Source organism: Urocitellus parryii, chromosome Y (genome assembly GCF_045843805.1).
Source record: "Urocitellus parryii isolate mUroPar1 chromosome Y, mUroPar1.hap1, whole genome shotgun sequence".
Taxonomy (NCBI): domain Eukaryota; kingdom Metazoa; phylum Chordata; class Mammalia; order Rodentia; family Sciuridae; genus Urocitellus; species Urocitellus parryii.
Genome location: NC_135548.1, coordinates 28,788,316 through 28,932,494, shown reverse-complemented (window position 1 = coordinate 28,932,494; position 144,179 = coordinate 28,788,316). Strand labels below are relative to the sequence as shown.

At 40.8% G+C, this 144,179-nt stretch overlaps 1 long non-coding RNA gene and 2 pseudogenes across 1 annotated transcript; 1 reads left to right on the top strand and 2 right to left on the bottom strand.

The window, feature by feature from the left end:
* Positions 1–39,613: 39,613 nt before the first annotated feature.
* On the bottom strand, positions 39,614–99,796 carry LOC144250922 (uncharacterized). Its single transcript, XR_013342607.1, has 4 exons — positions 99,661–99,796; positions 45,360–45,587; positions 42,933–43,067; positions 39,614–39,699 (listed from the first exon to the last, which is right to left on the bottom strand). It is a non-coding gene; the product is annotated as an uncharacterized LOC144250922 (long non-coding RNA).
* Positions 99,797–125,410: 25,614 nt separating this feature from the next.
* LOC144251116 (neuronal acetylcholine receptor subunit alpha-2-like) lies at positions 125,411–127,603 on the bottom strand (annotated as a pseudogene).
* A 209-nt stretch (positions 127,604–127,812) lies between these two features.
* On the top strand, positions 127,813–134,055 carry LOC144250998 (phosphatidylinositol 4,5-bisphosphate 3-kinase catalytic subunit delta isoform-like; annotated as a pseudogene).
* The last annotated feature ends 10,124 nt before the right edge of the window (positions 134,056–144,179 follow it).

Genomic DNA, 144,179 nt, shown 5'->3' with positions numbered 1-144,179 from the left:
CTACTGTGTTCACACAGGGTAGTTCCTACGCTACCTCAGAGATGGCTCTGCAGCAATACAGGCTGGAAGATATATTTTTATGTCAACCAAAGAAAAAATTTTTAACTGCTATGCAACAAAATGTAGAAGAATCCATGCACACCTATATGCCAAATTCAAAGTCAATGGTAAAACTTTTGGGAGGTTTGATATGAAAAATAAGAAATAGCCCCCACATTGATGAGCTTATATTGCTGGTTGGCCTAGCTTCATTGCAATGGTCAGATTTAGATTGTCTCTTTTCTTTATTATCATTTATTTTACTGGAGAGATTTTTTTTTCTTGCTTTATAAAGAGAAGTATACATGAAGATGCAAATTTTTTCCTTTTCAACTTTTTAAAAATTTTTTTTATGTCTTTGATTCATCTTCTTGACTGTTTTTCTAAATCTCAAGCAACAATTGGTGAGTTACCATTCTTTGCATAAGAGTATAAACTCTCAGCCGGGTGTAGTAGCAGATGCCTGTAATCCCAAGGGCTTGGGAGACTGAGGCAAGAGTATCATAAGTTCAAAGCCAGCCTCAGCAAAAGCAAGGCACAAAACAACTCAGTGAGACCCTGTCTCTCAATAAAATACAAAACAGGGCTGGGGAGGTGGCTCAGTGGTTGAGTGTCCCTGATTTCAATCCCTGGTGTATACACACACACACACACACACACACACACACAGTGCAAACTCTCTGAGCACAAGCATATAATTTGCTAACTCCCCAGTGCCTAGATAGTGCTTTGTACCTGAGATCATTATAAATCTCTCTGAGCAAAAATTGAGTTCATAATAATAGCTAATGCCATATTCCCTTTACCAAAATCTCTAACATAAAGAAATCAAAGATGTCAGGGCTGATATACTCTATGAGGACCATTCTTCTGAACAACCCTGAGGTAAGTGTGTATTCTTGATTACTGCAAGACACACCCTTACTGTGCCACTTCTCTGTTAAAACAGAAAGGAGAATACAGGTGCACACCTACTGGGCATGTTTTTCTCCCATGTCTAGCCCTGTAGAGTGTCTGTGTACCACAGATACATAAATGTCAGACGCTCGCTGAGAAACAGCATGGTTCAGGAAGGAATTAGTAAGAGATATGTTTTTGTACTTCAACTTTTTATTGTAATTCACTATACAACACTACCCAATGCAGCTTTTCAAATTGCCAGGGAAAAAGTTATATTTTTCTCTCCAAACAGAGGTTGGAAATGATACATTTGCAATCATCTGTGTATATAAAGATACTTATTCACCATAGGCATAAGATATGGGTGTACTCTTGCTTATTAAGCTTTCAAAGCCTGTAGCCATCGTTATGAATGCTGGGAAGCAATGGTGTGTGGGTGGGAGGAAGGGATCCTTGCCATTGACCAGTTTTTCTTTCTTTTACCACAGTCTTTGATCTTGGGTGGGAATTTTCCATCTCTGGTGAGGTTTCTTTCAAGTGCTTCCAACAAATACATATTAGTTAGACTATTCTAACATTTTTATTAAAACAGACGATAGCCTTTGCTTTTAAATGTACAAATTTTGACTTTTACAGACAGTTTTATGTTCCTGAAATATACATACAGGGAAATAAATTTTATTTAGAGGTCTGTGTACAAAAGTTAATACACTCCCAAGGACTTAGGAATTTGATGTGTTCCATATTCCCCCATTACTACTGTAAAATGAATCACTGTTAAAGAAAAGGTGTGCATGAGGCTATGTCAAAATAAATTAATTACATCTCTAAAAAGTCTTACCATAATTATTTAACGGCCAGAAACAAATGTTGAGTGGTATTTTTTTTATTAATGTCTCAACTGATAACATAATTAGACATCCTTACAACTTGCTTAATGTACGTTGCCTTGCTTTATAAATAGTATCATTTTTTTACAGGGTAAATTTCAGTGGATAGAAGAAGGGTCTCTGCAATGTCATTTCTTAACCCTCAGTGAGAAGCTAAAATTGTGTCCTGATAATGGTATTCTGCATCTGCATAAGACCCTTTGCTTAAGGATCTCAGAGAGCTTTACTTAATAGTAAGTGATTAAATCATACAGTACCCTTGAGTAACAAGTTTAATTATACCCATTTCCAGAAAGATAGTATGTTAAAAAAAGCTATTAATCTACAAACGAAAGGTTATCCAGATCACCAGGATATGAAGGGCATCTTCCTGGGGCCCTCCTTAGTCCCACCGTGGCTAGTTCTCATGTGGAAGTGAATTGTCCGACTTGGGTTCTTTTTTCCAATTTCCTTAGCACATGTCTAAAGCTCATCACACTAACAGTGCTATAATCCTGTGTGTGAAAGCTTATTAATACCTCTGATTCTTTGTGATTCAGCAACTCTTACAGTCTTTCAGAGAAAAATTGTCAAGCTAATGTTGTTTGTCTAAAAGCAAACTCTGAAAATCACAAAAATCATTGGCACGTTGGGGAAAAAAATTTTAATATAGTCCTGTATGTACACTCATTTTTTGCCAAAGGACACATACAGAATGCAAACACAAACTCGCACCCATCCCTCATTCTTTAACTCGTGCAGTGTGTTCTGCCCACAATGGCTAAGATTCCCATCAGGATCTTGGCCCCTGCCTTTTCAAGTGCTAACCACCCTGGCATGAGATGTATGGTGAACACAAGTGGATGTCATTGTGTAGCCCTAAGTGGACAAACAGGATGATCAATAGCCAATATAATAAAAAATGGTGAAAGAGAAAGTTAGCCACAGTCTGCAGATTGACAACCTCACTGAGCCGCAGGATCAACCCTGAACCCAAATCCCTTCCAACTTCTGATGAAGTAAATCACAAGTATCCTAGGGATCTATTCACATTTTTGATAACTTCCAGGTGAACACATTCTAAAGAGGTTTACATTTTTGCCCTGTTCCCTTCTGTCATTGACTTCACACACATTCTCTATCAGGGTATCTGTATTTTATCTGTAAAGCTGTTTGCTGATTTACTGCGTCTCTCTGCGCTATAGCATGGCCTGAGCAAGAGAAGGAATTCTTTTTGTCTATTCATGGCTGTATCCACACAGCCTCTGTGCTCTGTACATTGAAGTCTGCAATAAATACCTTTAATTGTAATAAATACTTTTAAATACTTTTAAATATGCATGATGAATGAATGAGTCAACATCATATATGTATGTCTAGTTACTCAAACACCATAAACTTAGGTGAGAAGCTGGTTATTGCCTTGTAACAAATTCAGTTAATTTTCATAATAATATAATTTTTTTGTTAAAAACATTCACATTGGCGTATCTGCTGCCTCTTTTTGTTAATTTTACACTTTCTTTATTAAATTATTTATTTATTCTAATTTGTTGTACATGATGGCAGAACACAATTCATTTCATATTACACACATAGAGCACAATTTTTCAAATCACTGGTTGTACACAAAGTATTTGCACACCATTTGTGTCTTCATACATGTACTTAGGGTAATGATGACTACCTGTCATTCCAACCCCACTGCCCCCTCCCTTCTCCTCCCTCCCCTTTGCTCTATCTGAAGTTCTTCCATTTCTCCCATGCCCCCCCCCCACCAATCGCCATTGTGAGTCAGCATCCTCATATCAAAGAAAACATTTGGCTTTTGGTTTTGGGGATTGGCTTGCTTTACTTAGCATTATATTCTCCAACTCCATCCATTTATCTGCAAATGCCATGATTTTATTCTTTTTTAATGCCGAGTAATGTTCCATTTTGTATAATATGCCACAGTTTCCCTATCCATTCATCTACTGAAGGGTATCTGAATTGGTTCCACAGTTCAGCTATTTTGAATTGTGCTGCTATGAACATTGATGTGGCTGTGTCCCTGTAGTGTGCTATTTTTAAGTCCTTTGGGTATAAACCAAGGAGTGGGATAGCTGGGTCAAATGGTGGTTCCATTCCCAGTTTTCCAAGGAATCTCCATACTGCTTTCAAGATTGGCTGCACCAATTTGCAGTCCCATCAGCAGTGTATAAGTGTGCCTTTTTCCCCACATCCTCACCAACAATTATTGTTGTTTGTGTTCTTGATAGCTGCCATTCTGACTGGAGTAAATTGGCTACCTCTGTCTTAATTTCAGCTTTTGTCACACAGAGCAAGGTTTAGAGAGCTGTGTCAAACATTAGGGACAGCTACTGTTGGTGCTGTGGTGCCCGGCTCTCCTGGAGACAATACCACTGAACAGAATGAAGCAGGAAGAAACAAACCCCTCCTACTCCTCCAGCCTGCCTGTCTCCCTTCCTGGACCAGCAAACCTAATGAAGAAATCATACAGAAAAGTAGAAATACAGTTTATAGCATTCCAAGCCCAGCATGACAAAGGACATACAGAGTATGCCTTTAGGTCTAAGGATAAAAAGAGACCAACATGGGCAAGACATCATCAGCACGGCATCTTGTACAGTCTTGTGTGTCCATAATCTATGAAACACAAACCTGCACAGGTCCCCTGCTGTTGGATATCTTTCAGAGGCTGTATCTTTCAACATACTTATGATCACATGCCTGGCCTTTTGTGGTCTGGCTCATGGCTGCTCACGACCCTCATCTCCTAGTGCCCCTGATTTCTAATCTTAAAACAGTGTTATTTGTTTCCTCCAAAGAACAGGTTTTCTCAAACCTCAGTGTCTTTGTACAGTCCCAACTTAGATCCTTTATTCCATCCCCCTTCTTCCACTTGACCAGTCCTTACTCATAGTTGGGGAAGTCTTTGAACTAAATTCTCACTTTCTACATCTGTCAATGGGGATGTAAATAGATTCCACCTGATAAGGGTACTGATAGTAAAATACAAGAAAAACATCATTGGCTGTGTTGGTCAGATGTGGCCAAAATAGTTGACAAGAATGACTTAGAAGCGAGGAAGCTTATTTTGTCTCGAAATTTCAGAGATTTAGACCATGATGGGCCAACTCCATTGCTATGGGACCCAGATGAGTCAGAACATCATGGTGGAAGGGCATAGTGGATGGAAGATCTCAGCTCATGGCAGCTGGAAAGCATAGAGAAGGGAAGGTGGAAGAGGCCATAAGGAAGATAAATCCTTCCAGGGCACCCTCTAAGGACCCACCTCCTCCAACCAAGCCTACACCTGCCTACAGTTACCACCCGGCCAGTCCATTCTAGTTAGAATGGACTGATGAGTTATAGCTCTCATCATCTGATCTTTTTCACTTCTGAATATTCCTGCATTAATCCAGGAACTTTGGGGAGATGGCTCATACTCAAACCAGAACACCTATCAACACACAGTGCACTCCAATTGTTTGGTCTGATGATTGTAGCCTTTCATGACTCTACCAAAGTATCCCTTACCAATGCCCATGTGTGTGTTTGCTTAGTGATACCAAAACATCCCATACCCTTACAAGAATAATTTTCTCACTTTATTAGAATTCCTAGCTTATTGGCTATTATTTCCATTCAAGAATAAAATTATCAAAGGTGAGACAATGTCTTTTACATCATTTACTTCTGTTAACATAGAATACAGCAGATGATAATAGATATTATTTCAATAAAGATCTACACCGATAGTAATTTACCTCAGTAGCTTTACTGATGACTTTGCATAAAGACAATGTGCGCGTGCACACACACATCAATATATTAACTGGTATTAAGATAATTGCCATAGCAGCTGATTTCAACACCCAGAGTCAATCCATCCCCTAGAGTTTCTACTCATAAATCATCTATCAAAATAGTCAGAGTCTTTGACATTTAAAATACTTTAGTGAATGCAAAACTTATTCATTATGAGTAGCTTATTAACATGAGTCCCACTGTCATCTCCTTAAAATTGGAGCGAAAGGCAAGGGCTTGTGTAAAGATCATTTGTTGTGGGAAGTGATCTCAAAAAGAGGAGTGGGATATGGAAAAAGTGAGTTGCTATGTACAACCTGTGTTCAATGGGGTCATCCCCACGAGTAATATAAAGTGTGCCTCACAGTCATCTATGCAAGGGACAGAAAAAGATGGTACTTGTCTATTGGCTGCCATTCCCCACTGGTCAAAGGTCATCCTGGGGAATGTCAGCAACCTCCCACTCCCTGACTTTGAATGCTTCAGAATGATTGATTAGTTTCTTGTAGACTTTACTGTAAGGTCAGACAGGAAGCTCCCAGGGAAGAAAGAAAGAGAAATGCTAGCTATAGCTAGAGTGTCCTTAAGTTTTTCATGTGTGTAGCTGGTTGCCACAGCAACGGTGAGAGTTAAAAAAAATTGACTGAGAAAACCATTCAGGTCCTAATGGATGTGGAATATATGTCCCCTTTACAGTTGCTCTACTCACATTAATATCAGGAACAGTCTAATCACACCCCTTAAAGAGCTTATAAATAACCAGTTTTCATGGAGCAACTTGGAAGCACTTTAAAAGTAGTTATTTTTTTTAATTTCTAAATAAATGATAGCTTCATAATGTAAGGAGAACAAAAACATAGAGAACGTTCTGATAAGGTGGAAACCCTTTATAAGGAAAGGTGAGATTGCCTCAGCTGACGTCCAGTTTTAAAAGAGAATTGAAAGCTTTTGGACTTCTTTAAAAAGTATCTCTTAATGTCAAAAGCTCAAATGAATACTCTGTACATATCATTTCTGAAGAAATCAAAGACGGAGGGGATGCAAAGAGACGTCACTCAGAGTGAGCACAAAGGTGATTTCATTTAGGTTACAAGTTTTGGTTCTTCAGTGATATGATGGGTTTAAAAAGTTAATTTTTGCCTGATGACATTATAAAGTGTTGTAAAAATTTGCATTTGAATAGAATATTGTGTAATAAAAGTAAAACTGAATAATCCAAAACCATATTAACGAAAATACATTCTAGACATTGTCCTAAAAGATAAGCACATGCTGAGCACAGAAGGCATCAGAACAAGATGGAAATGTATTCAATGTACATAAAAAAGAAATGAAAAAAAATAGGAAAAAGTGAGGGAGGAAGGAGAGAGGAAGGCATAGAGGGAGGAGGGGGAAGGAAAGGAGGAAGAGAAAGCAAATAGCCCGGCTGTTCAAAAGTCAAGGTATAATTTGCCCATCTGACTACACTGAGAAGATAAATACTACCCCTCAAAGCCAGCCACAGTTGAGAGTCCTCAGGGTTGAAGTGGTACCCAACAATCTTGAATCAGTGAAATCCTTATTCAGCCAAGGTGATCTGCCTGAACTCTAACTGCCTGAAAATTGAAACCAAACCCAACGACGGGCACCTTAGAGAGCCCAAAGTATGCATGCCTTCACGTCCCAGGCATGGGAAACCTACGATCAGCTCTCACTGAAGACAAGCTGTCAGACAAAAATCACCATGCACAGGAAATCCATTTAACTGACCATCGCAATAGAAGAAGCTTTCAAGTAAGAGCGGGATGTTTTGAAAAGCACCGATTTATTTAATAATAATATAAAAAAAAACTATTAGAGAATTGATGAACATAGGAATTAAAAGAAAAACCTTACTGGATGGGCTACACAGTATCCGGTTGAGACAAAGAGGCACAAAGGTGCAGAAAGGCAACAGTAGTGTCAGCGGGGGAGGCTCTGCATGCAGTTGGGCTCTTCACCCAGCACATAGGGTGGGCACTGGTGCTACCCGCAGTGGGGTGGGTTGAGCCTTTCACAACTGCCTGGTCTCTTGGCAAGAGAGGGATACCTTTCTGGGTGTACTTTAGGCTTTGGACACACTGTTGGGAGTTTCAGGCTGGGGACTTCTCTATCACACAGACTGATATATACTGGAGGCTTCAAATGTCGCAGGAAACTCGCTGGGTGGTCGTTGCTGGACTCTCAGGGGCAGCCAGCTTTCTTCTCTTCACCTCTGGGCCCTCTCAGAGTTCTCTTGCATAGACTGTCCAGACTTTTTTCTCTAAACAGCAGGAGAAATAGGGTGGAGCACCCTTTCCTCTTGTGATGTGGAATTCCAAGGAGGCTCTACACATAATTCTTAAATGGAGACAGGATAAGCCAAAGGATTTGACATCCCCATCCTAGCCACATGGAACGAGCTGTTTGGCTCTCTAAAGAGCTTTAACACATACTTTTTAAAAAAATATTACCATCTATAAGAGAACAAAGCAACACAACGAAGAGCAAATGAGCAAATTGGTTATTTCAGTACATTGTTTTCAAAATGTCACAGGTAATTAAAATTTTAAATGTTTTTTTGGGGGGCCACATATTTTAAAATATCTAAATGATCTAAAGATTTTTTCCCCTACTACTATGAGTGAATAGACATTATTAATTGCCTTGCCTATTTGGTTTTCAAGTTTCAACTTTTAAAAAACACAATTGTTAGTAATGTTTGTGCATATTTCCTTTTCTGTGTCTTTTTCTTTTTGGAAGTCCTGGGAATCAAGCTCAGGGTCTCATGCATGCTGAGCACACACTCTACCACTGAGCTATATCCTTGGTCCTGTACGTAATTTTAACTGGAGCTGTTCTTGCTATATTTAGTTACCAATTTAAGAAATAACTTTAGAAAATCTTCAAAACTTAACTCTAGGACTTCTTTCCTTGGGAAAAAAATGCATGTGATTTGAACTAGCTCAACTTCAACAGAGAAGAAAACATCCCTGGGTATATTTAATTAAATACCAATTATAGTTACTCTTGAAAGAAAAAAAAAGAGTTATACAAATGTATATGAAAAATTCAAAAGAAACATGTAACAAAATGCTTTTTAAAAGCTACTGGTAGTGCTACTTACTTTCAATCCTAGAGGATAAATTTCCATGTCTTGCAGTCATTTTAATCTTTTATTATTTTATAAAACATTGCCCACAAGCGTACAAAGAATAAAATATATTCCTTAGTCCCTCATTCAAGGTTATTCTCAAACTTCTGAGCTTATCTATCCAATGTGCATATGCTACAAAGAGAGCAGCAGGGAAACATTATCATCAAGCAATGTGGCTAATGTTGATCTGTCTGGTAGAGAAATAGCCCCATGCCATTTTAAAATTCCCATTAAGCATAGAATTGTGCATTCTGGACCTGTTAATGAAACATTATCTGCATCATCTTCTCATGATAGTGCCTAAGATGCTGGCTCTCAGCCACCTGTCCCCATGCCCGTTTTTTTCTCTCAGCTCATTGCTGCCGGGGGTCCTGTTACAGGGAGAGGTAAACTCCCCCCAGCCCCCTGCTAGAACAGCATCACTGAGGAAATTGAACTTGAGAGGATATGAGTGTCTATTCGTGTAAGCAGGCAGGCTGCTCTGGGTCTCATCCAGAACTTGACATCTCTTGGATCCTTCCCTGCCCACCTCAGCAGCCAAGAGCCTTGTTCCTGGAAAATGCTCTCCTCTACTGACAAGTAGACGCGCTTGCCTCCATCGCTGGCACTCGAGTTGAAACTCTTGCTCTGATTTAAGTTTGCACATGCGAGGCAGAACCCAAGACAGACTCTACTGCAATTCATTTAGCAATAGCACCATTTGAATTACGGAAATGGTATCAAAACTAATCAGAGACAGGTGACCTGGCATTTCTTTAGGATTTTAAAAATTATTAATTGTACAGAGACTTTTACTAAATTATGGTCATTTGAACCTGAAAGAATGACACTTGGGGTTAAGGAATTTTTATTCCACTTTAGAGGACATAAAGAGAGCCAGAGAGAGTTTTAAATAGCAGACATAAACCATAAACCCAGGTCCTCTAACTCTTAGTTTAGTATCTTTTCAACTCTATGCAGTCACTTGAAGAAAGGAATACTATTTTTATTATTAGAAGACCCACGCTAGTCAACTTTCAGAAGCCCTGTAACTGTTTTGGATTTTCATGTTCTCAACTACAGACAAAAGGTAATAATGCTTACTTATTTCATAAGTAAAGCATTTCTATAAAGAAGCAATTGTGGCTCAGTGGTGAGTGTTTGCCTAGCATGTGTAAGTCACTGGGTTCGATCCTCAGTGCTACATAGACATAAATAAATAAAATGAAGGTATTGTGTCCATGTATAACTGCTGAGGGCCACAGCCGAGTTGGGATGACGCATGGCATGGCATTTTTGCCAGAAGTAGTGGTTGAGATGTGACACCATCGAGCCATTAAGATGATGACTTTTGAGTTCTTGCAGAGGAAGTTCCCGTTGAGTTCCAGTTGAGCTCTTTCGGGGATTCCTGAAGAGTTCACATTGGTTGGGGAAGTGTCAGAGGAGCAATTTCCGGTGGATGGTTCCTGGAGGAGCTGAGTGGGATTCCAGGGAGTTCCCGGGGAGTGTGTGTGGAGCGTGCTTGTGGAGTTCAGAAATAAAGTTTGTTCCTGATTCAGTGGCTCATGATTTGTGCCCAGCCAGACTGCAGCATATAACTAAAGTTTTTTAAAAAGAGGCATTTTATGCAAAATTCTGTTATCACACTACTTTTTGTGTCCCACCTCATCCCCCAAGGAGGGATTGGTTTTTGTAGGAGTGAAGTTGCATAAGAAAAGGACACCTAGGGAGAGGCGTGTCCAGGAACCACCTGACCACCTTTCTATTTGCTGCCCACCAAGTTCCCCTGGTCAATATCAATGAATGAATACAGGCAGTCTTAGCCAGGAGAACCATGTTGCAGTGCCACGGTGGACTAGTCCAAGCCGGGTTGCTTGCACTGAACTATACAGCAGCTTCCTTCTTATAGTTGTTGACTTTTGGCTTCAGAAATGCATGGCAGTTTCTCAGCAGTCACATTTCTTACCTGTGAACAAAGCTCAGGAATGTTGGAATCTGTGGACCAGGAAAATAGAGAGGACCGGACTGCAGAGACGAGAGGACAGACCCTGGGTGAGAGAGAATGGAGACATGTCTGGGTGGGAAGGAACAAGGGCTCTGAAATTGCTTCCCTCTCTCTTTCTAGTTGTTCCCACCCTCTTTCAGGGCTTTCAGTGCTTAGAGTTTTCTATATCTTTATGATCAATTCCATTTTTATGATTTAGGAAAGTAACTGTATTAATGTCAATTTTTTATATATCTTCATATTTATTTATTTGAAGTGGTGCTGAGGATCAAAACCAGGGCCTCACACATGCGAGGCAAGCACTCTACCACTGAGCCATAACCCCAGCCCCCAAATATCACTTTTAATGAATATAATCTTGAGAGAAAATAGCATAGCATGGTATGTTAGGTTGAAAAATGACTCCCTGTTTATTCAAACTCTGATCCCTGGAATGAGTGAATGGCACCTTATTCTTCACGGGGACTTTGAAGATAGGATTAAGTTGAGAATCTTGAGGTGAGGAGGTTCATGGATTACCCCAATTGCCCTTAAAGCATATCACAAATGTCTTCACACTTACCACGGATAACTATATACCAACCAGAATAATAAACTAGGAAGAGTGAATGAACTTCTAGAAGCAACCCTGGCAAAACTAGATCACAAAGAAACAAATATCTAAATAGACTTGTCATTAATATGACTATGGAATCGGTAATCAAACAAAGGAAAAAACATCTTTCAACAATGAGAATTCCAGGAACAGATGACTTCATTGGTGAATGCTACCAAACATTAAGAGAAGAAATGAAGCTAACTATTCTCTATCTCTTTTAAGAGATGAAGAGGAGTCATCCCTTCCAAATCAATTTTACGGGCCAGCATTATTTTTACCTGAAAGCCAAAGATGCCACACATACCAAAATACACACACACACACACACACACAAAAAAAAAAAAAAAAAAAAAAAAAAAAAAAAAAAAAAAAAAAAAAAAAAACACCTGAAACCTAAATCCCTGATGAAAGAGATACAAAAATTCTCAACAAAATGCTAGGAGGCCAAGTTCATTGTGACATGAAAAGTGTCATATACTCTGATCAAATAGGATGTCCCTGGGATCAAGATGGTTCCACGTGGCAAGTTGCTTAGTGTGATGTGCCACCTTAATAGAAGAAAGGATTAGAGGGAAATGTCTCATGAAATGCAGGCATCAGTCGTTGACAAAATACAGTGCCCTTTAATGATAAAACCCTCAACAAGTGAGTAATAGAAAGAAAATATCTCGACCCAATAAAGGCCACCATAAAGTACCCATAGCTAGCAATTAATGCATCATGAAGCTGAGTTTTTCCTCTAAAATCTAGAATAAGGCCAGGGGGTTCTCTCTTCTTACTTTTGTTCAACATAGTGCTGGAAATCTCCACTGGAGCCAGAAGAAATTAAACACATCCAAATTGAAAAAAAAAATAGGAAGTTTTCCTTGTTTGCAGATGACAACATCTTGCATATTGAACACCTTTAAGATTCCTCTTAAAAACTCTTAGAACTGAAGGATTTCAGACAAGTTACAAGATACAAAAGCAAGACACAAAAATCACACGTTTTTATGCACAAATAAACAAAAAATACCCAAGAGGAATTAATAAAACGACTCTATTTATTAAAGCACCATAAAGAATAAAACACCTCAGATTATAACTGAGGAGGTGAAAGGCATGTGGCTTAAAACTACCAAAGGTTGATGAGAGAAATTAAAGACTTAAACTTTTGGAAAAGCATCCTGTGTCCATGAATTAGGGTGCTTAGTGTTTTTTAAATAATGAAAAAATTCAATATTATCAACATCAATACTATCACCAATGATGAAGAAATTCGATACTATCACCATCAAAATCCCTATGACAATTTTTTTATAAAAATAGAAAAGAACACTTCTAATATTTATAAGAGGCACAAAAGATCACAAGTGACCAAATCAGGCTTGAGAAAGAATGAAGTCAGAGGCATCACAGCAATGTTTTTTTCAGAATATATTACAAAGCTACAGCAATACAAACAGTACATTTTGGGCACCAAGACAGAACTATAGACATAGGAAAATGAAAAGAGATCACATAAATAAATCAATGCACATAGGATCCACTGATCTTCCACAAAAGTACACAAATACCCGATGGGGAAGAAGACACAACCTCTTCAACAAATGGTACTGTAGGGCTGGGGTTGTGGCTCAGTGGTAGAGCACTTGTTTAGCATGTGTGAGGCACTGAGTTTGATCCTCAGCACCACATAAATGTAAATAAATAAAATAGAGGTATTGTAGCCATCTACAATATACAATGCTATGAAAAACTACATGCAAAAAAAAAGCTGGACATATATATGCAAAATACTATGCTTGAACTCTTCTCTCTCACCACACACAGATGCTAAGTGAGAATAGATTGAAGACTTAAAGGTCAGACCTAAAATTGTAAAACTCCCAGATGAAAACATAAGGAAAACTTCATAACACTGACCTTGGCAATGACTCCAAGGATAGGACACAGATAGCACAAGCAATCCTCAACAGGTGGGACTGCATCTGTCTAAAAAGTATCTGCATAGCAAAGGGGTGATCAAGTGAGTGAAAAAAAACCCAGGGCAGAAAATGTTGTAAAGCATAAATCTGCCATGGGGTCTTTCACATAAAACGCATGCACACACAGACACACATACATCAGCCTGAAAGAAGAAACTTCTACTGTACACAAACATGAGGACACTGTTCATTCACAGAAAGAGATACAGTAGAACTCTTCTTACATGAAGTAGCTAAAATAGTCACATTCACAGAGTCAAAGGATGGCATGATAGTTTCTAGAATCTGGGTATAAGAGAGAATGGGGAGTTACTAACCCATAAGCATAAAGTTACAGTTGCATAAGATCAATGAGCTTCAGAGATCTGCCGTGCAACACTGTAAACAGAATAAAACACACTGTACTGAACTTAAAACATGCAAAAAAAATAATAACAAGCTGGGTGCCATGGCACACACCTGTCATATCAGTGGCTCAGCTTGGGAGGCTGAGGCAGGAGGATGGCGAGTTCAAAGCCAGCCTCAGCAAAAGCGAGGCACTAACCAATTCAGTGAGAACCTGTCTCTAAATAAAATACAAAATAGGACTGGGGATGTGGCTCAATGGTTGAGTGCCTGTGAGTTTGATCCCTGGTACCAAAAGAAGAAGAAGAAGAAGAAGGAGGAGGAGGAGGAGGAGGAGGAGGAGGAGGAGGAGGAGGAGGAGGAGGAGGAGGAGGAGGAGGAGGAGGAGGAGGAGAACTTACATTATATTTACCACTATAAAGTAAAAAAAGAAGGGGAAAAGGAGAGAGAGAGGGGAAAAGACTGATAGCAATGTCAGCAGGGGGCTCAGCCTGTAGAGGAGACAGGCAATGTGGAGACTACAGTGGGATGCTTCATGGCCACAACTTGCAGCAGAAGATGGAGAAGGACCCAAAGCCGAGAAACACTGTGGTGAACCTGGACGAGAAAAAGAATAGGATTCTCCCGTAGGTTCAATGGAAATTTATTTTAGATTCTGACCTCCAACACTGTAAAGCAAAGATGTGAACATTTTTAAGTCAGCAAGATTATGTTCATTTGTGATAGCACCCATCTAAAACAAATATATTGAATCTATCGTGAAGAGAAATTAAGGAACAGAAGCAGAAGGGAAAAGTGAGGAGGGGAATATTCATGCAGTAATTGAGTGGTTAAACCAGAAATACAGCTGTTGACTTGAGGTCCTTTGTCCACACTGTATGTGGCTAGGAATTCTAACAACCCAGCATCCCTACCCTAAGAAAAGGGAGATTTGCACCTTTTGGGTTCAATTTCACACTTTCTACCCTAACTCCCCACTAACAACAAGTACTAAGCTTTAGTAGTAAAACCTTCAACCCATGCAATTTTACTTTAAGCGAAGTAATTTATAAGAGAAATGTGTAAGAAAAATCAAGGCAGGTGTGGTGGTACACAACTCTAATCCCAGCAACTTGGGAGGCTGAGGCAGGAGGATCTCAAGTTCAAAGCCAGTCTCAGCAACTTAGTGAGGCCCTAAGCAACTTAGCAACACCCTGTCTCAAAATAATAATAATAATAATAATAATAATAATAATAATAATAATAATAATAATAATAAAGAAGGCTGAGGATGTAGCTCAGTGGCTAAGCATCCCCAGGTTCAATCTTGAGTACCTAAAAGAGAACCCAAAATCGACTGCATAATATTTGGAATTACCAGGATTTTGGAATCCGCTAAATGCTGATGTACACTACTGATCTGTGACATTCCTACTGATACTAAGCACTGACCTAACAACAAGTAAGCTTTAAGTTGATCATCACTTTTTACCTTCAAAGTTAAAATTCAAGCACAGGAAATTTAAGCCATGTGTTAGATTCAGACTACATTATTTCTCAAATTGATTATCTCGGGTGTTTTTTTACAGGGAAGGAAAGCCGACTAATATACACAGCAACTCTCTCAGGTCCATATTTCAGCACCCAGTCTCTGCTCAGGATGTAGTTTCCTCTCAGGAAATATCCTTGAGGTATGCAAGGAGGGCAGAGTTCGTAGGGAGTTATCTTAGTGTCTAGAGAAGGTTCAGCTAAGGTTGATTAAGCTGTTTCTTTCTTTCTTATTTAATGCTTGATATGTCAGCCAAAGGCAGCATTCAGATGCTCAGTGACCTGCTCTGCTAGCTCAGGCAGGAGGCCAATTTTTTTTTTTTTTTTTTTTTTAGACAGAATAAACCTCTCCTTTGCCCAGACATTTACTCAAGAAGTGACTGCACTGGGTTTTGCCTGATTGAAAGGTTTGTTCTGCTTTATTTATATTTTGCTGCTTTCTCAATTGTGTTTTATTTAATATCTGATCTTCAGGACATGACTGAAGTATAACATTTTTTGCGAGAAATCAGAATTTATTTAAGATCTCAAATGCCCATGTGGTTTATTTTAACAGAGACAGTATACCAGGTTTACTGATTCCCTTTGTAGAACTTTTATACTCACTGGGGTTTCTTTAAAAACTACTGTAAAAGACAATGTATTTATTATAATTGAATTTTAAAAATACATGGTGAAGGTAATTGAAGTCAGTGTTAATTTGTCTTTGAGAGATAGCATAAATTGAATATCCAGAGGTTCAAGATTCAAGTCAAGTATAATTCTCCATTTCTCAAGATTTTCTTAGAATCAGTCTTTGAATTTTGAGAAATGAGATGTTGTACATCCAACTAAATCTATCCAATATCCAAAATAAACAGGAATCTTGACCTTGTACAGATGATTGGCCAATGCATACAGAAGGATCAATTAGCAATTGAGTAATTCAATGATAGATCCATAAAATTAAATAAGTTCTAAGGAAGGAAGACTCATTGGACTTGAGGATTTGAGGGAAATTCAGAGGCAAATTTAATTCTCTGCTCTCCACAGGGTCTTTGGTTGTCAGCAGAAGAAGTGAGTATTGAAACCACAATAGCCTAAAGCAATCAGTATCACTCCAGATTTCAAAGAGGCAAAGAAAGACAATATTTTACATGATGACTAGTGTTTTAATTAAGAAGGGACTCTATTGAATTAAACACTGGTTCACAAAACCAAAGGACAGCTTTAAAAGAATCTGGAACATATTAGAAAACAACTTGAGTTACTTTAATAAGAATTGTGAAATATTGAGCTTTAACATGGATAAAGAATTAATTTATCATGTAATAAATCCTGTGAAGCGTTTGGACATGATTCTTAAAAAAGTATGATGGTAATTCAGTTAAAAAAAATCTTTTAAATAAAGTTTTTTTTTTTAAAAAATTTACCCCAATAATTGGTGAGTTTGTGGAAGGTACTTCACATATGTATGAAAATAACTTGAGCGCACTTCAAAAATATTGATAATATTGCATAATATGAGTATAAAGTATTCAAATGTACCTGCACAAATTTTTTAAAGAAAAAAATGGAGATTAATCAGAACGATGTCTTCTTTACAAAAAAAAAAATCCTTATCCAAATGAAGCATTTTGATTGATACATGAATTTAAAAGTAAAGTTGTTAAAATTATTGTCAAGTATCCTTCTTCCAAGACTAGCTTCACTGCAAATAACTGGGAGTGGTAATCATTGTAGAAAAAAAAACCCATAAATCACAACATACAAAAGTGCTTTGCATTTTAGTCTGTAAGTGCTTTCAAGACTAATGCAGGCAGCATTTTCATTAGCTTAAATGATCTGCAGGAAAATCGTTTTAATTGAAGTTTAACATTCATTCCCATGTCCATGATGGTAAGGCATATAAATGGCAAAAGACAAAAGGTGAAATGTGATATGAAAGAAAATCGTATCTGACTACTGATTGACATATTCTCAATTGCTAGGTGATTTGTGGAATATATAGCAAGTTCTTTCTTGTAGCTTTTACCATCATAGTAGGCACATGCCTACTGTCCAGGGACATCTCCATTCTTGCTCCTGCCTGGTTGGCCCCCTACTCATGTGTCCATACCACAGGCTCTGACATCCATTTGGGACAAATAGATGTTAATTTCCAAAAGGAAAGAAACCATCTTCTTGTGAAAATGGAAATTTGACAGAAGAATAGGGGTGGAAAGTAACAAGTATCATGACCTATACAAGCACTATTATCCTGTAATTCTGAGCTGTAGGTATTTACAGGAGTTTTGCAATTCTCTTTATCTGTTAAAGCTAATCAGTTTTTTGAGCATTTTCCCCCTTACTGTTCAAACATTGTTACTAACTTTGATAGGTATGATAATGACATTACAGTTATATATATATATATATATATATATATATATATATATATATATATATATATATTCCATACATTTTCAGATATAGCTCTTGTCTACCTGGGAAGTCAATAACGGGAAAGTCTAACACTGGTTGAAAGACCAAACACAAAGGTCAATTAAGTATATTCAGAAACTATTTCTGGCCAAATATTTCTGTTCAACAAATATTCATATCTTCAAGGAAACTACCAAACTTGGCTATCAACCTCATGATAGAGTCAAAATCCAGCCAGATCTTACTTGGATGGCCCATGTGATGAAAATTAGAAGATATATTATGTACAACTAATATATGCTAATCATTTTAAGTAATAAATATATGGGATTCAGGGTGACATTTCCAAACATGCATATAGTGGGTGCTGATCAAATGCAAACTCCCTTTTTCTACTCTCCACCCCGGGTACATTTCTCCATCTCTTTATAATCATTATTCTTTCAAATTCTCTTCTTTAAGCCTCCACACAGGAAAAAGAATAGGTAGTACTTGTTTTTCCAGATCTGGCTGATTTCATTTCTTGTCCTCCAATTCCATCTATCTTGCTGAAAATGGCAGGATTTCATTCTTTATGGCTGAATAATACCCTATAGGGCATACAGGTCTCATTTCCTTCACCTCTCAATCTGTTGATGGGCACCTAGGTTGATTCCACACTGTGAATAGGGTCCCAATAAACATGGCCGCACAGGCATCAGTTTGATATGCTGATTTCATTTCCCTTGGATATATACCCAGAAGTGGCTTTGCTAGATCATATGGTAGATCTATTTGTTTTTTCAGGAACCTCCATAATATTCCCCATAATTATTTTATATTCTGCCCAACAATGTACAAGAGTTCCCTTTTCTCCATATCTCCATCAGTATTTGTTATTTGTTTTATTGTTCATCTTCTAACAACCATTCTAACTGAAATAAGATGGTACCTCATTGTGGTTTGTATTCGCCTTTACCAGATGGCTAATGATTTTGAATTTTTTTTTCAAATATTTGCTTGTTACATGCATTTCTCCTTTTGGAAAGTGCCTGTTCAGATAATATGCCCAGGTGTTAACTAGATTACATTTTTGTGGAGTGTTTGTTGTTGCTAAGTTTTTGTTGTTATTAACTTATTTAGTTTTAGTTCATTATAGATTCTGGACATTATCTCTCTGTCAGATGGATGCTAGGCAAACATTCTCTCTTTCATTCTGTAGGCTGTCTCCTCCCTCTATTGATTGTCTCCTTTTTTGTGCAGGTTTTTAGTGTGATGTAATCCCATTTGTTAGTTGTGCCTTTCTTTCCTGTGATTTGGAGTCCTATCCAGAATATCCTTGCCAGAACCAGTCTCTAGGAGTTTTCCCCTTACATGTTCTCCTCGTAGATTCCGAGTTTCAGGTCTTAAGTCCGATTTGTGCAGGAGGAGAACTAGGAGTCAGGTTTCAGTGTGGATTTCCAATTGGCATGGCACTGTTTACAGAAGAGGCTGTCCGTCCTCCAAGGACACCTCTTGGTGCCCATGTCAAGGTTTACCTGGCTTCACCTACGTGGCTTTATTTCTCAGATCTTGGATTTGTTCTTGTGTGCTCTGTGTCTGTCTGCTGATATCCGGCCACTGAGGCTACTATGGCTCTGGACTATGGCTAGAATTTATACATTGTGATGCCTGCAGCTTCTTCTTTTCACTCAAGATTTTTTTGGCTACATGGGATCTTCTGTGCTCCCAGGATTGTTTGGGCTAATGCTGTGAAGAATATCTTTGATATTTTAATAGGGGCTTCCATGAATGTATAGATCACTTAGGTAGCATACATATATTAACAATAACAGTTCTTCCAATCCGTGAACATGGGAGGTCTTTCCAATTTTCTATGTCTTCTCAATTACCTTCCTAAGTGTTTTTGTAATTTTTATTGTAGAGGCTTTCCATTTCCTTGGTTAAGTCTATTTCTAGGTTTCTCTCTCTCTCTCTCTCTCTCTCTCTCTCTCTCTCTCTCTCTCTCTCTCTCGTGTTTAGCTATTGTAAATGAGATTGCTTTTTTTTAATCCTTTCTCATCAATTTGTATTCATTGTACAGAAAAGCTACTTTTTTGCATGTTAATTTTGTATCTGCTACTTTATTAAAGAACTTGTTTATCAATTCTAACAGTCTTTCCGTGGGTTCTTCAGGTTCTTATAGAATCATACCATCTGTAAACAGGGACCATTCAACACCCTCCATCATACCTGTGTACCTTTTCTTCCTTTTTCTTGCCAAATTTCCCTCCTGAAGCCTCCATAATATCAATTCAGGGTAGAGAGAGAGTGGACATTCTCTTTTTGTTCCTCATCTTTGAGGAAAGGCGTTGAGTTTTTCCCACTCCTTGCGATGTTAGCTGTGGGATCTTCAGAGAAGGCCTTTGTCGTGTTGAGGCATAATCTTTCAAGGCATGATCTCAACTTGTTCAGGATTTCTACCCTGGAAAGATATTCAGTTTCATCCAACTCTGTTTCTGCATGGATTGAGGTGATCCTGTGATCCTTCTGCCTGTCAACATGATGTATGACACTTATTGATTTGCATATCTTAAAACATTCTTATATCTCTGGGATGAAACGCATCTGATCATGGAGAATGATCTTTTTGATGTGATGTTAAACTAGATTTGCTGCTGTTTTGTTGAGAAAATTTGCACCAGGATTTTGTGCTATTCCTCTTTTCACTGTATTCTTGTTGGGTTTTGTAACAGCGTCATGATGGTCTCATAGAATATGTTTGGAAGGGTTCCCTCCCTTTCAATTATTTGAAATAATTAGAGAGGAACTGGCATTAGTTCCTTAAAATTCTGGTAAAATTTAGCAGTGAAGCCATCTGGTCCTGGACTTTCCTTTGTTGCAAGACTTTGTTAAAAATATTATTGCTGATTAAATCTCATTATTTGCTATTGGTCCATTCACGTTTCTTTTTATGTCCTCATGGTTTAATTTTGGTAGGCCCATGTGTGCAGAAATTTTTATATTTATTTTATGTCTTCCCATTTGTTAGCACATGGCTTTTCATAATAATTCTCAATGATGCTTTGTATTTCTATGCTATTGTTTATGGTGTTTCCTTTTCAATTCTGATTTTATTTATTTAAGGTTTCTCCTTTTTTTCCCTTTGGTTAGTCTAGCTAAAGATTGGTTGGTATTGTTTCTGTTTTCAAAACACCAGGTCTTTTTGTCAATGATCTTCTGGATTTTTGTCTTGTTTTGATTTCTGAGGCTCTAGTTCATTTCTTTCTGCTCTCCTCTTTATCCATTTCTCTCCCAAATTCAAGTTTGCTTTATTCTTGCTTTTAGAAAGCATTGACATGCTTCATTGTTCATTGGAATCTATTTTTGATGTAGGCACTTATTGCTACAATCTTCCCTCTCAGTACTTGTATTAGAGTTCTCTAGAGGAACACAACCAACAGGAAGTATGATTATAAAAAAGGGATTTAGGGCTGGGTTTGTGGATCAGTGGTAGAGCACTTGCCTAGCATGTGCAGGAGGTGCTAGGTTCAATCCTCAGCACCACATAAAAAAATAAAAAATAAATAAAATAAAGGTATTGTGTCCAACTAAAACCAAAAAAAATAGAAGAAGGTGGTGGTGGGGGGAGTTATTAGGTTGATTTAAATGACTAGAAGCTGGATAGTCCACAATGGTCATCTGCAAGCTGGAGAGCTGTAAAAATCAGTAGCTGTGTAGTCCAAGAGGCTGATACCTCAGAACAAGAGGGATTAATGGTGCTACCCTAGTCCAAGACTAAAGGCTTCTGGGAACTCTTTAGAGAATCACTAGCAGAGTCTGCTTTGGAAGAGTGAAAGAGCGAGAGTCTGGTATCCTTATGAGATCCCAGTGGCAATTAAGGAACTGTTCAAAAAGAATGGACCTTGTATCTGCTGCTGCTTCCTTGTTCCTCCAACTTTTATTCCATCCAAGCCATTATCCTATTGGATGGTGGCACCCATGCTTAGGGAGGATCTCCACTTCTTTTGGCTATCCCACATGCCAATCATTCTTAGATACATCCACATTGACACATCCAGAAGCCTCTTAATCTTAGGCATTTGTTAATCCAATGAAGTTGGCAATTCAAATTAACCATTAGTGTTCTGCCTTTGCTATATCCCATGAGATTTGGTATGTTTTGCTTCCATTTTTATTTGTTTTGAGAAATGTTTTAATTTCCCTTTTGATTTATTCAAAGATTGTTCAATTTAAAAGAGTGTTGTTTCATTTCTAAAATTTCTTGTCCTTGACTTCTAGGTTTTGTCCATTGTGATGAGAAAATATACATGACATGCTTTCATTTTTACTTTTAAATTTGTTGACATGTTTGGCAGCCTCACAGGTGGTCCATTCTAGGGAAAGTTCCATGTGCTGATGGAAAGAACATATTTTCCATAGCTGTTGGATGGAATGCTCTGTAAATACCTGTTAAGTCTATTTGGTGTGCCCATAGTTTCACTATTATTTTGTTGTTAATGTTATTATTGTTTTATCTGGATGATTCCTCCATTGATGAGAGTAGGATGATAAACCACAGTTACTGTGTTGGAGCCTGTCTCACTTTTTATGTCTAAGAGTGTTTGTTTTATAATACTGGGTGCTCCAACATTAAGGTGCTTACAGACTTAAAAGCACTGCGTCTTTGCTCCATCAATCATTATGTCATGACTATCCTTGTCTTCTCTTAAGTCTTTACCTCCATCTCATCATAATTACTTCTGTCAAGCTTTCTGGCTTCCAAATAAATTAGAATTCTTGGGATTTACTGAAAGTTATTTGACTATCCAAAGAAATTCCAGGAAAATTAATACCTTTCTCAAGTCTTAGAGGCATTGACTATGATATGTGCCTCCACATTAGAGTTTTTAAAATAATTTTTAAAAAGTTTAAAAAGTTATTTATTCAAATTTTCTATGTTTTATTTTATTTCAAAGTACGTTATTTTTATTTTTGTTGTTATTGGGCCAATAACTCAAAACTATTTTGTCTATGAATTGCTCATATAAAATGATACAATTGGATTGTGTATATTAACTTCATACTGAGCAATGAGAAGCATGCTCTATGTTCTGCCATAATACAGTCTGCAAAATAATAATGGCAGATTGGTATCTCCCTTTTAAATTCTTACCAATTAATTTCTTTTTCTTAATGGATTGTGCTGCCTTTACCTACATCTCACAGTGAATGTCAACGTTGGCACTGTGCATTTTTACCTTCTTTGTGATTTTTAACAAGAATGCTTTATGTTTCTCCTGATAAAATACTTATTGTAGATTCCTTCATTAAGAAATCCTCTTTGGGTGCTGGGGTTTTGGCTCAGTGGTAACTCAGTTGCCTAGCATGTGTGATGCACTGGGTTCAATTCTCAGCACCACAGACAAATAAATAAAATAAAGATCCATCAACAACTAAAAAACATTTTTTAAAAATCCTCTTATATTTGTAATTTTAAAGATATTTATCCATAGTGGCTGTTACCTTAAAAAAAATCTATTGATATGATTTTCTTATTTTTCTTCTTTTTTGTCATGGAAATGTGGTGAATTATATAATTCTGAATTAATCTTGCATTTCTATGTGAAATTTAAATGATCAAGATGTATGACTTTTGATATGCTTCTGAACTCAGTTGTCTTTGTATCTACACTACAGAATTAAATTCCTGACATTTTTTCCTCCTCATATATAGTTTTTTGTTATTTATTTTAATTGCTTTGGTTTATCAAGATTATACCACTTTCTAAAAGGAGTAGAACTCCTGCTTCATTTATTATTCTGTGAATACATTTGGGAAAACTGGAATGTTATGTTCTGAATATGAGGTGTCCTTCAAAAGTTCATATGTGAGACAATGAAAGAACATTCAGAGTCACAATGATTTAGTTATGACAGCCTTAACCTAATCAGTGCATTAATCCACTGATATGGATTAACTGGACTGTAACTGAAGGCAGGTAGGAGGAGGTAGGTGCCTGGAGGAGGTAGGTTACTGGGGCCATTACTTTGGGGTATATATTTTGTCCCTGCTCCTGATGGCCATGTCCTTAACTGCTTTCCTCCTTCACACTCTTCTGCTATGATGCTCTGTCTCACCTTGGGCCCAGAGCTATGGAGTAGCCATACATAGATTGAACTCCTGAAATTGTGAGCCCCCAATAAGCTTTCTCTCCTCTATATTGATCATCAGGTCTTTTGGTCACCCTGACACCAAAGCTTACTAAGACATGTAATTATACCCTCCTTGAATACTTGGTAAAATTCCCCTAAAAATATCTGTGATGTTTCTTTTGTGATAAAATTATAAAGCATAAATGCAGGACTTTACTGTATATTGTCTAGGAGAAACCCACTTTAAATGCAAAGACAGAGGGATTGAAAGGCAAGAGATAAATAAAGCTATGCCCTAATAACACTAACGAAAAGAAAAGAGAACAATTCCTAGTTCATTTTATAAGCCCAGCATTATTCTATTACTAAAACCAGATAAAGACATTCCAAGAAAGGAAAACTAGAGACCAATATTTCTGATGAATATAGATACCAAATTGCTCAATTAAATATTTTTTCTTGCTTTCCCCTGTTTCAAGGCATGCTGGGTTTTATTTTAAACTGGTTAACATAAGTGTTCTTTCTAGGTGAAAAATGAGTATTTTTTTAACATTTTGGTTTAAATATAAGAAAAGGAAGGGAGATTTTGATCTTTTTATTTAAGAATTACTTTGAGTTGATGATGAAGTATTTTATTATTAGAGAACAATATCATTCATGAGTTTTAGTTTGTCAGAAATTTATTATGAACATGAGTACAGTGCTTTTTAGTTATGGTACAGATGTCTTAAGATGAATGGCTCATCTGGTGCATTTGTGATGTTCAAAACAAAATGTTACAGCAACAAACACATATAAACTGAGAAAAATATTGGTAAATTGAATTCAACAGTATAAAAAAGGAATCATATACCATGACCAAGCAGAATTTATTTCAGGAATACAAGTTGATTCAATACTCACAGATCAATCAATGTCATCTTTCATATCAGCAGACTACTGAAGAAAAAAAATCATATAATCTTATTAATCAAAACAGAAAAGCCATTAAGAAAATTCAATGTCAATTTATGACTTCTTTTTTAAAATTTCCAACAAACTAGAAATAGAGTAGAAATTCCTGAACTTATTAAAGAATACCTACAAACCATCTACAGCTAGCTTCACACTTGATAACAAGGAACCAGATTCCATCTCCACAGGAGGATCAACAAGGCGAATGTATTCCCTCTCAGAATTCCTCTTCAGCCTCACTAGATGTCCCAGCTAATGCAACAGGTCAAAAAAAGGAAGTACAATGTACACAGTTTGGAAAGGGAGAAATAAGACAATATTATCTGTGTTTCACATAAACATCTACGTAGAAAAAAAATTCCAAAGAATTGAAAAATAAAACTAAAACTCCTGGGATTAGTAAACTATTATAGTTCAGACTGAAGCATTGCAAGTTAATCTACAAAAGTCAGCTGCTTTCCTCTACATTAGCAAAGAAACTTGCAATTTAAAAAGTACCACTTATAGTAATACCCCCACATAAAAGACTTAGATATAATCCGGGAAACATGTAGGATCTATATGAGGTAAACTTCAAAACTCTGATGAAAGAAAGTACAGAGGTTAGCACAAACACTGCATAAAGACCTTTCAATCAATGACAGACCCTATGTATAATGGTGGACCTGTAAGATTGTAACCCCTGGCAACATCACAAGTGTCCTGGTTTGTCAATGTGTGTTCTATGATGTTCACACAATTTAAAAAGAAATGCCTAAAGACACATTTCTCAGGACTTTTCCCCATCCCTAAGTGACATATGACTGTTTATGGAGACATATTCCATGTTCATAGATAAGACTTAATGATATTAGGATGCCAATTCTTCCTAACTACAAAAAGGTTCAATTCAATCCTGTTTGAAGTTCCAGCAAGTGATTTTTTTCTCATATTGACAGAGTGATATTGACAGAGTGACAGAGCTCATATTGCAAGTTAAAAGACTCAGGATAGCAAACACAAAACAGAAGATCAAAGTAGAAGAGCCGACAGTACCCAGCTTCATGCCTTACTGTCAACCCAGTGTGGTACTGGTGAAATAATTGGTGGATAGACGGTCAAATAATTGGTGAAATAATGGGTACACACTTAAGTATTAAATGTTTGCTTCTAATTACTCTTCAATAGAACAGAGAAAGATAGCCCAGAATTAAATCCTCACTAATAGAGTTAACTGATCTTTGACAAGAAGGTAAAAGACAATTAAATGAAGAAAGGTGACCTTTTCAACAAATGCTGCTGAAATGATTTGAAATCCATGGGGGGAAGTAACACAAACAAAATGAATCTAGACTCAGACCTTCCAACTTTATAAAAATTAACTCAAAATGGATTATTGACCTACATGTGAAATGCACAATTATAAAACATGCACAAAATCACACAGTAGAAAATTATCCTTGACACAGGACTGACATTTACAACAGATGAAGAAGTCCCAAAATCAGTATTAAAAAATCCAATTAGAAAATGAGCAAAAGACATGAACAAATACTTCAGAGAAGTGGGTATAAAGACGGCAAATAAGCACTTCAAAAGACAGTTAGCATTTCTTTGTGCTATTAGGGAAGTGCAAATTAAAATCAGTACACACCTATCAGTGTGGCTAAAATAAAAAGAAATGATGTTACTACCAAATACTGGCAAGGACAGGAAGCAAGAGAATTTCTCATTCTGTGTTTCTGGGAATACAAACCTATGCAGGCACTTGGAAGAAAGCCTGAGAATTTATTACAAAGTTAAACATATCCCTAACATGACTTATAGGAATTGTGCTCCTAATATTTATCCAGTTTGTTCAAAGCTGATGTCCACATACAAACCTGTATATTTTATTCACAGAAGATTTATCCCCAATTTCCCTATACTAACTTGAAAAAAACGAGATATCCTTCCACAGGTAAACAGATAACCAAACTATTGTAAATCCCACAATGAAATATTGTCAGAAAATGAAATGAGCTCTCAAAACGGAAAGACCATAGAAGAAACCTCAGTGCATATAGCTTAAAGCAAGAGGTCAATTGGTATGAGCCAACTGTTTGGAAAAGGCAAAACTCTAGAAATAGAAGATCAGTGATTCTCAGGGATTTGGGAGATGAATTGGAAAAGCACAGAAATGGAATGGTGAGAATCTTCTGCATTCTAGCCCTATTTTTTTTGTATTTTGTTAGAGACAGGGTCTCACTGAGTTGCTTAGCACCTTGCTATTGGTGAGTCTGGGTTTGAACGCGTGATCCTCCTGCGTCTGTCTCCTGAGCTGCTGGGTTTACAGGTGTGTGCCACTGCGTATCACACAAAGCTTTCTCATTGTACTAAGCATTTAAAAAGAACAAATTTGGTTTTGCATCTCTTCTCTACATTTCCTTTTACTTCTCATAATTTGTACTCTTTAGGACTTTCCTGGAATTGTTCATTTGTTCTTTTCTATTAGGGTGGATGTCTAGTTCATTAATGTCAGCATTTTCCACTGCTAATGAAAGCATTTAAGTAGTAATTGTCACCTAGATAATGCTTTAGTTACATTGCAAATTTTGATATTATTTTCATTATCCTTCAGTTCTAATTAACTAATAAAAATTTGGCACAATCTTGAATAGTTAAATCCATGAAATTTGACATTCTCATTGTTTTACGTAAAAAATGTTTGCTTCTATTTACTCGGACATTTCCCATTTTCTTTCCTTTTCATTCTTTCATGCTACTCATCTCTTCCTTATGAAATATACTTTAAACAGATTATTCAGTGAAAATTCATATCTTTGATCATCGTGTGCCTGAGAATGTTTTTATTTTGCATTAGTGATTAATTCCCTACACTGAGTATGTGGCAATAAATTGACATGTATTGCCCCTCAGAAACTTGACTTTACACACACACACACACACACACACACACACACACACACACACAAATATGCAAATATGCCACAGCATTTGTTCTGCTGTAGCAAATTCCCACAGACTGGGGAACTGTCAAAAAACACAAATTTACTTCTCACAGTTAAGGGCCCAGCTCTTAGGGGATAAGTGTCAACATGAATGTTGGAGAGTCACAAATATCTAAAACACAGCAGCTTGCAATTAAATGAGGATGCTGTATTCTACATCACTGGCACATGATTTCCATGTTGACACAGGTAATACAGGAAAGAGGGAGGAGAGGGGTGTGAGCATGAACCAGAAGGGGTCATGAGAGAGAGAGAGAGAACACCCCAAACTATGACATCATAATATTCATGAATGTTTGTAAAATATTGTAGGCTGAAAGCAAAACATATATTTTGCTCATGCCCTGTCTAAATAAGTGTCAGAGTGCTTATTTGTAGGCTACTCATTTACTCACATTTACCATTCATCACAATAGTGATGCTTTCCATGGTAGCAATGGAATTTTGGAATAGGGCACAGATACTGATGGAGCTATTGAAGGGGGAATCAAGCATTAGAGTGCAGGGTTTGTAAAGATGAGGTGTCTCCCAGGTCTGAAATTCCTGTTTAGCATATTTTCATTAGGACAAACAAGTCATGTTCACAGCAACAGGAAAAAGGTGGTGTGGCTGTGTCCCTTGAATCTCAGTCTTAATATTGGTCATGACAATTGTGCTCTTCTGCCAGCAGAAAGGAGGTACTGCCCATTCCAAAAGCGACCCGACAGTGTCATAGTGTCATGTTAATTTAATCCCAAGGACGGAGCATCAGAAAACCTCTTTATGCCCTAAAAGAATGCTTTGCCAGCAACAGATGCAATACAGTTTTGCCTCTGCTCTGAATCAGTCCCAATGTCACCTGTCCTTTTTTTTTTTTTTTTTTTTTTTACCAGAGCTGCACTTTCTCTGCCTGAGCAGCCTTGGAAACGCTGAGTGGATGGGTTTGTAGTACACCATGTCTTCCTGACTTTCTACTACGAAGAATGAAAGGTTAAGTGCAGTAATTCTAGCATTATTCCCTAATTTCACACTGCAGCTTTCGTATTATTAGTATAAATGTGTTTTTCCACTCCAGCCTATGTTCCACTTGGGTTATTTCCTCATTGATGATCATAGTAATTTAACAGGACTTGGAACCGGATTATCTTTTATGGGAAGACTGATTTGGGCCAAGATGGTGAAGAGGTGAACACAATGAGAAAAAGCCTCGAGAAGGTGACAGATATTTTACGGCTTAGGAGCACCTATGTCTTCAAATCATTCATGGATCAGCAACACATGCGATCCTGTTCACCTATCAGCTACCCTGGAGCCTCAGCACCCCGTGACTTAGGAATATGTAAAGTCCTAATATCCAGGATCCTAATTTTTACTTAAAATTCAAACACATCTTACTAACCTGAATAATGTGCTCAATTTAAACTCTATTTGTACTGCTGAGACCAACTTCTATAAGATTCAGGTAAAAAAAATCTGACCAGGGATAGTCCTCTTTTAGACTTCTGACTGTCCTTGGGAAGCTCATTCTGCAGAGACCATACATCTTGTGTTCTCTGCATAAAATAGTCTTCTCCAATCCTCCTACCATATCTTTCTCCTTTATCTAGAAAAGTCCCTCATTGACCTTTAGATTATTATCTCATCTCCATGGAAAAGAATCCCCTGACCCTTTAGGAAAAATTGCTACCTCCAAATGGAATACTGTAATTCATTTCATAACTCAGGTGTAATTTTACATTTGATCCAGTGCTACTATGGATCTCTTAGCAGCCTTGAGTCTCTCTGAACAACATGGGATTATGAGTTTGGGACAACTACTATATCCTATCCCTCAGTCAATGACAGTGCCTACTACAGTGAAGTGTCAATATGTATTTATTGATTTGATGACCAAATCAATGATTCAGCAAACTTAATGACTAAGCTTATGCAGCTCAATGATTAAGTTTCAGCCCATAAATGATTAAATGATTCCTGTCTCTCGTTCTTAAAAGATTGCTCCTACAAGCAAAACCATCTATTTTCCATCATAAAGTATCTACTAATGCATGCTATTGGTTTCTCTGTGATGTGTACCAGAACTTTCTCAGATGATAGAAGTGATCATAAACCCAATATAACTCTTTGTTGTCAAGAATAGTAGCCACTAGTCTCATGTAGCAACTGGATATTTGCAATGTGTCTAGTTTCAATTGTGGGAGCAAAATTTTCTATTCTATTTGGTTTTAATTAACTTCAATTATTGCACTTATATGAAATTCTAGCCAATAGAATTATTGACCCTTCTAGAAGAAACTGGCCATAGGATGTGATTTCAAATGCACAAGGATATACTTAATTGTGATTTTGCACTTGATCTGTCTGAAATAGATTTGCATGATTGCCCATCTTCCTTGCTTAAAATCCACTCCTCTTCTTGGCCTTAAAATCCACTCCTCTTGGCCATGCATGAGTCACCTGCAAGAGTCATCTAGAGGAGCTATTTTCTACGGCCAATTCTGGTACAGGTGGTCATAGCTTGGCTTTTTTCCAAAGCAGATATAGAGGTTGATACTGGCATGTAGCTATTCTAGTGGAAGAACGAGTACCAGGAATGAAGGAGTGCCAGGAAGGCAGGTGTCAGAATCCAGTCCTGAGAAGGTTTAATAATTCTGCAGAAGCTTTGGGGACAGAAGGCAAAGGAGTGTAGCCCTTAGGTCTTGTCCCCTGTGGATCAAGGGTGAATCAAGTGGGACCTGCTCCTTCCCACCTTTGGGTTTCTCATATTTCAGCATCATTCATCTTCCTGGATGTGACTGGTACCTAGAGCCAGAGAAGCCTAGAGGCAGGAACTGAGACACTGAAACAGATCCAGGTTGAAATAGTGTCAGCTGCACCCTCCCAAGGCTGGTTAAAGCTTGCAAGGAGCTAGTAACCACAAGAGCGACTGGAATGGTTGGCAGTGAGAGGCTGTAAATCTGTGTGTGGATGTCGGAGCCTCTGTTCATGCTCTTTTGCAGGAGGATCTCCATTTCTTTGAAGATATGCTCATCCTCCCTGTCTGACCCTATGGTTAGTCGGAGGCTGAACGACACCACAGTCGAGGGGTAAGCTAGTCCATCAGACCTGGCCATTCTTAGCAGCGAGTCTCTATTTTGGAACTAGTGGAGATGCATGCCCCGGGCTGTGGGGAATCACCACGCACAGAGAGACTGCCTACGGGTGACGGGAACACAGGGGAAGCCGAGTGCAGAAAAGGGTCCAGAAAGAATTGTAATAAAGTGTCTCAATGTCTATGCAGCCATGCTTGGAGCCAACACAGATTTTTTATAGATTCCTTCTAGACAAGCCTATTCAGCGAGATCACTAGAAACTGAACGATGCTAAACTTTTTAAGCACTTGGTAAAAGACACCTAATATTCTTGTCCCCGTCCTCAGATACTGCCACGTGAGAACCTTCAGGAGTCACCAGCTTAGGGAGAAGGATATGTGCCTGCAGCATGAGTCCACCAAGGTGGGGGTCCCATAGGGCCCCTGAGACAGCAGGAATGAGAGATCTGAGTTACAAACACAACTTGGACAGAGAGTGACACCTGACTGGGTCCAGAATGAACAAGAGAACAGGACAGACGAGTTACTGGTGTGGTAGATGCTCCGGTTGTCCTGGTGTGCAATTGGGGCGATGCTGGATATGATTTGGGCAGGAGACAGAGAAGTGGACAGACAGATATTTTAGGTTTAAAAAAGGAACACAATCCCCGCAGCTCCAGAGGATGAGGCAGGAGGATCTCGTGTTCAAAGCCAGCCTCAGCCACAGCAAGGCACTAAGCAACTCAGGACACCTTGTCTCTAAATAAAATACAAAATAGGGCTGGGGATGGGACTCAGTGATCGACTGCCCTGAGTTTAATCCCTGGTACTAAAAAAAAGGACCACAAAATGACAAAGCAGATCTGCACATTTATAAGGTGACAGTGGTATTGAGTGGGGTTTTATTTCAGAAAACATATCCTATAGAAATTCAAAGGCAGCGAGAAAAGGAAATGTCCAGCAAGTTGCTACCCCAGAAAAGACAGGTAACCACACAGAAAAATCCTCCAAGTTATCTTGGCACATCCACTCTTGTTCAAAGTAAGGTCTCTCTGTGTCACTGCTCCCTCCCTAACTGAGTTGCTGATTCTCATTAACAAAGGATTGATTGGTAAATCCAGAATGTTCTACGTGGTGCATAATTAGAAGGATCACAGTAATGTAATTGAACAATTCCAATGTAAGATGCAACAAAATTTGACAACATACAAAATAAAACATACATTTATTTGAACAGTTGATAGTTAATTATCCTTTCAGGAAGCCACTAGTCCTTCTTTATTGTTTCCTTTTTTTTTCCTTTTTTTGCAAGTATATCTGCACTGCTTGGATCTGTTCTCTCATTTTATTTTTATGGACTTCTGAAAATGAACACCACCATTGCCACAGCATCTTTTAATTCATAAAGTTCGGGTCTGTGTTAATGCATTCTATTATCTGAACTCTGGGGGGATTTACAAATCTATTATCTGTTCTATAAGGTAAGATGGCCTTATTCCTCGATGGGAAATTTATTTCTTACTTTTGAACTTTCAGCTGACAGGAATGTCTAGAGGATGTGGACTCCATGCCCAACGACGACCCTCACAAGCTGTTTCACCAATGAAGGTTTCTGGATTTTATTCATTGGGATCAGGGACCACTTGAAGGATTAAGCTAATTTCTAGGATAATACCTGGGTGGTAAAATCGAATATCCTACAAAATCAGGTTCCTCACATTTACCTTCCCAGGTTTTAAATACCCTGGAAAAGTTGTTGTGTCTAAGATTTTTAAAAAAATTCTTTTCCAAGAGCAATGAGATTTGCTTACTTTGTGGATAAATTAGTGGCACTATTTTTATACAACTACGGTGAGCAGCCAGTTCATGTGTGCATACTCCTCGCCTCTTTAACAATGTTGATCAAAGGCATGAAAGAAATGAGAACATCTCAGTAGAAAATTCTGGCTCTTGGGGAAAGAAAAAAAAAAGGTAAATAAATGGTATTCTGAGGAGCTGCATGATTGAACACATAACAGATGGCCGCAGGTCTCCCCATAAGAATTTCCTTGATCATCATTTATTGTCTAAACCTTGCAGTTAATACCTGCTAGAAAAAAAAAAATTAAATTCCCAAACTTCAAGTTTGCACCAGGCAAAGCACAGCAAAGTGCATAATTACCTGAAAAGTGCTTTCTAATTTTTTAGAGGTATCATACTGCAGCAGAGATTCACAGTCCTGGCTGTGGAGCATGACACTGTTAATCTACAATTTAGATGCAATAGTTTGCTCCAGTTGAAAAGTCACTTTGATTCCGTTCTCTTTTTAACGGTTTTGATTTCCTGAAAATTATAATGGAATGGAGTGCAGGGAGCTCTGTGAATCTATTACATAGCATTAGCTGACAAGAGGAGACCATAATATGGGTTGGCCTTACCTGATATTGGCTAAATTGTCAATGGACAGAGAGAAAAGTCTGATATGTACAGTATTAAAAATATATTGTTATTAAAATTCACAGTAGTTAATTTAAGAACTTTAAAATTCACAAATTGCATTTATACATCTATCTCTTTTAAGTTGCACAGTAACACTCACAAGGTAAGGATTTAGAGGTGGCCAAGAGACCACAAGAATATAGACAGCAGAGCAGGAGACTCTATTTTGCCTTTATCCACTGTTCTTTTCTGTGCTGAATTTTGTTAATGAGAGAATGATGCTTTGATAAAATCCTGGCCAGGATTTTAGATTTGTTCGGCCTTCTGTAAATTTGGACTGAATTCAGAGACAGCACTAATCAAATACACACACACAAAAGATATATTCTCAGATTATTTTACAAAAATTCATAGGATCATGTACAGATGTTTTTAAAGCTCTCATCCTGTTGAATTACAATGTGTTGGAGACTTCTGGTTGTCTATACAGGTCTATCTCCTGACCTGCTTCTTTGTTAAAACTGGTTCAAGAATTAGGTAAGCATCTGGGCATGGTGGTGGTGCAAACCTGTAATCCCAGAAGCTTGGGAGGCTGAGGCAGGAGGGTTGCAAGTTCAAGGCCAGCCTCAGAGACTTAGTGAGGCCCTCTCTCAAAATAAAATAAATAAATAAATAAAAGGACTGGGTATATAGCTCAGAAGTAAAATGTCCCTAGATATAATTCTCAGTACAGAAAAAAAAAAGACTTATGTGGCTAGACTGGGAGTATAGCTCAGTGGCAGAGCACTTGCCTACAATGAGCAAGGCTCTGGGTTTAATCCCTAGCACTGAAAAAAAAAAAAAAAGTAAAGTAAAAAATATCAGGTAGTTCTGTGTTTCAATTGATGTTGGGTCCCTCCCCTCCCTTCCCAACACCTGAGGGTAGATTTTAATGTGAAAGTTGGTATTTCCATGGCCATTGCTAATAATTCCTATGGGAACGGTCATAGGATTCCAATCTAAACAGTGATAAATGAAGAAGCTCTGCTGAAATATGTCAGAGTGATTTTTCTTACTTTCAAAAATTGAAAAAGGGGGCGGGGAGTGATGGCCCCTGACTGCCTCACTCCTAGCTCTGGAATGTTGTTGTGCTTGGGCAATGCTGGAGCTGCTGCAGCCACCTTGACACTATGAATGTACAATTCTGTGAAAAGACAACACCCTAAGTTTGGCAGAAAGAAAAAATGGGAATTGGTCTGAAACATCACTCTTTTTTTTTTTTAATCTGTTGAATTTTCCAACATTTACCAAGCACAGAGTCAAATTTCCTGTTTCTTGCAGTCAAAAGAATAATATTGGGTATATCTGTTGTATTTCTTCAAACTGAGCTAAATTTGAAGCAACTGATGACATAGACTTCGGCCCAGAAATCTTTGCATCAAGTATAATATCAGCTATAGAACGGGTTTTCAAATATTCCTGTAGAGTGGAAAGCTTTCAACGCAGGGGAAGAAAGTCAAATCGATTAAATCTGTCATTTTTCAGCCAGTTTTAAGCAAACAGCAAACAATCATAATGGTTACATTCTGATAATATCTTTTCCATAGGATTAACAAAAAACTTCCGCCAAGAGTACAGTAATTGAGGTGCATTGATTTGTCTATAAGTTCCTGGAAGTCTTTGTGTTGGAGACAGGGTACTGTTCATTTAAACCAGCAATTTCTGTTGTGTGGTCCTCTTCAGATGCTTATTAATAAGGGTCATCTGCTGTAATGAGAGCACCACTTTGTTCTCTGGACTCTTTCTCTTCCACGAAATGAACGTGACTTCTGGAGCTATGGATAAAGTGACTGCACACACAGATGGCTTTTCAAAACGCCCACAGACGATTGATAAGTAAATGGAATTATTTGGACATTCCATCCTTAAGTTGAAAAGGGAATTTAAAACAAAAGGGGATTCAACTTTCCACATGGTCGGGGCCACAGTCTGAGCCCGAGGTGACCCCCACTCCTTTCTTCCCATGCCCTCGAGCATCACAAAGGGAGCTTGACCTTTTTTCCTTTCAAGTTTTATGCCTTTGAGCTGTCCCAGCACTTCTGTCAGTGTTCCTAGACACATCATTGGACATGACCTCATTTAAAATATAAACAGAAAATGTGTCTACATGTCAGAAAAGTTTAAATTCAGTTTGTTAGTTTTTTTTTAATGAATATAATTTCCCCTTAGAGCTACAAGCCCTATGCAGATATAGATATGTTCGTATAGACATATATATAAAACCTTATATGGCACGGATTTCAAATTTATCATTTATATTTTCATTATCTTCTTTAGTCACTTAAAGCTAAGATATTAATCCAAAATGGATATTCACAGACTTGATCCCACAGTGACTATAAAGGCATATTTTTATAAGCAATAGAAACTAACAATGGGTATCTTAAACCTAGAAACATAAGAGAAAGGAGGGGAGGGAGGAAAGATGGAGGGAGGGAGGAAAAGAAAGATGACTAGGTAAAGGCCTTTTTTGGAAGAATGTAGAATAATCAAGGAAAAATGGAAAGATCTGTCTTAGAAAGGACAAGAACCAGAGCATCCCTGGTGTCTAGCATAGCAGAACTGATTGTCTGTGACTCCAACACATAATCCCAGGAATGAATTACATCCTAATTTTAGTGCTCGGGTCATGTAAATTAGGATTAAAATCCTGAGAGAGGTGACATGGTCTTAGACGGGGAATGTCCATCTACTTTATTCTCTTATGCTTCCAAAACAACCTACAATATAGAAGGAGTAGTTCCCCAAAGGAAAAAGACTATGGGTTATTACTAAAGAAAAAAAAAAAAAAAAGACATAGGAGATTGACCAGGCACAATGAAAGTAGCTTCTCAATCTCACTGTCACACCTGGATTTGAAACTCAGCCCAGTGTGTGTATAGCCTCGCCTTGCGTTATTCATGAATATCTACTTATGAGTCTTGATTCTTGCTTCCTACTGGATTATAATAACACTCTAGTGTTTTATATTCACTTTTTTTCTTTTGTACCATAGATCGAACCAAGGGAAGTTAACGTCTGAACCACATCCCCAGCTCTTTTTAATATTTGTTTTAGAGACAGGGTCTCACTAAGTTGCTTAGGGCACAATAAGTTGCTGAGGCTGGCTTTGAACTTGTGATCCTCCTACCACAGCCTCCTGAGCTGCTGGGATGACAGGTGTACCCTACTGTGCCCAGCTATATTCACTTCCTGATGTCAATATTTTACCAGGCTTGGCCCAACTATAGAAGTGCTCTGTCCTTCTGCACTGGACCATGGGTTTCCCCATCACAGTGGAAAAGAGCTATTGATATACATCCATCCTTCCATCAAATGTGACCAGTTCTCAAGTGCCATGTTAAATGGTAGGGGGTAGGCTGAGCAGAACAAATTACATTTTTTATTTTATGGGATCTTCCTGGAGAGGTGGAGACAGACATTCAACAAGGGCTCACATAAGTGAATGGTAATTGTAACTAAGTATAGTAGAACAAGGTCAAGGTCCATCAGATTATGAGAGGGAAGACCTGACTAGGTCTGAGAGGACAGGGAAGACTCCCTTGAAGATGGTACAATTATTCCAGAATCCAAGAAAAAAATAATAAGGTGTAATAGGTATATAAAAAAACAGGATCATTAAGTGGTGAGGAAGGAGAACACGCCAAGCAGAAGAGCAGGTTTAACTAACAGCCTGAGCTGAAATGGAGTCTAACCTCCAACAGGAGAAGAAAGCCAGGGAGGCTGAAGGGCAGCCTCTGTTGCCGGGAGGTGACCTTGGAATTCTGCATTTGTTTGGGATTGGTAGGAGGTGATGAAAAATTAGGCAGTTGCCCAACCATTCAGGGTTTTATAAGGCATGGTAAGGATTTGATCTCTATCCAAAGAATAATGAAAAGCCAATGGAATATTTTAAGCATCATCAAACTTGCATTAAAAAAGAAATCCTCCAGCCCCTCAGTGGAAAATATGTTAGAGTGAGGCCAAAACGGGCGCTAGAGTTCCAAACAGGAAGCTCTCTCTGGCCCAGGTCCCAGCCATGAAGATTGAGTTAGGGTGATAGAAATGGAGATATGCAAAGAGAGCAGTTTAGAAGTAAAACCTTAGGAATTCTAACTGTCAAGACTCTTAAGCTGTTGGCTGTGGCTGGGGAGAGACAGGTATCCACATTAACTCCTCGTTTCTAGAATTTGGGACTGGAGTGGGTTGTGATGGCACACAGGGAGAGAGAAAGCTCTCCGTGTGTGGCAGGGACGAGGACTTGGGTTGATGGCTTTTAGGCATAGAAAATTTGAGTTGTCTTTGAAATATGCAAGTGAAGATATTAAACGAATATTTGGGCATCTGTATCTGCAGCTCCAAAGAGTTTCTGAAGAGTAGGTATAAATGAGTGGCTCATCTGAAGACTGAGATGTCAATTTAATATATTATAATCCATGTCTATATGTCATCTGCACTTAAAGAGGTCTAAAATCAAAATAATCTTCAGAATCCTAGGCTGTAACCTGACAGTAACAATTCCACATAGGCAGGATAATGAAAAGATGGTAGAAATTTATGTTAGAAAACCTGGATTCAAGTCTCCATGATTGCTATTAATATTAAATACTTTATAATTTTTACCAAATCACTTTCTCATTATAAATTCTGTTTGCTCCTATATAAAAATAGCAATAGGGGTATCTTTGATTGTTGCTATAAGGGATGATGTGATCATCTTCATGGTATGGTTATATGAAATTGCTTTGCAAACTGCTAGAGACATTTGTCTTATGTGTCCCAAAATTCCTTGGTCTCAGTATGCATGGACAATGTACTCAGTGTAGAGACACATACCAAGGTGCAAGTACTGGCCCTTTTAGCATGGTGAGACTTAGAAGCATGCTAGACCACTGCTGGTTTGCAGGTTGTCTGAGAGTTTTGATTAAAAAAAAAAAAATCCAACCTCACTGTCCTTAAACAGAAGGAGTTTTACATCAGGAATCCATGATTTCTAACTAATTATTATGTGATGTACAGAAAAAAAAAACTCTGACAATTTGGGAGTTGAGAGGTTATAAAAATATATTTCAATTTCTTTCTAGTCATACCTGGAAAGGCCAAGCCTTAGAATGGACATGGATTATTATTTTTTAAAATCACTTATGTTTTAGTTTTTCCTTTCTCTATATCATAGGCACAGTCCCGTCCCTGCAATTGCAAGATGGGGAGATGCTCTCCCTGGGGAGCTGGACACAGCCCTATCAAGCCTTTGGAACAGTTCAAATTAGAAGCATAGAAACATTTTCAGGGTCCACTCTACCCATATCCTAGCAAAATTTCTCAGCACTTCCCTTATGATTTTTGTGGGAAATCATCTGAGGATCCTGTAGGATCAAAGAAGAGAGGGGAAAATGTCATTTAATTTTTATAGATTTGTTAGAACATACCAAAGGAATCGCTAGCTAAAAGTCACATTTCAGCAGTAAAATGGATATCTTAGTTCAAAATACATCTTCAGCAGCAGCAATGAGGGAAATTTCTCTGAAAATATTCCTCACATGTTGCAGTATTCCGTTACTAACTCAGACCATATAAATTAAATTTGGACTTCTTCCTAGTGTCACGGACATTACTTTCCATATCCAAATGAATAATAACAAAAAAATCATAATGACAGAAGAATGCGCATTTTATTTTATATAACTATTATTAAAATTTAACTTGTGATTATGAGAAGCTATAATCTAGTGAGGTTTCATTACTATACGATTATCTTAATTTATGGTAGCATCTAATTAGGAGCAGTATGTACTGCTGTTATGGTTTGAATATAAGGTGTCCCCGCTAAAGCTCATGGTTAGATTATGAAAGCTATAAACTAACCAGTGGATTCATCCATTCAATGGATCCATTCTATGAATGGATTACTGGATGCAGCTGTAGGCAATTGAGGTGTAACGGGAGAAAGTAGGTGACTGGGGGCATTCCTTGGGATTATATATTTTGTTCCTAGTTCCTTGCTATCTCTGTTTCCTGGCTTTCAGGAGATGAGCAGCTTACCTCTACTATGTACTGCTACCATGATGGTCAGTCTCAACTAAGGCCCAGAGCAAATTAAACTTCTCCTCTTCCACCTTGCTCTTGTTGGGTATTTTGGCTATTACTAAAAAGCCAGCTAATGCACTGCAACAAATTTTTTAGTGAATGCTTTCCTTTATATGCACCCATTTTTTTTTGTAATTATTGGCACCTACTGATTGTACAAATTAGTGGGTTTCTTTGTGACAGGTTGTCTCCACCCTCCCCACTACCTTCTCTGACCCTAAAAATATTTTTAAAAAAGAAGGCTGAAACAGGCTTTTATCATTTATTTAATCTGGTTATTAATCCAAGTGACCTTGATCAAGAGATCAAAATTAAAAGAGCAGTAAGGAGATATATTGACTTAATGAACTTGCTCCTAGGAAACATTGGGAGGGATATGGCAGCCTCTGAGCCAGTAGAACCTCAGCTGAATGCCAGCAAACCTCAGCCACCAACAAATGGGGGAAAATACACTTCAACTGGCCAATGTTCTGAAAAGGAAAAGGAACAAAGAAAGAAAGATAATGGTCCGGTATCATTGGTGATGAAGGAGAAGCGAAATCTCTGGCAATATAAGATCCTTGAGTTGAATCCCAGACAAGAAATAATAAATTAATGGAACAATGGAGAAAATCGAGTAAGATTTGAAAATTAATTCCTAGAATCAAATCAGTATTAATTTCCTGCTTTTGATAAATGGTTCTCTATGTAGGATAAGATTTGAAGAAGCCAAGTGAAGGATATATGGGGAATCTGTGAACCATTTTTGCAAATTCTTGATTTACTTTTCCAAAGCGCACACTTAGTTTGTTTCAAATTTAATTTTGTTCTTAAAAGTTATCAAGTATTTTGTTGGAAGGATGCATATTTAGATTTTATATATATATATAATATAGACATAGTTCATATATGTATATGTCTCATACAATTTGTTAAATATCATTAACTATTTTATTATTAATAATAATTATTAATAAATATTAATAATAGAAGTTATTAATATTAACTATTTTAGAATTTGCTTTACTTCATTTGATTCCTTTGATAATTGTATTATCTTCATGGAAACATACTTATTGTGGATTATTATTTTTATTGTGAACTAAATTTTTACTAGATCTTTAACATTCTCTTGTAAAAATTCCTTTAAGTGCTGAAAGGTGACATTATTCTTTGTAGTGCTCATTCTAACAAGATATTTTCAGATCATATATCAAAGTCTTTCTTAATCATCACATTCTTTTATTTTTATGAAAGAAAAAAAATCATGCTTTAAAAATACAAGAAAACTATGATGTACACTTATGGGAAAACAACTCTTGTAGGGTTAAGCTCTAGTCAGTGCCTAGGAAGGCTTGCAGTGAGATTCAGATGTGATAAGATGGAAAGGGCAGATGGCCCTTCCCCTGTTTCCAATCTCTAGGTAAGAATCTAAGAAGGGTGGCCTTGGTTGTGAATTAAAGAATGTACTCATAAATCCACCTGTGTAGTGGGCATGCCACCCACCCCATATATGCTCCCTACTCTTAGGCATAGGCCTTCCTCCACTGATTCCCAGTAATTAATCAAATGTCCAAAACCTCTCCAGTGAATCTTCCAAATTCTTTATCTGGGGCCAGAAAAACAGTATATTTGGGTGTTTTCAGCCCTAGGATTGAGCATGAGAAGTGATGTGATTTTAATGCCCAATAGCCACACTACAGAACCAGCTTCAATGTCCATGAACAGGTGGACGGATAAAGAAAACATGGACTATATCCACCATGAGTTTTATTCAGTCACAAAGAAGAATGAAATGATGGCATTTGCAGAAAACTGGGTGAAACTCGAGAGCTTTGTGTTAAGAGAAATAAGCCAGAGTCAGAAGGTCAAGGGTCATGTTTTCTCTCATATGTGGAAGCTAGGGAGGAAAAAAGGAAAAGTGTTGATGAGGTGAAATCTCGTGAAAATCAAAGGGAGATCAGCAGAGGAGAGGAAAGGGACCAGGGGTCGGGTTGGGAGGAGGAAAGGAAAAGTGATAATACTGGGGAATGATCCTGGCCAAATTACATTGTTACATTGTGTCCATGGACCCACACAGAACATTATGTACACATATGATTTATCAATAAATATATAGGAAATAAAATAATAGCCATTTTAAAAAAATGAATAAGAGATGTGACTTGCTCTGTGATGCCCAGGTACTTAAAAAAATAGTAATTACAGTGTTTCCTATCAAATCTGAGACTACAAGTCAGAATTTATTATGCTTCCTAAAATGCCACGGAGGCTGCTTTCAAATATCACCTTTAACAAAGGCTTTGCTCTAGCCCTTAATGATCCAGGGCAGCCCAATCCTTGGCTCCACTGATCCATCACTACCACCAGCCCACCCGCCATCTGTGGCTGAGACACAGGTGCTCCTCCTGGCCAGGTAGTGAAGGGAGGTGGATGGAGTACAGTCTCCCCTGTAAAGGCTGGGATTCCGCCCATCATGTTTCATGACTCTATTATCAGGCAGGCTGAAAGGAATGTGTATTTCAAAAATCATGAAACGGAAGCAAAAAAGATGTTCTAGTAGTGGATGCCACCTCAACCCAGGACTGCGGGCTTGGGGCCTCCCTGGACTGGGCCCCATGGTATGCTCCACCACTCCCTGTTTGCTTTTCTTTCCCTCTGTCCTCTATACCCAAATGCCCACAAAACCTCTCAAATTGCCTCTCAATACTTCTCATTTCAAAATGATTTGCTTCCTAAATTGTGTTTCATTAAATAAAACAAGCGAATCATAAGGATTCCATGACATCAATATAATCCAAGCTGGCTGTGACATGACTGGTCATGTTCCGGCTGCCTGTTTTTTTTTTTTTTTTTTTTTTTTCCATGAGGCCATAAGGAAGATGTTCTAATATGTATTTAAGAGCAAACAGCAATGATATTCAATAAACAGTTACCCACACATACCCATTACTGAAAGTATTGCATAAAAAATGTGGGTTTTTATTGAAAGTGTAATTAGAAGTCAGAAAGGAAGTTACTTTCAACTCACAATAGCAAAATCCCATGCCCTTGTTAATCAATTCTTCTCCCACCCCATTTTTCTTCCTCCAGCCATATCTCAACCTCTCTGCTCTCAACTTGTTCCCTGATAATCACTTTCTGCCCCAACTCTCTACACAGCCCAACTGCCAAAGTTTCTCTGCATAATTCAATCAGCAACCCCTAGAGCCCAAATCCAAACCACTTCATTATTCCTCAATGATTCTTCCCCTCCTGGGCCTCCATTCATCTCAACATACAATTTTAATCACTAGATCCAAGATCATAATTCACTTTAAAATAGCAAGAGGGGATTCATTCTTTTAAGACTAATGATATATGGTGTGAATTTCAGTCAATCAGTCAAATATTACTTTCTGCATCCATAAAAGAAAAGAAAAACAAATAAAATGTAAATTCCAGTACTTTCTAGTTAGACCAACAAGCAACAACATCTCATGATGTTCTATTCCCAAGGCTGTCATTTCCTCTGGAGGTAAGTAAGCTATACAACATGACAGCAGCTGAACCACATGAAAACTGCAGATGATTTTGACCTTTTGTGGTTATTCTTTAAAAATTACAGTACTTTGGTTTTCTGGATTTATATGCCAATACATTTCACATCAGCTACTCAGAATTCTGAATTCTCTTTTAGGAATCAAGAAAAGATTGTATAAACATTGTGCACTTCCGTACTCACCTGGGGACGATCACCTGGGGGCTTGCAAAGGGCAGAGGCCTCACTGTAGAAATTCCCCTTCACCGTCTTCTACCTGGCTGTTTTCACCGGTTTCCAGTGGCTGGCTGACTCCTACAGCTATTTGGTTTTGTGACCCTGGTTTGGAAACTTAGATTAATATCCACTGATCAGGGACATTAAAAATCCACTTAGTATTAATTGATGAAGACTCTAGGAGCAGCTTATATGAAATAAATCTACATATTAACAGAAATAGAGACACATGCACATGCAAATTCAAGCTGAATATTACATGATATAAAAATAAAATATGCTAATATATTCTGGAACAATGGTACATTTGCCACCTTAAGTTAATCTTATTTTCATTTTAAATAAAAGCATTATATAAAAGTAATAAAAGACTCATATATTTAAAATGTGTTTGGATAGAACGTTAATGAACTCCATAAAATGTGAAATAATACAAATGATGCTGAGAATTTTAGAAGCATATTTTATAGATGATAAACTTATTTTTTTCCTCAAGTTCAAAACAATTCTACTAAATTCTACTAAAAAAAACAGAGATAAAAATTATTAGGACTACAGATCTCTATTATTACATTCTGCAGACATTCTCATAATAAACTAGGTTAAAAAAACAGATTAATCGTATGCTTCCTCTTCAAGAGAAATGGACTTTTATGTGTTTGTATAGCAACTACATACAATTTCAACCATTAACTTTCTTATTACAGGAAAAAAAAATCAATAAGGACATAAATTGCTTAAGATAACATATAGCTTTGGAAGATATCTATTTATTTACTCAATATTTTTACAAAAACTACTTTACTCCTAAAAAAAAAAAAAAGGCAATTACCTATCCCTTTTTTAAATGAGTGTACCCAAAGCACTGAGAGTGTCTACAGAACTAGCCACATTGACCTCTTCTCAGAGGCCCAAGGATGTGCCTGGACTAATTATGTGTAAAATATAATCCACCCTGGCCAGTCACGCCTGCTGTAATTGTGCATGAGGTATCCATAAAAATATACCACGAACCTTTGTAATTTCCTTTAAAATTAAAACATCAGTTAACTTTGCTTTAGTTCAACTCGATGTTTATGGTCTGAATTGACCACGACTGGTTTAGCATACTTAAACATAGATCAATGGAGTCCTTTTCCTAGAAAAGCTGTTGAATTACATGGTCTATCTCCTTTGGGGCTTATCTAAACAATGGCTTGATCCACATTATACCCAGGAACAGGTTTGACTCTAATGGCTTTCTCTTTCATCTCTAACTTCTATCTGAAAGACTCACAGGCTTTGTTTTAGAATGGAGCAAAGGCAAGAGGATCCTAAATTCAAAGCCAGCCTCAGCAACTCAGGGGGTCTCTAGGTAATTTAGCCAGACCCTGTCTCAAAATAAGAAGCACCGTGGACGTGGTCCAGTGGTAAAGCACCCCTTAGTTCAATCTCCCCCCACTAAAAAAATAGAATTGAGCAAACATAGTTTCTCTGATAGAGAGGGAGCAAGAAGTACAATTCGAGGCAATAAGAACATTTTATTTTATTTTTCTTTTTTTGGTGGGGGGAATACCAGGGATTGAACTCAGGGGCACTTGGCCACTGAGCCACATCCCCAGCCCTATTTTGTATTTTATTTAGACACAGGGTCTTATTGAGTTGCTTAGAACCTTGCCATTGCTGAGGCAGGCTTTGAACTTGACTATCCTCCTATCTTAACCTCCCAAGCCTCTGGGATTATAGGCACGCACCACTGTGCCCAGCAAGAACATTTTCATCCCTTCAAATTATTTCCTGTTCAATAGTTGGGTTTCTGATCACGAAGAGAGGACTCCACATCCCACACAGGGTTGTCTTTGTTTTAAAAGAAAATTGTATGATTGGAAAATGCTTTCCACTTTTTATCCTAACCTTATTCACTTTATTACCCCAAAATAAGTTAGGATAGTTTTGTATGAAAAATAGAAAAATCTACTGTCCAAATATGAGTTTAATACCCTCATCCTTTTTCCCAAAAGCAGAAAATCAAAAAGGAAATATAAGTATATTATTTGGTGCTTCTTTTTTTTTTTGTACTTTTCTTTTCTTTCCATAAGCCAAAGGAGTGAAATAAAAATGAAGCCCCATGATGTCTAGTAGCCAGAAGGGTTCATAGTTTTATCCTTCTCACTGAAAAAGGAACGAGCTATACTTTTATCTCAGTCTTCCTGTCCCACTCATGGAACAATAGCATCAGAAATTTGGCTTGAGGTGTCAAAAATTCTACCTGTATTTAAATCTAAAACAAGCAAAGTGCAAGACATCAAAGCAAAACCACAGAATGTTCTATTACTCTCCAAACGCTCGGCTCTGGGAGAGCCTTGGCTATTCTTTTTAATAGAGACGATGGTAAGGCATAAAAATAATTCTTACTTGATTCCATTTTAGCCAGCTTCCTGGATAATCACATTCTCTTGAATTCATCTGGCTTCTTTCATATAAAGCCACCAACAGACAGGGCTTTCAGAGATGGAGGAAATTGACCTGCGATGATTTCTTACTCAAAATGCAGCCGCTGACTCCATAATCACCTTAATTTCTCCCTTGCCCTTAGGAGCCCTCAGTTTCTTCATTAGCCATTATCTTTGGCCTCACAAGTACCTTCAAAGGAAATCATGAAATAATTCTTAGCCACCAATCCAAAACAACTCCACAAGGGTTTCTGCATTAAATACAGTTTCACAAACCAGAAAGTCAACAACAACGACATCTACTTTGGAAACTGAATTCTGGGTGGACAAGTATTTTTTCCACACATTCCTACTGGACTTTCACTTTATTGAATTTGTTATTACACAATCAAGTTGGCAGTTTGTCTTGCCCCAAACTGGTTCCACTCAGGGCAGCATCTAATGGATAATAATAATCAAAACAACAGCATTCCCTTACATGTGTGCCCTTTGTTTTAGTTAGTATTCAAAGCATTTTCTTAGCGTCAGCATCTCCTGTTTCCTAATAGACTTTGAATACTTATAAGTGGACAGTCAGTCTTTCAGGTAGCGGGATCCTATTTGGTGTGTCCCTGCTAATGTAAGATTCCTGACTACTCGTATTTTAGAACACCCTTGAGTACCGAATCTGATGACAAGTTCAACAAGGTAACCCTGTGTTAAGTCAGACTTTGCAGGACATGTTGCAGACGGCAGTGCTCCTTCCTGGCTGGTTTGCCTCAGATATCCTAGTTATTTGGAGACAGACGTACTTCTAATCCAAGTGTGTAATTGGAGTATGTTCGATATTGGTTGCTATGACCAAAATACCGCACATACACAACTAAAAGGAGGAAGAACTTGTGTTGGCTCATGGTTTCAGAAGTTTTCCATTCATGGTCGGCTGGCTTCAAGGCCAGAAGGACATGGCCAAGGAAAGCTGTTCAGCTTGTGGCAACCAGTGGGTGGAGGTGGGGAAAGTAAGGAGCCCAGAACAAGAAATATTCTTTCAGAGCAGACCCTAGTAAGCTAACTCCTCCAACCATGCCACAGCACCTATATTTTCCACCACATTCCAGAAGTCTATTCAGGTATCAATGCCTCAATCTCCTGATGAGGTCAGAACCCTCATGATCCAATCACTTCCCCTAATGCACCACCTCTGAGCCCTGCTGCTCTGGGGACCAAGACTTCAACACCAGAGAATCTGGGGACATCCCAAGTTCAAACCATAACACAAAGTATTCTGATCGATCTTCCCTTTAGGACGCTGGAATTTCCACTACTCATTGAAGGATCTAATTGTTATATGAGGCAGAGTTTCCATTTGTTTTGATCAATCTATTCTGGGCAGACAGAGTCATGCTGAATCCCAAAGTAGCATTCAAGAGGTAATAAATTAAATTGGATTCCGTTTATTAATAACCAAAGCCTACAAGCTGACCTCATCTAATGACATAAGAATATAAATTCATTTTTAGTCTGGATTGGTTTTTAATTTTCATTCTGTGCTCCAAAACAATTTAAATCCATGCTGTGTTGCCTTCATGAACTGTATACACATCCTTAAGTTAGATGTATAATTATCCCCTAGAACAGTACTGTGTATTACAAATTGCCTGGAATTATAAATAGAATCGTCTTCCTGTTTCAAAGCAGATTTGTGGGAAAAGTCTGTCCGTTATAGCTTGGGATCCTCATTGAGGATCAAAGGAAGCAAACAATTACATGTCATACCAAAATTGAAGGGTTTAGAGCTTTTTTTATTTTTTAATCTCTGAGAATATGACATTTTATTTTCTTTCTAAATTGAAGTTTCAGAAAATATTGATATTAGAAATTTTTGTTCAAGTAAGGAGCAAGTAACTCACAACAATATGGCCATGAAATAGCCTGGATGATATTGGATACATAATTATCCCAATTTAATTTACATTTTAACAGCCAAAAGGTGACATTGTCCATGGAGTAAAATCCATAATTTAAATGATTTTCCTGAAATGTATTCTCTAAAAAAAAAACATTTCTCTATAATTAGATACCCCAAACCTCCCTCTCTTATCCATCATCTGTTCCCCACCCAATATCTCTTAGTCTCTCATTCTTGCACACAGAAATTTACACACATGCGCATTTCTTGCTTTACTATTTTACAGAAAAATGATTTCCCATATGGCAGCAAAAATCGTCTGTGAGTTTGAAAGTAGTGATTGTATTACAACTAGATTTTTATAAGCAAGAATTCAGCTGAATCAAGTACTAAGATGGAAAATGACCTTCTGTTTCCCTCCACAACCCAGAATTAATATGCCCTTTTCTTTGAGTAATAATTGCAAGTGGAACTTACCTATAGCTAATTTACCAGTTATATTTCATGCTAATTTACCAGTTATATCTCATGCTTTGTCATGTAAAAACAAACATACTAAACCAAAGTTTAGGTCTTCAATTGTGGATGTCAGATTTTTGAGAAATAGCTAGAACTTTAAAAAAAAAAAAAAGTAGAATTTTTGGAAAGAATACTTTATCAAGTTCAAAAACTGAGATGATCACTTATATTTAAAAGATTCTGAGAAGTTGCTGTTATAAAGAATGTATTTAAATCAACCTCCTTCTCCTATTCTTAACATTTCCTCTCCTTTCCAAATCTGTGACCCACAAGCTAGCTATTTTATCTCAAATATGTGTTTTTAAAAAGGAGTTCTTCTTGCTATATGGTGATACTTTTCTACTTTTAGTGACCCTTTATCACACTTTTATCAAGGTCAATTTTTTGCATTGATTGATTTGAACATGTTTGTTAGCATTCAGCATTTCAAAAAATTAAGAAAAACACCCTCTGTGTCAACTATCCAGAAACAGCTTTTAATCATAACAATAGGAGCAGCGGAGAATACCTGAAAGGAGTTATCCAAATATAACAATTTCAGCTATGTAATGGCAATTCAATCTTCTGCCCAAAATTAATCTGATATTTCTATGGGAATAGTTAACTGATCACCCTCTTCACTTATCTGGACATTCCTGACAGGCGTGTACCATTGTGTCAGACATTGACCTTGGCTGCCCTTCAGCACAAACAACAAACCCTTGGTTGCTTTCCTTATGGACAGAAATAAGAGAAAGACAATAAAGGTAGGCTTTTCAAAGCACAATTACCCATTACCAGCATTTTTTTTTTCCTTAACAAAATTTTATCCACTGAAAATCAAACATTTATTTCTGGAAAGATTATTTTTTTAAAGAGTCCAAAGGTCTTGTCCAACTTAGTCCAGGAATACTCCAGAGGATATAAAAAAAATGCCATAACACAAATGGGTTCATGATTTCTGAGGCAGATGAGTGGCCCCAGTGTCAGAATCTTCTCAGTCCCTGAGCTTGGACGTCAACAATATGGCCATGAAATAGCTTGTCATTCCAGAAAGGACACTTACATACTTCTGGGAACGTGGCTTTTTGGGATCATTCAGGCCAGATCTTGGCTTCTCAACCCTGGCATTTGGGACCAGGTAATTCTCTGCTGCAGGGTCTGTCTTATCCTTGTAGGATGTTTAGCAGCATCCCCGGTCTCTACCCAATTGATGCCAGCAGGTTGTACCTTCCACTCATACCTGTGACAAATGAGTGTCCCTACCCTGCTGACCGATGTCTCAAGGCAAAGAAGGGAGATTTGATCCTGGTAAATAACTCAGAACTAGCTGGGTGCTATGGTACACACCTGAATCTCAGCAACTCAGGAATCTGAGGCAGGAAAATTGAAGGTTCCAGGCCAGCTTTAGTAACTTAGTGAGGCCCTAAGCAACTTAGTTGAGACTCTGTCTCAAAATTTTAAAAAAATACATATATATATGTGTGTGTGTGTGTGTGTGTGTGTGTGTGTGTGTGTGTGTGAATTTATATAACTGGAAATGTAGCTCACTGGTAGAGCATCCCTAGGTTAAATCTCTAGTACCAAAAACAAGGGGGTGGGGGTAAAACCATCAGTTTTTTTTTTTTTTTAATTTAAATTAAAATCTGGAAAATTTAGTTACAATGTGTGCCTTAATTTGGGTTTTCTCAGAAGATGACCATGAGGTCAGGATCTGGGTGCAGGTTCTTCATTTAGGAGGTGCTCCCAGAAATCATCTACAGAGGAGGGAAAATGAGAGAGAGATGGGAAGGAAGCCTGCAGCAGCTAGTTCATGAACAGGTTATTTCTCTATCTCCACAAAGGTTCATCCTGCCTGGACCCCTGGGAGACTGTGAAGAGTGTGCTCACTTTCATCTACACAAGAGGCAAGGGACCTTCACCAACTCCCCTCTCCATTGGCTAACTACTGCTCCTAAGGTCATTTATTCCCTGGTATCTTATATGTGCCTCAGGGGAGACTGTTTATACCTGGGCCAGAGAAATCCTTCATGGAGGACAGCAGGTGTTGGCAGCTGAAAGCATTATCAATGTGTAGTCCCTAGAACCAGAGCAGCAAATGCCTTATTAGAGAACTTTTTTTGGACCACAAATCCTGTAGCAGTTCCCAAGACATATTACTGGAACTTCAGTGTTTCATATAGAATCTTTGTTTCTCCAGGGGACTCCGATGAAGCACTCAGGTGTGTGGACCACTGGTCTAGAGCATCGTTCTTAAGCAGGGCTGATGTTGCCCTCAGGGGACCTTTGGCAATATCTGGAGATATTGCTAGAAGTCCTAGCTGAAGAGTGGCAGGTGTACTGCCAGCATCTAGTGGGTAGAGATAAGCGATGATGTTGAACATCCTAAGATACCCAGGGCAGCAAAGATTCATCCCGGGCAACATGTCAACAGTGCCAAGATTGAGAAAGGCTTCAGGAGTTATCTCTCCATCACGACTTTCCTTTGGTGCATTTATTCTATTTTATTCCAAGGGCAGCTTGTCCTTGCAAACAGTGCTAAACATCACAGTTTAGATTACAGGTATTATAGGTATGCCACTCCTTCTTCCCACAGTGCATAATGCTCAGAATCCTCCATTTTCACCTCTCCTCAAGGAGTCTCCTTGGGATGTCCTTTTCTCTCCAATGAAACAGCCACATTCTTCCCCAAATCCTCTATCTTTCTTCACTCTATACAGCTAAAATTGCAGCCGCCATGCAAGTGTCACCTGTAACATTGATCCATGCATTGGTAACCTTGGGGTTTCCTTAACTGTAAGCAGGAAGCTGTCTAATCACCAAATCCACATGGCTCCCAGTCCTATAATCCTCAAAAGAAGTAGTAGGATTAATACTCCCTTGCTGATTTGAGGTTCCAGTTTCAGGTGAATAAAGATGTCATTGAAATACTCTGATATCGCAGGTGTCACAACAAGACATCCTAGCAGAGCCAGAGAAACACCCCTTGGAATTGACTTCAGGATAGCAAATTCATTTAGAACATATCAACCCACACATCGTTCAAGGAGGTATGTTATGATGTTTAGATGGGGGGTGTGCAAGCTCATGTGTGAGACCATGAAAGAGAGTTTAGAGGTGAAATTTGGGGTTATGAGAGCCTTAACCTAATCAGTGCATTAAGCCAATGACATGGCTTAACTGGGGGGGTAACTGTAGGCAGGTAGGGTATGGTTGGAGGAGGAGGGTCCCTGAGGGTCTGTCTTTGGGGTACATATTTTGTAGTGGTGAGGAGCGCTCTATGTCTGCTTCCTGGGGCCATGTTCTCAGTTGTTTTCCTCCTCCACGCTCCTCCGTCATGATGTTCTGCCTCACCTCGAACCTCGAGGAATGGAGTCGGCCATCTATGGACTGAGATCTCTGAAACTGTGTGCTCCCAAATAAACTTTTTTTTTTAACTTTTCCTTCTCTAATTGTTCTTGTCAGGTCTTTTGTTTCTGTAAACAACCAACATTCAGCATCCACTCTGTTTTAAGCAGTGTGTGCTTACCTCTGTGACCCTTGCTCCCTGGCATTACCTCCATGAAGATGTTTCCTGTCAAAATGTACATGGGCAGAGGTTTATCATCGGTTGACTCTTTAATGGCAATAGGAGCCCAGATGGCACAGATGACCCACTGTAGCTACCAAAGCTCTCCCTGGAAGGGAAGGTTGGGGAGAATCTACCAAAGAGAAGTCAGAGTAGATCTAAGCATAAGAAAGATTCAATAAGTTGTTCCTGCCTTAGATGATGAACAGTGCTCCAAGCCAGGGCATGCAGGCGGCCTTTGGAAGCTGGGAACACCTAATCAGTATCAGACCATAGGAACTGGAGTCTGGAGACAGAGCCTTTTCTAGAAGTTCTAAACAAGGGCCCTGGCAGGCCAAAGTCTGCCACCTTGCATTTTAGCCTCATGAGGCTGTGAGCAGAGCACACCATGAGCCCATCTGAACTTCTGACCTACACAACTGCAGAATAAGACAGGTGTTGAAGACTGGCATCGGCCAGCAGCAATTGAAAGCAAACACACCAACACACTGTTAGTACTTCCCCTTTGTGCTCAAGCAACACGATGAGGTAAGTTTTCCAAGCTCTATGATCAAGAAGGCCAACACTTGGAAATACTGATTACTGATCAGGGTTCTAAAATTAGTAGATTAATAGATTAGTTCGGATCAGAGTTTAGATTTGTCTGTCGCCAGACTCGATAGTATTACCAACTTAAAGGCAAGCATCCAGAGGCAAGAACAGGTTGGACTAGTTTATTCATCTATTTGGTGGTATTTCCTAAGGTCTGGATAGTATTATTATAAGATAATATAATTAATTATAAGATAAAGTTTAGCCAGGCATGCCTGTAACCCTAGCAGCTCCAGAGGCTGAGGCCGGAAGATCACAGTTCAAACCCAGCCTCAGCAACTTAGGCCCTAAGCAACTTAGTGAGACCCTGTCTCAAAATAAAAAAATTACAAGGGCTAGGGATATTGCTCAGTGGTAAAAGCATCTCTGGGTTCGATCCCAGGTTCAAAAAAAAAAAAAAAAAGAAAGATAAAGTATGACACCCAACTAAAAGGACTATAAACAAAATATTACTACCCAGATTTTTTTTAAAGAGAATCATTTTCTCTTAGGACAAGAAGCTGTGGGGCACTTTACAGGGAGGGCTCTTCCTTTCATTCTTCCCCTTTGCCTTTCAAATCTAACACAGATTAATTCTTTTGAAAGAACACACCCCCACCCCCGTACAAAGTCAACTTTAAAGGTTCTCTGCACAAAGGCATTTTAAAAAGAGGAACATGTGTCCCGACACATTACGAAATGTTGGATTTTTTTTCCCTTCAATTTTTAGGTTCTTATTTAAATCAGCAATGATATGCAGCAAGTGGCACAAGGGCTTTTGTAAAAATACAATTGTACTTAATTCAGCAAGAGAAACTTGAAAGTGAACACATTTCTATTTTGCACAGAATGCTTAGAGAAGAGGAAAGGCTACCAAAACAGGTTAAAAAAACAAAGACCAATAAATAAAATATGTTCACGACAGGATAACAATCTGGGACCAGCTGCTCTTGAACAAACATTCATTATTACCATCCATCTGAGGTTCAGTAGAAAATAGAATTTCCAGAAAGACATGGAACAGGAAATGTGTATCTGATAATCGAATATGCAAAGCTCCTCACTCCTAAGGATAATTGTTTTCGAGATAAAGCCTGGAGCTTGTTTAAGTGACATATAAATAACTCAAAAGTGTGTGTTGAAAAAGAGAGAGAGAGAACGAGACAGAGAGAGAGAGATCAGAGCTCAAATCTGTCCATGAGCAGACCAAGAAATAAGTTCTATGTATTTTGGCAGGTTTGTCTCTCTGGTTTGTCCTAAGGTTTGCAAGGATTTTGCTGGTGAGTTGCATGGATTGGAGATCTGAACTTTTCTTGGTACCTAGACCACCAGCCTGGGGTCTGGGCTACCTGCATCTCCCACCTGGATTGCTGGGGCAATATGTTTGTGGTCTCTGTTGCCATCTTTGTGTCTCTATGATCAGCTCAGCTACAATGTACCAGCCAGGGCAATCCATTTGAAATGTAAGTCAAATTGGGCTATTCCTCTTCCCAAAGTCCTCCACAGGGTCCCCATTTTACATCAAGTCTTCAACTCGGCAATCTCCATCTGAAATGTCAAATGTCCCACAACTCCTGCCTCCAGATCTCAGTCTCTATGACTCTCTCTCTCTCTCTCTCTCTCTCTCTCTCTCTCTCTCTCTCTCTCTCTCTCTCTCTCTCGTACCAGGATTGAACTCAGGAGCACTCAATCACTGAGCCACATCCAAAGCCCTATTTTGTATTTTATTTAGAGACAGGGTCTCACTGAGCTGCTTAGCGCCTCGCTATGGCTGAGGCTGACTTTGAACTCATGTTCCTCCTGCCTCAGCCTCCAGAGCAGCTGGGATTACAGGTGTGCCCCACTCACCCTGCTCTGTGACCGTCTCTTAAATCCCTCTCTGCTCCAATCCTGAGGTCTCTTTGTTACTCTTCAAGCAAGTCAGGGGGACGTCTGTTGGGGTTTGAGTTTGCAGAGTTTAGTTCCCTCAGGCCTGACATTTTGCAAGAGCTGTGGCTGTGATTTAGGTCAGCTGAGGCAAACCTCAGCTAGGAGGAGGAAAAGTTCTCTTCCCCTTATCGCAAGTCACAAGTTCTGCATGGTTTGGCCAAGAGGAAGAAGCTTCCTGCATACTTGACCTGGGAACAGTACATTCTAAAGAAGCAAATACATCCTCAGGGGATTAGATAATGTCTACAAAGAACTTTGGGAGGGTACTTATCAAATAAACATGAACAATCTGAATTTAGCTCTGTGTATCTGCTGAGGCATGATATTTGGGCAATGTGGGTGAAGTGTTACTGAAGAATTGCTTGCTTTGTTAGAAGAAGAATATAAAAGGAACTTGCAAATAAACCTCAGCATGCAGTTGCAATTGCTGCCTTGGCTCTGCATCCCCTGTGTCCTGGTTATTTCGCGACCCTTACCCAAGGACCCGAACGCTCTAGACGTTCACAGACATCCACAATAAATTCTTTTCCCTGTGTTTTTTACTGCCTGCAACATTCTTCCTCCAAATGTCATTCTTGTCCAAATTTCTTAAAGCCACCTGCCCTCAGCCTCATATTGAGAACTGTCCTGTACCACCCCATCATACCTGATGCTGCCCTGTTTCTCCCAATTCCCATCCCATTCATCACTGTCCATCTATGAAAACATTCACATACGATATTGATGGTTCACTGTCCAGCTTATCCCACTAGAATGTCAGGTCCAAAACACAGGATTTTTGTTGGTTTCTAGAAGAGTACTCCCAATAGAAATATAATGAAAGTCTCATATATAAAGTTTTCTAGAAGTTTCAAAAAATAGCAAAAGTCAAAACTTTAAAGTGATGTCATTAGATACTTACTGTATGCCTCCATATAGCATGAGTCTCTAAAATAGTATCATTTCTATGTATGGCACTGGCTGTTTTTCAAGGGTCTAAACCATATGTGGCTGATGGTTCTAGGAATGGATGTGTCAGGTCTGCAACAATCTTGACACTTAGTAACATCTGATTATGTCAGTTGAATTTGTTGATATTCAATCTGTTGAAAAAGGAACAAATGAGTTCCTGTCTGAGGTACCTCTCCTATGGAAATTGATGAATTATTCAGCACTTCTTTTTGCCCTAACTCTCAGTAAATGGATGGAGTTGGAGAATATCGTGCTAAGCGAAATTAGCCAATCCCCAAAAACCAAAGGCTGAATGTTCTCTCTGATAAGTGAATACGCTGATCCATAATGGGGAGTGGGGAGCGTGGGAAAATGGAGGAACTTTGATGGGTCAAAGGGGAGAGAGTGATGGGGAAGGAGCAGGAAAGATGGTGGAAAGAGATGGACATCATTACCCTAGGTATATGTATGACTGCACACAGGGTGCGACACTACATCATGTACAACCAGAGACATGAAGAGTTGTGATGCAATTGTGTACAATGAATCAAAATGCATTCTGCTGTGACATAGACCTAATTTAAATTAATTAATTAATTAATTAATAGAAAGAAAAATAAAACCTTACAATGCAAAAAAAAAAAAAGAAAAGACAGACTCAGATATTTCTCTCCTGCAGATCTCTCTCATCACCTGTCTTTATTGTACTTAGTAAGTCACTCCATGAGGTTTCCCTCAAAAATTCCAAACACAAGTAAATTCTCCATTCTCTAAATTTCACAACTTGCAATTCTTATCTTGGTGCCTGAAGCCCACTGGGAGATAGCATGAATTGAATGGACCATCATTAAGGATAAACATGCATCCACACATATAGGTTTTGTACATAATTCCTGGTGTTTCATGGAGCACTAGTGAAGAACCCACATGACAGATTGATGTAGCCAGTAGGGTTTCAGAATTGATTCAGTAAAAAAATGACTATCAAAGCCCAAATTCTTCTGACTTTCTAAACTCCACAGTGTAGATAACTGCAAATGTGAGGAGCTCTAAGTAACCTCACCCAATCCGTCTTTCTTATTTCCACTCCACCTTTCTAAGGGATTATATGAAATCCTATGAATTTTCTTCATTTCTAATTCTTCTTATTCTTTCAATCTAGATGTTGATCCATTCTCCAACTTACAAGTCCCCATTACTATCTTTAATCTTATGAGCCAATGTGAATAAGCATATGGTAAGGAGTATGTCTTCTCTTCATAATAAATGCTTTTTCAAAATATATATGAAATTGGGCAGTTACCTGCTTATAGAGTCACTTTATCCCAAATTGAAATTGCTATGTTCAGCACTAGTCTTCCTGAAAAAATGTATAAACCAGATTTGCATATCATATATGTAGTGCCTGAGATCTGCTGCAACATATGATGGGTAGCTGGATGTACACAGAAAATAATTTAAAAATGGGTACTAAGGAAAGATTCTTGTGCACAAATAAACAGTGTACTGGAAAAAGCAATATTATTCACTATTTCCAAAAGGTTTAAACAACGAATATGTCAAGAGATGACTGCATAAGAAAATGTGTTGTGCACATACCATTATTGTACATAGTATTCACCCATAAACAGAGTGAAATGCTGGTACAAGCTATAATGTGAATGAACTTTGAAAACTTTATGCTTAGGGAAGGAAGTTATATGCAAAACATCACGTGTCCTATTCTGTTTAAATGATATAACCAGAATAAGGAGGCTTGTAGAGACAGAAAACATATTGGGGTTTGCCAGAGACTGGTGGAGAGAGGGAAAGAATGAAGATTTCTTCATGGGACCGGGTTGTCTTTGGGGTGATGAAAATATATTGAAATTCAATGCAGGTGGAATATACTAAATAGCATTGAACTATTCACTTCAAAATGATTGATTTTATATTGTGTGTATTTCACCTTGATTCAGATTTTTTTTATTTTTTTAAGTAGGAAAGAAGGGCAGTTCAAACCCTTCATCTTCTACTTCACTCAGGGTTAAAGACATGGTCCTTCCCATGCTCTACACAGTCTGGCCCTGTGACCTTGCAGAGATCCTTGAGTTCTGCTCTCAAGCCCCATTTTTCATTTCATAGGAGCCTCCTTGCTGTGCCCAGGGAACTTCAGTCCAGCTCTCCCCATTCCCCAGGACCTTGCTGTTCCCACTTCTCAATGCTTTTCCCTGACTTCATGGTTCATAGAGTCAGCACAATGTAGCTTATGTATTCCATTCAGTTTCCACTGCACAGGAACAGCGTATGTAAGGTCCCTGAGGACAGGGGTCCCTGTTGTCTGTCCTGCCATTCTTCCAATGCCTGAGCCAGCGCTGGGCACACTTAGGCACCAGTGGGCCTCCCACAGTATCTACTGACCTCTTGGAGCTTTGTGTTCTGTGAATTAGATGCCTCATGGAGACTGATCCAAAGTTGAGTTGTGTGGGAAGGAAGGCAAAGTGTTACTTGTGTGGCTCAAATTTGGGCTGAGTGGTTCTATAACCCACAGCAGGGGCAGCACTTCCATCTATGGGCTCAGTGGCCTTGTATTGCAAAGAGCTTGGAGATTCGTTCCTGGAAGGAAGCTCAGAATGGAGTTTATTTCCTTAGTTTTTCCCATGATTCCACTGGCTGTGTAAGTCTCTGAATGAATCACTCAATGCTTAATTGACTAAGAATGGATTCTGTTATCTCCAAATGAGAGCCTTGACCAACACAGTATGATTCAGATAGAAGAAAATCATGAAGTTGTTCTGTGTTCAATGAATAAACTGTTCTGTTTCTCCATCTGACAAATAACTCATAGCTCATGACTACTTTATTCTCAAAAAGAGAGAAAAAAAATCATTTGACACAGAGAATTTTGGCTCCCATCACCCCAACACCTGTAGGTTTTAAATTCATTACTTCAAAAATAAATCTACTAACTTGTTAAAGCTTTTACCCCAAAATCAGTAATTTTATTGTTTCTGCTGGGTAATAGAATAGTTACCTATGGACAGTGCTATTTAGTTGGTGCAAAATATTCTTTTTCTACATTTCTAGATCATTCAAGCATAGTTGTCCAATCTACAACTACCAAATCCCAAAGACGATGATAAAAATGTATTCTTCATAAAGACAATGATAAAAATGTATTGTTCATATTTTTATTGATCAGCTAGCTGATTGGCAGGTGGCTGCTGTAGGGAGAGAGATTGTTCTGGTAAGCACCATATGCTACACATCTGACTGAGCTTGAGTCTTACCTAGGTCTGCTCCAGGTGAGGGCGACTATTTCCTGGGGGAACATCTTTTCATGTCATGGCAGAGGAGCCAGTAGAAGCAGATAAACTCTCCACAGGCCTAGGTTCAGAACTGGCCACTGTCCCTCCACCACCTTCCACAGGCCAAATCAAGTGCCATAGCAGAGTTGAAGTTTGAGAGGTGGAAAAAACACTTCAACTGCTTTGGGAAGCCTTGCACACTTTCATGGCAAAGAGCAAGGGTTCAGGGATGAGTGAAAACCTGGGCCAGTGAAATCCTCCAACTTCCTTATGAGGAAATTCATAGCCATCAGAAGTCCGACTCTCATCTTAACATTGATTGTATTATTATTATTAAGTTTTAATAATTAGGAGGATGTATTTTATGGATTCTGTTTTTGAAATTAACCATCAAGATCCACCAAATCATATCCAAGTGTGATTTTTATCAACCATTTTATGTGTCCATTATAAGGAGACAGATTCCTACATGCCAGCAGGGACTACCATTCCCTTTTCTTTAATGAATGCTTACCTTTATCAACATGTAGGTCAAGTCAAATTCTGAGTCTTCCCCTTTCAGGAAGGTACAGAAGATGACCATAAATTCATAAAATGTGACATTTTAATCAAGCCCCAAGCTGTTGGCTAATTACATTCAGTGCACTTAAAAGAAAATACAGGAGATGTCAGGTTGGAGTAGAGATGAGCCCCAAATTGTCCTTAGTACTTCGCTGATCATTATGAATACCATGGTATCAAATTACCCAGAAAAGAGAGAGTAGTAAATCCTTTTAAAAGTCACATTTCCAATTTTATTTTCAATTTCCTCTTGGAATAAATTTGGACACAGTTTTATTCAAAAGCTGACATTTTCTTCCTTCAGTGCATCTTTTCTGTACAAAATATGTATAATGGATCTACTCGGAGCACCGGAGACCATTAAGCTACGGAAGCATGAAATCAACTAGAAATTATTATTTTAATTCTATGCACTTGTGCATAACAGGATGAACGCTGTGCCAAATAAACCTTCATCAGGACTCTACTTAGTATTCTACATACTAATGGAGCTTGAAGTTTAGAATACAGATGTGAGGGGATGCAGCCAGACAGACAGAATCAAAATCAAGAGATTAATTTCCTATCCCAGGAGAATTATCAGCAACTGAACTAAGAACAGAGGCAAAGCATATGCCACCCTTCCTAGTCTCTTGGCTTTTCTCACTGATGATATAACTGAACTAATCTGCCCTGGTTTTCCAAGGATATGGTATGTGAAAAACCAGAGGTGCTCCTTTTTCATCAAAAGATGCACTCCCTGCTCTATGCAACCCTAGCGATATTTACTACACCAAACATCACAAAAGTAACTGGCCTACGCTAGTATCCGTTATTCTGGCTCACAGAAGTGATAACTGAGCTTTTGATATCATTCTGCCTCCCATTCTTTCCCACACATCTCTCTTTCCACTGAGCAATTTGCTGATGTAAGTAATGTTTTATAAAGCAAGAAGATGGCAAAGAATAGCAAAGTCATTATGTATCTCATTATTTCTGTGCCTCCTGGAAAAAGGAGGGTCAGGTCGGTGCGGGCAGCAAGGAGAATTGATAATGAAGGAAAATCACTGGGCCGCTTACTACAAAGCACCTGTTAAAAGCGGGACATGTTTATTTTCCTGAGACTAGTTTTACTTTTGAAAATCAAAAAACTGCACAGGACTACGAGGGGATTCAGAAGATATCATATCTGTTATGGTTAAAATAGGAGGTGCCCCCCCAGAAGTTCATGTGTGAGACAATGCAAGAAATTTCAGAAGTGGAAATGGTTAGATTATTAGATTAATCAGTGGCATGGACTAATCCACTGATGTGGATTAACTGGGTGGTAACTGTAGGCAGGTAGGCTCTGGCTGGAGTGTGTATGTAGTCCATTGAAGGCATGCCTTTGGGGTTTATGTGTTGTGCTTCCTGGTACCTCATCCTGGGTTGATTTCCTCTGTCACAGCCTTCCAGCATGATGGGCTGCCTCACCTGTGACCCAGCACTATAAGTTGGCCATATATAGACTGAACCTCTGAAATCAGGAGCCAAAATAAGCTTTTCCTTCTCTGAGGTTTTCTTGTTGGCTGTTTTGGTCACAGCAATGAAAACCTAACTAAAACAATGTCCATTCTTTTGGTCAAAGGCAAGACCACACAGGAACCAGAAAGAGAGTGGCAGAAATGTGAGGTGCAAGCCAGCAATTTTTCCTTCTACAATCTGGAAAATCCCTGGCTTAAAGAAAAGGTGGTGCTTGGTGTCACTTACTGAAGGTTTCAAAAAAAATCTGTATTTCTATATTTCCCCTTCTTTATCAGAAATCTTGTCAGGAAGAGGATGGTTTAAGATTATATGGGATCACATAGTTATTATTTAATGTTTCATTTTTTTGCAGAGGTAGAGGGTCCGATTAATTCCCCTTTTGTAGAGTTATTAGATACAAAGGAAGAGAGGGAAAAAAGGAAGGAAGAAGGAAGTCTTTTTAAAAAAATATTTCAATAAATAACTTAAAAAGATAAATTAATTTTCTTTCTTTCACTTAGTTGTAGTTATTAGGACAGGCACTCTATGATCTAAAACACAAAACTAACCTGAGAATATGTGCATTTCCCAGTTCAAAAATGCTTATGCAAATTTTCCCACCTTGCTAAGACTTTTTCTGAATAATTTTGTTTAGAGAAATAAGAGGTTGTAATGGTGTGGTTTTTAGGTCCTCGAGAAAGAATGTTCAGTGAGCTTCTGCCTAATTTTTCAACATTTCGAGTATCAATTCTCAGCAGATGCAGTAAATTAAAATTAGAAACCTATGAATTTTGCAAATAACAACAAAGTGATGTGCCATCACTCTGCTAACAAGAGCATGCTCTACTGAGCTACCATCTGAACAGAAGGGAATCCGGTGGAATGTTTCACTGAATCACAATGGTGTCGCCAAAGAATAAACTTTTCCAAAGTTTTAACACCTGAGACCATGAAAATCAATCTACTGAACTATAAGTTTGAGGAATTAGGACACGTAGTTACAGCTTATCATTATAATCCTTATAGAAAAATAAGTGTTTATGTTCATGCTGTTGAATTTGCTGATGAAACCTATTTCTTTGTTTTTCCTAGAATGTATGTAAATGTGTAGGTTGTTTGTTTTAAGAGAAAATATGTCAAGCCAGGATTTGCAATTCCCCTCAGTTGTAGATTTCTGTCTCATTATTAAAGAAAAATTGTGTTTTTATTTTGCCCAAGCACTCAAACCTATTCACAATGCCATTCATTATGTACTAGGTGATAATCATGGTTAAGATACTCAAATGCCTGATCTAAGATGGAAATTGCATTCAGACACACAAGAGAGAGTTATTATTATCTTTTTATCATTTACCAAGCAAAGAAAACCCAGCCAACAAGATCCTCAGATACCTGGAAACCCAATGGGCTCAATATCAGGGTAGTTTTCTATTTCCATTTGCAAGTACATGGTGAGAATGAGGGCCACTCCTTGTGTAAAGACTGCATCCTCAACTTCATCAGTTATTAAAAAGCTAGGGAGAGAATCAGAGCCATAGTGCAAGGGCCCCGGATTGTTGGGAAGAGATCTTTCATGCTATAGTCTTAGGATAAAAGCTGAATTATAAATGAACCTGGGAGGATTTGCAAGGCACTCACTGTCTGTCCCATGCTGTGCAGTCTGCCTGTGCAAAGGAAAATCCCCTTTGAGGAGATTAGCAGAGGTGGTTTGTGTGTGATCACAGAGGCTGAGGGGATGTGTGTGACTCTTGCCTAAGCTTAAAGTGGATTAGCAGGACTTAAAAGATGGAAAATTGTTTTGTGCAAAGCTCACCACGCTTTTGGAAACATGAATGAAATCACAGTCCTATGAACGTAAATCTGATTTCTCTCAGTTCAATGTGGTGAAAATCCTCTTCTGAAAGTTTAAACAACAAAGAAAGGATGTGGCGTGCCAATATTCATGTCAGCTAATGATTGTTGCACATTTGAAAAGAATTTCTTACTTTCCCTTCCCCCTTAGGTAGGCATTGGATTCATCAGTAAGGATGTCATTTCACATGTTTGAAGAGACAATGTGGTGAATAGGACATTGGACAAGAAATAAAAATAATCAGATTTTGTTCCCAATTAAGCCAGTCTCTCTGGGTTAACTTGAACAAAACCTTTAACCTTTCTTGTGTTTGGTATTTTTATCTATAAAAATGAGAGAATATGCCCCCCCATGGCCCTTAAAATTCAGAAGGATGTATCCAATTATGTTGTGCATTTGAGACAGCTTTATTAAAATACAGTATTCTGTAAGTTTTAGTTTTTTTGCTGATATTCTTATCTTTGGTGGTAACAACTGATAATTTTTGGTAAGATCCCATAAGTAGCCTACGCACTAACATATTATTCTCTGAATATGTATTCCATAACAAAACATGACCTCGGTTCATTTTTCACAAATAAAAACAACACAAAAGTTGTGCTGCATGTATACTGGTGACCCATGGGCTACATTATCTCCTTGCAAGAAACTGGATCTTAAAAAGGCAAGAGTGTCCACAGATGGGTGTTCATCTACCTTTACTTCTATGTGGACCATCCATGAGCAACATTTGGTGTTCTCCTTCCTATCAATCTTCAGGAAGAGGAAGACACTTTTTTAGACAACTATCAAAGTCCTTAAAATTGTAAATTGGAGTCAATCATCTGTTTTCAGAAAGAAATATTTCAGGGCCCTGATGTTTTGTGAAAAATAAAGGACATCTACTCACCAAATCCTGAGATACTCTCTAGTAAAAGGTTCATCTCAGCTCTTACAATTGGAGGGTCTCAAACACCAGTATTTGGGCTGGGCACTGTAGCACACACCTGTAATCCTCCCAGTGACTCTGGGAAGTTGAGGCAGTAAGATCCCTAGTTCAAAGCCAGCCTCAGCAAAGGAGAGGTGCTAAACAACTCAGTGAGACCCTGTCTCTAAATAAAATACGAAATAGGGCTGGGGAGGTGGCTCAGCGGTTGAGTGCCCCTGAGGTGAGTTCAATCCCTGGTACCCAAAACAAGCAAACAAACAAAAAACAGTACTTGCTCTGTTCTGCTATGACTTGATCAGCCATGTTTCAACCTAGAAAGAGAATCCTCTGTTAAAAACAAAAAGTTTTTTAAAGATCACAAAGCTGACATACATCACAAAGAAAATTTAACTTATAAAAATAGAAAACAGAAAATATACTAGAAAAAAATTGGAACATCACTCAATCACTGATATCTGATTATACTTGTTGACCTGATAAAGATTTGTACATTAGACATCTATAGTTGCAGAGAAATTAAGAATTCATACATTCAAGTAGAGAAATAGTTATCTGGAAATATGGTATAAAATCTAGGCAGGACCATAATACACCCCACATTCAACCTTTACCTTTACTATTTCAATTAATAACTTAATCCCAGTCATTCTGTGTCCTTTTTTATGGGGGGCGGGTGAGGGGACAGAACACATACTTAGGGAAATTACCTGAGGGAACTGAAATCTGACTCCAGAAATCTCAATCCAAGACTTTTCAGACCCACATAGAATATATCATGGTAAAACAAACAAGTTGACCATTTTCAACAACTCTGTTAGCTTTTGCCTGGCTGAAAGCAAAAGACCTGACAAGAACAATTTACAAGAGGAAAAGTTTATTTTGACTCATGATTACAGAGGTTTGGTCCAGAGTCAGCTGACTCCATAGCTCTGAGACCAAAGTAGGCAGAATATCATGGTGGAAGCGTGTGATGGAGGAAAATGGCTCAGGTATGACAATCAGGAAGGAGAGAGAGAGAGAGAGAGAGAGAGAGAGAGAGAGAGAGAGAGAGAGAGAGAAAGAGAGAGGACCGTTCATCAATTTCTATTGATGATAAAAATAGAAACCCTAAAAGCATGCCCCCAGTGACCTACATCCTCCATCCATGCCTTATCCTCCAGGAGTTACCAAGAAGTTAATCCATATCAGTGGATTAATTCACTCTTAGGCTTCAGTTCTCATAATCTAGTCATTTCACCACTGAACTTCATTGCATTATCTCACACTTGAGCTTCTGGAGGACACTTTGTATCTAAACCATAAAAGCAACCAAGAGATAGCTTATAATTATCATTAATATTACAAACACAGTTATAATATAGTCAATGCAAAAGCATAGGATCATAGTAAGATGAACAACAAAAAAAGAATATCAGGATATAAAAATGGCCCGTGATATTCCAGAAATATGGGTCACTATGGGTCAGATCTTTGTTGAAGCAGTTTCAGTCTAATTCTAGATTTATGGCCAATCAAATGATTGGTTCACCACTGGAAATCACACATCCTCAATGAGGAAAGCTATAACAGCTTGCAATATAAATCCTTTGTACTGGATATCAGAATGAGGTCCAGTAATATAGGGCTGAGGACACATCTCAGTTTGTAGAGTGCTTGTCTTGAATGCACAAGGCCCTGGGTTCAATCCCTAGCAGGACACACACACACACACACAAAAAAAAAAAAAAAAAAAAAAAACTCCAGTAATTTACATGATACTTATAACTGGGAACAGCACTTGTGCTGGTGCAAGTCATGCACAAGATCTTGTTCAAACTGATAAGAAAGCAATAATCTTTTTTTAACAGACTTGCATATGAGGTGATGGCAGTCTGTCTTTAATGACCACCTGAGTCTGATAATTACTCAGCAGACCTGAAAAATAAATTAAAAGAAACCAGGTAATAGCTGCAACTGAAGACAGAATATCTATTCTTAGCTTTTATGTTAGATGAGTCAAATAAATTTACTATTCTGTCTAAGGCTGTGTTGTAGAAGATCCTGAATTTCTTTCAAACAAGAAGATTAAATTTGAAAATTTCCTGCTAATGAGAATTTTTAAAAATGCAATGGATGCATGCAATAACTTATTATTTCAAATGACATATGATAAGCAGATTCATCAGATGAGCAAATCTAAACAAATCTAAGATATTGAAGGACCAACAATGCCACACAGTAGAAAGAGCTTTGCATACAATGTATCAAAATGACAACAAGGCAAAGAATATGTAAAGTACTTTTTGATAGAAAAAATAAACAGTTGATGGCAGGAAGAAATAGATTAACAATAATTATGTTGCTACTTTCTACACTGTAGGGTTAGACCCCTCTGCATCTTTTTAGTTTAAAAGAATACAACTAAAAGGGGGAAATGCAAGGAGTAAATAATAGCTGCCAGAGTATTAAAACCACAAATCAAAATGATTTGTGCCAATTTAATATGATGCTAAAATATTCAAATATAATCAACCTTTAGACTAGCTCCAGATGGAGAGAATGGAACTGTTGACACTGAAAGATCGGGTCTGCTTTGCTCCCAAGTGCCTTGCTCAGTAGTTACAGGATCTCAGAACATTATCCTGGAGGTCAGAGGCTGTTGGCCAGGAAATTTGGTGTAAGGCTGGTGGATATCAGTGATATTCCATGCCACTGTGATCAAGGATACTGCAGCCTGAACCAGAGTCAGGGTAGGAATAGTTCACAAAGATGAATATGCTCCCAAATTGGAACTTCCGAAATAGCCTCACCCCAAATAGGACTCCTACTGGTACATCCATCCATAGCATGCATTTTGAACTCCATTCATCTTTTTTTTTTCTTATTTTTTTTATTGGTCGTTCATAACATTACATAGTTCTTAATACATCATATTACACGGTTTGATTCAAGTGGATTATGAACTCCCGCTTTTACCCCGTATACAAATTGCTATATCACATCAGTTACCCTTCCATTGATTGACATATTGCCTTTCTAGTGTCTGATGTATTCTGCTGTCTGTCCTATTCTCTACTATCCCCCTCCCCTCCCCTCCCCTCCCCTCCCCTCCCCTTTTCTCTCTCTACCCCTTCTACTGTAAATCATTTCTTCCATTTGTATTCTCTTGTCTTACCCCTCCTTTCCTCTTATATGACATTTTGTATAACCCTGAGGATCGCCTTCCATTTCCATGCAATTTCCCTTCTCACTCCCTTTCCCTCCCACCTCTCATCCCTGTTTACTGTAAATATTCTTCTCAAGCTCTTCGTCCCTACCCTGTCCTTGTTTACACCCCTTATATCAAAGGAGTCATTTGGTATTTGTTTTTTAAAGATTGACTAGCTTCACTTAGCATAATCTGCTCTAATGCCATCCATTTCCCTCCAAATTCTATGATTTTGTCATTTTTTAATGCAGAGTAATACTCCATAGTGTATAAATGCCACATTTTTTTTTTTATCCATTCATCTATTGAAGGGCATCTAGGCTGGTTCCACAGTCTTGCTATCGTGAATTGAGCTGCTATGAACATCGATGTAGCAGTGTCCCTGTAGCATGCTCTTGTTAGGGCTTTAGGGAATAGACCGAGAAGGGGAATAGCTGGGTCAAATGGTGGTTCCATTCCCAGCTTTCCAAGAAATCTCCATACTGCTTTCCAAATTGGCTGCACCAATTTGCAGTCCCACCAGCAATGAACAAGAGTGCCCTTTTCCCCGCATCCTCTCCAGCACTTATTGTTGTTTGACTTCCTAATGGCTGCCAGTCTTACTGGAGTGAGATGGTATCTTAGGGTAGTTTTGATTTGCATTTCTCTGACTGCTAGCGATGGTGAGCATTTTTTCATGTACTTGTTGATTGATTGTATGTCCTCCTCTGAGAAGTGTCTGTTCAGGTCCTTGGCCCATTTATTGATTGGGTTATTTGTTATCTTATTGTCTAATTTTTTGAGTTCTTTGTATATTCTGGTTATTAGGGCTCTATCTGAAGTGTGTGGAGTAAAGATTTGTTCCCAGGATGTAGGCTCCCTGTTTATCTCTCTTATTGTTTCTTTTGCTGAGAAAAAACTTTTTAGTTTGAGTAAGTCCCATTTGTTGATTCTATTTGTTAACTCTAGCGCTATGGGTGTCCTATTGAGGAATTTGGAGCCCGATCCCACAGCGGGTAGATCATAACCAACTTTTTCTTCTATCAGATGCCGTGTCTCTGATTTAATATCAAGCTCCTTGATCCATTTTGAGTTAACTTTTGTGCACGGCGAGAGATAGGGATTCAGATTCATTTTGGTGCAAATGGATTTCCAGTTTTCCCAGCACCATTTGTTGAAGATGCTATCCTTCCTCCATTGCATGCTTTTAGCCCCTTTATCAAATATAAGATAGTTGTAGTTTTGTGGATTGGTTACTGTGTCCTCTATTCTGTACCATTGGTCCACCCGCCTGTTTTGGTACCAGTACCATGCTGTTTTTGTTACTATTGCTCTGTAGTATAGTTTGAAGTCTGGTATTGCTATACCACCTGATTCACACTTCCTGCTTAGTATTGTTTTTGCTATTCTGGGTCTTTTATTATTCCATATGAATTTCATGATTCTTTTATCTATTTCTACAAGATATGCTGTTGGGATTTTGATTGGCATTGCATTGAATTTATAGAGAACTTTTGGTAATATCGCCATTTTGATGATGTTAGTTCTGCCTATCCATGAGCAGGGTATGTTTTTCCATCTTCTAAGGTCTTCTTCTATGTCTTTCTTTAGGGTTCTGTAATTTTCATTGTATAAATCTTTCACCTCTTTTGTTAGGTTGATTCCCAAGTATTTTATTTTTGGGGGGGATATTGTGAATGGAGTAGTTGTCCTCATTTCCGTTTCAGAGGATTTGTCGCTGATATACAGGAATGCCTTTGATTTATGCGTGTTGATCTTATATCCTGCCACTTTGCTGAATTCATTTATTAGCTCTAATAGCTTCTTTGTAGACCCTTTTGGGTCTGCTAGGTATAGAATCATATCATCTGCAAATAGTGATAATTTAAGTTCTTCTTTTCCTATTTTTATGCCTTTAATTTCTTTTGACTGTCTAATTGCTCTGGCCAGTGTTTCGAGGACTATGTTGAACAGAAGTGGTGAGAGAGGGCATCCCTGTCTTGTAAAAGATCTTAGAGGGAATGCCTTCATTTTTTCTCCATTCAGAATGATGCTGGCCTGTGGCTTATCATAGATTGCTTTTACAATGTTGAGGTATGATCCTGTTATCCCTAATTTTTCTAGCGTTTTGAACATAAAGGGATGCTGTACTTTGTCGAATGCTTTTTCTGCATCTATTGAGATGATCATATGGTTCTTATTTTTAAGTCTATTGATGTGGTGAATAACATTTATTGATTTCCGTATATTAAACCAGCCTTGCATCCCAGGGATGAATCCTACTTGATCATGATGTATATTTTTTTTGATATGTATTTGAATCCGATTCGCCAGAATTTTATTGAGGATTTTTGCGTCAAGGTTCATTAGAGATATTGGTCTGTAGTTTTCCTTCTTTGATGTGTCTTTGTCTGGTTTCGGAATCAGGGTGATGTTGGCCTCGTAGAATGAATTTGGAAGTTCTCCCTCTTTTTCTATTTCCTGAAATAGCTTGAAAAGTATTGGTGTTAGTTCCTCTTTAAAGGTTTTGTAAAACTCTGCTGTATACCCATCCAGTCCTGGGCTTTTCTTAGTTGGTAGTCTTTTGATGGTTTCTTGTATTTCCTCTATTGTTATTGGTCTGTTTAGGTTGTCTATATCCTCCTGGCTCAATCTGGGAAGATCATAGGACTCAAGTAATTTATCTATGCCTTCACTATCTTCTATTTTATTGGAGTATAAGGATTCAAAGTAATTTCTGATTATCTTCTGTATTTCTGAAGTGTCTGTTGTGATATTGCCTTTTTCATCCCGTATGCTAGTAATTTGGGTTCTCTCTCTTCTTCTCTTCGTTAGCATGGCTAAGGGTCTGTCAATTTTATTTATTTTTTCAAAGAACCAGCTTTTAGTTTTGTCAATTTTTTCAATTGTTTCTTTTGTTTCAATTTCATTAATTTCAGCTCTGATTTTAATTATTTCTTGCCTTCTACTTCTTTTGCTGTTGTTTTGCTCTTCTTTTTCTAAGATTTTGAGATGAAGTATGAGATCATTTATTTGTTGGTTTTTTCTTTTTTTGAGGAATGAACTCCAAGCAATGAATTTTCCTCTTAGAACTGCTTTCAATGTGTCCCATAGATTCCGATATGTTGTGTCTGTGTTTTCATTTAACTCTAGGAATTTTTTAATTTCCTCCTTGATGTCTTCTAAAACCCATTGATCACTCAGCAACCTATTGTTCATTCTCCAGGTGATGCTTTCTTTTTCCTTTCTTCTTTTATCATTGATTTTCAGTTTCATTCCATTATGATCAGATAAGATGCATGGTATTATCTCTACCCCTTTGTATTGTCTAAGAGTTGCCCTGTGACATAGTATATGGTCTATTTTTGAGAAGGTTCCATGTGCTGCTGAGAAAAAAGTGTAGCTACTTGATGTTGGGTGGTATAGTCTATATATGTCAATTAAGTCTAGGTTGTTAATTGTGTTATTGAGTTCTATAGTTTCCTTATTTAACTTTTGTTTGGAAGATCTGTCCAGTGGTGAGAGAGGTGTGTTGAAGTCTCCCATGATTATTGTATGTTGGTCTATTAGACTCTTGAACTTGAGAAGAGTTTGCTTGATGAATACAGCTGCACCATTATTTGGGGCATATATATATTTATGATTGTTATATCTTGTTGGTGTATGGTTCCCTTGAGCAGTATGAAGTGTCCTTCTATATCCCTTTTGATTAGCTTTGGCTTGAAGTCTATTTTATTAGATATGAGTATGGACACTCCTGCTTGTTTCCGCGGTCCATATGAGTGATATGATTTTTCCCAACCTTTCACCTTCAGTCTATGTATATCTTTTCCTATCAAATGTGTCTCCTGTAGACAGCATATTGTTGGGTCTTGTTTTTTGATCCATTCTACTAGCCTGTGTCTCTTAATTGGTGAGTTTAAGCCATTAACATTTAGGGTTATTATTGAGATATGGTTTGTTCTTCTATCCATATTTGTTTATTGATGTTACTAAACCTAATTTGTTATCCTCTTTGACTAATTTCCCCCCTTTACTGTCCTACCTCCCATTGTTGGTTTTCAATGTTATTTTCCATTTCCTCTTCCTGTAATGTTTTGCCAAGGATTTTTTGAAGAGATGGTTTTCTAGCTGCGAATTCTTTTAACTTTTGTTTATTGTGGAAGGTTTTAATTTCATCTTCTAACCTGAAGCTTAATTTCGCCGGATACACGATTCTTGGTTGGAGCCCATTGTCTTTCAGTGTTTGAAATATGTTATTCCAGGATCTTCTAGCTTTCAGAGTCTGTGTTGATAGATCAGCTGTTATCCTGATTGGTTTACCCCTAAATGTAATCTGCTTTCTTTCTCTTGCAGCTTTTAAAATTCTCTCCTTATTCTGTATGTTGGACATCTTCATTATAATGTGTCTAGGTGTGGATCTCTTATGATTTTGCACATTCGGCGTCCTGTAGGCTTCTAGGATTTGGGATTCTGTCTCAATCTTCAATTCTGGGAAGTTTTCTCGTATTATTTCACTGAATAGACTGTTTATTCCATTGGAATGGAGCTCTGTGCCTTCCTGTATCCCAATGACTCTTAAATTTGGTCTTTTGATATTGTCCCATAATTCTTGGATGTTCTGCTCATGTTTTCTTAGCAGACTTGCTGAGCTGTCTATGTTCTTTTCCAGTTGAAATACTTTGTCTTCATTGTCTAATGTTCTCTCTTCTAAGTGATCTACTCTGCTGGTAGTATTCTCAATTGAGTTTTTAAGTTGGTTTATTGTTTCCTGCATTTCTAGAATTTCAATTTGTTTGTTTTTTATTACCTCTATCTCCCTGTGAAATTGATCTTTTACTTCCTGGATTTGTTTGTCAATGTGATCTTTCATTGTCTGATTTTGCTGTCTCATGTCTTCCTTGAGACTCCAGATCATCTGAAGCATATATATCCTGAACTCTTTATCTGATATTCCATCTGTTGCAGCTATTACCTCTTCTAAAGTTGAGTTGACCTGCATTGCTTGTGGTCCTTTCTTTCCTTGTCTTTTCATACTGCTCGCGTTTCTTTCTGCTTGGTGCAACTGTTGTGTTTTGAAATTTACCCCCTATTTATTTATGTTGCTCTTGTATACTTGAAAAGTCTCCCTTGCAGATGCGGGCGGCGTCAATTGGGGTGACGTGTCTACCACGCTGGCGGCTCTCTGGGCCTGTTCCGGGAGTGGAAGGCGGCTCTGCTCTGTCCCTATTCCAATTGGGGTGTCATGACTACAATGCTGGCCGGTCGCTGGGCCTGTTCCGGGCGTGGGCGGTGGGCTTGGCTGGCGGGATTCCACCTAATGGCAGTCCCTAACCTCCCTGCTTGCTAATTAATGGCTTCTCTGAGGCGCCACGCCTTCTGTAGCAGCGGGGCAGGCCGCACGAATCAGTTGGCCTGGATCTCCGGGGTCCTGCTGCTGGCTGTTTTGATGTTGCAAGCTGTTGGAGAGTGGTGGTGTATTCTTCAGCTTTCCCGGATGGTGGCTGCTGACTGCCTCGGGGGAGTGTCCGCTGTGGGGGATGGGACTGTACCGCTTCCTTCCCCTTCTGAGATCCCGTGCTCGGCCCAAGGGTCCGTGTGGGGTTGGCTGGTGGGATTCCACCTAATGGCCTTCCCTAACCTCCCTGCTTGCTAATTAATGGCTTCACTGAGGCGCCACGCCTTCTGTAGCCGCAGGGCAGGCCACGCGAATCAGTTGGCCTGGATCTCCGGGGCCCTGCTGCAGGCTGCTGGGATCCCTGGCACTCTATCACTTTGATTTTTTCTGCTTGCCCCTCCCCCAGCGCTGGCTAGCCAGGTTTCGTTTTGGCTGCTACTGGGAGGAGGGGTTGGAGGTCAGGTGTCTCTGGTTTCCCCCTAGTCTTTATGGAGGCTCAGCTTGATACTCCCTCTCCCGGCAAGCTTAGGAGAGATTTTATGCGAATTCCCACTGTCTGGGGGGTGAGCTGAATGACACCGACCTGTTTTGATGTTGCACTCTGAAGGAGAGTGGCGGTGTATCCTTCAGCTTTCCCGGATGGTGGCCGCTGACTGCCTCGGTGGAGTGTCCGCTGTGGGGGATGGGACTGTACCGCTTCCTTCCCCTTCTGAGATCCGTGCTTGGCCCAAGGGTCCGTGTGGGCTTGGCTGGTGGGATTCCACCTAATGGCCTTCCCTAACCTCCCTGCTTGCTAATTAATGGCTTCACTGAGGCGCCACGCCTTCTGTAGCCGCAGGGCAGGCCACGCGAATCAGTTGGCCTGGATCTCCGGGGCCCTGCTGCAGGCTGCTAACAGACACTTCTTAAAAGAAGTAGTACAAATGGCCAACAAATATAGCAATGAGGAAATGCAAATCAAAAATACATTGAGATTTCATCTTGTTCAAATTAGAATGGCAGCCATCAAGAATTAAAAAAAAAACAAAAACAAATGGAAAAGATGTGTGGGGAAATGAATACTTTTACACTCTTGGTAACACTGTAAATTAGTATAACCACTATGGAAATCAGTATGAAGTTTCCTCAAAGACTATGGAATAGAACCACCGTATGACCCAGCTATTCACTTTTTGATGTATATCTAAAAGATTTAAAACCAGCATACATCAGGAATACAGCCACATCAATGTTTATAGCAGCACAATTTCAATAGTCAAGCTATGGAACCAACCTAGGAGCCCTTCAACAGGGCTCAAGAAAAATCATATATATATATATATATATGTACACACACACATATACATACATGCAATGGAGTACTAGCCATAGAGAATGAAATTATGGCATTTGCCAGCAAATGATGAAAATAGAGACTATCGTGCTAAGTGAAATAAGCCAGTCTCAAAAAATCAAAGGAAAGAAGGATAGGAAAAGGGAAGAACAGTGGAATGAATCCACTGAACTTTCGTATGTATACATACATGAATATACCACAGTGAATCCCAACATCAAGTATATCTATAAGACACTAATTAAAAAAAAAACTATAAATTACAGATGGATCAGTAGGAGATAGGGAGGGGAACAAAAAGAGGGGGAAAAGGTCAAGGGGAAAAGTACCAGGGGATAAATTAAAGCAAGTTATATTCCATTTTTTGTGATTAATGCCAAAATATATCCTAATATTATATGGAACTAAAAATGAATAATTAAAAAAAAAAGACTAGGAATGAAACCACCCTATGTTCCAGCAATACCACTTCTTGATTTTTATGCCAAAGAATTAAAGTCATCATACTACAGCAAGATATGCATACCCTTGTTTATAGCAGCATAATTCACATAGCCAAATTATACAACCAGAATAAAAGCAGATGAATGGAGAAAGAAAATGTGTATATATACACAATGGAGTTTTATTCAGGGACTAAATGAAATAATGTAATCTGGTGGTAAATGAATGAAACTGGAGGACATCATGTTGAGTGAAATAAGTCAAACTCAGGAAGTCTGATGTTTTCTCCTTTATGTAGATGCTTGTGAAAAAAAGAAGAAGAAAAAAAAATGTGGTGGAGATTGTATGAAATTAGAAAGGAGACCAGTAAACACCGGAAACGGACCAGGGGAAGGAAAAGGAAAGGGAAAGAGATACTGGCAATCGTGCATGAACATGTAACAAAAAATCCTACTGTTATGTATATTATAATGCACCTTAATAAAAGGGGGGGGATCTACCAATCAGAGAAGGTAACTGCTAACCAGGCAACAACACAGGCAGTGCAGTGGTAGAAACAGAAACCTGACAGGAGTAGGTACAAAGAGAGTTATGAGGATACTGAGTAAAATAGTATATATAAATCATTCTTTGTGATTTGTGGCATAGAAAAGGAGCGATGAGAATGTAGCTGAGGGGCATGACGAAACAAGGGATTTGTGGTAATCAGTCTTATATGTCAATTTTTGCTAGATTACCTTGGTCAGATATTTAATTAAACACTAATCGACTTATTACCTTGAAGGTATTTTGTAGATATGATTAATATCTAAATTCAGCTGATTTTAAACAAAGGAGATTTAATGTGAGTGGGCCAACACAACTAGATGCAGGTTTAAAAGAAAAAACAAACTTCTCAAAAGAAATTTCTGACATCTGCAGCATAAAATACTGAGCTTCTGGCCTGCCTTACAGATCTGATTCAATGCAGTATAATTCCTGACTGAGTTTCCAACTTGTTGGCTGGCTTTTCTATAGATTTCAATTTGCCAGCTCATAATTGCATAGAGTCAATTTACTTAAGTATGTATGTATTGGGGTTGTGTGTGTGTGCATGTAAATAGGTAACTATATTTCTAAATGGTTTTGTTATTTGGAAGGAATCCAGATAAATGCAAAGGATTTCTAAAAGATGGGACCCATTACAGCATGTTAGCATAATGATAAGACTTATCTAATCCCAGGGGACAAATTGAAGTCAGAAAAGAGAGACAGAACAATCTGAAAAACAATGTTCTAAAGTGAACAGGGATTAGATTCATTGTACAAATATAAGGACTGGCCTTAGAGGACATTGTAGTAAGAGAAAAGACAGAATGTATAGATATTACAACTATTGTAGCCAGACAGGTAGGTTTAACCCTTGAATAATCCTCTTCTGATTGTTTCCATTAAAGAACAAGATAATCAACTAAGGGTGAAGATAAGACAGGAGGTTTTATAGTTTTGAGGTAAGGCATAACCTTGTAAGGAAGTGCAAATAACTCTAAAATGAAATATCATAGGGTTTACTAGGCAGCATTAAAAAGGTTCCATTGACAGATTAACAGAAAATCCAGCCATTATAGTTAGGTTTCCTCCCCAGTCACTTTCAGGTACTCTGATGCAAGTGTGGTGCATGTGGTGATACAGGGTTTTCTAGGGAGTATGACGAAGGGAGACAGAGGCAAGAAATTGAGGGTATAAAGAAGGATGTTATTATAATAAATAATGAAAGGAAAAGAGATAGATATTGTGTGAAGAATATTAAAAATACTGGGATGGAACTGCAAATTGGTGCAACCACTATGGAAAGTAGTATGGAGATTCCTCAGATAACTTGGAAAGGAGCCACCATTTGACCCAGCTATCCCACTCCTCGGTTTATACCCAAAGGACTTAAAATCAACATATTATAGTAATGCAGCCACTCTATGTTTAAAGAAGCTCAATTCTCAATAGCTAAACTATGGAACCAACCTAGGTGTCCTTCAATAGATGAATGGATTAAAAGGGGGGTATATATACTCAATGTGATATTATTCAGCTTTAAAGAAGAATGAAATTATGACATTTGCTAGTAAATAGATGGAGTTGGAGAATATCATGCTAAGCAAAATAAGCCAATCGGAAAAAAACCACAGGCCAAATGTTTTCTCTAATATAAAGATGCTAATTCACAATAAGAGAAGAAGAATGTTACCTTAGACTAGGTAGAGGGAAGTGAAAAAAGGGGAGGAAAGGGGATTTAGGGATAGGAAAGATAATGGAATGAAACAGTCATTATTACTTTATGTATGTATGCGACTGCATGACCAATATGATTCTATAACATGAACATTCAGAAAAATGAGAAATTATATCCCATCTATAGATATCAAAGTGCATAAATGTATTCCACTATCATGTATAACTAATTAAAACAAATAAAAAATTAAAAAAAATACTGTGTAAAAGTATTTCAGGACCAAATAGAAGAAAACCAGTAGATGAGTAGGAAAACAGAAAAAAAAAAAAAAAAACACTACACTGCCCTGGCTGGTCTAAAACTCATAGGTTCAAGTGATCTTCCAAAGTGGGGAGGGGACTATAGGCACATGTTACTATATCTAGTGTCTAAAAATGTTTGATAATGGGACACATTAGATTATTAAGAGAGGGTTGATAATACTTAATTTTGCATAAGCCTTACTATAAAAAGCTTAGGTTAAAAGGGGGCTATGATAAACTTCATCATTTTCAAATGATAAAGATTTAACTAATTGGGACTGGGGTTGTGGCTCAGGGTAGAGCACTTGCCTAGCATCGATGAGGCACTGGGTTCAATCCCCAGCACCCACATAAAAAACAAACAAACAAATAAGCAAGCAAATAAAAGTATCGTATCCATCTACAACTAAAAAACTATTTAAAAAAAAAGATTTAACTAATCCCTTTATCCCTTTAAATTTGAAGCAAAATAGGAAGGAGAAAAGATTTTTCATCTTCAAAGAATCCAGAAAATACCTGCAGTCTCAAATCACAAATATATGAATAGCAAGGAGACGAGGAGGGAACATTCAAATCAAAGAAAGGGGTAGAAAAATCATGACAGCTATTATCTGTGAAACAAAAAGCCATTTTGCTCTGTAAAATGCAGAAACAGACTGAATCTGTTCCAGAGAAGATGGAAAGTGATATAGTCTGTAAAATATGCAATTAAATTCCCATGTCCTCACCAAAACCAGTTAACAAAAAAAAGTCTAGAAAAAAAGCAATTCATTGAAGTATGTTCAGAAAATACAGGTAGAAAATCTGTGTCACAAAATATAATATATTGTACATTAAAATATATGGTATATACTTTGCACATTAAGAAGTTTATATCCATGCACTGGTGATTACTAATAGGCATAATAAGAGAAATAAGACCTGTAGAAAAATGAAGAATTTGTTCTAGATCCTAGAGTTTAGTTTTCTGGTTCTGGTATTGTAAAGTCCATACACTGTGCTTCACTTGGTTTACTAAAGGAAATCTGGAGGACAGAGGTTTGTCTGGTGATTTTTCTTTCAACAGAGGGGCAAATGAAGTTCTGTTGTCAACGAGAGAGACAACCTACTTATGAAGCAGATGTTTCAAAGGAGCCCTGATAGGGTAAGAAAGAACAAACAAATAAACAAGAAAACAGTGCCAAGTTTAAAGAGTCAGCAACAAAATTAGATTTAGAGCTTCAGAAAAGGATAATCTCCGAAGAGGTCCACTGCATGGTTGAATGTATGCAATTAGTAGAGGTAGAAAGAACTGACTGCTCAATTTTAAGCATGTGATTTTTTAATAACAACCAACAATGATCTATCAGAATTTAAAATAGCAAAGAATAGTCTCCTTACAGATATTTGAGAACTAAATTTGGTCACAAACTATAGACATCTAATAAGATAAAACATTCTCTAGGAACAAATCCAAGAGAATTGCTCTTAAAACCAGCTAATGGATAATGCTGTCCTATTTTTAGTGACATGCTTTTAGCTATCTAATTTCAACACATTTACCCAGAGATACACAGTATCCCCTACCCAAATCTGTGGGTTTGCTTTCCACAGTTTTAGTCAACCTTGGTAAACCTCCGTCTGAAAATATTAATGGGAAATTACAGAAACAAACAATTCTTAAGTTTTAAATTGTTGCTGTGAGTAGTGTGATGAAATATTACACCATCCCACTACCCAACACATAAGTCATCCATTTATCTAGAATATCCATATTGTATTCAAGATCTGCCTCATGGCAGTGAAGAGGAAAGACAGACCACATTCACATAACTTTTATTATGGTATTTTTGTATAATTACTTTATTATTTGTTATTATTATCAGTCTCTTACTATACCTAATTTATAAATTAGACCTAATTTATCATGTGTGTACTGGAAAAAAAAAACTTTGAAGTACAGATGGTCCCTTTACGACTTTTAGATTTTATGATAATGAGAAAATGACATGCATTCATTTGCAATCATTTTGAATTTTGGAATTTGAATTCTGATATTTTCCTATACTTATGACATACAGTATAATTTTCTCTCACAAAGCTGTACAGTGGACATTTAATTATAAGGGTAAAAAACTGAGCTGGGCGTGATTTCCTACGCCTACAGGCTTGGGAGGCTGATGCAGGAGGCTTGCAAGTTTGAGGACAGCCAAATTTGGCACCTTAATGAGACATTGTCTCAAGATTTAAAAATTTGAAAAGGAATAGGGATATAGCTCAGTGGTAAAGTACCCCCCCCCTTTAAAGTTCAGTTCCCAGTGGTAAAGTTCAATCCCTAGTAACATTTAAAAAAAAAAAGTTAGCAAATGTTACTCTACAGTGTACTGTGTTACTATGCTATATATGAAGTCAAAGGCTTGGGTGTGTTGAGCATATCAAATTTTTCAATTTATGATACTTTCAGCTCATTATGAAGCCAGTAGGATACAATCCCATTGTAAAGTGAGGCACATATATACATAGAAGTTTGGTACCATTATTGATTTCAGGCATCTACTATAGTTCTTAGAACATTTTCCCCCAAATAAGAAAGGACTACTGTACTACTATTACTTAAAACAGTGATTTGTGAACACTTGTTTATAGAGCACAAACAACTTACCTCCCCAATCATCTACCAATTATCTAAATAATAATTTATTGAACAACAAACATGCTCCTATATCAGGTCCTGGACATAAAAAATATGAGTACAACAAATATCTTTTCTTTCAAAGAATTTCTACTTTAATGAAGAATATGTATACATGCGCGTGCATGTGCACATGACACACGACAGGAGTTGTTAAAAGTAATAGAACGTAGAAAGTATTGTCAATTCTCTACAGATGAAATGGGCATGGGCAAGAGGAACAAGAATTGTAAGCAATACAATTAGCAAAGTCATACTAATGGGACCATAGAGCTACATTGTTTCATAAACTAAAATAGAATTTCTAGTATTAAAATAACAAAATAAGGGCAGGAGCATAGTGACTCATAAAGGAAACTAAGGAAGTTAAACTTCATTCTCGAGGCAGTGGGTGGCTGATGAATGATTTTGACCAACTGAGTAACTAGCTTTATAAAGAAATAACTGATTGCACTGTAGAGAATAGTCAGTCATTAGGCAAAGGAACAGAAAAAAGAGCTAAGGAGACTTACCATTCTAACACATTCATAAACAAAATGAGAGATGGAGCAAAAATTTAAGATAGTAGCAATGGTGAGGAAGATAATGGAAGGAATGTGATAAACACTGAAATAGTGCAAAAATAAAATTACTAGTTTAAATGACAGACAAAAATAAGTTTTATGTTTTTGGTTTGGTTGACTGGTGGATTTTCCACAACAGAAAATAAAAAATTCATTGTTCCTGACATCTGATAGGTGTTGGGAAAAAGTATAATGGCAGCCGCACCCCAGGAAAAAAAAAAAAAAAAAAAAAAAAAAACCGCCAACATGGCGCCTAAGGACCTTCTCTTCCTATTTTCCCTTTTTTTCACTGGTGCGAAAAGTTCCCGCCAGTGTGAACTCTCACGCTGGCATCAATTTAAAATCTCTCTGACAGGAAACCTTAGCCCCAATAAGAACTAATTTCGTGGGCTCCGGAACTGACATCTGGAGGAACTTACCAATAAACGAGTGAGCCGTCATTTACCTAAGCCCTGCCATCTCTCCTTAAATCTATATAAGCCCACAGCCTTTTGTAATAAAGTGGAACTCTCCCCAGCGAAGTGTCTTGCATGGAGGAATTCTTTCAATAGGAGGACTAAGTTTTGTTTAGGAATGCCCAATTACTCTGTCCCATAAGAATAGATGGGACACACTTTAATTCAAAACATTTTATGTAGAATATCCAATTTCCAGACTTCAGGCCACACTGATTTCAAGATTTAAAATAAACCCAAAGTTTTAGGAACAGATTATTAATGAACACTGAAAGCATAATTTGGCCAATTTTCAATGGTTGTCAAACCATTATTTGGCAATTGCAAAAAAAAAATGTAATTTTACAAAGAGATGCAATTCACCTTAAACAAGGCTCAATTTTAGCTCTGCTAATCAATACCCTGGTATATACTGCACACAAAATTTCACCAATGAATTTCCTTGAAAAAAATCTAATCTAAGGAGGTCCTTAGACATGACGTTCAATGAAAGAACAAAAGGGACATAGGAACATGTTAAATAATACAGAAAGAAAAAAAATCTGGGAAACAAAAAATGTGGGATGCTTTACAAGACAACTAGTTTAATGCTGTAAAAAAAGTTAATGTCAGGCTAGGATTATAGTTCAGTGGAAGAGTGCTTGCTTCACATGTGTGAGGCACTGGGTTCAATTCTCAGTACCACATAAATAAAGATCCATCGACAATGAAAAAATATATACTAAAAAAAGTTAATACCACCTAAAGAAAGAAAAAGTTGAGAAATTTTTTTATAGTTTCAAAATGTCCTAAAGACATAACAATTAAATACAGTAATGTCAATTAGTATGTTTTAGTCACACTAGCTTCTTTATGATCTTTTAAATACACTAGGTATGTTTCCATTTCAGGGTCTTTGCCCTTGTTTTCTCTTCCTTCAGATATGAGTTTAATGAGAGCCATCATCTTCTTCAAGTCTTTGCTCAGTGTCACACTCTTGAGAGGTGTTCTTGAATGTACTATGTTAAATCATCCCTTTTGGGCCAATCTCTTACTGATTTTATTTTTCTGCACAGTATTTATTGCCATCTATCATACTACAGTATTTTGCCTAGGTGTTTATTCTTTGGCTTTCTCCTCTTAGCAAAAATGAAAATTTTGCGAGGGCAGGGGTTTGTGTCTAGTGCATTCAAGTGTTATATCCTCAATGCTTTGAATGTAAAAGACATTCAAATATTTATTGATCAAATGAATAAGTCACCACAAGAATACTATTTTCAATATGATTCTAAAAATGATGATAGGGATATCTAAAAATATTTTATCCATGTTCATTCTTTAATCATCAACTTTGGTGATTTGTTTCCTTAGCCGCAGACTAAGGAACTAGTAAATGAATTCAGCAAATTAACAGGATACAAAATCAACACTCATAAATCAAAGGCATTTCTGTATATCAGTGACAAATCCTCTCACAGTACACTAAAGAAATAAATTAAAGAAGACCTTAGAAGATGGAAAGATCCCCCTTGTTCTTGGATAGGCAGAATTAATATTGTTAAAATGACCATACTAACAAAAGCATTATATTTAAAATCTCAATGATATTCCTCATAGAAATAGAAAAAGCAGTCATGAAATTCATCTGGAAAAATAAAAGACCCAGAATAGCTAAAGCAATCCTTAGAAAAAAGAGTGAAGCAAGTGGCATCACTATACCAGAACTTCTGTATTACAGAGCAACAGTAACAAAAACAGCATGGTATTGGCACCAAAATAGACTGGTAGACCAATAGTACAGAATAGAGGACACACAGACTAACCCACATAATTACAGTTATCTTATATTAGACAAAGGCGCCAAAAACATATACTGGAGAAAAGATAGCCTATTCAACAAATGGTATGCTGCTAGGAAAACTGGAAATCCATACACAACAAAATAAAATTAAACCCCTCTCTCTCACCATGCAAAAAACTCAATTCAAAGTGGATCAAGGAACTAGTAATTTAATCAGATACCCTGCATCTAAATGAAGAAAAAGTAGGCCCCAATCTCCATCATATTGGATTAGTCCCCTACTTCCTTAAATAAAACTCCCTATAGTGCAAGAATTAAAATCAAGAATTAATAAATGGGATGGATTCAAACAAAAATGCAAAAGAAGCAATCAGTGAGATGAACAGAGAGCCTACAGCTTGGGAGCAAATTTTTATCACTTGCATATCAGATAGAGCACTAACCTCTAGAGTATATAAAGAACTCAAAAAGCTAAACAACAACAACAACTAATAATAATAATAATAATAATAATAATCCTCCAATCAATAAACGGGCTGAGGAACTGAACAGACACTTCTCAGAAGGTGATATACAATCAATCAAGAAATATATAAAAAAGTTCAACATCGCTAGCAATTAGAGAAATGAAATCAAAACTAAACTTCAGATTTCATCTTACTCCAGTCAGAATGGCAACTATTAAGAATACAAACAATAATAAGTGTTGGCAAGGATGTGGGGAAAAAGGCACATTCATACATTGCTGGTGGGGCTGCAAAATGGTGCAGCCAATATGGAAAGCAGTATGGAGATTCCTTGGAAAACCTCTAGAGCCAGCTATCCTATTGCTCGGTCTATACCAAAAGGACTTCAAAACAGCATACTACTGGGACACAACCACATCAATATAATTGCAGCACAATTCACAATAACTAAACTCTGGAACCAACCTAGACGCCCCCCTTCAGTAGACGAATGGATAATGAAAATGTGGTGTATATACACAATGGAAATTACTCAACAATAAAAGAGAACAAAATCATGGTATTTGCAGGTAAATGGATGGAGTTGGAGAATATAATGCTAAGTGAAGCTTGCCAAAAAAAAAAAAAAAAAAAAAAAAAAAAGCTAAATGTTTTCTCTGATATAATGAGGCTGATTCATTGTGAGATTGGAAGGGGCAGCATGGTAAGATTAGACGAACCCTAGATAGAGGAAAGAGAAAGAAGGGAACAAGGGGGTAAAAAAGATGGTGGAATGAGATGGACATCATTACCCTAAGTACATGCATGAAGACACGAATGGTGTGAATATACTTTGTACAGAACCAGAGATATGAAAAATTGTGCTCTATATGTGTAATATGAACTGTAATACATAACAAATTAAAATTAAAAATTAAAAAATAAATAAATATATAAAATCAAAGCAACAATGAATGCCAATATCATACCTTTTAAATGTCTTGCCCAAGACTGTTATCAATTAGTTAAATGAGATACTACCAAACGTTTTTCTTTTACTCTCATTCATGAATCTTGACAAACCTTTCATTTAGAGTGGGAAACAATCTATCATTAGATTTATTGGGGGGGGAGCCAACAACAATAAAAATTGGGATACTGATACCTTTGGGATAAACTAGAGGAGTCCACTGATCATTTTGGTAGTATTGGCAATAAATGAGTTCTTCAATTTGTCAAGGACATACTCACATATCCTACACAAATGTTATATATATTGCTTTGCATATATCAAGTGACTCATATGAAAAACGGGCATATTAAAAACATTTTGGAATTATACACATTAACATCTTTGAGGATACCATGTTCCTGAAATCGCAAGAAGAAATTCCAAATTCTAGAGTGCTGTTTCCTAAATTATTACAATAAAATAGTCATAGTTTAAGATGTAAAACCACATCTGTTGAATTTACATAAACCAGTTTTCACTTTAATTCTGCCTCAAAAAGTTAGAATGCAAAAGAACCATGTGTTAAGGAAACAAAATAATATTCTATTCACCCTTGGGAAGCTCTAGTGAAAAAATATTTTTACACAACAAAATTTGAAGGGCCTAATAAAACACACTGTCTGAACTTTTGTTTTGAAATTTTATTGTATATTTACCAATAAAAAGTATCCATAAAGATTAATTCGATTGATTGTGGTAAAACTATATACTTCTAAAATAAGAGGAAGTTTGATTTAATTTGTCCTATACAAACACAGTTATACCAATTAAGAATACTGAAAAGTCAACGCCACAAGATTTTTATAATGTTCAAATCACATAGCTTTCCCATCTTTGACTCTTTAGCACTTACCTACAACACTGTCTAGTATACTTAGGAGAACAACAATGTTTACAGTATGGCTAATTTATTAACATCAAGGCCAATCTCCTGAGTGTGGTACACAAGACTATTAATGATTTGATTCAGCTTCATTTTTGTTTCCCCTCAAGCACTCTAAACTCTCCTCATTAAACTCCTTCCAGGTTTTTCAGGTGAATTTTTATTCATCTTTAAATATCTATATTCAGGGTTGGGGATATAGCTCAGTGGTAGAGTGCTTGTCAGGCATGTGTGAGGCCCTGGGTCCAATTCCTGATTCTACAAAATAATAATAATAATAATAATAATAATAATAATAATAATAGAAAGAAAGCAAAATCTAGTTTGTAAAGACCTCACACCCTACATAGTTAAATCATCCTTTCATGTCTCACTGGATTTTGCATGTTTCATAACTATTAAACATGTTAAGGTATTATTGCTGAGTATTCCCACATTGGGTCTAAGTTTCAGATCATTGTGGTAGACACAAATTATATTTCAAGTATCCCAAGGGAAAGAGTAATGAGTTCAATACTGAAGACGGTAGATGGTAGAAATGGCACTCCTTACTAATATATTCACTTACTATAAATTACGTATGTAAGTTCAATGATTTTTATAGTCTATACTCTGTATCTCCCCACAAAATACAAAAGTACTAAACACAGAGAAAAAAACAGAAACTAAACCTTAAATATTTGTAATCAACAAGTGAATAATATGGCATGTGGTTGCACTGATACGACTGTAATATTTTGAAACACATGTAATTATGGCATTTAAATAAAATATTTAATTTAAAAAGTATGTAAAATATCCCTTTTGTCTTCATTGACCTTCAAAGATTACTTTTATGTGAATAATATTAATACAATAATAGATACACTTAATTCTATGAATAACAATATATGCTGCAAACTATACCTTATTACAATACATGAGGATTACACACTCAGTCTTCTACTTACCAAGAGTGGAAAGAAAATAAATCCTTTCATCTATTTATTTCAAATTACTAGATACTTTAAAATTAGACATAGATCACAACTAAAAGGGAAAAATGTGAAATAATTACCAGTTACTTAAGCATACTTCCCATAAGAAATCTAGCTACTCTTTGAGAAGAATGTAGGCAACAGGGCAAAGAGGGGAGAGAAACTTTATATGTCAAATTAACTTTATCCCAAATTTTCACTATTAGATGGTTCGAAGGCTGAAAAATGCTTTCTTGATAGAATGTATAAATAAAAAAATTTAAGAGACTGTATTTGAGAATGCAAATAATTTGACCTTTCTTCTACACTCTGCAGCATTTCTTTTACATTTTTGAGGTTGTGTGCTATTTAACCACTTTTATACTTATTAACATTTTAACCCTTTGATTAAATAACTGTTCATATAAATAAAAATATGGAAGTTCCATACTTACTTTAAATAAAAAAAAAATTAGGTAAGTACATATGATAACAAATGAGAAGAGAAAAAAGCTGCAGGGTAACTTGTAATAATTATAGAAAATCACCACAGAGGAAGAAAGGAACCCCACTGGGGTTAAACCAAAGCTCTGCCCCCAGCCAGGGGACAGCTGATGCTGAGAGAATCTGGAGAGAATCAGAATCAGCAGAGAGGGATGGCAGCTTCTCACGTTGCCTCAAGAATGTGAGAAGCTGGGCTGGGGTTGTGGCACTGGGTTCAATCCTCAGCACCACATTAAAAAAAATAAATGAACAGAAAAAAAAAAAGAAAATCACCACATAATCTTACAATTTATAAAAAGAATTAAAGGGACTAAATGAATATATTAAATGTGTTACAAATGTTTCCTTATGTACAAGGCATACTTAAATATATGAAAACTATATTAGCTGATTTTGGTAAAACATACCTAAAAGTTTATATATATGAATATAGTGCTAATAATCTGGAAAACAAATATTATATTTTGCCTTAGCTTCCAACGGCTGATTCCAAGAAGAACCAAATATACTTTGCTATAAACTGAAGAGCCATAGAATGCTCTGGGAATTAATTTATTTCTAAATTAGGTTGATATAATTACTTAGCACTTTGGCTATGTGCAAGTTTGTAGGGCTTAAAAAAGTTTATTAACAAACTATTTGTAATAAAGAATAGGAACATTAGTGTACTTCTCAGGCAATAACATAGATTTTTAGACCACTTCCTGTAAAATCTATCTGTATTTGATTAGGTGATCACCTTCACCTGACTTTGCTATAATATATTTATTTCAATAATATTTTAATAATGACTATTCTTTTGAGAACCACTGCTTGAATTTAACAGTTCGAATTTAACAGTTCAGATCTTTTAAAAAACATTACTATAAAATATGATGTACCAAAAATAACCTCCCATATTCCCTGGGGAATAAATGACCAAAAAAAGTATTTTGAAGGGAAAAAAAATCAAATATGATATATCTAGTAATATACAAGTATTTAAACCCAAGTTCTTGGGAATATACAGAGTAAAAAAAAGAATAATATTTTCCTAAAATTACTGAAGATAAAATAGATGGCCTTAGAAGATAATCTAATAAATAATTCTGCTCTAAATGAACACATTCCTAGTGTAACCAAACAGTTGTACAACCAAAAAGGAAAAAGATTTAAATGATTTTTTTTAAAAAAAAGCAATCTTTGATTAGATCACTATCTCAAATGTTGAAAAAAATATTTGGAGAAATGAAATAAATTCTTTTAAAGTAATTTTATTTGCTACGTATTGATTATCACTTTTGGTAACAGTTAACTACCTTTTAATATATTCTGAATATATGACCGTATTGGCATATCATGACCTTTATTTCCATGAATTTCTCATCTTCTCCTAGTTGTTTAAACTTAGTACAAAAGTAATGATTTTTTCCTTGAGCTGGATGTGGTGCAGGTCTGTAATTTCAGAAATTTATGGGAGGCTGAAGTAGGAGAATCAGAAGTTTGAGGACAGCCTTGTCAATGTAGTAAGACACTCCCTGTCTCAAAATTAAGAAATAAAATGGGCTGGGGATATAGCTCAGTGCTAGAGTGCCCCCACGTTCAATACCAACTACCAAAAATAAATAAACAAAAGTAACAATTTCTTGTTATCACATTCATTTTTACAATATATTCATTTGTTTCCCCCTCTAACTGTTTTCACACGTGAAGGGTTTTAATAATTTAATTCTTGGCTTTCTTCTTTTTATTTACCTTAAACCAGTAATTTCAAACTTTGATGTCTTGTTAGAATCCTGATGAACTTTTAAAAATTCTCATGCCCAGATCACGCACTTTACAAATTAATCAGAATATCTGGGGATGTGGCAGAGACAGGTACCCGTACTTTTTAAAGATACCCAGATAACACCAATATGCAACAAAGGTTGGGAACTATTATCTCAAAAACTTGTAATAATCTTTTCATCAAGTGTTAATATTCTTAAGGTCCAAGATACACAATACATTTTAATTTGAGATCTGAATCACCTTTGATACAAGTCTAGTGTAGTACAATCATTCTGGCAGCTGATGAAGCAACTTCCCAATTACACCTTAACTTGATTTTGTTACCTACTGTTTGGCACATACAAGCTCTTGAAATAACCAGTTTATTTTTTGATGAAAAGAAGCCCAACAGTAATATATTAAAATCCAGGTTTGTTAGTTTTAGAAAGTTAACTTCATGTAAGTTCAAATGCCTTACAGTCCAACACAATCCAAACAGAATCTGTGGCATGCCCTTCTAATTAAATATTTCCAGGAATATTTGCTACAGTTTGTATTTGCAATGTCTCCTAAATGTTCCTGTTTTAAAGGCTTGTTTCCCAGACTGGTATTGTTGGGAGGATGTAGAATCTTTTAAGAGGTGGGGCCTAGACAGAGCTCTTAGGTCCCTGGAGGCATGCCCCTAAAGGGAAAGTGAGCCTCTTCCTCTTTATTTTGCTCCCAACATGAGATGAATGCTTTTGCCATGCACTGCTGCCATACCACAGCCCCAAACATAACAGGGTCAGCAGATCATGGACTGAAACTTCCAAAACTTTCCTTTTCGTAGGTTTATCTCAGGAATTTGTAAGAAAGAAATCTGACTAGTACCAAGTCAAGAATTAAGTAAAACATATACTCACACTGGCTGACAGAAATCAAAACTGTAAATAACCTTACCTAAGTGGGAAAAAAAACCAAAAAACTTTACAATGTCAAATGCTTTTGGGATTACAAAATCGAGAACAAGGAATTATGGATATACATAAGAATGAAGCATAATGTAAAGTTCCTAACATGGTACTAATATAGTTGAAAAGACACTAGCAGAATGTTTCTGTAAAGAATCACATGTAAAATATTTTGGTCTGGGGCTGGGGATGTGGCTCAAGTGGTAGCGCGCTCGCCTGGCATGTGTGCGGCCCGGGTTCAATCCTCAGCACCACATACAAACAAAGATGTTGTGTCCACTGATAACTAAAAAATAAATATTAAAGTGTTCTCTCTCTCTCTCTCTCTCTCTCTCTCTCTCTCTCTCTCTCTCTCTCTCTCTCTCTCTCCCCCTCACTCTCTCTTTAAAAAAAAATATTTTTGGTCTGAGCTTGCTTTAGAGAAGGTGAACAACTGATGAGAAAGACATCCAAGATGTTATGTATGTTTGAGTGTATTTGTTTTATGGTGGGTTTGTACTACTTCATTCAACTGAAAATTAGTAACAATAACAAAAAAAAGGGCTAAGCTTACACTCAAGAGGGGGGAAAAAAGCAATCTTTGAAAGTCAAGAAAAAGGAACATCTGCCAGAAAATAGAAATCATATTTAAATCAAAAGGAAGAATATTAAAACTGCAATTAGCAGTGCCCCAAAGCATAAATATAAAAATAAAACTGAAAATGTTTCAGCATTTACAATCCATGTAAAAACTGTTTGAGACAATATTTCACTGAAAATAGGAAACGGGATTATGAAGAAAAAAACAAAACATGTATTCTAAATGAAAATTAGAATACCCTGAAGTAGAATGTCCAAAACAGAAGTTTTAAGTTTCACATATACACACAAGTAGACATAGGATGGCAGTAAACGTTCTGTTTCAAATAACTGGAAAATTCTGAATCAAATAAAGTTAAGCTGATTTTTCCTCACTAGGAATCTTAAAAACTAAAATGTGCTTTGATACTAAGAAAGGTATAATATGGAACCCTGTTCAGATTTCTTTGACCTCTGAACCTTTTTTCCTCTAAAGCATTTAATGGGACTAGCATTCCACAGAAGAAAAGTGTTGGAGATGCATTTATAAATTTGGGAATTTGAGAAAGTTTTCAAGAATAAAAGTCAAGAATGAACTTCTACTTCATAATATTAATTTTCTTATCCTTATCAATCATCAGACATTATTTAATGCTACCTCCACACTATGTAATCAAATCCCCAAAGCTATTAATTTTGTAATTAGTAGCATGGATTGATATTTAATATAAGTAAGTAATATATATCTTCTCTTACAGTAAACACCAAATCAAAACAAAACTTGAAATAATCAACGTTAACAATTTAAAAGTATAAGTAGGAAATCTTCATAAATATTGGAATGCTATACCTCATCAAATTCTTCAGTTATTTTTCTGATGATTTCTGCATTCTGCATATTTCGAAACATCTCTATTCTCACAGTACCTGTGAAACAACAGATTTTACAGTTATTCTTTATCTATCTCATGCTAAACATAAAATTTAATCTGATCATTGTTTGAAAAATTAAAAAAAATATAGTTTTTCTCTTTCCTCCTCAAATTCTTATACCATATATTCTAAAGAAACCTCTTACATAGGAACTTCAAACTTTTTCAGACATTTTTTAAAAATCTGAATATCTAATGAACTAGATGATAAGTACAGAGAAAGAGTGTTGGGGAAGGAGAAGACAAAGACAAAAAACATTAAGTTTGTACTAGAAGAGACTAATTAAACATACACTAGTTATATCTAGACATACAGCTACCTGCCTTTGTCTTAAAAATCTCCAACTATAGAGATCATATTTCTCTTGTGGCTATTTCTGATATTCTTTATCATCAGAATGTTCTTCAGTAAATTAAAATGTCCCTTGATATAATCCATACCTGTTTTCTCTGAACATGAGAAACTCCTAAGCTCTACATAATTATCAAGAAATAAAAATTTACTTTTTCATCTTATTCCTTCATAATACTTCTCTCTTCGTTAGTTGATTTTACCTGAAATATGGTCATGTAAATTTTACCACTGGTACTGATAAGGAAAAACAAATGTAGTTTAGCTGAAAACTTGCATTAAAAATCAACATAATTTAAATAAACTAAAATGTAATTCAAAAATCAATCTGGAATACAGAGAATAATTAAACATGACTTTTTAAATTCAAGTTTTAAAAAATTGCAAAATTAAGACTTTAGAATAAATCCAAAAATAATTATAATCTGACAAACTTCTTGTCAGTAATTATCAACTCCAATTCAAATCACATTTAAGAAAAGAGCAACTCCTATAGGGTCCCTCTCACCTTACAAGTGATCTCTTTTCTCTCCACTTGAATAAATCCTATTGTCTTATGCTTTTAAAAAATGAAAAAATAAAAAGAGGGAAGAGTCTTTAAAATATACTATATATTTGTAAATATTTATTTATTTATTTTAGTTGTAGTTGGACACAATACCTTTGTTGTATTTATTTATTTTTATGTGGTGCTGAGGATCAAACCCAGAGCCTCACACACGCTAGGCAAGAGCTCTACTACTTAGCCACAACCCCAGCCCCAAAAATGTACTATATATTTTTTTTAAAGAAAGATCACATAACAATAGAATAGTTTCTAGAAGTCAAAAAAGTGTGCCCTTCATTTAGAGTAATGGGCCAGTAAAAGTTCCAGCTACTCAAGTTAAGGAAAGAGAATGACAAGTTTAAGGCCAGTTTGGTAAGCTTAGTAAGACCCTGTCTCAAAGTATTAAAAAGAAAAAAAGGTGGGGGGAGGGCGGTGCTGGGCTTAGTAGCACATGCCTGCAATCCTAGTTAATGGGAAGTTTGAGACAGGAGGACAGCAAGTTCAAGGTAAGACTGGGCAACTTAGAGAGAGCCTGTCTTAAACTAAAAGTCTAAAAATAAAAAGGGTCAGGGATATAGCTACATGGTATACTGCCCCTGGGTTCAACCACTTGTACCATCCATAAATAAATAAGCAAGTAAATAAATAAATAAATAAAATGAGATTGATACATTTTTCAAAGGTCTAGAGATGTAGTTCAGGTGTAGATTAACCAAGGGTTGAATTCCCAGTACCTCAAAACAAAACAAAACAAAAAACACACAAATGAAATAACTATATTGGCACATTAAATTTAATTTACTATTTGGAAAATTGATACTGTAAAACTGAAATCTGCCTTATCTTTTTAAATAGAATCATATTCAAGCACATTTTAGTTATTTAGTTACTTGGTGCATACTTGGTACTTCATTTACAGGATGCTGAATTTATCAATATCAATTTATCAAGTATAAATAATAAATTCCCTATATCCAAGAGGAATAAGAAAAAAATATTTTAAAAGATTTTGTTCCAAACACACAATTCTTAAAAAAGATGGGAGGGCTGGGGCTGGAGCTCAGTGGTAGAGCACTCGCCTAGCATGTGTGAAGCAATGGGTTTGATCCTCAGCACCACATTAAAATAAAAGATATTATGTCCACCTATCACTAAAAAATAAATATTAAAAAAAGATGGGAAAGTTTTGTATTGTGACTGTATTTACTTTGTATTATGACTATCTTTTTAATGATAAAAATAATCTTGAAGACAGTTTACTCACTAAAATATAAGCTTAATTTTGCAAAGATTTTTAAAAATTAAAGAGGAAATCTTGGGCTGGGGATGTGGCTCAAGCGGTAGCGCGCTTGCCTGGCATGCGTGCGGCCTGGGTTCGATCCTCAGCACCACATACAAAACAAAGATGTTGTGTCCACCCGCCGAGAACTAAAAAATAAATATTAAAATTCTCTCTCTCTCTCTCTCTCTCTCTCTCTCTCTCTCTCTCTCTCTCTCTCTCTCTCTCTCCCCCTCTCTTCTCTCTTTAAAACAAAAAAAAAAGAAATCTGAATTAAATTTCTAATTATCACAAATAAAATCTGTCTCTGGCAGGCATTCCTAAAATCACCCAAATTAAAACAAACAAACAAACAAAAAACAAAACAAAAAAACCCTAATTTAACATCAGTCCATTGAAGTTAAACTTCTTTGGGTTATGAATAATCTTATCAATTTGAAATAGTTCTCACAGATAAATATGTAATACACTTATTGTATTTATTTTACCAACCCCTATTTTGTTAGTTATTGTTTCATAGCACCCTGGATAAGTAAAATGACATTCAAAAAATTAAACAATTAAAAGAATTAAAATTAGATTTTTAAATGATTAACCATTCATATTTATATACACATAAATTGTATTGACTACAGTGTTACAAAAGCCAATAAGTTATGCATAATATCATTCATGTTCATAGATTTATATGTTTTGTCATATAAATCTATAACAAAACTGCTAAAAGCAAGAAGGGTTTGTGGAGGCTCCAACATACACCACACACCTGGTTGCACATACCAAAAAATTGTGGAGAGAATACAATGCTGGCACAGACAACATTCCCTGACCCTGCCTGGTAAGAAACACAAAGCACAGCTTGAATACCACTCAATTTGTTTAATGTGAGCTGACAGGAAACAACAGGTTTTATATGAGACACACATAAGCTGTGGAAAGAATCTTCAACTCAAGTACCAGGCTAGAAGGAACTTTTGGCTTCTTCTCCCCCATGTATTTTAACTTCTATTATTAATTTTATTTCTCATTTTTGTTTACAGCTGTTTTCTTCTATGCCTTAATTGGATTTATGTATTTTTCTCCTTTGTTTGAAATTTTTCTTTGTTCTTTCCTCCCTGTCTCTCCTTCTTCACTATTATTGTTTTATTAATTTTACCTTTATCAACTTTTAACATTTTAATCAATTCTATATTATTTTTTACACTTCCCTATTGTTTCTTTTACTTAGTTTTTACTGTGTTTTATGTTGTTATTACTGTTATTTGTTTTCTTCTAAGTTATTCTGAGAATTCATGTTTGGCAACTCAAGTACCTGGCAGGTATTTTGCCACTAAGCTACACCACCACGCCTGTTGAGAGAAACCACAACCTACTCTAGGGAAAACTTAGTCTCATTCAAACCATGGCAAAAGAATGTATGAGAAAAATATCTTAAACCAGAATAATCTGGCAGGGTTACAAGAATCTAAAGTCCCTCTCCTGGACAAGCAGTATAATAATAGCACCCATAAATAACAACTCTTTTGGATACCACACCTCTTATATAGGAACTTCAAACTTCTTCAGACATTTTTAAAAATCTAAATATCTAATGAACTAGATGATAAGTGTAGAGAAAGAGGACCTTCAAAGGATCTTTTTTCCTTAAGTCACTCTCATAGAACCTTTTAGACTGCACACTGTGGACAACACTAGGGTAGTAATCAGAGTGTACATCTCTAATACTCCACTGTCAACATCACACCTGCATGAACTACTAAACGGATCCTACTCTCCTGAAACCTACAAAAAAAATCAAGCCTGAGTCTCTATCAAGGTACAACTGTGTCAAAATCCACTAAACACAGAGAAATCACAAAGAAATTATACCACCAAGTCCATTTGGAGCTAAGTACAACATTCCAATACAAACTAATACTCGTCAGTACATCAGCAAAAAAAAAGTCTGTTTACTAAAAGACCCTCACATCATGATGGAAGAGATATGCTTCCCAACAAATGCAAAAATTTTAACAGAGAAATACAAGAAATAAGAAAACAATAAAACATGGTTCCTCTAAAAGCTCCTGACTATCTAGAAAGTGATTCCAAAGATAACAAAGGGGATGAAAAGCCAAAGAACCAACTTTTAAAAATAATCAACTAATTCAAAGATGATAAAATAAATAGTTGAATGAATAAAGAAAAACAATGCAGGAAATGAAAAAGCCCTTCAATAAGAGAGAGATTCTGAAAAAGAACCAAACAAATCTTGGAAACGAAAAGCTCAGTAAGTCAAATAAAAATCTCAGTAGATAGCCTCACCAACAGCTTAGTTCAAGTGGACAAAATATCACCAAAGCTTGAAGACAAGGTTGATGAAGTATCACATTCCAACAGCAATAAAAAGGAAAAAAAAATAAATATACAAGACGTTTGGGACATCATTAAAAGATCAAACATATCAGAAGAGACAATGGAGATGAGTTACAATGCAAAGGTACACAAAACTTATTCAGTAAAATAATAGCAGACAATTCCCTAAATATTGGGAAAGAAATAGATATCCAGCTATAGAAGATTTAGAATCCCAAAGAGACATCTTAAGAAAAAAATAAAACCTCTGTATGACAAATAGTTAATCTGCCAAAAATACAGAACAAAGAAAGAGTATTAAAAGCTGCAAGAGAAAAATGCTAAGTCATATATAAATTATGGCAGATATAAAAGTGTAACAGATTTCACAGCAGAAATTCTACAGGCCAGGAGGGCATGGAATTATGTATTTTAATCCTGAAAAGAAAATAAATGCAGACTGAACAACTATATCCAGCAAAGTTTTCCTTCAGAATCAAAGGAAAAATAAAAACTTTCCAAGTATAAACTAAAGAAATGAATGATCACTACAGCAGCATTACAGAAGATACTTAAAGGAATCCTAAATCCAGAAAAGAGAGATAAAAGCAATCATGAGAACACAGTGAAGAATTAAACCTCACTAGAAGATAAGCAAATAAGAACTACGATAAAATCAAACATTAATGACTAAGATGAATAAGGGAAAAACAAATAAATGTAGAATCTTCAAAGTAATCCAAGGAACAACAACAAAATCACAGGAACTTTCAAAAATAACCTTGAATATCAATGATCTTAACTCTCCAATGAAAAGATGCAGACTGGATGCCTGATTTTTAAAATAGACCCAGTAATATGATGCTTGTAAAAAAAAAAAAAAAGTAACCTTACTAACTTCACTGAAAGTGAAAAGATGGAAAATGATGTTCGAAGAAGATGGAATGAAAAAAGCAAGAGGAGTACTTATATTCATATCTGATGAAACGGAATACAGCCAAACTTGGTAAAGAGACAAAGAAGGTCATTTCATATTAATAAAGATAATAATCCATTAATTAGGAAGATATAATGGTTGCAAATCTATGTGCAATGAACATAAGAGCATCCTATTTTACATTAAAAAGCCATTACTGCACATAATGGGAGATATAAGTCCCAAGAATATTGATGGGTGATTTTAATACCCTACTCTCACCAAAAGACAGCTAATCAATAAAGACAAAAAAAATCAACAAATAAACATCAGAGTTAAACTGAACTTACAAACATCTATAGAATAATCAACACAATTCTAACAGAATACACATTGTTTTCATCAAAAGATGAAAGGTTTCCCCAAAGTAGAACATATTTTAGGCTACAGAACAAGTCTTAACAAATTCAAAGCTAGGAGCAGTGCATAGATGTGTACTACCAGCTACTTGGGAGGCTGTAGCAGGATTGGGAGTTTGAGGACTGCCTGGACAACACATACAGAAATACAACAAAATACAACAAAAGATCTGGGGACACAGCTAAGGGGTAGAGTGTTCCTGGGTTTGATCCTCAGAATCGGAGGGAAAAAATTTAAAAAAAAAAATTGAAATATTTTCTTGCACCTTATCAAATCATAATGGAATGAAATTGTTAACACACAGCAAGAAACTATAGAAATTATACAACACAGAGAAAGAGAATAAACTTTGAATGAAGAGTGGTCACAGAAGAAAATAGGAGGGGCATCAGTTTCTCATCTGGTGGAAATTTTTAAATTCCTAGAATAAAATGAAAATGAAAACACAACGTTATCAGAATCTATGATTCAGGAAAAGCAGTTAATAGAGGAAAGTCTGCAATGCACAGAGAAACCTCTAATAACCTAATGATGCATCTCAAGGTCTCAGAGAAACAAGGTGGGAGGGAAAAACGCTCCAAAATCCATAGAAGGAAAGAAGTGATGAAGATCAGAGCAGAAATAAATTAAATAGAGGCCAAGAGTACAATACAAAAGATCAATGAATAAAAAAAGAGTTGATTCTATAAAAGATAAAAAAAAACTGAAAAATCCTTAGCAAAATAATGAAAGAAAAGAGAGAAAGGACCCAAATAAATAAAATTATTAGTGAAAAAGGAGAAATTACAACAAAAAAGTTGTAAAACAAATTACAGGGCTGGGGATGTGGCTCAAGCGGTAGTGCGCTAGCCTGGCATGCATGCGGCCCGGGTTCTATCCTCAGCACCACATACAAACAAAAATGTTGTATCTGCCGAAAACTAAAAGATAAATATAAAAAATTCTCTCTCTCTCTCTCTCTCTCTCTCTCTCTCTCTCTCTCAAAAAAAAAAAAAAACAAAAACAAAAACAAATCACAACATCACTGAAGTCAATACTGATTATTATGAATTATTATTTAAACTATGTTATTAAACTGGAAAATCTAGAAAGACAAATTTCTAAACACACATAACACTCAAAATTGAACCAGGAGAATATTTTAAAAATTAAAAAGATCAGCAACAAGCAATGAGATTGAAGTCTCTCAACAAAGAAAAGCCAAGGACCAGACAGATTTACTGCTGTATTTTATTAGACTTTTAAAGAAGAACTAATACCAACACTGCTCAAATATTACATAAAAAAAGGGAAGAAACCCTTCCAAACTCATTCCACAATGCCAAACTTATTCTACAAGGTAGTGTTAACCTGCTACTGAAACCTCATAAGCACACAACTAAAAAAGAAAATTATAAACTAACATCCTTGACGAACACAGATGAAAATATGCTAGCTAAAATCACTTGCAAATAGAATTCAGTAACACATTAAAAAGGTCATACACCATTATCAATTTGGCTTTATTTCAGGAATTCAAGTATTTAATATATAACATATATATTATATATACATGTATATATAACATATATTATATGTACAACATATATAAATCAATAAACATAATACAGAACATAAAGAGAATAAAATAAACAAAGAGAATCAAGGATAAAATCTGCATAATTGTCTCAATGGATGCAACAAAGACCGTTGATAAAATTCAACATCCCTTCATGACAAAAGGCCCTGAAAAAATTAGGTACAGAAAGATCATACTTTAACATAAAAGGCTATATTGACAAACCCATAACTGACATCATATGAAATGGGGAAAAACTGAAAGCATTTCCTATAAAATCAGGACCAAAAAAAAGGGTGTTCACTCTCATACTTTAATTCAATATAGTAATTAATATTTTAGTAAAATAAATCAAATAAAATACAAATATAAAAGAAATACAAATAGGAAAAGAGGAAGCCAAATTATGTTTGCATAATATAATTCTAAGAATATCCCAAAAACTAAATCCAAAGACTTTCAATTTATAAAAATATTCAGCGAAGTATTAAGATAGAAAATCAACTTACAGGGGCTGGGATCATGGCTCAATGGTAGAGTGCTTTCCTCACATATGTGAGGTACTGGGTTCTATTCTCAGCACCATATATAAATAAATGAATAAAATAAAGGTCCATCAACAACTAAAAAAAAATTTTTAAAAAAGGAAATCAACTTACAAAAGTCAGTACCTGTTCTATAAACAATAATGAACTCACTGAGGAAAAAAATCAGGAAAACAATCCCATTTACAATACCCTCACAAAGGAAAAAAAAAATGAGGCTAACCCTAGATGATGAAAATACCTGTGCATAGGGACTGGGAGAATTAAATACTGTTAAAATAGTCATTACTAAATGCAATCTAAAGATTCAATGCAATTTTCACCAAAATGTCAAGAACATTCTTCATAGAACTAGAAAAAAGCAAGCCTAAATTTCATTTGGAAATACAAAAAATGCTGAATAGCCAAAGCAATACATAGCAAAGTGAGCAATGCTGGATGCATCATAATATTAGATTTCAAAATATACTATATAGCCACAGTAACAAAAACAGTGTAATCTTGGAGGAAAAAAAATGGCATACAAACCCAAAAAACCAAAGGTTAAATTTTTCTCTGATAAGTAGATGCTGATCAAAATAGGGGGGAGTGTGTGGGGAAGTATGAAGAAACTTCAGATTGTGTAGAAGGGAGTTGGAGGAGGGGTTGTGGAGATGAAGGATGGTGGAACTAGATTATCCTACAAACGTGTATTAGTACATTACCAGCGTAACTCTGCACCACGTACAGCCAGAGGAAGGAGACATTGTGCTCCATTTGTGTACAATGTGTTAAAATCCATTCTACTATCATGTACAACTAATTAGAACAAAGTAAAAAAAATTTTAAAAAGATTATACTCTCCCTGAGGATTAAAAAAATAAAACAACTGCTATAAACAAGTGGAACAAAATAAAGGACCTGGAAATAAACCCACATCTCTCCATCCATCTAATTCTTGACATAGTGCCAAAACACATGTTGGAGGGGTAGAAAAAGCCTCTTCAATTAATGGTGTCTGGAAAACTGCGTATCTACATGCAGAAGACTAAAATTGGATACTCATCTCTCCCAGTAACAAACTTTTAACACCAAAACCACAAATAACCCAAATCAATAAATGGGCAAGAGAACTGAACAGACACTTCTCAAAATAAGAAATACAAATGGTCAACAAACAAATGACTAGCACCAAAATCAAGTCAAAATGGATCAAAACTTTTAATGTAAGACATGGAAGTCTGAAAGGGGAAACACTTTTATGATACTGGCCCAGGAAATGACCTCCAATAGTTCGGGAAATAAAATACAAAGATTGGGTGTCCAATAGGTACACACATACATTATTAATTATGGTTATATAAGAGTAACATAATTTTTATTTTATCTCAATTATATACATATCACTTTTCTTAACAGCAGCTATTAAGTTGTGAGGACATAAATAACTAGTTTGGATATAACTATTTTATAAAAGGAACCATTGCATTTCTTTTGGCCTAGAGGTGCCACAAAAAAATTCCTGTGATACTAATGGGCTCACAAATTAGGAAAGTTCAGGAAACTGATTAACTGCTCCTAGGTTTAATTCTCTGGCAATCCTGCACTCCTAAGGAGCATTTGGAAGTCAATATAAGTACTACAAAACAGAAATATTAGTTGTGATAACCAAAGAAGAAAGGTTATTTCTAATCATCAATTCTCAAGCATATACTTTATATAAAAAGACATTTGTCAATGAAAAATATTTATCATTACCCCACATAAACACTTTTGATGGCTCTCCAGTTTCCCAGCTCTTCACCCCGCCCCCACCCCGAGAAAGGAGGTTAAACAACTTTTATTGGCCTCATCTCCCGGGAGATTGGCAAACTAGCGGGGCAGTGCTCCGGCCTGGAGGCCGCCCCCGTCGGGGGCGGGGAAGGTAGATAGCGGGAAAGCCCGGCTTCGACGCCCGATCACCCCCAGTCAACAGCCTTTGCCCCACCCCGCCAACAAGAGGCCAGGGCCAGCAGCCGAGCCCAGCGACCCCCAGGCCCCTCCGCGTAGGCGAGCTCGTCGTTATGTGAAGCCGCCGCTAAAACACCGCAGAAACGCAGGGCGGCGGAAGGCATTCGCGCCAGCCCGCCTCGGCCTGGCCCTGCCGGGCGCGGGCGAGTCCCCCGAGAGCCTGGACCGGGGGCGGAGGGCCCGAGCGAGCCACAGACTTCCGCGCCTGTCGCCATAGGGCCCGGGCAGGCGGGGGCACAATTTTCGGGGCCAGCGGGAGGGGTGGGCAGAGACGGAGCGCTGGGGTGCCCGCCGCGCCCACAGCCGCCTACCCGGGAGCTCGGACGGCCCGCAACCGCCGCGCCCGCACAGGCCCCCGCGGCCTCCCTCCCCAGCGCGGGGCCCGCGCCGGGCCCGCCCGCTCCCCGCTGGAGCTCTCTAGCTCTCACCGGCCTCCATCCTGGATCGGAGCTTCCAGCCCCCGCGCCGCTGCCGCCGCATTCCCCCTCTTTCCCGCCCCCCGCCGCCGCGGCCCGCACTCACCTCAGCTGCCCATCCGGGCGCTGCCGGCCATCGACCTAGTTTCCCCCCAGAAGTCTCCGGTGTGTTATTCCCGATGTGGGGGGGTTGTTATGGGGTGGTCGCCGGGGATTCGGGAGCGGGGGCCGCGCCTTCAAAGGAACTGCAATCCTAACCCGCCATCTCGTGGCATTTTCCACACGCCAATGGCGCCGCTGCAGACTTGGGTCCGGACCGCCCTCTGCTGGCCGCGGTGCTCACTGCCTTGCTGACTGGCCTGCCCGGAAAGGGGAGGGAGCTGAGGCGCGAGCTGGGGGCCGCGGCGGGTTTTCACATAAAGGCATTTTAAAGAAATATTTTTATGAATTATCCTTCCTTTCCACTACTCTTTTGCAGATATAGTTCCAGATGCAGCTACTGAATATTTAGACCAAAGAAACAAAGACAGCTTAGCACAGCCCTGTCACAAAATAAAAATTAAAAAGGGCTGGGGATGTAGCTCAGAAGTAGATTTCTCCTGGGTTCAACTCCCAGTATCACAGAAAAAAAGAAACATTAAGTTTAGTTGGTCAGTATAACTAAGTTTGAATCTACTTTCATTCAGAAGTCCCAAGGCATTGTCTAGTACTCAGTGAAACTGAATGAAAGTATGGATTGATTTTATTGTTGTTTGCTTGCTTGCAGTGCTGGGTGTGGAACTCAGGGCCTCATACACAAGCCCTGGATTAAAAAGTGTTAACAAACAATAAAATAAATCTGTTACTGTGTACCGTATGATAAATGAGAGGATGAACAATTACAACAAAAGCATTCCAACAACCCTCTCTGAGCTTGACAGCAGGAATGTTCAACCTGTTTTCCTGGATTTAATAGATGATTAGTTTCTTAATTCCTCATCATTATCAGATGTTTACCCTTCCACCCAATGTAAATCATCTCTGGGTAAAATATTTTATGGAAACATATCTAAATGATTTTCCTATGATCTTTCATTGCATATATTTTATAACCAGGTTTATTTTGTAAAAAGAACTTTTCTTATAAATATCACATGCATATTAATGACCTATTGAAACAATAAAAAGTTACTTGCTGTTATGGTTTAGATGTTAGGTGTCCCCCAAAAGCTCAAACCTGTGAGACAGTGCAAGAAGGCTTAGAGGTGAAATGATTGAATTACGAGAGCCTTCATCTTGATTGTGGTAATGGTTTAACAGGTATACATACATGAGGAATGGAATTGACCATCTACAGACTGAGACCTCCGAAACTGTACGTCCCCAAATAAACTTTTCCTCCTCTAATTGTTCTTGTTGGGTCTTTTAGTCACAGCAGCAAAAAAAAAAAAAAAAAAAAAAAAATGACTAAAACACTTGCCCATATCTTTACTCTTGTTCTTAATTCTCCTCAGAGGCAGCCACTGTTATCTGTTTCCAAAAGCTTTTAGGCTTTCTCTTTAATCTTAGTGTTCCTAGGAAAGAAAATATAATAAGTTATCAGGATCAGAATTGCAGACCTTTCCTTCTAAATCAATGTAAACAATCAATAAATAAAATTAAATATAAATACCCTCTGTCAATGACACTTAGGTAGACGTATATTGAGTAGCTATTGCCATTTATGACAGACATTTGTTATTTTGTTTTTAGTACAATTTTATTGATATAGGATTAACACAATAAATTACATATAATTAAAGTTTATAATTTGATGAGCTGTAACATGTATGTATACCCATTAAACTATTACCACAATCAAGATGACAAATATGTCATCTCTAAAAGTTGCCTCATTGGCCTTTGTAAACCATTTCTCTTCCTTTATTCATCTCAGGCAATCACTCATCCACTGTCTGTCTACTGATCTGCTTTCTGTTATTATAGGTTAATTGAATTTTCTAGAATTAAAAAAAAATGGATTAGTAAGTACAACATGTATTAGGTCTGGTTTGGTTTTGCTTTTTTGTATTGTTTCTCTACTCAATATAATTATTTTGAGTTTCATCCATGTTGTATTAAACATTCATTCCTTTCCAGTACTGCTATGGTACTCCTTTGTATGATCATACTACAGTTTGTCAGTGTACCTACTGATGGATGTTTGTATTCCAGCTTTGTCTTATAGTAAAGCTGCTGCAAACACTTAGACATTGTGATTATGCATCACCTGATCTGGTCTTGAGGTAAACTAAAATAGCTGTCTACAAAGCCGGAGAGGTAACATACAAAAGTTTGGAGAAGGACAGACATAATAAAAGCAACAATTTAAGCTCTGTGATGAATGGTGAACTGGCACTAGGCCACCACACTGGGAGGGGTGGACACTAAGATCTCAAAGAGGAGAGCTCACACCCCTCTAAAACCAGCAGGTGCTTCTCAGAGCCAGCTGATAGTCGCTACCCTAGCCAGTGTTGCCAGACCTCTTTTTTTTTTTTTTAATCACCCAAAGAGCTGTCACAAATCCAGATTTCATGTGAAGTTTCTCAGGGTGTTTTGTTTTGTGTTTGTATTTAAGATAATATAATTTTCCTCCATTCCCAAGTATGGAAACAAATGAAAAATAAGATTTTTAAAAATCTGACAGATAGAAATCAAAATATTGGCTTGTATAAAAATCCTGATATTGGGCTGGGGTTGTTGCTCAGTGGTAGAGCACTTGCCTAGCATGTGTGAGGCACTGAGTTCGATTCCCAGCCCACATAAAAATAAACAAATAAAATAAAGGTATTGTGTCCATCAACGAATAAAAAAATATTTTAAAAAAATCCTCTCAGTGGTAGAGTGCTCGCCTCACGTGTGGAAGCCACTAGGTTCAATCCTCAGCACCACATACAAATAAAATAAAGGGGGCTAGGGTTGTGGCTCAGTGGCAGAGTACTCACCTAGCATGCATGAGGCACTGGGCTCGATGCTCAGAACCTCATAAATGTAAAATAGAGATATTGTGTCCACCTAAAACTAAAAAATATTTTAAAATACTGATATTTGCTTAATTGGGTATTAAATATAAGCAGCATTCCTTGATTTATTCTTTCTGCTTTTGATCATGTTTGAATTTTTTATAATAAATAAAATTTATAAAAAATTACATTGCATAAAGCCAATTAAACAAAGAGGTAAGGTTTAGCAAATGTACTTGTTACCCACAAGCAGATATATCACCCAGTCAAAAGAAGAACTGGACAACTTCATAGATTTTGGGTCTGCCACATAAAACAGAAAATTTGTTAAATCCTACAGACAAGAGGGAAAAAAAAAAACAGAGAGAAACAAAGTGAGACAGAAACAAAAAGCCCAGAATGGGCTTAGTGTTTCAAATTTGGTTCCTTCTTCTGATCTCAACTGTTAGTGAAATTATTCCTACTTCTCTAGAAAGTAAGGGATTAAGCTCTTACCATTTTTTTTTCCTCATGGGAGTGGAAGTTTTCTCCCTGATATGAAAACAAAAACAATAAGAGATTTAAATGTTTCATGAACATGGTGATATGCTACCACCATCCCCCTTCGAATAAGGATTTGTCCCAGCTATTGAGCCTGCTGTTGACTGAGTCTTTGGTGCCTTTAGAACTGTTGCATTTGCAGACTGTCACCTTTGCTAAGGTCCTCTCCCAGCCTGGTCCACATATCGATTGTGGATCAAAGTGGGAATATAAGAGACTGGCCAACTTGCTCAACTTGGGACAACTATAATAGTCAGTTTGAACCTCCAAAACTCCCTATGGGACCTGCACAATCTCTCTCCCCAATCCTTTTTTCTTTCCCACTCTCCTACAAGCGTTTAATCCAAAGGGCACTCTCCAAATACCCTACCTGTTCATGTCTTGTCATCACCTTCCCAGGAAACCCAACCTATAACTGTTGAGGGCAAGAATAAGGTCTGAAGGAGCAAGCAATAAGATGGGGTTTTGCATATGACCATTAGATGCCTACCTGACATTGAGGGCTCCTATCACAGGGTTACAGCCTAAGTGTTAAAATTTTTATGGGTGGTTAATGGGATTGGTACACCAGTGGAATGGTACATATAGGGAAAGTGAAAATTATAAGAACAATGGAATTGGGTATTTCTCTGGACTAAAAATGTGATTGTACTGGGATATAGGGCTTTTAGGAGATAATTCAGGTTAAATTAGATTGTAGCAGTGAACCCTAATATAATGGGATTCATGGCCATACAGAAAGAGGAAGAGAGCTGTGTCTCTTTGTGAACACACTGAGGAAAGAATGTGAGAGAACAAAGCAAGAAGATGGTGGTCTGCAATCCAGGAAAAGAGCCTTAACCAGGAACCAAATGAGCCAGCACCCTGATTTTGCATTTCTCAGACCCTGAAACTGTGAAAAATTTCGCTTTGTTAAGCAATCTGTCTAAGGCGTTTTTTAAAAATATTTATTTTTTAGTTGTAGTTGGACACAATACCTTTATTTTATTTATTTATTTTTATGTGGTGCTGAGGATTGAACCCAGGGTCTAGCATGCGTAAGGTGAGCCCTCTGCCGTTGAGCTACAACCCCAGCCCTGTCTATGGCATTTAAAAAAATATATTTTTTTTAGTTTTAAATGGATACAATATCTTTTTTTAAATGTATTTATTTTTAAGTGGTGCTGAGGATTGAACCCAGTGCCTCACATGCATGAGGCAAGCACTGTACCACTGAGCCCCAGCCCCAGCCCATGTCTATGGCATTTTATTGTAATAGCTCATGGTGATTAAGATTATTGTTTAGCTGGATGAATGGACTGGAAATAAGTTAATGAAAAGCTGAGAGTGATTAATCTCCAACTGAAAGCTCAAAGTGACTACTTAGTACCTCACAAAAAAGAAGAGAAAAAAATCTCCTGAAGTAGGAGTCCATAATAAGCCAAAGAATAAATTCAGTCAGAGTGAGCTAAACTCCAGTCAAGACAGGTATATTAAGCTAAGAGCAGGGTCTTAGTTGAGGAAAGAATGGGGCTTGACAATCAGATGAGGACATTTCCAGAAATGGTCCCCCATTACTCAGAGATGATTCAGACATGTCTCTTCATTAAAATAATAAGTGTCTCCTCTTTGCCCTCAAGATTTGCTCACAGGTTCTCTCTTTCCGTAGGCCTTAACTAGTGTTAAGTCTCAATATGCTGGATATTGTCATTCAGGAAAGGACCTATATCCCAAAAGATCTTTAATACCCAGCCAGCATAAACTGGAAAAAAAAATGTATAGAATTAAATTTTGAGAGTGCTTAATGATAATGAAAGGAACATCAGATTGGATAAGGGAGAAGTATATTCGGAAACACCCTCCCAGTACTAAGGATCTAAAACCATATCAAGACCCCCAACAGTTAGTGTGAATGGGTTCCAGAAGCATGAAAAAATTGATGACCCATATCAAGTGAGGCTAAAATGTCACCATTGCCATGGCAGAGAGTAGAAGAATAAATTTAAAGGATCAGGAATTTGATTATGCTGAAGAATATTTACTTTATAAAGATGGAAACCCCACCAGATGACTAGTTTACATAAGGCCATTATTTACACGATATTTCAAGGCCATTAGAAATGCACCGTTATGCTGGACTGGGGACATAGTTTAGTGGTAGAGTGCTTGCCTAACATGCATGAGGCCTTGAGTTCAGTTCCCAGCACTATGGTTAAAAAAAAAGAAAAAGAAAAAGATGTGCTATTGTTGGGGCACCAGTATCTCTAAGATGATGACTGTAGGCCAGAACTGATGGTAAAAGAAGCCATGGAAGAATGAGTTTCACTGATAGCAATAGGGATAACAGGGTCCTAAAGTGATCAAGGCCAAGTAGTGGTTATTAACTGTCAGAAGTCAAGTTGGACAATTATTATAAAGTCCCAGGTGCAGTGAGGAAAAAGAGAACCACAGAAAATAATATGAAGATAATTAATATGATGATCCTGAGGGAAAAATAAATGGGCAGTTAATGAGGATACTACTCATTTTGTACCATTTGATGAATTCTAGGATTTATAACCAGGAGAGTGAAGCAGTCTCCTCAATTAAAATAATGATTCCTTGACAAGTTTCCAAACATGAATCTGTTTTTAGATCTAAAACCATGAACTCAAAGAAAGACAGGTTCCCATGAAGATGGACTTGAAATACCATGATGAATGTGCATAGTATCAATTTCCTCAGTATTTCCCCAGATTGTTTCAGAACCTTTATACCTAAAGCCATTTACTCAGATAACTGTCCACTGGGAACATGGGAATACCTAAACACTTCAAGGACCATAGGTCCTAGAATCTGAATTGACATTCTTACTTAGAGATCAAAAGAATAATCATGGTCCCTCTGTTAGAGTACGTACATATGGGAACAGTATATAACACCAAGGTCTGAATGTTTGTGCCCCACTCCCAATTCCTATGATGAAACTCAATCCCTACTGTGATAGTTTCAAGAGGTGGGGCCTCTGAGAGGTGGTCAGATCATCATTATATATCTTAAGGTATTGGAATTATAGATAATTTTTATTTTCTTTATATTTTTGTGCTCATTCCAAATTTTCTATAGTAAACATACACTGTTAGAATCACAGAAAACATGTTTTAAAACTAAACAATACTATTATATATCTTGATGCAGTTATTTCTAGAAACTGAATAGAATTGCAAACATCATTTTTAACTTATTTCCAAAGCTGCAAAACAGTTGCATCTAATATTTTAAAACATACAATATAAAGAGATGACATTAAAATACTAACATTGATATTTTAACTGATGAAAGATCTATTGAAATAATTGCAACTGGGCACAGTGGTGTATGCCCATAATCCCAGCTACTAGGGAGGTTGACGAAGGAGAATTGCAAGTTAGAGGCCAGCCTGGGTAATTTATCTGCCTTTGGAGTTGAGCCCAATCTCTCTCCACCACTGCAAAATCTCATTGCTTGCCTGGCGCGGTAGCACACGCCTGTAATCCCAATAACTGGGGAGGCTGAGGCAGGAGAATCTTGAGTTCAAAACCAGCCTCAGCAAAAGCGAGGCACTAAGCAATTCAGTGAGACCCTGTCTCGAAATAAAATACAAAATAGGGCTGGGGATGTGGCTCAGTGGTAGAGTGCCCTGGAATTCAATCCCCAATACCCCCCACCCCCCAAAAAATCTCATGGCTTGTTACCAATCACAATGATCCTAAATGAAGTATTCGCTATCATGTTTTGATGAGTATTTATTGAATTTTTTTCCTTGAACAGGATCTATCAGGATCTTGTCCTTAAAGATCCAGATCACTCTGTAGCCCCTTACCTGTGTGTACTTACATCTCTTCTTTAACCTCATATAGCCTGAAGGAGTATCTCCTGCCAATCTTTCTTGTTCTAGAAAAAATAAAAACTCTTTTTACTGATAACTTTTCATTTGTGAACTGTTAAAGGCAAAATCAATTCCTTAGAAAATCTTAGAATACTGGAAGTGAAAAGAGCTTAGAGAACATCAAGTTTAAAAGTGCTGCTTTAAAGTTGAGGAAATGGTAGTTCCAGGGGAGGTTAATTGGTTTGTTCAAGCTCACACAGTGACCTAGCAGCAGAGCTAACAATAGAACTTAGGCTTTTCATCCTTAGTCAGGAGCCTGTGCCCAACACCACCTGCTGTGTGGGCAGACTGCCAGTCTGCCTGTCTCCATCTCTTAAAGATCATTAAAGTGGTTCATAAACTACCTTGTGGCTGCAGCGGAGTTCACTCTAATTTTTATCACATTGATTATTATTACATATAGTATTAAATAACCAGCATGAGCAATTACCTCTTTAGTTTTACAATGAGAATTCTTTGAAGGTTAACTGAGAGAGAAAATTGTAATGCATTTAGGAAATTTGGTGGCAGGCTAGTTGGGTGAAGAGGGACTGGGGGTGTAGCTCAATGGTACAGTACTGGACGAGCATGTGCAGGCCCCAGGTTTGATCCCCAGCACTACAGAGTGAAAGAGGGGGGCGGTAATGAAGTGAAGGGGCAGAAGAGCAAAAGCAGGAAGCCAGAGTGAACTATTTATACCCCAGTACTTCCAAAGAGCCTAGATCTGGTGATTCTGTCCTCATGGAAAGATAGCCCCTGCTATAATTTGGATCTCAAATATCTCCCCAAAGCCCATATTTTAGAGGATCAGTACTCAGTTTGGAGCCCTTGGAAGATAATAGAAACCTTAAGAGGTGGGATCTTGTGGGAGGTTTTCCAGTCACTAGAGGCATGACATTGAAGGAGATAGTGGTATTCAGCTCCTGCCTCTTCATTTCTTTCATCTGCTGTCATGAGGTAAATGTTTTTGCTCTACCATGTGCTCCCACCATGATATACTGCTCACCACAGACTCAAAAAGCAATGGGGTCAATTGGCCATGAACTGAAACTTCTAAAACGGTGTCAGAATAAACCTCTCCTCTTTTTAACTTTCTCATCTCAAGTATTTTGTTATAGTAACAGAAAGCAGGCTATAATTCAACACCCCCTCCCCTTGCCTTATGTTTGTATTTTCATTATCAAATATGAGTGGACTTCCAGGAGCAAATTTGGATGCACCAAGTGCAGGTGCTAGGAAGTCCCTTAAAATAAAACTTCCCAGAGAAAATGATCTCAATAGAAAGGTATAGACTAAGAGAAAGAGTTGCCAGGAATAAATTATTTCTGATTGTATTTTTTATTTTTTAGTGTTGTATTCAATGAATGCTTGTTGATCAGCATGTCAAATCCTATCTTATCTGCTACATATCAGAAACCAACCAACACTCATTCCACCTTTTCTTGGTAATGGTTTCTCATATTTATTCCCATGATCCATGTGCTTCAGGAAAACCTGATGCTCCCCTCTTCTGATTTAGAGACTGAATATTAATACGAGGTACAGTGTTTCTGTTAAGCAAATAAACACTATCCCAGTCACCATAATGACTGGATCAGGGAAGCACAGGTTCACCCAGACTGAATTCAGGACGTTAACATTTGGGGGCAGAGAAGTGCTTTGCTCTTCTTTCCTTCATGTGAACAAAGAAGCACATGGGCCCAGCAGCTTCTGCCAGTCATCTTGGAAGGGCCAAGAATAGAACCAACAATAAGGAAGTAGAATTGAGAAATAAAGAAACTGGGTCCTGATCCCATGATTTTAGCAAGTGTATAAGGCCTGACTTAGAATTCTAGGCTATTCAGTTACCCAAGTAATTATATTCCCTTATTGCCCAAATCAATCTATTTCACTTAGTTTAAAAGAATATATCAACATGCTCTTTTAAAAAAAATTATATATATATATTGTAGCTAGACACAATACCTTTATTTATTTATTTTTATGTGGTGCTGAGGATCGAACTCAGGGTCTTGCATGTGCTAGGCAAGTGTTCTACCGCTGAGCCACAACCCCAGCTCTCAACATGCTCTTATTTGCATTTCTATTTATATGAACTTCTCTATAATCAGCTCAAAGTATCTACCCATGACTGGGGGGAAGTGGGGTGGGATTAGGACTCTTTAAAAAAGAGGAATTAATTAGAAAAAAAATGTCAAAATTCAGGGTTTTTTTGAGTAAAACGAGGAAAAGACAGTGGGAATAAGTAGGTAGGGTCTTATGACTTTAACCTTTTCCGCAGAAATCCCAGTGAACAGACTGCCGAGAAAGCTGTAAGTAGAGTGGGCTTGGATTCCACTGCCTCTTTGGAAATATGGGTGTAGAAATCCTCATGGGGTTGTTCTGCACCAACACAGGATGGGAAAGAAGAGGGAAGAGGAGCGCTGCCCAGGCAAGCAAAGTGAGGGCCCAGCTGACCCTCCTGACCCTCTTAACTCCAGAACCATATGGCAGGGATATGAAACTTACTGCATGCACCGTGAGAAATCCAGAAAGTAGAGGATGCTGCTAGGTTTGGCTAGCAGGTCAGCATGGTGGCAGCAGAGTGGCCTTGTAGCCAAAAGCTTCAGGCAGATTACCCAGGCTGGAAATCCTCCTGGTGTCCCACCCAGATGTCAGGGGGCTCCTGACTAGTGCCAGTGAGAACCAAGTAGTGCCAAGAGAAAATCTGCTTGGCTCTCCCTATTGATGATTGCTCATGTGATTAAAATAATTCTTTTGGTAAGCTTGTGTTTTTCCCTGGGAGTGCTCTGTATTGTTGGTGGTAAATGTGTTTGACAGCATGTTCTTGCATTTGTATTTTAAGTCAATATTTTATAGTGTTGTCAAATATACACAACATAAAAATTATCACTCTATTCTCTTTCTTTTTTGGTTTTAGGGATTGAACCCTAGGCTTCTCATATGCTAAGTACCTGCTCTAGAGCTAAGCTAGACCCCTAGCTCCACTGTAACTCTTTTTTTTTTTTTGTACCAGGTATTGAACCTAGGGGCATTTGACATATCCTGGAAAAATGTAAATTAATGTCACATTGTTTGTACCCCCAATCATGGTTAAGGAACTGTCATGTCTTGGCAAAGTTTTAAATTATATAATCATTGCTCTATATACAATGACGTATTCTGAATCTATAATGATGAGAAAAATTGTAATAAAAGGTGACCCAAAGAAAGCTTCATTAGCTCTCTCTCTGGAGATTGCTCGAATGGAACGACTCCAGTCTCATCTTTTCGCCGACGCCATTCATCCTTCAGGACTCCCTGGACCCCGCCAGGGCAGGACCCCGGCAAATCTGGACCAAGGTTTTTTCTCATTGTTCCTCCTGCCAGGCATGTGCTACCCTTTCCCTAGGGCCCAATGCAGCTTTTATATCCATGAAGTTTCTGTGAGTCCCTGAACCCTCAGTGAACTCCTGCTATGAATGTGGCTATCCATGGCTGGTTTCTCAGGCACTCCCACATAAAGGGAGGCTGCACACACAGAGGTCATTAACCCACCAATTAGCCATAGCCCAGGTGGTAGAGACCAGCCCCTGTGACTTCCCATCTCTCAGCATGTAATTGGTGCTCAGAAGTGGATGCAAAACTATTTTAATGACAACCTTGTCCATTATTGCTCCTTCATTGTGAATAAGGCTGAGCAACATTCAACCTGATGCTCCCCTTAGTGGGCCAATCCATTCATTAATGGGAGAGATGCAACTGACACTGCTCTATATCCTCTTTTCCAGCCCAGCTGGCCCAATGACCTCTTGCTATTTAGACCCCCTCCACAAACCAACCTGCTTGCTCCCAAGCTACAGTTCCAGGTAAATGTGTAACCAGGGGGCTTGGAATGGCCAGGCCCATCCCTTGACAGGTGTTTCTTGAAATTCCATTCCTGAGCCATTAAGGAGTAGCAACCATCTGCTAAGACAATGAAGATAGCTGGGTTGACTTTTCTTTGTTTCTTATTTTGGCTCTTTGATATGAATTTGAACTCACATCAAAAGAATAGCAACTCAGTCCTGCCAGACTGTCCTCAGCTAAGCAGACCTTCCTGCAGCCTACTCTGTCTGCAGTGTCTGCTTGTAGTGCTTTCCCCATGTCCAAGACTTCTCTGGCCTCCTACCCTGAGCAGAGCCTCTGAGAAGTAATCCCAAGGAACTGGGGATGAATGATGTCTCCAGAGAATAGAGTGGATCCCTTAGGCTCCCTGCAAAGGTCCTGGCCAGGACCTGGGTAGCCAGTGGATGGAGAAGGGTTCCATCTGAGCCTTCTCCACCTCTGTCACCACCAACCATGTCTCTCACCAAGGCTGTAGGTCCCTGACTCAGAACGCCCCTGTCCTGAGTCCTTCTCTTGTGTCTGGGTAAGAGGGAGCCCAGCTTCCTCTCTGTCCTTGTCTTTCATCCCCCATCAGAGTTGCCATTCAGAACTTGCTGCAGTCTGGCTGGGCACAAAATCATGAGCCACTCACAGCCTTGTAGATTCAAATAGCCATTATTTATTCCCGAACTCACACCCGCACCCTACAAGCATGTTCTGGGGAAAATCCACACCTCCACTGGGCTCTGTATCCCAAAAAACTCTCTGAATCCTGCACCTGAGGCAGCAGGATATGCCCTATTCCCAGCAGGGTACACCTTAAACCTGGAACTGCCCTAAACCCAAGGAGGAGGATACTCCCTAATCCCAGCAGGATACACCCTAAACCTGGATCCACCCTGGTCCTTGAGCAAGGTCACCTTTCATGCAATGTCACTGCAAATGACCTGGGTCATGTCATGTGTCATTCTTACTTAGCTATGGCTCTCAGCAAGAACTGGCATATCTCAACCAATAGCAACACTATCAGTTTACTGATGCTCCTTACAGGGGGCTGTGACCCAGGTTTGTGTATCTCCTCCCAAGGAAATGCCCCATGCCTGAGTAAGCCCAACCAAGAACCAACAGATAAATTCTTTTTTTAAAGAGAGAGAGAGAGAGAGAGAGAGAGAGAGAGAGAGAGAGAGAGAGAGAGAGAGAGAGAGAGAATTTTTTAATATTTATTTTCTAGTTTTCAGTGGACGCGACATCTTTGTTTGTATGTGGTGCTGAGGATCGAACCCAGGCCGCATGCATGTCAGGCGAGTGCGCCACCACTTGAGCCACATCTTCAGCCCCAGATAAATCCTTTATGTGAAAATAAAATGCTTTGATTCAGAAGGTGGAAGCAATGTCCTTAAAAACTAAACATAATTAAAATAGTGATGTTATTTAAATTTTATATATAACTATATATAATTATTGAAAATTACACATACACACATACACACACACAGTTGGCTTTCCATATTCATGTGTTCTGTATCTACGGATTCAACCAACCAGGAATCAAAAATATTAACATAGGAAAAAAATCTCATCTATACTGGATATGTACAGACTTTTTTCTTGCCATTCCCCTAAAATTACTGTATGCCAGCTATTTGTGTAGCACTTGCATTACATTAGATGGCAAAAGCAATCTAGAGATGATTTAAAGCATACTGGGAGATATATGTACATTACATGCAAATACCATGCCAGTTTGCTCAAGGAACTGGAGCATCTGCAGATTTGGGGTACCTACAGGGTGTACGGGAATGAATCCCCCTTGAATATGGAAGGACAACTATGTGTGTGAGAATTTACTTATTTATGGACTAATCATATCTGTCAGTTTGTAACATGACTATGAAACATAACTGTTTGGAAAAGGGCCCGAGGGAGGAGTCAATAGCAGCCTGCATGGACCCTGTGTGTGCAGAATATCACTTGGGGAGTGTTAGGCAGATGAGAGGCCATGATGCTCTACCAGGTGTCTCCAACAGGGCCAAGGAAATGCCACACCCATTCTTCAGCAACTCTGAGAGAGCAAGTCTGTGTCCCCCATGATGGTCTTGTATCACTTCTTTGTGCTCCTGTTTGTAGCAGCTGATTGTCTACCCCCTTGCCTTGTCCTGTGCCTTGTGCTTGTTTGCTTCTCCTTAAAAGGTTCCTAAGGGTCTGTGTCCAGCTCCCCTACGCTCTCCAGCTCCCGTTAACTTGCTGCATACCCCACCTCTCCACTGGCACAATGTCTTCAAGCGCCACAGCATGTGGATAAGAGAGCACTGAATGCTGAGTCCCAGCCCAGACTGAGGAGGCTGCTGGAGGGAGGTGGCCTGGGATACTAGGAACCCCACATCCTCAGCCTCAGGGGGTGCCCTCCATGCTTCTCTGTGCCAGTCAAGTCATCGAGGTATTCTGTGACTCTTCCCTTTGCAAATATATCAAAGTTGGGATGAAGTTAGGCTCTGCTCCAGGGGACACCAGCTGGACACCAGCTGGAACTGCCCTTGTCCACACTGGTGCTGTGGCAAATGATGTAAAATTCTCTTCCTTTTCTGAGCCCCAGAGGCAAGGTGCAGTGCAGTACTGTGGAGGCTGGTGGGTGGAGTGCAGCCAGGCCTGATGGTGCTGGAGAATAAAAGACCCTGGAGGTTCTGCCCCACTCTGCCATCCTGCCTGATTGCTAAATCTCTCCTCCATCAGAGTAAAGAAAGGCTTCCTGGCAGCTGCTTCTGCTGCTGCTGCTTTTGTAAAGGTGTTGCTGGGTGGGAAGGAGCTTAGGGCGTATTGTGGTTACAGGCTCATGAACTGCTAGAGAGGGGGCTAAGCCACCTCCCCAGTGATCCCTATGTCATCAGTGACTGTGAGACACTGAGTGCTTTGTGGAATATCTGTTGATTGTCAGATCTTATGTAGCAAAACCATCTTTGCTTGAAAGCAGATGCTCACTTGCCACCAATCAACTCCTTTAATGCAATGACCTCTTGCCATTTGTTGCCATGAAATCTTGACATATTTTACCAAACTGGGTTACAAAACAGGCTAAACTCATTATTTGAGCTCTAACTTGTATATATGTCTGATATTTCAGGCTCAAGATATATGTCTCTAAAAATTTGGGGGCAAGGGAATATGTGTTTATCATAACAGATTTGGAAATTTTGGGCAAGTATATTGACATATATCTGTACTCTTATTCTTTGTTTAGTAAAAATTTGAATGCCCATGGTAGCTTCAAATTCCAGACAGCGAGATCTGTTGTGAAATACATTTTCCCCAACTTACCTCGTTTTTCTCTCTCACATTAATTTGAACAATTTCTGTCTTTTCATATGCTTAACAGTAATAAAACTATGGTTCTAAGCATGTACTATAATTTAGGCAGTATGCAGTTTCTCTACCCTTCTGCCCTCGACTATCTATCCATAATTAATTAAGTTTTAGGGAGCTTTATTTTAAAAATTGTGCTTTTAGAAAGAAGCTGTTTTGTATATGTGAGGGGCTGCGTGGCCTTTGTCTAAGCCCTGCTCCACTGGGAGGATTTTGTTCCGTTCCATAAAGACAGACTGTGCCGCAGGAAAAAAAGACCTTTTGTGTCAGAGGTTTAGAAGTAATTGCCAAGAAAAAATTTGTCTGCAAGAACATAATGAGCACTTCTTTAATCAAACAAAAAAAATTAAAAATATAGATCAGAAACACTGAGAAAATTCTCCCCCAGGCGAAGTGCTGACGAGGTCCCTGCAAGGCATTTGGAAACATTAAAGGAACACTCAGAGATGGTAACAACAATTTTCCTCCTGACTGGCCCCATGGCCTGGCTCATCTGGGAGCCTGTGGGATGCCGCAGAGTCAGGATAGCAGCATCTCCTTCCCGGAGTCTTCGCAAGTCAGTACTGAAGTTCCACAGGCCACAGTGCGCCTGTGCACTCATGGGCGCTTTCCAGGGTGCTGAAGGAGGAACACGTGTTTTTGCTTTCAAGACGCTTACAGTCAGTCAGAAGGAGCAGGTCAAGATCAGGCTCAATGTGAGCTAGAAAGCTGTGGGGGCCACAAAGCAGGTGTTCAGAGGGGAGAGTGACTCCTGCCTGCTGCTGGCTTTCAGCTGGGCCCTGAAGGATGGAGAAAATTTGGACTGGAAGAACCTGGAATGTAGGGATGGAAGAGGCAGGGGAAAGTGGGGTGGTGTTTGAGCAGGGAAGGGTATATAATGGGGGGGGACGAGGCTGGCAGGTGTCGTGGCTCATGAATGTCATTTTAAAAGACAAAGGGAGTGTTAACTGTCCATGACCTGGGAAGAATACCTAGAGTGTATTTCAGAAAAACCAGCCTAGAGATTCAAGGTTGTAAAGGCTCTCATTTTTTTTCTTTTGGTCCTACTATGAAATTGAAAGACTCGTTCTGTTGAGTCTTCTAATATTGGTTCGTTAAAGTTTTTGCTAAGATTAAGTTGGAACATACAAAGCATGAAACTGGTGGCATTTGTAAAATTATACAGTATTTTCTGGACTCCAGTAAATGATATTTTCTGCATTGAATCTTTCTCAGTCTATGTATTTTTTTTTCTTACACCTAGATATTCTTATCTCTGTATATAGAACCTCAGGCACTTAGTTCCTTTTTATCACTATTTGTCAATAGCCTGGGGCAGCCATACCATTGTGTTAACAGGTATTGACACTTAACCAAGGATATTTGTGGCCTTAAAATTTGTTCATTTTGGAGTATCAGATCTAAGTTTCAATTACTTAATGAGTACTTATTCCTTTTTGTGTGGCTATAACAAAATGCCCGAGGCTGGATACTTTATAGAGAAGAGGGGTTTGTTTAGCTCATAGTTTCAGAGATCCAAGAATAAGACACTTACCAGTGCTTAGCTCTGGTGAAAGCCTTCTGGCTACATCACAGTCTGATGGATGGCATCTCGGTGGGAGCACATATAGGAAGGAGAGCTCACATGGCAATACAGAAAACAAGATCCCAAGAGGGATACATTTTTCATAGCAGTCCCCTCTCTCAAGAGTTAATGCACTCCTTCCACACCTGGCCCACTCCCATGAGTGAGCATTAAACCATTTGTAAGAGTGGCACCACTGCAGCCTAGTTATGTCCCACCTGGCCCCATTTCATTTGGAGGTTCCAACACCTTGGCACTGCCACATGGAACCCAGCCTCCATCCAGCATATGAACCTCTGGGGGGGCAAACAATGCCCAAACCATAGCACTCTGTCTCTGTGAAGTAGATCATATATTCAGCAATCTCAGGGTTGTAAAATACCCTTACATTCTGAAATCTGTTTTCTTTTAAAAAGGTCTAGCTCAGTGATCCTCAGCTGAGGTGTTTTGCTTCTGTGGGGACACTTGGCAATGTCTGGAGACATGTTTGTCCCAGTGGGGAGGGTTGCAGGTACCTAGAGGGTGGAGGCCAGAGGCTGCTTTGCATCCTACAAGGAAATTTCCTTGAAATAAAGGATTGATTGTCTGGCCCCAACACTGGCCTAACTGTTGTTTACTGATCCCCATGAGAAAAGGAACATCTCCTATTTTAAAATTACTATTCTCCCAGAACCCAGTTCTATGCCTGCTTCATAGTATTGCTTAATGAGTATGTACTGAATAGATCATTGAATAAGGAATATTTTAGCAAAAATGCTAACTTGTAAGGAAGATATTATTAGAAATCAAGATTGGTAACTGAAGCTAAATGAACTCTAGGTAAACTGTTCCAATACAGCTGTTTTTAGACTATAGTGTAATATTCAAGTTTATTTTATAGGGCGTACTGGGAAAACTATTTTGAGAGGCTTGGTAGGGATTGTAGTTTTCTAAAAGTGTATAGAGTTTTTCTAGAATTTTCTTTACATGATTTGTGTGTGCACTGGCCACTTTGAAGGAAAGGAACTGTTTTAGTTCATTTTGTGCTGCTGTAACAGGACACTGGAGACTGGGTGATGTATGATGAACAGAGATCCGTCTCTTACAGTTCTGGAGGCTAGGAAGTCCAACATCAAGGGCCACAGCTGGTGAGGGTTTTCCTGCTGTGTCATAGCTTGGCAGAGGCATCACCCATGTGATGAAAAACAGTATGGGAAAATGAGGGAAGGAGGCCTAACTCGTGATTCTGTCAGTCTCCCCTCCTGTGCTAACTAGCCCACCCCTGCGTTGGTGGCACTGACCCATTCATGAAGGCAGAGCCCTTGTGGCCTAGTGGTCTCTTAAAGTCCCCACCTCCCACGCTGTTGTGCAGGAGATTAAACAGCCAACACATGAACTGTGAGGACCATGTTCAGACTATAGCAGGAGCTAGAGTGCCTGTGGCTGAGTGCTTGTCATGGCTGAGTCCTGCCACTGGCAACGGCTCCCCGGGGAGTACTCAAAAGGATGCCCCTGGCACTCTCCCTCCATCCCAGATGCTAAGGGGGTCACTGTACAGCAGGAGGAAAACAGAGTAGTTGGAGGGACTAAATAGATAATTACACAATCGAACCATAAAAAGAGGGAGGAAAAATAGGAAAACACCTGCACTTTCCACTGAGCAGCTCGGTCTGTAGGTCCACAGTCCCACAGGTGAGTGAAAACGGGGTGAGGTTAATAAAGCTGGGGACAGGAAGCACCAGCCTTGAGATCTGCAGAGCTTTGCTTTTTAAAATTTCATTCTTCATCTTGCCTCGTAGCTCCTGCACTCCTGGCCTGTGGTTAGATAACCCTGGTGGCTACCTTAACAAAGCTGAGTGGGACTACATGCCAGAGAGCTGGAGGCCGCACCTGTATCCCATGAAGCTTCCAGGACTGCCACATGGCACTTAGATGGAGAAAAAAAAAAACAAAGGGCTTCCAGAGGCTGGCTTTGCATTTCTAAATCTATTAAATGACAGCAACATCACCAATGCCAACCGAGAAAATATAATGTTAAAATGTCATTGACAGTTCACGTTGCATCTTGAGTATGGTGCATGTTTAGCAGTGTGTGCTTGGGTTCATCATTCCTGCTGCCACCAGGGCCATGTGTGAGGCTGACACCTGATAATAACTGTCTGCATATAGGGCTGCTGGGCTAAGAACAAGCTAGAAAAAAGTGGCTGCAAGGCCGAAGCTTGTGGTTCCCCTGAGGCTCTTCTGGGGACCGTCCCTCCTCCAAGCCTGGGATAGGGCTCATTGCATCTCTCCTTTCTCTCACTGTCCTCCCAGGAGGAGGACTTCATCCGACCCAGCAGCAGAGAAGAGGCCCAGCAGCTGTGGGAGGCTGAGAAGATCAAGATGTGGCAGATCTTGGACAAGCAGCAGAAGCAGAGGCTGGAAGATTCCCAGTGGCTGAGACAGGAGGATAAGTCCTTGGTGAGCCTGCATGGAGCCCGGGGTTTCCTTGCTCTCCCCATGCCCTGTTTGCCTTCCACTAACTGGGACAAACACATGCCGTGCATTCTGGTGTTCAGTTCCAGAACCCTAAGTTGTTGCCTTTGGTCTCCTCTGCAGGACCCTATGGTTTACATGAATGATAAGTCTCCATTGGTAAGTCACCTGGAGAGGCCTCTTTTTAGAGCCACGGCCTGGGAAGGCCTTGTTGCCCCAGGAATCACCAGTCCCTGGGCCTGCCTGTCTCCTCCTTGGGGCTGCCCATCTTGGGACCCTCCCACCCCATGGCCATAGTCTCTAATCACACTGTGGAGCAGGGTGAGGGAGGTGGGGCAGTGGGTGGTCCCAGAGCTGTAGAAGTGACTGTTCTCTTTCCTTCTTTCCTTGTAGACCCCAGAGAAGGAGACGGGCTACAGTGAGTGTTCCTACCCTTTCTAGAGGAGTCCCCACCTGGGTCTCTGTGGTACCCCATCTTTGTTTACTGCCTTTCAGGGGGCAGCAGATTATGCCTGCAATGTTAAGAACCATCTATTTGCCTTGTTTTTAATGTGGCATGTGCAAAGGGGGTCAGCTTACAGTGGAGAGCTGCTCCCTGCTCTGCGCACCTCCTCCATCCTCTTCTCGGTCCATCTCCTGCCTGCCTTTATTTGGCATAGTGGGTGATTCTAGCCTTTGCACTCCTCACTGTGGTGGAGGAAGGTTAAGTAGTTCCACCCACCTCCCCCACTTCTTAGGTCTTCTCCAAGCCCAAGGGATGAATGAGACCAAGCCTAGGAGATCTCTCCAGAAGCTTGTGCTGAAGTCAGGGAAAGGAGGGGGAGGAGCTGATGATAATGATAATAAGAGCAAGGACAATGGACACAAAGAACTTAACACAAGCCAGGCACCAGCCCAAGTCACAAATATTAACTCATTTGTATTGTAGCAACTCAGAGACAGGCAGTGTGTCTCCATTTTACAAAGGATGCAACTGAGACACCGGCTAGTTGATAACTTGCCCAGTGACACCCAGCTGCTAATTAGCATGGCTCAGGGGTGAGCCTAGGCTCTCTGGTTCCAGGTGACTTCAGAGCTAACCCTCTTATTCTGCAGATGAAAATTGAGACCGGCGAATACAGATGTGCTGTCTTGGGTGGCAGGGCTCTTTGGTGGCGGAGGTGTGAGCAGAACCAGGTGTTCTGATTTCCATGCTGTGTTTTCCCTTCCAGCAACTGCGCAGGGCCTGTGTGTGTCTTTGTTCATCAAAGTGGGCGTGAATAGCAAGGCTCTGCTGGAATTTCATTTACTTGAGCCCCAAATGCTCAAGAAAAATCACTATAGCATCCCCACAAATCTACCCATGAGCAGCTGATACACCAGGGTGGGGGCTCCAGGGACCCCCATTGCCTGTAGAGAGTGAGGCTTCTTTTTCATGGGTGGCCAAGGCCAGAGTGTTGCTGTCACTGGGGCCTGTGTCCATCAAGGAGGAAGCATGCCAGAGCTGGAACTCCCATGAGGTCACCCCATCTCTGCTGTGACTTTGATTTTTTTTCTTTCTATACAAAACCACAGAGGCCAGCATGCTCTTCCCCTGCCATCTTCCTGGGATTGGGGCCTAATACCCGTGGAGTCTCCTGATAATGGAGGAGAGGGCTTTGCTTGATCATCAGTGAGTATGAAGGCACAGACCAGCTGCTGAGAACCCTCTACCCACTTACTCACTCACTGTCCTTCCCGTTGCAGTGGAGTTCACAGGGCCCGCAGAGAAGCCCCCATGACTGGGGGCACAGGTAGGTGTTGGCTCCCCCAAGGCTGGATATGAATTGGAGTGGGGATTCCCAGGACTGAATACTATGGTCTTTAAGACAAGCACCTTGCCTCAGGCTACCTCAGTTGGTTCATGTAGAAACAGGGGTAGAGCCAGGCTCCTGTCCCCACTGCCTGACCCAGAGGAAAGCTCATAGGTGCATCCCTGGGGGAAGACTAGTAGCCCCTGTCTCTTTTGAGCCACCCTTAAGCTTTTGGCACCCCCTCCACCCCGTCCTTGCAGTAGCCTGGGTGGCCACTGGTATTCTTTGCTCTAGAACAGTGGTTCTCGATGTCCACTGCCCATTAGAATGACCTGATGGGCACTGACCAACCTGGACCCCAAGGCTAGGTGATGGTTCCGTGGGTCTGGTGAGGCCATCACCAGAACGTGATTAGGCTCCCTGGCTGGACCGCCATTGTCCTGGAGGCAGAAGGGAGGGATACAGGCCCAGGAAATGTCACTATTTCTCCACAAAAGAGTCCTTCCTGGAGGGCTGGTGGCTGAGTTGCCTACCCACAAAAGAACAGCAGTGGTAGCAGGGTCCTCCCAGGTCCCCCAAGCCCCCTCAGCTTCTTGTCCTTAGTCTATTCAGCCCACAGCCAACCTGGACTGGACCGATGACCTGGTGTACCTCAATGTCATGGAGCTGGTGCGGGCAGTGCTGGATCTCAAGAAGGAGCTCTGCCAGCTGCCCCCTGAGGGCTATGTGATGGTGGTGAAGGTGAGAGTCCAGGCAGAAAGGACCCGAGGAGGTGGGGCTGTCACCCATGGTAAAAGGGAAGTTGGTTCCTGGAACCCCCAAGAAGTGCTCTGGCCAAAGCAAACAGGGCTTTCTGGAAAAGAAAACAGCAGGTGGAAACAGCTTCCCTGAGCCTTCCTCCCCTCAGAACGTGGGGCTGACCCTGAGGAAGCTCATTGGGAGTGTGGATGATCTCTTGCCCTCCTTGCCATCATCTTCGAGGACAGAGGTAGGTGTCCTATCCTAGATGGTGTCGAATCTGTCCCTTCTCCCCATACCTCCACCTGTTCCTAGTTGCATTTCTAGCAGAGGCCCCTGGGCCACCTGGGCAGCCCCATTTCTGTCCATCAGGAGACTGCACAGCATGTCTGGGCAGCAACAACCAGAGGGCTGAGAGGCCCCCAGGAGCCTGGCCAGATTCTGGGGTGAATTTCCTATCGGGTCTCAGATTGCCATGTATTCTCATTGAATGCGGATGTGCAAGAGGGTACGCCTGCCTCCCCTCCCCATCCTTTATCCTTTATCTACTCACTGGACCAAGGTCAAGGTGAATGTCTCATTGAAATCCCGTCAATGAAGCCCTGGGAATCACAGTGTCCTGCTGACACAGCTCTGTGGTGTCCACCAGGGACCTAGCCTGATCCCTGGGACCTGTGAACTCATTATCTTACAAGGCTAAAGGGGGTGGGGGGATGTGATCTGTGTGAGGCTCTTGAGAGGGGGAGATTATGTGGATTACCCAAGTGGGCCTGTGTCCTTATTAATGGGCAGCGGGAGGAAGGTCAGAGAAGTGCTGTGATGACAGAAACTAAAGTCAGAGGGACACTGCTTCTGGAAGGTGCAGCTTCAACACAGGGAAAGGCAGGGAACACCCTGCCCACGTCTAGAAAGAACACAGTCCAGTCTGCACCCTGGGGTTAGCCTCATTGGGCCCGCTCAGAAGTCTGACCTGCAGAACTGTAAAGGAATGACCTGTGCTGCTCGGAGCTGCTGGGTTTGTGGTCATTTGTTACTGCAGCTGTAAGAAGCTGATCCAGGGCCACTGGACATTTGTTGATTGTCTGTCTGGAAATCAAATGTGGGCCTCCCATGGAGCCCTGGGATTCTCTGCCTCTCATGGTCAGCCATCTGCCACATGATCCATGTGGCATGTGGCCCATCCCATCACCACCCTAACCATCTGCCTGCTCAAGGCAAGGCAGAGCAGGGACACTTGGGACATTTCTCAACCTGCCTCTGGGTGGCAGCAGTAGCCCACAGAGGCACCCCATCTAGGCAGGTACCACCAGAGGGCTGAGATGGCCACCAGGGACCTAGACAGCTTTAGGGAAAATTTCTTGAGGAGAAGTCAGGTGTGATGTGATAGCTCTGTATCCTAGGGATGACCATGTACTCACTCGCTCATTCAACAAACATCTCTTGTGTTTCATGTGCTCAGTGTGCTAGGCTCTGGGCATGTGGTGGTTAAAAAAAAAATCCCAGATCTCTTGATTTGACAGTAGAGAGTTACAAAATGGCATGGGGACATGGACCCTGGCCGTTCAACTGAATGCTGGTGGTGTGAATGGTTGTTGCGACCTGATGGCATATGGGGTGGGGTCAGGCCATGCTCACATGATTGGCTAGGGGTTGGGATGCCCACTCCAATCTGTATGGGGGGCTGGATTCAGCCAGGCCTAGACCCACCTTGTCCCCAGAGATTTCTGACTACCTTAGCCAATACCCTTCCCCACAGCCAAGCACCTCGCCTTTCTGTGTGCTTTCCCTACAGATTGAGGGGATACAGAAGCTGCTCAACAAGGACCTGGCAGACCTCATCAACAAAATGCGGCTGGCGCAGCAGAATGCTGTGACCTCCCTGAGTGAGGAGTGTAAGCGACAGATGCTCACGGCCTCCCACACTCTGGCTGTGGATTCCAAGAACCCGCTGGATGCCATGGATCAGGCCAAGGTCCTAGCCAATCTGGCCCACCTGCCTGCAGAGTGACCTAGCATAGGGGCCACCCGCCTGTGTCTTCCACCCCCACCCATCATGCACCTCCCCTGCCTTGCCTTTGGTCACATGGTCTTCTCAGGGAAGGCCTGGGGGAGGGGTCCTTCCCTCACCATTTTGCAGGACCCCCTCCCCACCCCACCCCAGACTGTGTTGTTCAGGCTGCTGCTGGATGGAGGGGACTCTGGATATGGATGCAGGGTGGGTGTGACACATATGGTTCAGAGGTCACTGTCGCTGCCAGCTACCCCTCCCACCCCAACCTGGGTGCTGGAGCCTCATTGGGGTCACAGTAGTGTCCCTAGCAGCCAAAATGGCTTATGCATGGACATGGTAGGCCCATATGGGAGCCAAGCTATTTCTTCTCCTTCCTCTTCAGCCCTCAGGGATCCCCTGATGCACAGAGGGGCCAGAGAAGGGATTTATTTGGGGGGGGGGGTCAGGAGGCTTGTAAGTTGGGGGATGGGCTGACTTTCTTGTACAGTGTATATTCAAATTTATTTAATGTGAGTTTGGTCTGGACTGACAGCTGGGTTCCCTCCTGATGGGGAATCTGGGACACAGTCCAGGAACAAACTGATTGGGAATTCTGGCACAGGACACTGTGCTGTTATCACACCAAGTATCAGGGGAAGGAGCAGAGAGACAGTGGCCAGGACTGGACTTTGGACCACAATCTGCTCTCTCCCTGGCAACCTCCTCTCTTTCTTCCTTTACCTTCCCTGCCTTTTCTTACTCCTCCTCTTCTCCCCACCCCCTTTTCTCATCTGATCCCTTCCTTTCTCAAGTGTTTGTGTTGAGCCTTCTTTTACCTTCTTTCTATCAGATTTGTGGTTGAATTAAACTCATACCATTTGCTTTGTGGTTTGTTGGACTGTGGTGTTGGCTTGATGTGCCCTTTGTGGGAGGTGGCTGGCCATGAACCACAGCCAGGCAAGAGATGGATGGCGTTCTTTTGGGTGCAGATGAAGGGCTGATTGACGCTGGGCCGTGGCCAAGGAAAGCACCTGGCAGTGGGACAGGTGTGCTCCAGCCCTTTGTCCCAACTGCACAGTAGGGTACCTGACTCAGGGGCTGCTTTCCAGGAGGGACCCAGGGCAGTTTCATCCATGTGGCATCTCTTTCAGCTGCACCTAGACCACTTGGGCTCTGGTGATCTGTGGGGGGTCACACAGCTGAAGGAGCAGCAGACTTGGCTTTATTTAACCACTTTACTCACATGCAAGTTGGATGGACAGGAAACTTGAACAACACAGATCTCCATGCTGTCCCTGCAGCAGGAGATCAACTCTGGGAGCCTCAGTTAGGCAGAGAGACAGGGGGTTGGGGGTGGAGGCTACAGAATGAGGAGTAATGAGGCCAGAGGGCATGGAGTGGGGGGGGGTCTCAGGAGAGAACTGAGGAGTAAGGCCTGGGCCAGGGTCACAGGTAGGTAGGTCTTTCCAGATGTGTGAAGGAGTGTTGTGTGCTGAGGAGGAGGAGGTTCAGAAGGACAGGACCCCAAGATGGAGGGGAGTCAGCAGTTTGCCCTACTCTGCTTCCTGCCTGGGGATCCACACTGTCTGGACAGCCTGGTGTACACTTCTGGTGGCTACTGAGGTCCTGCCCTCAGGGGCTGGACAGAGCTCAGGAGAGGCTCGACCCACCAGGCTCCGCATTCCTCAGAGCAAGAACAAGCTGCACAGAATGGCCCAGAGCAGGTCAGACATGGTGTGGCTCTGGGGAGGACAGGAACGGCAGGCTGGAGGGACACCCCAAGGGCACTGGCATCACCCAGCAGGCATGGAGCCCAAAATGTTCAGTGTTTCCCCTCCACCACACACAACATAGAGTGCCGGTGCCCCTCAACCTGTGCTGTGCTAGGTCCTAGGGAGAGGAGAAACTAAAGGGTCCCTGGCTGGGAGGAGTTCAAAACTGAAGGAGCTTGAAGCAGAGATCCCCAACTCTAGAGAGGTGTGCTGACCGCAGACTACAGGGATCAGGGCACTGTGGAAGAACAGCTAGGGATGGTCTTCCCGGTTTGTTCACTGCAGGTTCATGGGCACACGGCACCCACAGCAGCAGCTCTCAGTTCTGGCTACCTCTTTACAAGGAAGAGGGAGGCATGATGCCTCAGGGAAGCCCAGGGGGTGCTGAAGGTGCTTTGGATGGAGGGAAAGGCCTCGTTCCACTGGCGCCCCCACACTTGCTCCCTGCTCCTTCTGTAAAGTCCCTTGTTCCTCGGCTACTACACCACACACCTCCAAGACCTGCAAACTCACACTGAACTACTTCTCAGCCTGGTTTAAAGAGCCCAACCTGCACTACCAGCCTCCCCAACTCTGGCCTGGGGGTTCCCCTAGGAACTTTGGGCTCATTCTTAAATCTAGACCATTGCTCATAGACCCTCCACCCCTGAGGCAGCCTCCCCTTCCCCCATGTGCCCCTCCCTCAAGGCCATATTGTTTCTCCTTGTGCTAGTCCCACCCCTCTGCAGGGCAGGGTCCTCCTCCTTTTCTAGCTCCTCTGCTTCCTAAACTGGGCTTTCTGTCCAGTAGATTCCCAGTACTAGGTGCAGTAGCATCACAGTGAGTGCTCCAGGAAGACCTTCAGAGCTGGTGCTCTCCCCAGAAGCATCACAGGCAGATGGCGCTGGCCCCAGAGGGCACTCTAGAGGCAGCTGCAGTTAACGGTGGTCATTGCTGGCTGGTAGGACTGCCTTGGAGCCAATATAAGGGACATGACATCAGATCATTCCAGCCAGGAATGGAGGCAGAAGGAGCCCCAGGGTTCCCAGGAAGCGGACAATGATAAAGAGCCGGAGGAAGATCCTGTCGATGACCATGGCAACACACTTCCAGTCTTCTCTCACCTTCAGGAGAAATCGGCTCACAGTGACAGAGGCCAGGCCTCAAGAAGTGTTCCTCTCATGCTTAGACCCTGTAGGGACAACCACAACTGCCCCCTGAGACCTAATGGGGAAGCTAAAACTGGCACAGGTGCAGAGATGGGGTGGAGGGAGAAACAGAGCTGGCCCAAGCCCCATACCACCCTCTCCTGTGTCCCACCTATCTTACCGTCCACACTGCCGGGGCTCAGCAGGTTCCAGGCAAAGGGACTAGAGGGACACAGAGAGGTGCTGGAACCATCTAAGGAGATGGACTCCCAGTGGCTGCAGTGATTTCAGTGCAGAGAAGGTAGTGGGTGGGGTAGGTGTGACTCAGGGCAGGTTAGGGGGTGGGTGGGCTTTGTGCAGCTTGGACTCCCAGCCCATGCCAGGGATGGATGCCTAGCTGCTCCCAAATTAACGATTAATTTTCTCATTCACTCATCAAGGCTATCCAGTGATCCTTTCCAGCCTTTCACCCTTCCCTAAGTTGATAAGAGAATGCTGATGCTGAGCGCTAGATAAGGCAGAGGCTGCAGAGAGGCCCAGCCTCGTACAACCAAGAATCTGCAGGGTTTGTGGTTGACTCATGAGCTTCACAGAGGGCCTCATGAGCAAAGAGGAGAGGGGACCATCTAGCATAAAAGAGGAAGGCCACTGCCAGAGGTGGCTAGGCCACCAGGCTCTCCTAATGCCCCCCTCCACCTTCCGTCACTGCCAACTCCTGTAGGTAGTGGCATAAGCATGGCACTGCAGAGTCCACATCTAAGCATGCCCTTCTCTGCTCGCTGTCTCCCAGTTAGGATGAGCAGGGACATTCTTGACCTACTGCCATCAAGTGTCCCAAGAGCCAGCTAAATGTTCTCTCACAATTGATTCCAGACTCTTTGGAGCCATGAATGAGTGAGGCCAGCCCTCAGGGAGGGGACCAGCTTGGTCTAGCTACCACCTTGATGTGGGAGGGTTCCCTGGTAAGCTGGTAGGGTCACCCAGGGGAGGCCCTCACCCAGATCTCACTCAGGAAGAGTCGGCATCCTCAGACCGAAGGTGGTCGGAAATATAGTTCACACCTTCCAGGGTTTTCTGTATGCAAGGCGACAGCAAGGCGACAGCAAGGCGACAGCAAGATCTCAGGCTCCCCAGAGGGAGCCTCGGCTCTGGGCCCTGAGGCCTGTGGGTGCAGGCGTCTGTGGCCATAGTTGATACCCATGGAGGGGGCTGGGAGGCCTTCACACACCCATCTGTCTTTTTCCTCCTCCTCCTCTGCCTCCTCTCTCTCCTCTGCATTCATGTTGGTCTCCAACCAATAACAAGATGGGCCGAGTTTCAGGCCTGGGGAGTCGTGTGGCTCCAAAGGAGGCTGGTTCATTGGCAGCCACCCGGGCACACGTCCCAGCAGGGCCACCAGCACCCAGCGGGGCATGCTGTGGGTGCTGGAGGAGCGGTGGTGCACGTTGAGCACGAAGACGGTGATGACGATGGAGAGGGTGACCAAGATCATGGTGAAGAGCAGGTACTCTCCGATGAGCGGGATGACCAGCGAGAAGGATGGGATGATCTCAGTGATGAGCAGCAGGAAGATGGTCAGCGAGAGCAGCACAGAGATGGACAGCGTGACCTTCTCGCCGCAGTCGGAGGGCAGGTAGAAGACCAGCACGGTGATGCAGGAGATGAGCAAGCATGGGATGATGAGGTTGATGGTGTAGAAGAGCGGCAGCCGGCGGATGACAAAGGCATAGGTGACGTCAGGGTAGATCTCGGCGCAGCAGTCATACTTCTTGCTGTTGTAGGTCCCGTGGCATTGATGATGGCCCACTCGCCACTCTCCCAGTAGTCCTTCAGGTCCACTGTCTGCTCCATCAGTTCCAGGTCGATCTTGGCCTTGTCATAGGTCCAGGAGCCAGACTTCATCTTACAATTCTGCTGATGGAAGGGGAAGAAGGTGACGTCGATGCTGCAAGAGCTCTTGTAAATGGGGGGGGGCACCCAGTGCACAGTGCCCATGGAGAAGAGGTGCACTTTGGTCATGTGGGTCACCGCAAACTCCCCATCTGCACTGCAGAGAGAAGACCAGCTGGGGGCTCTGCACACCCACCTGACCCACCTAGACTGCTGCAGAGAGCAACCTGAACAAGGCAGTTCTCAGCTGGCCAAGTGTCCCATCTTTAGCAAGGGTATAAAATTTCCCCAGAAGATGAATATACTTGAGTTTTCTTTTCATATAACATCAATGCAAGAAGTAGATTTGGACCCCTGTGTAAATGGGGACCTTCATGGAGAGGATTGGAACTTTAGATGGGGTGGGGCCTTCACTCCCTCATCCATGCCCTGTACCCCTTCCCCAGCTGGTGGTGCAGGCCGGGCTCTTCCATGGCAATGAGATGCTGTGCAAGACGATGTCCAGCTTGGAGGTGAGCATGTGCTCAGAGCCCATGTGGAAGCAGCATCTGGAGTTTGACATCCACATCTGTGACCTGCCGCGCATGGCCCGGCTCTGCTTTGCACTCTATGCCGTGACGGAGAAGGCCAAGAAGGCGCACTCTAGCAAGAAAAATCCCAAGAAGGTGGTGGGTTGTGCTGATTGGGAGAGGCCCAGGCCTCAGACACCCAGTGAAACCCCTTACTGGGGCCTCTTGCCATCCTGCTCCCACAGGCAGGCACCCTGAGAACAGGTTCCTGGGAGAGCCTGCGGACCCCAGTCTCTCTGCCTGCCCTAGTCTGGCTCCTTAGTCTGGCCTCCTGTGCTGCCTGAGTAACAGCTCATGAGTTGCCTGACTTGAAATATCTAGCCCAGACCTGTGGTCCTTAGGGGTCCTGGAGGCAGCTACCTTGGTGGAAGGACAGTGTTCTCAGGGGGACAGAAATGATGAGTGAGTGGCTGCCTGGGAAGAGTGTGGCTGGGCCCCAAGTCACTAGACCCAGGATGTGACTTGCCCCTTGACCTGGGCCACCTATGGGACTGGTGGGCTTACTCAAGTGTCTCTAGATGCTGGGTGTGAAGATGCAGTCAGCCAGGAAGGGATCTTGCTGGCTTAATTACTGAAACTCTGATAGGAAAGCGGTAGCGGATCCTTCCCCTCCTCCTGGGTCTAACTTGGAGACCTTCCATGCAGTCTGGATCTTCTCTCCTGGTTGGCCTGGAGACTGGTTCCATTCTCATATGAACAACAACAGGCTCGCTCTGATCTGTAGTATCCTTCTCCAGGACTTCCCAATCGCCTGGGCCAATCTCATGTTGTTTGACTACAAGGACCAGCTCAAGACTGGAGAGCTCTGCCTCTACATGTGGCCCTCTGTCCCAGGTGGACCCAGGCCCAGCAGGGAGAGGCTCTTGGAGGGTAAGGCATCCAGAACTGGTTCCCCTACAACTACATCTCTCCCTGCCTTCAGATGAGAAAGGAGACCTGCTGAACCCCATGGGTACCGTGCATAGCAATCCCAACACAGAGAGTGCTGTCACCCTGGTCATCTACCTGCCCGAGGTGGCCCCTCACCCTGTGTACTACCCTGCCCTGGAGAAGGTCAGTGAGGTCCTTCTTGGAAGCTGAGCGCTAACCAGGAGCTTTCCTGGAGCTCCTCAGACGGGGTCCCTGGCCACCCCAGGCTTTGCCCATTGCTGGGGGCTGGGTCATCATGCTGATTTGAGGCATTCCAGTAGCTATGTGGCCCACCAGGGGATGTTGGTGATGTCTGATGACATTTTGCTGTCACAGCCAATGGGAGAGGTACTACTGGCTTGAGGCAGGCTGAGCCTGGAGATGCTACTGAAGGGCTCCCACCAGCAATAGTGGTTGGCAGTAGTGCTGAGGTGCAGACGCCCTGCCTAGAGCCCTGCCAGTGCTGGCCCAGGCCTGGGGAGCTCACAGCAGGTACACTTGTTGCAGATTCTAGAGCTGGGACGTCACGGGGAGCATGGGCCTACCACCAAGGAGGAGGTGAGCTGGGTGCTGGTGGGGCATGGAGCTGGGCTGGAGGCCTCAGTCTGCCTGTGCCCCTTAGAAGCTGCAGCTGCAGGGAATCCTGGAGCAGCGGGGGTCGGGAGAGCTGTATGAGCATGAGAAGGACCTAGTGTGGAAGATGCGGCATGAAGTGCAGGAGCACTTCCCAGAGGCTCTGGCCCACCTGCTGCTCGTGACCAAGTGAAACAAGCACGAGGATGTGGCCCAGGTGGGTGGAGAGGGGCACCAGGGGCACAGCTGGAGTAGAGAGATAGCAGTGGGCCCCCCACCACCTGACTGCAAAGCGTCCTCCAGATGCTCTACCTGCTGTGCTCCTGGCCCAAGCTTCCTGTCCTGAATGCCCTGGAGCTGCTGGACTTCAGCTTCCTTGACTGCCACGTGGGCTCCTTTGCCATCAGGTCCTTGCAGAAACTGACGTGAGTCCCAGCTGGGCACTGAGGCCCACAGGCTGCCAGCTCCTCACTAAGACATCTTGCCCTGGCAACCTGGAAGTGGGTGCTGGGTGGAGATGAGCCTAGGCTGGCCTCACCCTCTTTCCAGTCACCTGCCAGCTGGAGACCTCTGTCCTGAGTTTCAGAACCCCAGACTCAACCAGCCTTCCTCCCCTACAGAGACGACGAGCTTCTCCAGTGCTTGCTGCAGCTGGTGCAGGTCCTCAAGTACAAGTCCTACCTGGACTGCGAACTGACCCAATTCTTGTTGGACCGGGCTCTGGCCAACCGAAAGATTGGCCACTTCCTATTCTGGCATCTTCGGTAGCTGGATGCACCCCTGCTGATTCCTTGGGAACCTAGAAAAGCCATGGGGGATGAGGGTCTCCTGGTCTGCTGACCTCATGTTTACTGGGCTGGGGAGGGGCTATGTGCCACTCCTGGCCATTCTCAGCCCCATCTTCTCCCTCCAGCTCTGAGATGCATGTGCCGTCCATGGCCTTGCGTTTTGGCCTCATCATGGAGGCCTATTTCAGGGGCAGCACCCACCACATGAAGGTGCTGATGAAGCAGGTGAGCCTCAGAGTGCCTGTGCCTGAGGCAGGCTCCCCTTCCAGGCCCCTTCACAGTCATACTCCTGGTTCTGGCTCAGGCTCATGTGCACTGCTGCTACTCCATTCTGCCCACCAGGCAGAAGCACTGAGCAAGCTGAAGGCCCTGAGCGACTTTGTGAAGGTGAGCTCCCAGAAGACCACCAAGCCCCAAACTAAGGAGCTGATGCACTTCTACATGCGCCAGGATACTTATCTAGAAGCCCTTTCAAACTTGCTGTCCCCATTGGACCCCAGCACGATGCTGGCAGACGTCTGGTGAGCCCCAGGCCTAGCCCCACCTGGAGCCAGGCCCTAAGCCCCCTCCCCAGCCCTAAGCCCCCAACCGCCCAGGCCAACACGGCCCTCTACCTGCAGTGTGGAAAGGTGCACCTTCATGGACTCCAAGATGAAACCCCTGTGGATCATGTACAGCAGTGAGGAGGCAGGCAGTGGTGACAGCGTTGGCATCATCTTTAAGAACGGGGATGGTGAGCCAGGCTGGGCAGGGGACATGGAGAGGCCTTGGCCTTCTCACCTAGGCCCATACTGTTCTGTGGTAGGGCCCCAGGGGGTTCCCTGAGAAGACAGAGCTACTCTGAGCCTTGCATGGGTGTATAACCCACTAGAAACTCCTGCCCTTCCAGACCTCCACCAGGACATGCTGACTCTGCAGATGATCCAGCTCATGGACGCCCTGTGGAAGCAGGAGGGCCTGGACCTAAGGTGGGGCCTCTATCCATCACCTGTTTGTTTGGGTCTGTAACAGGCCTCAGAGCCTGTTCCTGGAGGAGTTCCTGGTCTAAACTGACACCTCCCTGTTGGATGTGAGAGCGGCTGTTCTTACAAGAGGGGTAGGGGAGCTGGAGGGGTTTGGGTAAGGCCATTCCTGGTGCTCAGCTCCTATTTCCTGGCTTCCTACCCCTTGGGGAGCAGTGCCACCTTCTTCCAAGCCCGCTGACTCATTCTCTTCAGAGCAAACATGAGCCCAGCCAAGGTGTGCTCTGCAACTTGGGTGCCAGTTCTGTGTCTCTGAGGCACCTTCCCCAGAGCCCCACACCCCGTCTGGCATCCTCAGGAACTTGAGCAGTGTTCCCTGTGGTTTTGTTGGGTGCCTCAATTTCCAGGGGGTTCCAGTAGCCCCAGAGAATGTCCTTAACCATAGTGTCTGCCTGTGCCTCTTCTCATGTGCTAGGATGACCCCCTATGGCTGCCTTCCCACTGGTGACTGCATGGGCCTCATTGAGGTGGTGCAGCACTCGGACACCATTGCCAACATCCAGCTGAACCAGAGCAACCTGGCTGCCATGGCTGCCTTCAACAAGGATGCCCTGCTCAACTGGCTCAAGTCCAAGAACCCTAGGTAGGCTTTCTTATTCCTGGGAGAGGCTCCATAGAGTGAAAGGTGAGGGAAGGCCTGTGACAGTTTCCATGGCTGCTTGGCTCAGCTGAGCACTGGCCCACATCTGATTTTGGGTAGGACTGTTCCTGGGTGTCCATTTTTCATGGCTGTGTTATGCTACTCAACTCTTTGGGCGTTAAAACCACCACTGTGTTTAGTCACAAATATGTAGCTTGAGTGGGTTCTGCTGTGGTTTGAAATAGCTGGTGCTATGGCTAGCATCTGTGATATTGCCTGAGCCCAGAGCTTCTACCAAGGGCCCAGTCACACACCTAGGGACTTGGCTGTCAGTTGTGCCTCTTTATGCAGCCTCTCTTCATCTAATACATAGACCTTGGCTTCTCTGAATGGTATTGTGTGGAAGAAGGGGGCAATTTCAAGCTGGGCATGGTGACCTATGCTCCAGAATAATGTCCTCCTTGTTGATTAACACAAGGCCAGATTCAAGAGGATGGAAAATATAAGGAGCCCTGGTTTTCAATCTTCCCGACCCAGAGAAGCCCTGGATCGAGCCATTGAGGATTTCACCCTCTCTTGTGCTGGCTACTGTGTGGCTACATATGTGCTGGGCATCGGTGACCAGCACAGTGACAACATCATGATCCGTGAGAATGGTCAGGTAAGGGGCACTGTGTTCAGCTGCCCAGTGAGCTTGTCTTACATCCCTGGCCCAGTGGCCTCTCTGACCTACCCACACCTCCCAGAAGAGTGCCCCAAGTCCTGCTGACTTCCTCTAACTGGAACCTCTCTTTGTGAAGCCTATTCTCCCTGCCCTTCCCTCCCCTCAGCTATTTCACATTGACTTTGGCCACATTCTGGGGAATTTCAAGACCAAGTTTGGAATCAACCGTGAGCGAGTCCCATTCATCCTCACCCATGACTTTGTCCACGTGATTCAGCAGGGCAATACTAGTAATAATGAGAAATTTGAAAGGTGAGGGTGCCCAGGGCCCCAGTGAGGGGACAGTGTCCAGCCAGGGGCAGGGATGGGGACATAGCCCTCAGGCTAACTCCTGCCTCCACCCTGGGGGTGCTGCCTTCTCTGCAGGTGCACCCCAATCCAAGAGTACCCTGTTGGGCAGTGCAAACAGGAGGTCCATGGGAGGTGTAGGAGCAGGTCCAGGCCAGGGGCAGACACTCAGGGGCAGGTGCTGGCTGGATGCAGAACCCCTGCTTGTTTGGGGCTGGGGATGGCAGGGAGGACCCAGGGATTTATCTATTTCCTCCACCTCTGCAGGTTTCGAGGCTACTGTGAACAGGCGTACAGCATTCTGCGGCGCCATGGGCTCCTCTTCCTCCAACTCTTTGCTCTGATGCAGGCAGCAGGCCTGCCTGAGCTAAGCTCCTCCAAAGACATCCACTATTTGAAGGTATGCCAGCACAGGACCACACCAGACTGGAGGCCAGGGTCTACCACAAACTTCACAAGGCCTGCCTGAATGTCTATAGCTGTGGAGGAGCCTGCCTTCCCTATGTATAGTATAAAAAATGAGCTTGGCAGAGCTCATCCTGGTCAGAGTGCATCTTGCCCGAACAGCTCAGGGACCTAGGAGATTCACCTCTCAGATGGCGGCCCTCATGCCATCCCAGGCCCAGCAGTGCAGTATGGTGGGAAGTGGCCAGAATATTGCACTCCCTGGGCCTATTCTGGCCCAGTTGCAGGTGAACTGTGATCTTGTTTGGTCATACCATGTGTCCTCAGTGTCTTTCATGCATGAGATAAAGTCTCTTGTAGGTTTGCAAGACACTTCGCATTCCTGTCTTTTCAGTTAGTGAGAGGCAGAGTGGGAGGGGGTGTATTCCCTAAAGCTTCTCCTGCCCTTCTCTCAGCTAAGGTGAGGCCGCCTGACCCTCTGCTTGCAGTTCTTTTAGGAAGGAATTTCAACAACCCAAGGTGGCAGGAGTACAGGGAGGCAGAAGGGTTTGAGATGCAGCAGGGTCAGGATCCCTGAATATTGATGCAGTTGTGATGATTCTGTCCCAGGACACCCTGGCGCTGGGGAAGACGGAGGAGGAGGGGCTGAAGCACTTCAGGGTGAAGTTCAATGAAGCCCTGAGGGAGAGCTGGAAGACCAAACTGAACTGGCTGGCACACAACCTGACCAAAGACAACCGGCAATAGTGGCCATCTCTGAGCTGCCACAGGCTGACAAACCTGTCTGAGGACAGCTACCCTTGGTTGTCCTAGATGGGGCCTACACCTGAACTACACCTCATGGGAAAGAACAACACAATTACATTTTGTTTACACTAGTTATTTAGACACACAGGAAATGTTTCAAGATGATGGGGAAATGTGATGGACATTATTATCCAAAGTAGATGTACAAAGACACAAATTTGTGAAAATATACTTTGTATAAAACAAGAGATAGGAAAAATTGTGTTTTATTTGTGTAATAAGAATTATAATATATTCCACTGTCATACATGTATAAAAAAACTATAATAAAGAACCAAACAGCCAGGGCTGGGGTTGTAAGCTCAGTACTAGAGTGCTTGCCTCGCACGTGTGAAGCGCTGGTTTTAATCTTCAGCACCACATAAAAATAAATTAAAATAAAGGTATTTTTCCATCTACAAGTAAAAAATAACAAAAAGAACCAAATACCATAAATGCAAATGCTTTCTAATGCAGAGGACAGGTGCTGCACTGAGTCCAAGCACTGTGAGTTGGGCACCTTGAGGTTGTACCTTGCTCTTGTCTTAGGATGGGCATTCCAGGTCTTCCAGCTGGTGGATCTTGCCCAGCAAAGACTCACTTCCTCTTGGGGAAGCCTTATTCCCAGGCTTTCCACCTAGCAGTTACTTGGCCTCCTGTCCACTTAGGACACCTCAATCCCCAGATCACCTTCTGCCACCTGTGTGGCCCACCCTGCGTGTTCTCCATTGACCAAGTCCTGGGAAGCTCCCAAAGAAGCCAGGGCACCCCATAGCCACAGGGATGCTTGCTCTTCACTGCTAAAGTGACTCTCAGGTAGAGGATGCCCTCACCTCTTTCACCTTCAGGTAAGAAAATAATACCACTCTATTTACTGAACCTCTACAGCTGCAGAGGAGCCTGCCTCCCCTATGTGTAGTATAAAAATGAGCTTGGCAGAGCTCCTGGTGAAAGGTCAGAGAGGGTCTGTGTGGTGATGTGTGAATAGGCTGCCTGCTCTGGAAGGTTTAAGGGAGGGATGGGGCTTGATGTCCCCCCAGGGCTCACCTTTGAGGAACCATCTGGGAATAATCTTGGGCCACGTGAGGCAGGGTCTTTCTCTCTGAGGGCACTTACTCTGAGATGGTCCAAGTTTAGCCTCAGTAATCCCAAAGGGCTACACAAGAGAAACTGTCCCTACTGCAGGACCATGTGACTCTTTCAGCTTTCTGAAGCCCACTGTAGTGAAGCATCTAGGACTTGGGCTTTTAGAAACCCACAGTGGGATGGGGCCAGAGCCCAGTCATAGAGCATGTGCTGAGTATGCATGAGGCCCTGGGTTTGATCTCTAGCAGTGTAAACAAAAAAATAAGAAGAAGCTCCTGATAATCCTGATGCACAGTTAGTTCATTCAGGACCTTCTGGGCTCACTGCTGATCTCTCAGGTGTCTCCCAAGACTCAGCAGAGCCAGCAGACTCTGGCCCTTAGCACGAGAGGTGCACAGCTTAAAAGGAATGCCAGATGTCAGCTCTCTGCATTTTCAATAGCTGTTGTGCCACCAGAGCACCTGTATCATCTGCAGTAGCCAGAGATGTCACTTTTGTTCCCAAATAAATGCTGAATTTAATCAGGCCACCTGCCTCCTTTACAGTATGGAAAAACCACACACATGTTTATGTATTATGCTTCAAGGCATGGGCTACAGACCTTGCACAACCTCAGCGATTTCTGGGTGTATGGTCTGTTGCCCAGTGAGTACAGCTTCTATTTGTTTTCAATTATTTCATGTTGCAAGTTAAATATCACTGATGTATGTTGAGTCTGCAGTCTTTTGTCACAAGACAGAAAGGCAAGTGGAAAGAAATTAAAGCCTTTCTATGGTCTTATGTTCTTGGCTCAAAAAGAAATCAAGGGGGGCTGGGAATGTGGCTCAGGCGGTAGCGTGCTCGTCTGGCATGCATGCGGCCCAGGTTTGATCCTCAGCACCACATACCAACAAAAATGTTGTGTCCACTGAGAACTAAGAAATAAATATTAAAAATTCTCTCTCTCTCTCTCTCTCTCTCTCTCTCTCTCTCTCTCTCTCTCTCTCTCTCCTCTCTCACTCTCTCTTTAAAAAAAAGAAATCAAGGGAAAACAAAGTTTAAAAAAGGCAGTAAACAGGTATCACTCCAGCTGGAGTTAGAAACAGAACTTTACTGTAGTCTACACACTTTCCCACCTAGCATCAATGCATGCATTTGGGCAGGAACACCAAGGCACTACAGACTATATAAAGACATCCCTCTCTTTTAGCTTCTACCACTGTCTAGAAGGCATCACACAGACTGCATGTGGATGGGCAGCCACACAACAGCACAGCCATCCTTAAGACTGGCAGTGAGGACACAGGGGCAGTGTGCAGGCTGACCCCCAGGTTTACAGTCTAGCATCTGACATGTACATGAAGAGCAAAGTTCTTTGTGGCTCTATCCCCAACTCCTTTCTCTCCTTGACCTTCCCATGGATCAGAGCAGCAGGACTCCTGGCTACTGGAGTGAGGATCTGACCCCAATGTAGGGTCATTCTGCAGGAGCAACCCACAGGGGTTGGGGTGGGGTAGATGCATACTGTTTTGGAACATTGTAGCACTCTGCCTTCCTCCATTGTGAGTGCAGATCCCTCAGGAAACCACTGCGATCTCCCAAACCAAGTGGTCAAGTGATCTGCACCACAGCTTTCAGTTTCAATGAACCAGCAGGAAAATGTACATTTATGAAGCCTCAGTACAGGAACACAAAGCCTGGGTGACAGAAAAGGAAGCTTCTGGTCCTGAGAGGAGTGCACGAGAAGCCAGGGACCCCACAGCTCCCATCCCAAACATGACGCTAGAAGTGTGCAGAACCCCAAAGATGAAGACCCATTTCCAGTCTTCAAACACAAACCACTACTCTGTTCCCAAACAGCACACCAAATCTACATAGCCTTATGCCTAGACCAGAGTGAATAGGCCTCTCCTCCTAGTTTCCCTAGGGAGAGGGAACAGAAGCAGTCACTGCATTTGGCATCCTAGTCCTGAGTACACTAGCACAAAGGACACAGAATTACAATGTATTTACAAAGCATTAAAAAGTCAGTTGATCATCTACATATTAACCCCCTTCTACCACTTGTAAAAGCACTAGTTTGGAAAAAAAATAAAGACCTTCAAAAAGAAAAAGAAAAAACGATTACCAATTTTTACTCTTTGTCAGCTAGTCTAGTCACTGCAACTTTTCTGGAGGTGCAAGAGGTGGGCAACTCACTGGATGGCAAGAGCCTGGAGTGCTGAAGCCCCTAAGCTGGCAGGACATGGCAGGGAGGTAGAGTCAGCTCCTGGCTTTTGGGAAAAAGAGATCCAGCAGGGGTGGGCAGGTGGTGGGATCCTACAGTCCCACACACTGGGAATGGAAGGATAATCAGCAATGGGGGTCGTCAGACCTGCTGGCTGAAGAGATTTTTTACATGGAGTACACGCTGGCTGGGAGACAGGTAGCATTCTGAGGTGGGGATGCAAGAGTCCAGATTGCACTCAGTAGCTGAGTGTGGAGCTTTCCCACTTCAGCTGCTGATGCTGATTGGAGTTCTGGCTCTCCCCAGGGCCACCCTCCTTCTCCTCACAGCTCTCCCGCTGGTCGATAATGATGTCTTCCTCCTCCTCCTCTCCAGCCTCACACTGCTCTTCCTCCTCCTCCTCCTCACCACTGTGCTAGTACTGATAGGTCTGCGAGTCCAGCTCATGGTCAAGTCCACCTTCCAGGAGCAGCAGCAGAAGGGAGCTGTCCCCCAGTGAGGGAGACTCTCCAGGGACAGGGGCCTAGGCCTCCCTGGAAGTGGCCTCTCCATGGAGTCCAGGCATGCAGAGAGCTCCTGGATGGGGATGCTCAGTTCCCTCCTTGGAGCACTGTCTCTGCATAGAGTGGGAGGAGCACCAGCCTGAAGCCAGCTCATCTCTGCACTTAACACTTACTGGGTTGTAAGAACTTCAGTAAGGCCTCACTGGGCCTCAGATTACCCCCCTGGATTTGAGGATTGTAGCTCACCAAGGTGTGTGATCATAAGGTGGAGGCACATGGACATGGAGGAGCCTGGCCTACAGTGCTCTGAAGCCTGGGGCCTTTTCTGCTCCTACCTCCTTTTGGAGTTCATGGTGATGGTCAAGGCAGAATCATCGCCATCCACCTCATTCTCCTTCCACGTGTCCTGGTCCCATGAGGTTCACTGATGTGCAGCCCAGATCTGAAACACCCCCAGGATGATCATAAACACCATGAAGTAGATGCAAACAACAATCACCATGGTGACAGGATTCAGGATGACTGTCAAGGGAGAAAAAAGGACAAACAGGGCTGCAGAGAGGTCACCCAGATTGAGGCTTCCCACCTGTCATTGGCTATCCTAGGTTGGCACACTCCTCCTGACCCTCAGAGACTAGAAAGCGTCAGGAACAGCTTTGCATGGTCACAAATTGCTCAGTCACTGTGGCTGTGGGCAGGCAATCATTTCCGTGTGTGTGATGAGGAGTGGGAATGGTGCTGCTGTGCTCCCAGCCAGGTGGGACAGGGATATCTGCCTAAGCTCTGTGTGATGCTTAATGTTTGCACCTAGGTGCCTCCCAAGTCCTTCTTGTAAATGATTGAGGGCTGAGCAGGTTGTAGCCTGACAGGTAAACAAAAAAGCAGTGCTTAGGGTGAACAAACTGTGGTTGGGCAGCCATGTGGCTGGCAAGTTCCACAGGATTGGCAGCATGGATCATGTTACCTGCAGTGGACAGGAAGAAAGGATCACTAGGGATGAGCATCCTGACTGTTTCCAAGAGGAGAAAAGGGGCATCAGCAGCTGTGAACAAGGCTAGTCTGAGTAGCCCCTGGGCCCTTGTAAGAAGTTAGAAACCACTGTAAATCTGATGTTGTTCCATGTCCAAGAAACAGCACTTTTCTATTTTTTTATTTTTTATTTTATTTAAAGAGAGAGTGTGTGTGTGAGAGAGAGAGAGAGAGAGAGAGAGAGAGAGAGAGAGAGAGAGAGAGAGAATTTTTTAATAATTATTTTTTAGTTTTCGGCAGACACAACATCTTTGTTTGTATGTGGTGCTGAGGATCTAACCCGGGCCGCATGCATGCCAGGTGAGCGCGCGACCACTTGAGCCACATCCCCAGCCCAGAACTTTTCTAATAACAACAAACAAACAAACAAAGACAAAACAAAACAAAGAAAACACTTAGAAACCCCTGTAAATCTGATGTTGTTCCATGTCCAAGAAACAGCACTTTTCTAATAATTCCTTTATAGTTAACTTTATAAAATAATCCATCCATGAGAGCAGAGTGGCAAAGCAACCTCAGGTCCTAGTCACTTGGGAAGTGGATGGTTTAGACATTTCCCCTGCCTTACCCCCAAACCTAGAAACTGGAAAGATGACACAATTCAAAATCTTTTATTTCCTTTCATGGTAAAGAATGTCAGTTGCTAATAACAACCCTGGATCCAATTCTCCAGACCACAGAGCCCTTGAGCAACTAGAAAGCCACAGAAGATGCTGATGAAGGCTTCAGAGCAGGGTGGTCCTCTCCCTGCTGTGGTCTGACAGTGACCACTGCCAGCTAGGGCACTGTTAGTCCTGTGTGCGGTGGGTCCCTGCATCAGTCCAAGGACCCATCTTCACTGCCAACAGATCCAGTGACCTGACACCACTACAAGGATCCTTTAGTTAACCAGCTGCTGTTCTTTATAGAAGAGTGTCCTTGTGTCTCATGTGTGAAAACTTCAGCAACAACCTTGTCCCTTCCTGTGGTATTCCCTGACACTTGCTCTCTATCACCTCCCTCCAGGGTTCCTCAGGCTCTCACTCAGAATGCAGCAGATGGTGGAATGGAGCAGCAGCCCAACCTGTCAGTACAGACTGCACAGGTCTATCCACATCAGGCCAGGCTGAAGAAGGCCACCACTCCTGGGGTAAGCCTCATTTGCCATGATGAGTGTGCTAAAGTGTGTCTACAGACATCAGGGCCAAGAGACAGGGCCCTCTGTTACCACCACAGCTAGCTCTTCTGGGTAGGAGCCCTATACATACCTCCTCCTTATGTTCATTGCTGAGGTAGCAGCCATTTACCTCAGAGCAGATGAGAATGAACTACCAGTTGGTCAGTTGAACCACCAGTTGGTCAATGAACTACCAGGTATGCCAGTTCCAGTAGCGCAGGAGTTACAAAACTTTTTGGTAGCTGGCCATGGTGCCACACCTGCAGGGTTAAGAAGATAACAGGTGGCTCAAGTTAGGAAGCTGGGTGGGGCCAGAGCCAGGGCCCCAGTGGCTAAAGGTAGGCACCTGGGTTGCTGAGCCAGCAGGACAAATGCATGTGGTTTTCCAATTGAGGAAACAAACAGCATGCTTGGCGTTTTAGGGGCATATGCTAGTCCTTTGTAAGTTAGTGCCACATGTCCTCATCTTGTTCAGAAGGGGGACACTGTGCAACAATGCTGGCTCTCCACATATTTGCAGATGGTGGGAGCCATGTGGCCTCCAGCTGGCTCTGGCCTCTCACCTGTGAAAACCATGCCCAGGTCAGAGGGGTTCACTTCAATGCCCTTCTGCTGCAGGTGGGCTGTGTCCACCTCCAGGCTTTCCTACTCTGTTTTTGGTTCCTCTCACTCCTCCATATGCAACCGCCTCAGATATCAGGGAGCCTGTGTGGCCCACCAAAGCTGGTCATAGCTAATGGACACCCACCTCAGGCTCAAGCTCACAAACCCCTTTTTAGGAAAGCAAGAGAGGTAAGGGAGAGTCAAATAAAAGAATTGGGGGCTGCTGAGGGTGTGGCTCAGTGGTAGAGCATGCCCTTAGCACACACAGGACCCTGGGTTTGATCCCAGTGTGAAATAAACAAAGCAAACAAACAAATGGTAGCACAGCACAAATCCTGGGCAACAACAGCAGGAACACTGTCCTCTTATGGAGTGAGCCAAAAGACATAGCTCATAGCCACATATCAGTCAGGGAAAGGTGGAAAGACCCTGAATTGGTTTCCAAAGAGCATGATGACACCAGGCAAGGAAGAAGCCCTCTCAGGAACAGGATCTCCCAAAACCTCAAAGGGAAAGAAAGTGGGTACATCAGCGGCAGTAAGGAGTGTCCAGGAAGGTAAGGAGGCCTCCCTAAGCAGAGCGGCTGTTACCCTGGGGTCTTCAGATTCATCCCCCAGGAGCTACCCTTCTCATGTGATTGTGCTGATGATTCCAAGCTCAGGGAACAGGAAAACCCCTAAGAGCTCTGAAATTTAGAAGCCGTTCAGGCAAAGTAGTGGACTCCACTCTGGTTGATCCTGGGCTCTTCCAGCTACAAAATCATGATGTAGCTTTGGACTGGGGGGACTGCAATGCAGGGCACTTTATTAAAACACCTGCCACCAAGAATGAGGCTATCAGGGCTCTGAAAACCACCTGGGAACCCACAGGTGCAAATGATGGTGGAGGGGGACCACACAGGTTCTCACTACCTTGGGACAGAAGACTGTGGCCCCTCCAGGAACCCCAGCCATCAGCACAGCTCCCACCCCCACCATATGGAGTGTGGTGCTGGCCAACTTGGAAAAATATCATAATTATCATGTGAAGTTACAGAATTTACACACAATGTCTGCATGGTGTAGGCTTTCATTTAGGTAAAGCACTAGAAAATACAAAATAATGTATGGCAACAGAGAAGAGACCAGTGGTTGCTTTGGGGTGGGTGGCTGGGGAGTGGGGGCTTAGCAAGGCATTAGGAAAGGGGAGAGAAATATTTGGGATAATAAGAGTGGGGTTCACTATGATTGTGGCAAAATAAATCATGGTTATATACATATATCAAATTTACCAAACTGCGCACTCCTAAATATGTGAAGTCTATTATTCGTCAATGATATTTCAACAAACACATCTTTAGAGAATACAAGGGGAAGAAAAGTTTCCTGCCCTCTGGAACCTGTGTCTGTCCAGCAGAGTGAATTCCTCACATCCATGGACTCCCCAGCCCACATAGGGCTAAAAGCCTCACCTGTAGAAGTCCCCTCAGGGGCCACTGCCAACCATGGGGTGGAGCTCCAGATCTGCCCCAGAGTCTGCCTCAGGACTTCAGAAGAAGGCTGAGGAGGGGCCTCCCTCTCAGCTCTGGGCCCGTCCCACCTTCCCAGCCTGAGTGCCCTGACTCCTGCTACCAAGCATGAAGGGTGCCACTTCCCAGCAAGAAGCCTCAGCCTGCAGCTCTGCCTGCAGGAGGAACAAGGGAAAGCCCGGTGGGCCTCGAAGGCTCCAACCAGCAGCAACCCAGCACCTTCCGTCCCTCCCGTGGGAGCTGAGGAACATGGGCCAGGAAGGCTCCGAGCGCCCTGCAGCCTCTTTTGTACTGTGGCTACTATGCCTCCCCTGACACTTGCTGCTGCCATGCCCAGCCTGCCATCCTCAGGCCCAGGGACAGCACAATGCCTGAGAGGACAGCCCATCTTGGTTGACTACCTTCCAGGCCCTAATTCCTCTGCAGAGCCCTCAGACCTGGGTGTCTGGTTGAAGGGGGGAGCTCCCCCCCGCCCCCCGCCCCGCGCCCCCAGGGGAGAGGGCACTGAGGCCCTTGGGACCTGGGTGTCGGGGTGGTGGCGAGAACTCCACCACCCCTCGCACAGAGGGGAGAGGGCACTCCCTCCTCCGCAGGGAGGCCCCTCGGACCTGGGTGTTGGGGGTGGGGGGGAGCTCCACCACCCCATATCCAAGGGAGAAGGCACTCCCCCTTCCAGGGGGAGGCCCCTGGGACCTGGATTTCGGAGTGAGGGGAACTCCCTCCTCATCCTCCCGGTACCCAGGGGAGAGGGCACTCCCCCTTATAGGGAGGCCCCTCTGACTTGGGTGTCAGGGGGGAAGCTCTCCCCTCTGCACACAGGGGAGAGGGCACTACCCCCTCCATGGGGGAGGCCCCTCTTAACTGGGTTTGTGGAGGGAGCTCACCCGTGCACTCAGGGGAGAGGGCTCTCCCCGCTTCAGGGGGGAGGCCCCTCTAACCTGGGTGACGGGGGGGAGGAACTCCCTGGCACTGCACCCAGGGGAGAGGGTACTCCCCCTTCCAGGGGGGCGACCCTCCTAACCTGGGTGTGGTGGGGGAGCTCGCCCCCTCCGCACCCAGGGGAGAGGGCACCCAACCGTCCAGGAGGGAGGCCCCTCTAACCTGGCTGTCAGGGGTAGCTCCCCAGCGCACCCAGGGCAGAGGGGCACTCCGTTCTCCAGGGGGGAGGCCCCTCTAAGATGGGGGTCGGGGGAGCTCCCCAGTGCACCCAGGGCAGAGGGCCACCCCCCCTAACCCTAACCCTCCTGGGGGAGGCCCCTGGAAACTGGATGTCAAAGTGGGGAGGTGAGCCCCCCCCCCCCCGCACCGCACACCCAGGGCAGAGGGCACTCACCCCTCCGCAGGAGAGGCCCCAACAACCTGGGTGTCAGGGTGGGGGGGAGCTCCCGCCCCTCACCCCGCACCTAGGGGAGAGGGCACTCCTCAGTCTGTGGAGGAGGCCCCTCTGTCCTGGGTGTCGCGGGGGTGGGAGCTCCTCCACAGCACACAGGTAGAGGGCATTCCCCCCTCTGGAAAGGATGCCCCACTAACCTGGGTGTGTGGGGGAGCTCCCCCTCCGCACCCAGGGGAGAGGGCTCTCCCGACTCCAGGGGAAGGCCCCTCTAACTTGGGTGTTGGAGGGGAGCTCCCCCCCTCCACACCCAGGGGAGAGGGCACTCCCCTCTCCAGGGGCAAGGCCCATCTAACCTGTGTGTAGGGGAGAGATCCCTCCTCTGCACCCAGGATAGAGGGCACTCCCCCCTCCAGGGGCTAGGCCCCTCTAACCTGGGTGTCCAGGGGAGCTCCCCAGCGCACCCAGCATAGAGAGCACTTCTCCCTCCAGGGATGCGGCCTCTCTAACCTGGGTGTCAGGAAGAGCTCTCCAGCATACCCAGGGTGAGGGGCACACCCACCTCTATTGGAGATGCCCCTCTATCCTGGGTGTCAGGGGGAGTTCCCCAGCGCACCCAGGGCACAGGGGCACTCCCCCCTCCAGGGGGGAGGCGCCTCTAACCT